The sequence below is a fragment of the Amphiprion ocellaris genome, chromosome 19 (genome assembly GCF_022539595.1).
Source record: "Amphiprion ocellaris isolate individual 3 ecotype Okinawa chromosome 19, ASM2253959v1, whole genome shotgun sequence".
Classification (NCBI taxonomy): domain Eukaryota; kingdom Metazoa; phylum Chordata; class Actinopteri; family Pomacentridae; genus Amphiprion; species Amphiprion ocellaris.
The window spans coordinates 28,535,319-28,652,354 of record NC_072784.1 but is presented as its reverse complement, the minus strand read 5'-3'; the positions used below and the strand labels follow the sequence as shown (position 1 = coordinate 28,652,354).

General features: G+C 38.7%; 9 protein-coding genes across 11 annotated transcripts; 6 read left to right on the top strand and 3 right to left on the bottom strand.

The window, feature by feature from the left end:
• Window positions 1-1,336: 1,336 nt before the first annotated feature.
• LOC111576181 (small integral membrane protein 10-like protein 2A) lies at window positions 1,337-4,925 on the bottom strand. The gene is made up of 2 exons (XM_023281745.3): window positions 4,590-4,925; window positions 1,337-2,045 (listed from the first exon to the last, which is right to left on the bottom strand). The coding sequence occupies exons 1-2, from the start codon at window positions 4,767-4,769 to the stop codon at window positions 2,025-2,027; spliced, it is 201 nt and encodes a 66-aa protein (XP_023137513.1). The 5' UTR covers window positions 4,770-4,925; the 3' UTR covers window positions 1,337-2,024.
• A 3,182-nt stretch (window positions 4,926-8,107) lies between these two features.
• On the top strand, window positions 8,108-15,079 carry LOC111576185 (ras-related C3 botulinum toxin substrate 1-like). Its single transcript, XM_023281748.3, has 6 exons — window positions 8,108-8,456; window positions 9,520-9,591; window positions 10,076-10,193; window positions 10,413-10,475; window positions 13,181-13,340; window positions 13,432-15,079. Exons 1-6 carry the CDS (start codon window positions 8,422-8,424, stop codon window positions 13,560-13,562), a joined length of 579 nt encoding a protein of 192 aa, XP_023137516.1. The 5' UTR covers window positions 8,108-8,421; the 3' UTR covers window positions 13,563-15,079.
• Window positions 15,080-15,684: 605 nt separating this feature from the next.
• On the bottom strand, window positions 15,685-20,168 carry stk19 (serine/threonine kinase 19). Its single transcript, XM_023281724.3, has 7 exons — window positions 20,033-20,168; window positions 18,677-18,772; window positions 18,439-18,581; window positions 18,110-18,345; window positions 17,625-17,722; window positions 17,392-17,539; window positions 15,685-15,967 (listed from the first exon to the last, which is right to left on the bottom strand). Exons 2-7 carry the CDS (start codon window positions 18,768-18,770, stop codon window positions 15,922-15,924), a joined length of 765 nt encoding a protein of 254 aa, XP_023137492.2. The 5' UTR covers window positions 18,771-18,772; window positions 20,033-20,168; the 3' UTR covers window positions 15,685-15,921.
• An 82-nt stretch (window positions 20,169-20,250) lies between these two features.
• On the top strand, window positions 20,251-29,603 carry dxo (decapping exoribonuclease). Its single transcript, XM_023281722.3, has 7 exons — window positions 20,251-20,456; window positions 21,751-22,219; window positions 23,780-24,006; window positions 25,312-25,531; window positions 25,609-25,744; window positions 27,507-27,601; window positions 27,682-29,603. Exons 2-7 carry the CDS (start codon window positions 21,753-21,755, stop codon window positions 27,815-27,817), a joined length of 1,281 nt encoding a protein of 426 aa, XP_023137490.2. The 5' UTR covers window positions 20,251-20,456; window positions 21,751-21,752; the 3' UTR covers window positions 27,818-29,603.
• Window positions 27,957-38,090, bottom strand: slc25a17l (solute carrier family 25 member 17-like). Of its 2 annotated transcripts, XR_008599708.1 has the most exons (10): window positions 37,785-38,090; window positions 37,616-37,676; window positions 35,795-35,861; window positions 34,642-34,796; window positions 32,321-32,437; window positions 32,083-32,228; window positions 31,307-31,402; window positions 30,066-30,148; window positions 29,605-29,985; window positions 27,957-29,540 (listed from the first exon to the last, which is right to left on the bottom strand). XR_008599708.1 is itself a non-coding variant. In XM_023281723.3 (9 exons), exons 1-9 carry the CDS (start codon window positions 37,857-37,859, stop codon window positions 29,838-29,840), a joined length of 948 nt encoding a protein of 315 aa, XP_023137491.1. In that variant the 5' UTR covers window positions 37,860-38,090; the 3' UTR covers window positions 27,957-29,837. The 2 variants fall into 2 exon arrangements, 1 of the variants encoding a protein (XP_023137491.1); XM_023281723.3 differs by having other exon boundaries at window positions 27,957-29,985.
• Window positions 38,091-40,831: 2,741 nt separating this feature from the next.
• On the top strand, window positions 40,832-44,600 carry anks4b (ankyrin repeat and sterile alpha motif domain containing 4B). Its single transcript, XM_055004907.1, has 2 exons — window positions 40,832-41,366; window positions 43,101-44,600. The coding sequence occupies exons 1-2, from the start codon at window positions 41,206-41,208 to the stop codon at window positions 44,230-44,232; spliced, it is 1,293 nt and encodes a 430-aa protein (XP_054860882.1). The 5' UTR covers window positions 40,832-41,205; the 3' UTR covers window positions 44,233-44,600.
• Window positions 44,601-45,775: 1,175 nt separating this feature from the next.
• Window positions 45,776-57,208, top strand: si:ch211-256e16.3 (kelch-like protein 20). The gene is made up of 11 exons (XM_023281736.3): window positions 45,776-46,393; window positions 47,212-47,346; window positions 47,426-47,617; window positions 49,605-49,748; window positions 51,050-51,236; window positions 52,550-52,696; window positions 52,778-52,906; window positions 54,712-54,888; window positions 54,968-55,114; window positions 55,192-55,357; window positions 56,402-57,208. The coding sequence occupies exons 1-11, from the start codon at window positions 46,118-46,120 to the stop codon at window positions 56,556-56,558; spliced, it is 1,857 nt and encodes a 618-aa protein (XP_023137504.2). The 5' UTR covers window positions 45,776-46,117; the 3' UTR covers window positions 56,559-57,208.
• Window positions 57,209-57,928: 720 nt separating this feature from the next.
• On the top strand, window positions 57,929-67,580 carry LOC111576172 (cytochrome b-c1 complex subunit 2, mitochondrial). Of its 2 annotated transcripts, none has more exons than XM_023281732.3 (14): window positions 57,929-58,075; window positions 60,206-60,307; window positions 60,385-60,534; window positions 60,672-60,736; window positions 60,849-60,905; window positions 60,994-61,118; window positions 62,255-62,352; window positions 62,475-62,532; window positions 62,654-62,749; window positions 62,831-63,030; window positions 63,384-63,464; window positions 63,546-63,622; window positions 63,701-63,854; window positions 67,230-67,580. In XM_023281732.3, the coding sequence occupies exons 1-14, from the start codon at window positions 58,043-58,045 to the stop codon at window positions 67,311-67,313; spliced, it is 1,380 nt and encodes a 459-aa protein (XP_023137500.1). In that variant the 5' UTR covers window positions 57,929-58,042; the 3' UTR covers window positions 67,314-67,580. The 2 variants fall into 2 exon arrangements, with proteins under 2 accessions (XP_023137500.1, XP_054861369.1); XM_055005394.1 differs by lacking the exon at window positions 57,929-58,075 and adding an exon at window positions 58,203-58,239.
• A 3,096-nt stretch (window positions 67,581-70,676) lies between these two features.
• mosmoa (modulator of smoothened a) lies at window positions 70,677-102,925 on the top strand. The gene is made up of 3 exons (XM_023281738.3): window positions 70,677-70,809; window positions 88,815-89,027; window positions 98,603-102,925. Exons 1-3 carry the CDS (start codon window positions 70,704-70,706, stop codon window positions 98,785-98,787), a joined length of 504 nt encoding a protein of 167 aa, XP_023137506.1. The 5' UTR covers window positions 70,677-70,703; the 3' UTR covers window positions 98,788-102,925.
• The last annotated feature ends 14,111 nt before the right edge of the window (window positions 102,926-117,036 follow it).

The window sequence follows — 117,036 nt, the reverse complement described above, 5'->3', positions numbered from 1 at the left end:
CGTTTAACTGTGAAACATTTTATTCTACACTGTAGTGTTTAGGAATTTTTGCAGGTTTTTAGATTAAATTATGATGAATTTTTTGCAGGTTTGTAGGTTAAATTATGGTGAATTTTTGCAGGTTTGTAGGTTAAATTATGGTGAATTTTTGCAGGTTTTTAGGTTAAATTATGGTGAATTTTTGCAGATTTGTAGGTTAAATTATGGTGAATTTTTGCAGGTTTTTAGGTTAAATTATGGTGAATTTTTCCAGGTTTGTAGGTTAAATTATGGTGCATTTTTGCAGATTTGTAGGTTAAATTATGGTGAATTTTTGCAGATTTGTAGGTTAAATTATGGTGAATTTTTGCAGGTTTTTAGATTAAATTATAGTGAATTTTTGCAGGTTTGTAGGTGAAATTATGGTGAATTTTTGCAGATTTGTAGGTTAAATTATGGTGAATTTTTGCAGGCTTTTAGGTTAAATTATGGTGAATTTTTGCAGGTTTGTAGGTGAAATTATGGTGAATTTTTGAAGGTTTGTAGGTTAAATTATAGTGAATTTTTGCAGGTTTATAGGTTAGCTTATGGTGAATTTTTGCAGGTTTGTAGGTTAAATTATGGTGAATTTTTGCAGGTTTATGGATTAAATTATAGTGAATTTTTGCAGATTTGTAGGTTAAATTATGATGACTATTTTGCATGTATATTTTGCATCTTTTGACCTACAATTCTTCAGAAATGATGGTGAGCTTTTGCAGGTTTGCATTTAGCTGCACGTTAATCCTGCTTCTACACACTAGCTGGTATATTACAGTTTCGTTTCAGCTGTGATTCTCTGCAGCAGCTGCTTCTTTACGTCTGATGCATGGTTCAGTTTGAAGCTGCTGCTTCCCCCGTGTGGATCACAGATGATATTACAGCTCAGTCATGTAGCGCAGAGGTGTCCAACTCGTTTTAGTTCCACATTCAGACCAGTTGGTTTTGTTTCTCCTTATGTTTATATTTTTAAGTCACATTTTTCTACTTCTGTTTATATTTATATTTTGTATCGTTTATTCTGATTATTTCTGGTCACTATAAACTCTACTTTCATCTTCTGATAAAATTGTGATGTTGTTCTGGTTAAAAAATATATATTTTTTGACATATTGCACGTAATTTCTCTTATTTTTTTGTAGATTTTAGTGAAGGTTTTTTTTGCTTCTTTCTTCCTCTTCTTATATTTTTCACCTCATACATCGACACAAGACCTGTGATTAAAGAGGACTTGTGTGTATAAATGGAGGTAGAAATGTAAAAGTACTAGAACTGTAGTAAACCTCTTTGTTGCCACACTTACAGAAGAGGCTGAGAATTGTGATTTCATTGATTTATTTCCTCCAGAGTTCGATCATTCTCACTTTTGTGACTTCAAAGCTCCACAAACACATTATTTCACAGAAATCAAAACTTGAGACAAATGCGTCTAAAAAGAAAAAAAAAACTGTTTTCCAGGTAACATTTCTCACTAGCGTCACCTTCTTCCAGTGCCGCTGATATGCAGAAACACAACAGTGAGAGTGACGACGTCAACAGAGACATGCAGTGATTCCAGTTGCAGCTGTTCTACAACAAACCTCTGCTAAAAGACGGCGTACCTTCGACAGCTAAACCCGCTTCCAACAGAAAGTGTCCGAGCCACCAAAGAGACAGAAACATGCTTGTTTGTGATGTGCAGCGACAAGATTTCCTTTTTAAATTAAAGTGAAATGGATCCAGTTTTTGAGACAAACATGTCGGAGCAGTAACAATCTTCTATCGTCCAGAGAGAAGAGAAATCCTCCCAGATCAGTAACCTCCACCGTCAGAATCCCCCCGTCGCATTTCTGCAGACGTCGCCGTCCTTCACCTGCGAAGGCGCCGGGCTTCTGCGACGACAGAAACAATCAGCCGTGTCACTTTTCTCGCAGAATCAAGCGTCCTCTTGGTCCACATCGCTGCGACGTTCAGAGGTGGGAACAAGGCAGTGCTCGCTGTTCAGGGTTCAGTGTCTGGATGAAGACTCAGTGGATTTCAATGTGGACCTGGAAAGAGAAGAAGAGTCTGGATGAACAGATTATCCAGAAAAACCCCCAAACCACCCCATAGATAAGAAACTCAACAAAGCATCATCAGGACTGTGCAACATCCACTCTTTCCTCAGTGTTTGTCATTAATCTACAGCTTACTATTTGAAATACGCTGCCAAGAAAAAGTCTCACATGCTAATATTTCATTGGACGCCTTTAGCTCTGAGAACAACACACATTCACTGTGGCATCGTTTCAATAAGCTTCTGCAATGTCACAGCATTTATTTCTGTCCAGAGTTGCATTAATTTTCTACCAAGATCTTATATTGATGATGGGAGAGTCGGACAAAATCTTCTCCAGAACATCCCAAAGATTCTCAGTGGGGCTGAGGTCTGGACTCTGTGGAGGACAATCCATCTCATGCTCCCTGATCCATTCACAATGTGAGCCCCATGAAGAATTATCCAATGGAAGGATCTTACTTATTTACTTAGTTAAATCCAGGCGGTGACTTCTTTTTTTGGACAGGCAGTGTAGATCATGTTTCCTTGTTTGTTTGCCACAAACTTCAGTAAAAAAAACATCTTTTTTTTTAGGTGTTTTTTCACAGAAGAAACCAAATTAGCCACTAAAAAGAATCACAATTCATTATGCAGTTGCAATATCTGTTCAAATAACCACAATATTCTTCCATCTGCTCATTTTGACACATCTATTTACTCATTTTAATTATCAACAAAGACTCTGTCCAAATCAACCTTTTCTGACAATGTAAACTTTAGAAGTATTTGATTTAACAGGGCTCCAACTAATGATTCCTCCAACTGTTGATTATATTCTTGATTAATCAATTAGTAGCTTGATCTATAAAACATCACAAAATGGTGAAAAAAGCATTGATCAATTCCCAAGATGACAAATGTCCAGTTTTCTGTGTCATAAAGAAGGAAAGAAACCAGAAAATAATTACATCTAAGGAGCGGAATCAGGAGATTGAACTGAATAATCGATTATCAATAATTCTGATGATTAGTTAAATACCCGACAACAAATTGATTTACTGCTGCAGCTCGACTGATAGTTAAAAACTGTCAGTTAAATTGCAAATAATATGAGTAAACCCGAGTTTAAGTTGGAGCATCGGAGACAGATTAAGTGTCAATCAGCTTCTAAAAATATTTTAAAATGAAAACCTACGTTTAGATTTTGTCTTTGATTGTTTAAATCCTATTTAGCATCAGCTGATTATCGAATATTCAAAGTTCTTTAAGCTGAAATGGAGAAAAACAGCTGGTTTCTACTTTTTATTGTAACAGAAAAGTGGGATTGAATATTGTTGTTGTTTTTGTTTACTGTTGTCTGATATTTCACAAACCACCAATCAGAAAAGTTTTGGCAGATAAATCAATAAATAATATGTATTAATTTTCTATATAGATAACTAAATGAATATTTAGCCACTCCTAAAAATATTAGAAGCACCTCTCAGGTTAATGCATCACAAACTGAAGTTATCAGATGATGATATTCATGAATCAACACCTTAATTTCATCCATCCATCCATTATCTATACACTGCTTAATCCTCACTAGGGTCATGGGGGGGGGCTGGAGTCTATCCCAGCTGACTCAGGTGAAGGCAGGGGACACCCTAGACAGGTCACCAGTCTGTCACAGGGCTACATACAGAGACAAACAATCACTCACACATTCACACCTACGGGCACTTTAGAATGATCAATTAACCTCAGCATATTTTTGGACTGTGGGAGGAAGCCGGAGTACCCGGAGAAAACCCACGCATGCACAGGGAGAACATGCAAACTCAATGCAGAAAGATCCCGGGAAAGCCGGGACGCGAACCAGGGACCTTCTTGCTGCAAGGCGAAAGTGCAAACCACTACACCACTGTGCAGCCCACCTTAATTTCAATAAAAAGTAAAGTTTATAGTAGCATTAAATTGGTTTAAATGAGTATTTTCTGTGTATTTGGAGAGAATAAATCTCTTAAAACAACTCACAGTGAAGAAAACAAAACATCAGGTGTTGTTAAAGGACTAAAGGTTAGCGTTAGTTCTGATACAGATAAAAAACAATTCAATCATCCACCGTCCTGATTCCTCAAAGTGGAAATCTTCAGGTTTACATCTGCTAAGAAGGAGGACTTTCACTTAAAGATGTTGCATGATGAATAAATGTTTGTATTTATAACTAAAATTAATATTTAACCAGTTCTGAAAACATTAGAAGCACCTCTCAAGTTAATGTATCACAAACTGAAGTTATCAGACGATGATATTCGTGAATCAGCACATTTATTTTCATTTAATTTAAAATTTATCGTTGCATTAGTCTGCTCTAGTTTTAACCTTTGTGTTCAAAGGTTATTTTCCATGACGAGAAATGTTTAAAACAGGCGACATAAAACGACAACAACACTGAGGCCTTTAAATCAGCTGATGGCTTGTTGACATCAGCAGGTCGGTTCAGCTGAACCGGGATCAGCAGCTTTCCGTCTCCGGTTGAGCTGAACAGCAGGTGAGTTCCGGTAATTACCTGTAATCTGACGTTAAACATCATGGAGGCCACCAGGTAGATGTACGGGAATCTGATTCGCAGCCGCCATGCGAGATCAAAAAATATCAACAAAGTCCTCGTCAAGCCTTTGGAGAACACCCCGTACGTCCGGCCAGCGGAGCCCGAAAACCGGAGCACCAAGTAGGACAGGCTCGCCATAAAGGCCCGGCGGTTCTTCGGTTCACCGAGTCAGCTGGAGGAAACGGTGACACCTCATTTTTCTACCGTTGGCTCTGTTTTTTCCACATCGACTGTGTTGGCAGAGCTGCTCCACCCCGAAAGCTTCTCCGCCGACTCCTGTTATGGTCAACGGGCGGACAGATAACGCTGTGACACACGGAAGTAGACGGTCGTATGGAGCAATCGGCCCCGAGTTCCGACTCTCAGGAGGAATGCTCGTTTTAATAAAATAAAATAAAATAAAATAAAATAAATTAAATTAAATTAAATTAAATTAAATTAAATTAAATTAAATTAAATTAAATTAAATTAAGTTTAGTTTAGTTTAGTTTAGTTTAGTTTAGTTTAGTTTTGTTTTGTTTTATTTATTTTAATTTAATTTAATTTAATTTAATTTAATTTAATTCAATTTAATTTAATTTAATTCAATTCAATTCAATTCAATTTAATTTTATTTTATTTTATTTTATTTTATTTTATTTTATTTTAATTTTGTCTAAATTACACCATATATACACACAAAACTGAACTACACGTATCATCTACATAACCACAGAAAAACAAATAACAGTCAGCAAATAAACAAAAAGTGTATCAAAGGAGGACGATGTAGTTTTTATACAGCACAAATAAATATTTTAGATTTATATGTTTTACAAGTTTTAACAGTGTGTGTCTGTATGCTTGGACTTTTTTGTGAAAATTTCCAGCTAACAAACAAATAAAGTAAGACTTTATGCTATTTTTAATATATATTTATGAAATGTTAATGCTTCTTTGCAGTTTGATTTTGTGGCTGCTTGCTGAGAACGGGTTAAAAAACACACATTTTCTGGATACAGAGCTGGCATTTGGATAAATGAATTCTGGAGTCAAAAGTTTGGACACATCTTCTCATTAAATGGTTTTTACTTACTTATTTTATACATTGTAGATTAGTACTGAAGACATCAAAACTATAAAAGAATACATATGGAGTTATGTTGGAAACAAAAAACTGTTAATCTTCAGTGTTGATCAACAATGTAGAAAATAATGTAGAAAATAATACAAATAAATAAAAGACATTGAATGAGAAGGGGGCTGCACAGTGGCGTAGTGGTTAGCACTTTCGCCTTGCAGCGAGAAGGTCCCTGGTTCGCGTCCCGGCTTTCCCGGGATCTTTCTGCATGGAGTTTGCATGTTCTCCCTGTGCATGCGTGGGTTCTCTCCGGGTACTCCGGCTTCCTCCCACAGTCCAAAAATATGCTGAGGTTAATTGATTACTCTAAATTGCCCGTAGGTGTGAATGTGAGAGTGATTGTTTGTCTATATATGTAGCCCTGGGACAGACTGGCGACCTGTCTAGGGTGTCCCCTGCCTTCACCTGAGTCAGCTGGGATAGACTCCAGCCCCCCCATGACCCTAGTGAGGATTAAGCGGTGTATAGATAATGGATGGATGAATGAGAAGGTGCATGCAAACTTTTGACTGCATAAATGTTATGTGGATGCAAAATTTCACACTACTTTTTCACTAGTTGTGTCACTACTCATGTATATATTTTTATTACATTCAACACATCTTTATATATTTTATGTGCAATATTTCATTTTTATGTACATCTTAATGTAGACTTGTCCAGGCGTCTCCTGCCTTCGCCCTCAGTCAGCTGGGATAGACTCCAGCCCCTCTGAAACCCTGTTGAGGATGAAGCTGTGCAGATAATGGATGGATGGATGGACATCTTAATGTAATGTTAGATATTTCATTTTTTCACGTGCAATATTTCTTTATCATGTGAAACACTTCAGTTTTATTTGTAGGATTTCTTCATATTTTTGATTTCATGTGCAGTATTACTCAGAATCATTGCCAGTATTACCTTTCTGTTCTTGTCTTATTTTAGTTTACCTGTTGTTATTTTCAAAGATGTCTCGTACTTCTAGTTTGTTGCTTTTTTGCTAAGCACTACATTTCCTCATGTCAAGATTTATTTAATCTTATTATATCGTATTGTTCTCCACTGCAAAAAGTATCTGAGGCATGCGGATTTTCAATATAACAGTCCACTGATTAACAGGTTTATGTCTGCTACTCATACTGATTTTCACTTTTCAACAACACAAGGATTTTATATGTTGAATAAATAAGTAATAGTCCTTAACAAGAGTCTTCTGATTACATATGTTATGATGTAAGTAAAACTAGACTGAATTATTGATCATCTATAATATGTATATATATTTGTCAGATTGCCCATTGCTGAGGTTATCGTTAAATGTTTTTCTTTGTCGAATCAATAGTTCAAAACCCCAAATATACAGAAAATAAAATAGAGAAAAGCAGCATATCATCACATCTGAGGACCAGTGAATATTAGGCATTTTTTAAGTCACAAATGAAAAAATCACAGATTGAATATCAGTTTATAAGTTAACCAGCTGGTTAGTCTAATGTTACAGCATTTTTTTTAAAGAGCCTTTACTGTGTTGTTGAATCATCTTTTTTTCTGGAAACACAAAGAGAGATCAAATGGCACAGTCTTATTCTTTCCAACTCGTGTACTTGGATATAGTGCAGTATTCCAAAAAAAAAAAAGATATTTTTATCATCTTATGTAGAGCTCTTAACTATCTTAACTACCCTAACTATCCATGAAGCAATTCTCCAACACTTCTGCCCAAAGCAAGAGTTATAGTTTTCCTTAATACCATCTATTTATCCTAATTATACACCAAGGTAACATTTTTCTACAGATAAAGTACCAGTTGGTTGAATCCGCCGTCAAACTTCACACTTGTGTTCTAATGCTACATTGTGTTAGCTAATGGTGTTGAAAGGCTCACTGATGATTTTAGAAAACCCTTGTGCAGTTATGTTAGCACATGAATAAAAGTGTGAGTTTTCATGGAAAACATGGAATTGCCTGAGTGACCCCAAACTTTTGAACGGTCGTGTTTATGGAAAAATGTTACTGCCACCAGTTTAATGTGAGGTAACCAGCCAGATCTACCTGATTTCCTAAATCCTGGAAGGCAGATTCAGGGAATAAATCCCTCTTTTCCAACTTCCTTGTAATCAATAGGGATTGCCGAGCTGACGTCAGTTCCTCTCTCCGTGTCCCACCCTAAATAGGCCGACTTTTAAATATTTCATTATATGTTTTAACAGACCAAATTTAAAATTCCCTTTTTAAAAGAAATTAATTAATACTATATTTAACTGTGTCGTGTATTTAGATCAACCGGTGGCCGTCCAGCTGCTTGTTTTTCGGACGTTCCTGGAGTTTTTGTGGGCGGATCAGACTGGCGCACCGGATGCAGCATCTGCTGGTGGAAGCTAACTTCATTTTTTTCTTAGGGGTGGTGGCCGCTGTTTTGCTTCATAGTTCCCACAGATCAGCCCACGAAAGCATGGGAATGTCGCGAGGGAGTTTCTGAGAAAACTTGTGTTAAAGTGCGAGATAAGTTGCTGTAAGTCTCCCCACGGGCTTCTTCCACATCCCCGGAGCTCCGCCGCGACACCGAAGGCCGTTAGCGAGCCGCTGTCGGAACGTTTCTCCAGCGAGCAGCGCCGGACAAAGAAAAAAGACACTTGAGCTAACGTTAGCTGGCTCCCGGGCTAACAGCATTCCTCCAGCCGCGGCGCAATGCAGGCCATAAAGTGTGTTGTTGTCGGAGACGGGTAAGTTAACTTCATCCAGCTAGCTGCTAGTTTGAGTCCCAGCTTGTGTTTAACTTTAACGACGGAGTGAAGCTGGAAGGCTGTCAGCAGACGAGCTAACGGGGAAACATTTTGACACATTTTTCCCAGACGGGTGAAGTTAGCACCGGAGCTGTAACTACCTGTTCATTTTAGCGACGTGAATGTTATCATTTAGTCAACTAGTTGCTCTATAGGAAGAATTATTCGGCATTTGTTGTGTGAATTATCACTCATATAAGGCAGTATTACGTTAGAGCAAAGCTAGTGTGGAGGTGGCTGGCTAATCTTTCACTTATCTCGTTTTTTTTTTTTTTTTTTACTGTTTTCTTCACACTTGGCTGAGTCAGACATCACAGGACAGAGCCTCCTAACCGCACTTTTAATTAGAGTTGGGCAACAAACCCTTAACAACTGAGATATTTAAAGAGCCAGAGCTTCTGGGTTGGCTGCTGTGTGGATCCAGATCATTTAAAGTTAACTGTGAATTTGCGGGTTTAACTGCAGCTGTGAGGATTAACACTTGAGCCGAGGCTGACACTCAGATGTGTAACAATACGTGGGAGGTAAACACTCATAACATCTTATCCTGGGTGTGGTGGATACCACAGCAGCACAGTCATTCATAGGCCTGAGAATGGGTCAAACCTTTTATTTTCAGTTTACACTAAAGGGAACCTTGAAGCAGACAGAGTTCATGTAAAAGGGAACCTCTGAAGTTTCAGATATGGCAGATAACCCTTTTCTAGCGTTCTTGCATGTATGTCTTGCAAAAACAAAACCCAGTCTGCACCGCACAAACCTGTTCTATGAGATCAGATAATTTGACAGGGTTTGATTTCACCTGACTGGAACTGGAATGACCGTGATTGAACTTTTACCAATGTCTTTCTATGCCAGTAAGCTGAATGTTTACATATACAGGGCATTTTTTAACATTAATAACTGATGCTAACTTGCCCCTGATGTACTGGTTAGGACTTCAGCCTGAATGTACGACAGAAAAAGCCGCATAAACACTGAACAAATCTCTTCTTCCTTCCAGAGCTGTGGGTAAGACCTGTCTGCTCATCAGCTACACCACCAATGCCTTCCCTGGAGAGTACATCCCCACAGTGTGAGTATCTGAGACTGCAGTGCAGAGTGTATTTATTTATTTATGTAAGTCAAGCAGTCCATCACTGGTCTCCACCCTTGTTTTCTACACAGTCACTGCATGATTGTTACAGTGACAGTTCGTTCTCCGGCTGCTTTTTCACAGGAATATTTTTGATGGTTTGCAAGAAAACATACAGTGGCTGCTCTGAACTGTAAATAAGAATCAGGGAAATGGAAACATTGGAGGAAGTTATGTGAAAAAACTTGCACCTTATCTGATTCTGGACCAGCTGTATTGATTTTGTCACTGCCACTGTGGCATGGACCGGCTCAGCAGGCAGTTGCTGAACAAGATTTTGGTCCAGCTGCATCTGACAGGGGATGATTCATTTTCAACAGAGAACCAAAGAGGCAAAAAGGCACAGGAGATCATTTAAGAAATTGATTTCCTCTTCAGATATCAGTACATCTTTGGCTCATTTACATGTCATCGATTCTTTCAGGTTCGACAACTACTCCGCCAATGTTATGGTGGACGGGAAGCCGGTGAACCTGGGCCTTTGGGATACAGCAGGACAAGAAGACTATGACAGACTCCGCCCACTTTCCTACCCACAGACGGTACCAGAAAAAAGCAGACACACAATACTGTATTATGTTTTGCTTATTATTCCCCTTATGTAATCATTTTGGAAAGTTTGGGTTACGAGAATGAACAAGGAAGTTAAAAGGAAAGAAAACACCACACCTTTGTGAATGCGGAACTTTTTTCCTTCTAATGTTTCTAACAGGAGATGACTGCGATGGGCTCTGATTGCTTTGTTTTCTTTCTCTCACCAGGATGTGTTTCTCATCTGCTTTTCGCTTGTGAGTCCTGCCTCGTTCGAAAACGTCCGTGCCAAGGTGAGTCTTAAAGGGAAAGAGTGGAGGCTGGAAAGGCATCTGTGTTGATCAGTCCCAGCCAAGCTTCAATTAGCCTTTCTACATAACTCTAAAACCAGTTAGTTGAGATGGAAACCAAATCTAAAAAACCACGTAACCCATAGACTCACAGGAAAAATCATGCAGTTTTGTTTTCCGAAGGATGTGATTGAAAGTCGAGATGCAACTAACAATTATTGTCGATTAATCTTCAGATTATCTTCTTAATTGACTTATGATAAAGGGAAAGAAAAGCAACACATCCTTACAGTGGAGAATGTTTGGTATTTCTGCTTGATAAATGTTCAAATTTACTATAAAATGAGTTGTTATAAACACAGTGTGAAGTATTGTTTCCTACAATATTTACACAGGAGAAAACTAGTTGCACAGTTTGACCACATATAAACCAGATCTGGTCCCAGTTGCACAGTAATACACAATATTATATAGTATATCATGTTGAGTCTTCCCTTTAATATTTATAAGAGCTAGCTGCACTTTTATAATAAAGAATATTCTAGAGCCTTGACCTTAATGTTTAAACAAGTCAATACCTATCTTATTTCTTCGTTAAAAAGCTCTTTGGGTCGACGTCTGATGTTTTAGTTGCGATAAATAAATAAAAGTGACTTGACTTATTGAACCAAATTATTTTAATCCACTCTTCAGAGCCCTCAGGGTAACATGAGATGACTTTGTGAACAAGTTTTTAGTGACTCACTGAGAAAACTGTAACTGAAAAGTGTTAGTGTAATTATTTGCACTCTTAATAGCTTTAAAGATTAGTGTTAATTAACAAATGAGCACAATGGCAGTTATCTATTATTTTCTAATACTGAACACCCTATTAGGATATGTTTAAGTGTTGCGTCAAACTCAGCTTTGATTTAATAATTACTTCCTTATATTTTGCAATTACCAAATGACTTTATGGGAGTTACAACTTCTGCTGCTTGTAGTGAACAGCGGTGGTTGGTAACTAGTTCAGTTTTACAGCATCAACAGCAAAGTCGTGACTCAAACAAGAGTCTCTAAGTGACAGGAGCCTCGTAGCTCTTCACAGTAACAAGCTGAAGCCGTTTCTTGAGCCTCATTCTCCTTTAAATGTGAAGAAAATTCTGCTTTGCGGCTCTACAGCAGCAATAATCAATATTTTTTTCATATTAACTGTGAGTCATGTGATCACTTGCATGGTGAGGGAGTTTCTCTTGGCGATAAAACCCACAAGAAATTATTATCTGGCCCTGCACTTCCCCTCAGCTCGATGAAACAACGGTTTGTTTTGACTTTCAAGACCACAACTTTACTGGAATGGTTCACTCTGGCTGCTCCTAGTGTCATCTTCAGACTAAACCAACTGAACATTACCGGGTCAGAACCAGAACAGCAGGTCCACTCAGGAGGTTATGAAAACCAAAAGCCTAAGCTAAAAAGAGAATATTAAACTTTAAGTGGAAACAACCATGATTCACATTACTCTGTTGTTGTTGTATAAATGGATCACTTTGCTGACAAATCAGGGCTCCAGACTGCAATGTTTTGAGTGTGTCGGAGCTGAAATTTGAACTGTTTGCATTCGTACAAGTGAATGATGATCATTAAGCTGTATTGGTGTCACTCTATTACTTTTATAACTTCTGTGACTCTGTCAGTCTGTCCCTGCCTGGTCTGTTAAACAAACTGTTCAGTTGGTGTTTGTTAGAAAGATAAAATGATCTGTAGCTGATTATTTAAAAAGAAAATGAGGGATGAGGAGGCGGACAGAGAGAGGTCCCACAGATACCTGGCATTAAAATACTAAACCATGAAGGAAAAAAAGCAATTAATTCACTAAGATAGAAGTAGGGCCGCAAAATTGCATGAACATTAAGCACAATAATGATTTTAGCTTCACATAATTACATGCAATAAACATCAAGCAATAATCCAGATGCTAGAATAAAATTAATAATAAAAAAATGATTAACAAATGATAAAAAATATCTATTGGCAGCAACGTGCAGCAGTGAGATTAAACAACAGAATTGTTGAAGAACAACCAATAAAACGAGGCTCAGACAGGAATGTGTCAACTGACCTGTTCTCCTTTTACAGTGAAAACATCATGAGGAAATACAAGGCTTCCCAGGAGTATCCATTGGAGGTTATAACATAAATATCAAACATTATGCAGATGGCACAGTGCTAATAGCGAACAGTGAAGAAAACTTGCAAACCAGAGTTTCCACAATTAACACAGAGAGCCAAAAACTTGGTCTGTCTTTAAACAAAAAGAAAACAGAAGTAATGGTAACTTCAAAGAAAAATATCATCCCAACCTGTAACATAGAATTAGGTTTCATCATTTCAAATATCATGGTTCATGGATGACATCAGACGGGAGGTGTGAAACTGATATCAGATGTAGAGCAGCAATGGCAAGAACCGTGTTTTTGAAAATGAAAAATATACTGACAGTATTGAAAATTTTATCCAAATTTGTTGAGTAATGTTGCTAACAGACAGACAAACCAACAGCAATCGTCACAGAACTCCTCTGAGGCTCTATCTCCTTGGCAGAGTAATAATGGAAACAGTTACTAGTTTATGCCCTATGATTGCCAGCACTTAATTAACAGCACATCCAAGATACCACAGACATATTTACTAATTTCTATCCCGTCTTGTCTGTTGTTTCTGTGCAGTGGTACCCTGAGGTGAGACACCACTGTCCCAACACTCCCATTATCCTTGTGGGCACCAAGCTGGATCTGAGAGATGACAAGGACACCATGGAGAAACTGAAGGAGAAGAAGCTCTCTCCCATCACCTATCCCCAAGGACTGGCCATGGCCAAAGAGATTGGTAACAACTTCAGGCTTTTCTCAGGCTAAAATCGAGACTTTAAGAGAGAAAAATTTCTAGAAATAACCCCGTCTCTGCATGCTTCCCTCAGGTTCCGTCAAGTACCTGGAGTGCTCAGCCCTGACTCAGCGTGGCCTTAAAACTGTGTTCGACGAGGCCATCCGGGCCGTCCTGTGCCCTCCACCCGTCAAGAAGAACCGGAGGAAGTGCAGCCTCCTCTAAGATTGCCTCCACTGGAACAGCTACAGGTGGTGAGGGTGGCTAGAGATACAGGAGAAACACACCAGTATACACACAAAAACCATGTACTTCAGATTCTGTCCTTCCATAAGTGTAGCTACAACAGTTCTACCAACCGTTTCCATGAAAAATTCAGCCTAGAGTCAGATTTAGGAGAAGGGGTTGGACTATTAGAGACCCTAGTTCTTTCCTAACCATGTATACTGTATAGACAGGACTATGAATTTCTTGAGGCCTTCTAAAATGGATTGGATGTTTTGTAAAACGGACCGTGGAATGTCTTCAATTTATTCTTCCACTGGTTGTCCACCTTTTTTTGTTTACAGTCCTAGTTGTTTGTTTTGAGTGGAAGAAAAATTTTGCCAAATACATCCTGCACAAACGCTGTATTTTAGCCGAAAAGAAAAACCTTTTGTTCATTTGTCTCGAACCTTCAAAACACAGCCGACAGTTTGCTGTTGAGACCTGCTGTTCGTTCAGCTCCCAGATCGACGGCATTCTCACGTCCCAAGTTCACGTTCTCTTTGCGACGGCAGTTGTGTCATCGCGCTGTCCGCAAGGAGCTCGAAGTAACCATCTGTGAAGTTCTTATTGCCTCGAATGACTGTTCATGTACCATAACCTCTTTGCCAGTAGTCAGTTTTCAGTCCCAGTACGATTCATGTTCATTGATTCTCACGGATCGAATGACGCCTGAAAGATACTGAAAATCCAGACTGGAAGAAGGTCTGCAGACACCAACAGTGCTATTAACCCCCTGAAAAATCTAAAAGTGTTTTATGCATTTGGCTCCAATTGGACCCGTCACGTTTTATGGTATTTTTCTTTCCCCCAGAAGTGTGTCGACTGTAAAAGCTGCCCAGGAGTGCAAATCTGAAAACTTGATGACAAATGGGATCAGAAATGTTGAGGTGTTTTGGTGATGGGGAACAAGAGCACCTTTAATGCTCTGTGGGCATTTATCAGAAACCTTTTTGTGCAGCACATTTTACTTTCTTTAGCATCACTACTGGCTGAGCAGTGTCACTAAGAAGAGCATCTATGCCTGCTAATAACAGTAACAAAGCTACTGTCGGTTATGGTGTAGTAAACCGTGTACTCATCTTTTTGTTATAATCGTGATTTGACTATTTTGTATCTTTCTTCACAGAAGTTACACTCACTCACTGTATTGTTAAACTAACACTATGAATATCCTTTTGTTTATTACCTCTACAGTTAACGCTACCTTAATCTCCCTACAAGCCTAGCTTTTTGTAATTAATGCTGACAGCATGTATGTGCATCATATACTGAAAACTTAAGATTAGAATTGCTACAGTTATATTTTTTGCCTATTTACAAAATGTATTTGAACTACTAGATCAGGGGTTAAGTTCATCGGTATTGTACTCAGACATCAAGCTGTGCTTTAATTCAAGCCAATGTTGTGACTCTTTAGTTTTATGGATAAAAGCTATTGTCACTTTTTGAAAGCCAATAAATTCCTGTAAAACAGATGTGATTTCTGCGTGTTTGTCACACAATACAACCGTTTTTCCTTTAAAGCAACACAAAGAATACCAAAATGTTATTGAATCGCCAGAATGCAGAAAGCCCAAGTTTTGCTCTGGAAAACAGATGCCAAGGTAATTTAAATAAAATTTATTTACAGACTCTTGTCACATTCTGAGCAGGTGAAATGTTTTTTTTTTAAAACCAGTTTTCCAGTTAGTGCCTTGTCAGTCTCGATTACAGTCAGAAGAAGAGACAAAACATGCAGTGAGCACAAGAACAGACATTAAAAAAAAAATGAAATTCGTGAAGACATTTCAGTAACTATTCTGTCAAGCTTCTGTCCATCTTTGCAGAATTAAATGTGACAAGACCACTTTTCCATTACCATAGAAATGATTAATTCTATTGATTCAACAGATTAGAGCTGTGTATTAGATTTATTAGGCCATGGAACCTGAGGAAATATTTACACATCTGATTCAGATGGAAAATTTCAATACCAGAAATATAAAACTGCAGCTTTTTTGACACTTGTGAGGCTGTGTCTGTTATTTGGCATCCATAAATTCTGTCTACATCAGTAATATGTGTCATTTAAAGGGGGAAAAACATTTCAAATCATCTTTATTACAAGATAAATCAAAACCTCACGAGGTCATGTCAACAAAATCGACGATTCATCAACCCACAAGGGTTGGTAATACATTTGGCAAACAATGTCTGAAACCTTAAATTAATCCAGTCGGACCTCATTCAAACACTGGTGTACAGTCTTTTTTTCTTGTCGTTTGTATTTCTTGTCCTCATCCATTCACTGGCTGATGACTAGCAGCCTTGTAGCAGCTCATGAATCCACAAATCGCAGTAATGTGCCCGAAGTTGTCGGTATGCTGGAAGGAAAAAACAAATGAGACGCATTCAGTGAAATCAAAGCACAGAATTCCTCAGTATTCACAAAACTGGTCAGCGTCATTGATGGATATTAGAGGAGATTGATTGTGTTCATTTTGTTGTCTTTTCATTAGATCAGTGTTTTCTTTTTATCAAACAACTCAGTAAGGATTGTTAAGGATGTTTCTACCTTTACATGTTTCGACAGCATCTCAGTCTTACTCAGAAACATCTCCCGACTTGTTGATGACGTGTCATTTATCAAGTGACCGACCTGATGGATCTGTCAGAATCAATATATATACTTACTATTCAAAAGTTTGAGATCACCCAGACAATTATCATATCATTCTACCAGCTTCATCACTTCATGTTTTGCAGCTCAAGAATGGCTTTATGGTTTATTTAGGTGTGCTTGTTTCTTACCGAGGCCACAGAAACTCACTCACTTTATTAAATCAGTTCCAAACAAACTCGAAGTTGTGTGTCGGCTCAGCAGCACCTTTTTATTCATTCCAGTCACAGATTTCCTTCTAAAAGATTGAAAATAACTGACCATCCGGGGAGTTTTGTTGTTTAAAAGTGAAGAAAAGCAACATTTTTAGGTGATACCCTTTGATGGTCTCGCTTCTTCAAACAAGAAGCATCATAAGAAGTGTTGTTGCATGAATTCACTGTATACATTACTGTTCAAAAGTTTGGGGTCATCCAGACAATTCCATGTTTTCCATGAAAACTCACACTTTTATTAATGTGCTAACATAACTGCACAAGGGTTTTCTAATCATCAATGAGCCTTTCAACACCATTAGCTAACACAATGTAGCATTAGAACACAGGAGTGATGGTTGCTGGAAATGTTCCTCTGTGCCTCTATGGAGATATTCCATTAAAAATCAGCTGTTTCCAGCTACAATAGTCATTTACCACATTAACAATGTCTACACTGGATTTATCATTCATTTAATGTTATCTTCATTGAGAAAAAATGCTTTTCTTTCAAAAATAAGGACATTTCTAAGTGACCCCAAACTTTTCAACGGTAATGTACATTGATATTTATATCAAGAAGGTGGATAAAAGAGGTCACTGAGATCAGGAAGTGGGCCAACGATTCCATGAACTAGGGGGCCTACACCCTCTAACACCTGGGATTCCATCCTCCAGATACCATCGGACGGCGGGGGGCGTGGACCGACCTGACAGATTCTGACAGATCTATCAGACCGGTCACCTGATAAAAGACACGTCATCAACGCAGTCAAAACACATAAAGGTAAAAACATCCGTAACAATCCTTACTAAGTTGTCAGATAAAAAAAAAAAAAAAAAGCGCTAACCTGATATTAGATTTTAACCAATCGTATTTGCATTTTATCCATTTCTGAGTAGGAGCTACAGCAGGATTACAGACTATTATTACCTCTGTACCAGCTCTGCACCAACTATGTCATGGATGTGGTACTTCATGTGGAATTTAACTTGTGAAGTTGTCGGCCGCTCCTCGATATCCGCCTTCATGACTTCACTGTATTTGGACTTCTTCACCATGCCGAGCACGGCTTTACGGCCTGACCAGAGACACGGTTAGAAACCAACAGTCCAGCAGTTACTAAAAACATGAGAAATGAACGTGACATGCTTGAAAACACTAACCTTGTATAAAGTACTTTGTGAATTTGCCAGAGTTGGGAATAGAAAGCCACCAGCTGCCTGCATCCCTCACCGTCAGGACGCCCGACTTCACCAGCTGCCTGGGCGGAGGGAAAACAAAGCACATGCTGACCTTTCAAAACCACCGAGGCAAGGTTAAGGTTTCAGAATTTAGCTGTAAAGTTTAAAAAAGGCATTTATTAACTTCTGTTAAACCTTTAAACTAAAGTTATCTGTGTTTTCCCGCTGAACATTAACCCTAAGTTAGAAATTGTGGAGATCTTGTGAATAATTTTATACACATTTCCCCAAAATTCACTTAAACAGCAGCAGCCGTTGGAATGTTTGATTAGTCTGAGTCGTGTTTTAGTTTCAAGTTAACAATCTTTCCTTAATGATTCATTTTGAAAGGAATCTGATTTTTTTCTGCACTATTACACAAGAATTAAACATAAAAGTGTGCGACAGGTGGTAGTTCTCTTTCATACGTTATCTCAGAGTCTGTGAAGAGAAACTCCTTCAGCATCTTGTCTTTGCTGAAGCTCAGATCGGTGCAGGAGGAAACGGCTTTCTCCAAGAACTTCTCCACTGCTGCTCGCGTCACTTTGCCCTCCTCTCCGGCCAGAACTTTGGCCTTGTAGTCCGAAGCGAAAACCAGCCCGAAAGCATCCGAATCAAAGCCGAGCTGGAACATCAGCAGTTCTCCTTGTTCTCGCAATTTACTCTGCGTAGCACAAAGATGGCACTGGGTTGTATTTCGCACTTAGATCCACAGGAATGTTCAGTTAAACATACAACATTACAACAGCCACCTTACCACCTCCTTGTCCACCAGAGTCTTGTCGTGGTGAATGCTGTACAGTTGGTGCTTCAGCACAATTTGAGGTAGGGTGTCGTTGAAGAGCTTTCTGGGAAACAGAGTCCTGAGGTACTCCAGGGTGGATTTAATGTCAGTTGGGCCTTTGAGGTGAAGAAATTGATGCAAATGTGAATTTTACATCATTTAAGGAGTTCTACATAAAAGTGTAATGAGCTTCTTTAGGAGCTGAACCTACCGTCTCCGTCATCGTCAGCTCCAAACTTTTCTGTGCCATTTCTTCTTTTCTTCACCTTGAAAGTGTCTGAAATCAGAGCCCGTTTCCTGTTCATACCTGGAGGAGAATTATGGAGGGGAAATCATGACTTGCAAAGTGAACCTGTTCATCCAGACAGCTGACTGTCTGCCAAAACTGATTGTGTGCTTCTCACTAAAGCTGCAAGGACCAGTTTAGATACGCTTCCAGCTGCTTTTATCTGGAACAAATGTGAAAATACACCTAAGTTTATGTCTGCAGAAAGAGCAAATGTATGTCTTTATAAAAATGTATTGTTTCTTGTGATCCAAAAAAAGTTTGCAGTTTAATGCATAATTAGGATATTTATGATAATTTTAGTCAATGCTATGGTGTCGTTTCCAATTTTAGGTTATGCGTGTTTGGTATTTCTAGCATCCTTGTTTATTTTTATTTACTTGATTCATTTATTTCAGACATACCACAGTGTCATGAAGGCAAAAGAGAAAATCAATACACAATACCAAAAAACAAAATAATCAATCCAGAACCAAAAATAATGTCTGAAATGAGTAGGATGAAGTTTTAGTTCCTACCTGCTACATATGTCTCATATCTGACTGTTTCCTGTTATATCTCTTTAGAAACTCCAGAAAATATTTACTTATCCACGTTATTATATTTTCCAAGCAGTCGTTTTTGGTATTCTCCTTTAAATTGTTTTGTAGTTGTACTCATTTTGATCATTTAGATTGTATTGAACATGATTTACACATGGGTTCTCTTTTTTGCAATTGCCAAATGAGCTATAATCTTTGAAATATAATCCTCATGAATGAATTAACAACATTTCAGTCACGATGTAGGGGCTGCAATTACTATTTCTAAGTGGAAAACCACATTTTATGAGTTGAATTGGTCCTTTACTGCTATTTCAACCTGTGAAAATGACAGAATTGTTGAACATCAAGGGCATAAATCAGGTAAAATACTGCAGAGACATGATGATAATTACAACAGACATCACTTGTGGATATTTATAATATATATGAACTGGGCAGACAATCACTTGTACTTTATTGTTGACACAATGAACACAGCAGATTTTTATCTAGCTGATAATTATAAATAAGCACCAAACTACATCCCTTCTGCTGCTATATTCTGTTGGACGGATTTATTAACTTGCAGTTGCTTATGATTTGCACCGTTTTTATTCACTTTTAATTCAAACAGTCTCGATCTTTGTGGACACACGGTTCGTCTCACCGGTCTGTCAGCTGAGGTTCTGAGGTGGCTAAGCTAACGCAGCTAGCCGGCAGTGTTCAGCCGTTTGCCCGAGCTGTTTGCTGCTCTTACCTGCTAATTAAAGGCAGAAAAATGAATTTCCACATTACATTGGTCCCACCCAGCTCCTCTCCGTCTTCACGGCTCCAAAGATGAGCGTTTAACGTCTCCTTTAGTCGGTTAGCCACAGATTATTCAGAGGAAATGACGCGAGTTCCACCGAGCGGATTGGATGAGAACTATACCCGGAAGTAGCGTCAAGTTTGTTGTTAGCATGTGATGCTAGTTAGCTAGCTGCCCCGGCAGTGAACGAAACGTATTTGTGTGTTATTTCCACACATTCCGTGGTTATTTTTGCACTAGTTTTCAATTTACGCTTTGTGTTAGACGGATAAGACTTTGCAATTTATGTTTGCTACGTTTGTTATTGCGGCTGACTTAGCAGCAGGAAGTTAGCGTTAGCTTAGCAACTTTAGCTGTGTATGCTGGCTAAGAGGTAGGTTTGAATTTATTTACCAGTGAATTAATGAAAAAAATATTCTTTTTAGGATAAGAAAATGCACGAAGACTGCATTTGGGAACCTACAGTAACATGCAAAATCTACCATGCATGCATATTTTCACAGATCTCTGCATTTAAATTTCATTGAATCCATGCAGCAAAATGTTACATGCAAAATACATCAACATAAACGAAGTAAAAGAACCGATTCATAATGGAGTAGATAAATACCCTAAAAATCTGCAGTAATATGTGCAGTATGAGGCTGAAAAAGCATTAAAGCTAAATGGATATGCAACTATAACTAACTCCAAAGCATACATACTTTAAAAAGGTAAATGAGATAAGAAATTTATAATATATAGAAATAAAATTTCACTTGAAGCATTAAATTTAGGTGGTGGGTTCATTGTCTTCCGTGTGCAGAGAGGTAGAAATACTCCAGAACAGTACAGTTTTCCCACTGAAAGAAATTTAGGCTGCAAAAAATAGCAGAAAATCTCTTTTTTTTAAAAAGTCCTAAAAATATAAACACAAGTGGAAAAGTAAAAGCATAAAATGTACATTGCAATAGGAAAATAAAATATATATATTCAGTGTTGTAATTAATAGAATTTTAAATTGTGTTACTGCACCGAGAAGTAGTTTTACATATTATTATGAATTTATTTATTATTATTTTATAAATGTATGAAAATGACCGCAACACAGCTGTATGCAGAGACCTGTTGGACTGCAGGAGAACAAGATTATTTAGAGTAGCAGGGGTGTCAAAAATGCGGCCCAGGGGCCGAAACTGGTCCGGCAGAGGGTCCAGTCCGGCCCGCAGGACGACTTTGCAAAATGTAAAAATTACAGAGAAGATGTTAACTGTAAATTGTAAATTTGCAAAACTATAAATTTCAAATAATTTCTAGATCTTGACAAGTTGTTTTGATCATAAAGAAAAATACTCTATTGTTGAGTTCTAGATACACTGATTTGTCAGGTGTGTGAATGATAAAATGAGGTAAATTTTCTTAAGAAATTTCAGGTTGCTCATAATGTTTTGTAAAAAGATATTTCATTAAATGTGAACATTTTCAGATTGTACTTTTTTGCACTAAAACAAAGGGGGAAATTTGGAGTTATTTATAGATTTTTATGCTATTATTTTACTGGTCCGGCCCACTTGAGATCAGATTGGCCTGTATGTTGCCCCTGAACTAAAACGAGTTTGACGCCGCTCATTTAGAGCATACGAATAAGCAGTTTTGTCAGTTTTACTTTTTTTTTTTCTCTTTACCAGAAATGGACCACTACAGATCCCGCAGTCCCAACTCCAGCTACCACAGCCGGCCGTCAGCGTATGAAAGAGAAAGAGGCGACAGAGGAAGGAGTCACTGTGAGAATCAACGCTTCAGACCGAACAGCCAGCGCCAGCATCAGTCTGGTTCGGCTGCAGAGCAAAACCCGCTGAACTCTCGGGCTTTGAGCACCAGGAGGGAGCTTTACGAAAGAGACTTTCCTGTGTACAAACAGCCGGTGGAAGTGGGGAGTTTCTCCCTCGACTCTGAGCGCAGATTCTTCAATGACGGCAGACAGATGAGATACTATGTGGAACCCGAGAGAAATCCTAACTTTGACCTGAGGGACGGATACAAGGACCGTTTTATAAAGAGAGACGACAGCGTGAAGGAAAAGCTGGACCACATTCTCCAGTGGGTCATAGCCAACAGATCAAAGCTGAACTCAAGGACGACTTCAGCTTCATCCTGGTAAGCACTTAGCAGCTGTTAATCATATATTACTGAGACGGTCTCTTTATTTTGGCCTCACTGAGCAGAAAGCATCCAGGATTAATCGTCTCACAGACAGACAGACAGCGAGGACGTTCAGTGTCCTTGTTTCAGCAGAGATCTTTAGGGAAAGTTCGTCTCCTGAAGGAGCAGCTGTTTATAAATCCATGAAGATAAAACTCTTCTTCACTTCTAATCTGTGAACCGCAAAAAGAAGGTGGAGATAATCTGAAGATATTTTATTGTTGGAAACAACACTGACTGGATCATTTAAATAAAATCTGCCGCATCTAATAATAAGTTTCCTTCTAACCTCCTCAGAATCAGATGATTCTTTATCTACAACAATTTTATTTAATGTTCAAACCTTCATACTGTGAATATTTCCAGAGTTCCAGGCCCTTGAAGTGCATAGAGGTTGGTCCAGATTTATCACTTTTTAATGGACTTTTTCCATCATTTGAGCCTTTATTAGATATAGTCCGATTATCAGCCTGGCGGATTATCATGGCTGATGTTTGGCATTTTTCTGACTGTCTGTGTCAGTGTTTTTATTGACCGATGCAGCCTCCTCTCTCTGTCTGTCGTCACGCTGTGGTCTCAGAAATGTCTCTGAAACAGAAAAATTGAACAAGAAACCAGGAAATTAGCTTCTCTCACAGTCGCTGAGGCTATGCCTGTGCTATGACTAAATTAGATTAACCTGAAGCAGAGTCTGGGAAACAATAATTAACAAAGCTTTAAGATCTGGAACTTAGTGAGAAATAAAAGTGACAGAACAGGGAAATATTGAGAAAACAGAGAAGAACAGCAGGAGACAAACTGATCAATCTCAGCCACATAAACAGACGAGATGATGTATTCTCTCCTATTTCTATTTTACATATTCAGTTACAGTCACCGTTGTTAATGAAGAAACCTCGTTATGAATGACAGATTCTCTGTTATTATGCGCTGTTGAAACATTGCATCTAATCTATATCAGTTTCAAATATTGGTGATCTGTCTTCTTAACCACCAACATACCGTTCCATTTGCACACTTCATTACTTCATAATTAAACTGTAAACAAATATCCTGTAAAATCTTAAAATCTGGCAGCTAGCATGTGACAAGAAATGGTAAATAGAATAAATACATCTAGCAGATTTAAGATAAAATAAGAACTTTATTAACCCTGAAGGAAATTCTTGTGCCAGATATTGCTCAGAAAAACACAGAAATGCAGTGTCTAAAGTGGAAAAAGCAATAAGATATAAGTACGATACAATACTGAAATCTAGAGTGGATCAGATGAAAAGTAATTTTACAGGCAAATGTTGAAAATTAGTTATTTACTAATTGTAAAAATACAAACATGTTGGAGTTTGAGGCAGTTAACAAACATATTATACATTTTTTCGTAAAAAACATGGTTTGGTCTACAGTTTTTTACCAGCACAGATAAATGGATGTGATTCTATTCTCACATCCGTCCACCTTTAACCACAGCTCTGCCTGCTGGACACGTATTCTTTGATCCACCTTTTCTCCTCTCAGCGCTCTAGACGTGGACTTTGTGACGTGGCGAGGACATCTGACCAAGCTGCTGACCACCCCCTACGAGACCAGAGAGGGCTGGATGCTGGCGGCCACCAAGTTCAGAGGCACAATCTACATCAGCGAGGTGGAAACGGAAGCCGCTCGGAGGGAACGGGAGAACCGAACCGAGAGGCACGAAGAGATGATGTACTGGGGATACAAGTTCGAGCAGTACACCTGTGCAGGTAGGTGTTCGGTGGAATAACAGTCTTTACACTGTGGCTGCTGATCAGTTTTGATCATTTGCTGCCCATGATTTTTCATAATTATTCCTCTCAATAAACACATTTGTTCCATAGAGGTGGGTCCAGATTTATCATGTTTTAATGGACTTTTCCCCGTCATTTCTGAGCCTTAGAACTTCACAAATACACCAGAAAAATCCTCCTCTGTGATTCTAAAGGGGGATTAGGGTAGAAGGCAAAAAACTTTACAAAAGTAGTCGAATGTTTTCTTAAATCTTTGCTTAAGACGACAAACTTTTGACATACTTTCTCATATCTTCGACTTCCAACGAGTATTTGTATCATTCCAAACTGGTCATCTGTTGCTCTGTCGGTGGCAAAAATAAGCTTCCATCCCAATTAAACTTAGACTAAGGTGATTTTATTAATCCCAGGAGGGAAATTAAGTTGTTACAGCACCATGGGTATTAAATAAAGGGGTAAACGATAAGACAACACAAAATATTAGGGTATGAAGTGAAGGTAAAATAAAATAAAATAAAACTAAATAAAATAAGATAAAATTAAATTAAAAATAAGATAAAATCCAACAAAAATAAGACAAAATAAAATAAGTTAAACTAAAACAAAAATACAATAAGATAAAACTAAATAAATAAAATAAAAATAAAATAAAGTAAAATTAAAATAAGGTTAAATTAAATAAAATGAAGTGAAATAAGATAAAAATATAGAAAATACAATACGGAAAAAAATCTTAGAAAATATAATACGGAAAAAATCTAACTAAAATAAAAATAAAATAGGATAAAATAAAAGAAAATACAATAAAATAAGATAAAATAAAAAGATAAAATAAAATAAAAATAAATAAAAATAAGATAAAAGTAAATTAAAATGAAGTGAAATAAGATGAAAATATAGAAAATATAATATCGAAAAAAATCTAACTAAAATAAAAATTAGATAAAATACAATAAAATAAGATAAAAATAAAACTAAATAAAAATAAGATAAAAGTAAATTAAAATGAAGTGAACTAAGATGAAAATATAGAAAATATAATATAGAAAAAAGCAACAGAATATCCAAGAGTGACAGAATGTGCAAGTGACATAAGAATTTACAGCTTAATGAATGACGTTTAGAATGTAAAGTGGTTTAATCAGCAGGCAGAGTGAGATAATCTTTAAATAATCATCGTAATAAAACGACAGAGATATGAGTTCTGTCCCACTGTGTTGCTGTGACACAAACTCAGGTCACATAAGACTGATAAAGCTTCACCTTTGTCCGTCCCTGTAGATAACGTCCACGGTGCTCCGGACCCCGGCGGGGTGGTGAACACCAACGAGGCCTTCTGCACCGTGGTTCAGACTCGACTCGCCGATCACAGACTTCTGTTCTCCGGCGAGGTGGACTGCCGGGATAAAGATCCCAGCGCTCCGGCTCCTCCTGCCTGCTACGTGGAGCTGAAGACCTCCGCAGAGATCTGCACGCCCAAACAGCGCAGCAACTTCCACAGGTCCAGCGTCCTGGAAACTGTAAATAATCATTCTGCTTTCTGCAGCATGCTGAAGGTTTTATCCTCCTCCTCCTCAGGTTCAAGCTGCTGAAGTGGTGGGCTCAGTCCTTCCTCCCCGGAGTCCCTCGTGTTGTGGCAGGTTTCCGGAATCATGAAGGAGTCGTCGTTTCCGTGGAGACGTTTCACATCTCTAAGATCTCACAGCTCATCAAGGTACTGTGATAAAAAAAACACAAACAGCATCTAAGTGCTGAAAACTGGGAAATACAGCGCTGCGCAAAAGTCACAAATCATCTATTTTTGCATTTTTCTCACACTTAAATGTTCCAGATCATCAAACTAATATTTACACCGATCAGGCATAACATTAGGACCACCTGACTAATACTGTGTTGGTCCCTTTATGCTGCTAAAACTCCTCTGACCCAGTGGTTCATCAGAACCTCTGGGGATGTCCTGTCACAGATGCTCCGTAAGATCTGGATCTGGGGAGTGTGGAACCTGAGTGAACACCTGAGCTCTGTCATGTTCCCCAGGTCACTCCTGAGTGGTTTTTGTGGTGTGTCGGGGTCAGTTGACCTGCTGAGGATGGAAACTGGCATCAAGGACTGCTGTTGACATGAAGGGGCGGGGGGTTGCTTGACCTGCAGTGTTTAGGTGGGTGGAACATGTCAAACATCCACAGGAATGTCAGGGCTCAAGGTTTCGCAGCAGAACGTTGCATTAGAACCAGATGATCGATTCCCTTCACCTGTCAGTGATCATACAGTTGTGGCTGATCAGTGCACATTTATTAGATATTAGACAGAGAAAACCCACAAAACACAAAATGCTGTTTTTAAATCATAATTTATTGAAAATATATTGAAAACCATTAGCACCCCAGGGAAAAACAAAAGGTTTTCCCTGGGGGTACTAAAGGTTCTCCACTGTTCCATGTTCCTCCATTAGTGGATAAAGTCTCTCACTGGGGTTCTCTGGAGTCTCAGAGCCTCAGCAACGGCTTTGGAACCCTCCAGATTGATAAATGTCAACGACTTTGTTCTCATTTGTTCTTCAGTCTCTTTAGAACATGGCATCATATGCTGCTTTTTGAGAACCTTTAGCTATTTAGTGATGTTTGGGTTCAACAAGCCAGGCAGGAATCAAATGTGAGTGTGGATGGTGAAATGTGGAGAATTGGTAGATTGGTAGCTAAAGGGGCAATTACTTTTTCTCATAGATCAACATGGGCTGGGCAGCATTTTACCTTCAGTAACTGAAATTATCATTTAAAAGCTGCATTTTGTGTTTTCTTGGGTTATCTTTGTCTCACATTAAAATTAGTTTGATGATCTGAGACATTTAAGTGACAAATATGCAAAAATAGAAGACTTCTGTAGGGGGGCATATACTTTGTCTTTACTTTTTCCAACATATTCATACTGAAAACAACAACTCTTTCCCTCCAACAAACACTTAACAACACTTTACACGAACTACACGGCTCGTTTCAAATTTAATGAAGGCTCCCCAAACCTCCTCATACTTTATTTTTTCAAATGGAAGGACCAGATCAACTTTTTATCATTTAAAAAGCAGAGGTTCATTGATATTTGTTCATTTTTCTGATAGTTAAGTTCTATGGATTCAGTTAGGATCCAATGAGATTCTTTTATAAATAAGCTTCTCACCTGTTGGCTTCTTACTATGTTTTCGTCTCTCTGCACTGTGTTCCTTTAACCTCATTTATTGCAATTATCTGGTGTGTTTTTAGTGAACCGGTTTAGCTTTGCAGGATTTGCATATGTTCATGTTTCCAGATCTTCCCTTCAGGCATGTAGCTTATAGGACCTAAACATGTTATAGAATTCAGATGTGATATTAAACTGTCCTTTTTTAATCAATGTTTCAACAAGTGGGGCTTTAGTCCGTATATTATTTTACTTCTAAGTTGTAGAAATTTAAAAAAAAAACCTTTGTCTCGTTCTACCAGAATGAATACAATTGCTGGAGGCCGACGGTTTGCATGAACTTCTGCTGCGATTTCCTGACTTTTGTGAAACGCACGGTGACTGAAGACAGCCCCAGGTGAGCTGCAATAAAAAGCAGGCCGTTAACTCTATGCAGTTGAATGTATTCTGAGCCGTGTGTTGATGTTTCCTCTGCAGCGTGGTCTACCTGTTCTCCTGGGAGCCACACAGGGATGTGACCTTCTCCATCCACAGGGATTCCCAGTTTTCATTCCTGCCTCGCTGGTACGTTGAGGAGATGACCAGGAGACCAGACTCACAACACCAGTCCTGATTTACGACAACAGCTTCATCATTTTTACCTAAACACTGACATTTAGCGCGTCGATAACCAGTCACCGAGGAGACGTTTGTAGTTGATCGGCTGCACTGAAGCGCGTTTTATCAGACTTTAAATAAAACAATCACTGCAATGTTGTTCCTCAGACTTTATTGTTCCCTAGTTATAACAATAATTTAAATCCCAAAACAGTGTTACTGCAACTTAAACAAAATTAGAAAAGAAAACGTTAAAAAAAGTGAAGATGACAGTATTTTAATGTAAACATGTGGAGTGAATAAGTGATTAATACCCACAGTTTGACTTTTTTTTGTCACGTGTCGCTACTTTTGCTGCTGTTTAACATACAGTGACATATTTACCAGCTGAAATCTGTCATTTCTACCTCGATCAGTGCTACAGAGACACAATTACAGGTGAGCTGAGTTTCAATAGCAGCAAAAGGAGCGAATCCAACGTCAGCGAGGTCGAAGGCAGCGTCGACGTCCATTTAACGAAACAGAGACAATTCACGGTGATATAAATAATGGAAGACTCCTATGTGACAGAACGTGTGTGTATACTGGCAGAACTCTGTGTAAATCAACAGTCATCACATAATTTCATGGTATAAATTTAGAGGCACTTAGTACCTACAGCAGTAAGTCCAACAAACTCTTAATGCAAGTTAATTCTCAAAGGGATTCTATTCATTTTAGACATAATACAACTGTTAAAATCTTTCTGAAAAGGAGACTTTGTCATTCCCCTGCTCGCTTCTTCACTGCTAGTTTGTGTGTAATAATGACACCTTAAGTAAGAACATAAAAACAGTAATTTTAGAAATTTAAAGTAAAACAAAAGTGCACATGAAGGATGGTCTGGTGTCTGAGATTAAGGCGACGCTCAAATATTGGTCTCAAAAACTGCATAATCCTGTTAATAAAGTAAAAGTTTGACATTTTGTGAAAGACGACACTTCGGAGTTTTTTTCAGTAACTACACACTTCAGTGAGTGTGTTTCAAAGAAATTCGTCCTCGATGCAGAAAAAACTCTGCACTTTCAATTCTACTGTAAAATACTGACGTGAAGATCAAAAACAATCTCACCTGTAGCAGTTAAATACAGAACCACTGCTAAATTAGCATAGCACAGAGGCTAAAGCTAAACTTAACGCAGCTAAATCTGCCCAGCAGCATCTTTAAAGCTTAATAACAACATGTTTAATCCTGAGCTAGCTAAACTAAAGAAGCTGCGTGTTATTTACTGAGCTCTGGATGGCAGATTTAGTTTAATCAAGACGGTTGAGCTCCCGTTTCTAGTCTTCTTTATGCTAACCTGGCTACTTTGTGAACATGACAACTGTAAAAATCTTTTACCCTTTGATGCATAACATGGGTCAAAAGTGACCCATATTTAATGGAAAATGGGTATCTTTTGACCCATGTTGTGCATCAAAGAGTTAAGAGAGCAAATGACCGTTTTTATCAAAATGTCAAACTTTTGCTTTAACACTTTGATCCTTTTGCCCAAATAATTTTAAAACCTGTTTGCTAAATTTAACACCAAGACATCAGCTGCAGGCAGGTTTTTCCAGCAAGTGGAACTGAAAAAGAACATTCGTTTTGCCTCTCAGATGAGCATTTCAGGATTGGTGCCACTTTACTGCTGCATCCGACAAACTTCTGACAGGAAAATAAAACTTACTGAAAGCAGGAGATTCCCAGTGGAGGAAACCTGCACACACACACACACACACACACACACACACACACACACACACACACACACACACACACACACACACACACACACACACACACACACACACACACACACACACACACACACACACACAGAGAATCACTTAAATGTTAAGAACGAGGGGGTATCTGGAGAATTAAACCCACCTCTGGTGAATTTTTGGCCCTAAAGGCACCAATCTCAACTCCTACTACAACATGGACGCGGTTGAAACAAATCCTAGCTTTTTCCTCATGATATGTGCACCGATGGTGTTTCAAGTAGGAGTTTTCAGCGCTTCAGCTTCCTGCTGAGGCCCATGACCTTGAAGGTAGCAGCAGTGATCTTCTCGTACACGACGAACATGAGGGCGGCCGTCAGCACCGTCTGCAGCAGCTTGGCCTCCAGGCCTTTGTACAGACCAAGAACTCCGTGTCTCCTGTAACAAACAGATGAATCAAATATTAAAGATGCTCAGGATGTCAGCGTACATGCAGACATGTTAGCAGCTGCACTCACTTGATTCTGTCCATCAGCAGGAACAGAACGTTGGAGAGACTTCCAATGACGCCTCCCTTGCCGTCACCTTTGTACTGACCGAACTGATAAAAAAAACAAAAAAAAAACAGGAGGTTTTATCCTTGAGATTCAATGTCGTCTACACTCAGTCTGAATTAAATGAAAGAGCTGATGTTCTGCTTCTTCTACCCAGACGATCACTTTTAAAGACACTGCCTGTCCAAAAAAAAAAAAAAAGTCACACACTATTTCATTGGACCACCTTTAGCTCTGAGAACGACACACATTCACTGTGGCATCATTTCAATAAGCTTCTACAATGTCACAGCATTTATTTCTGTCCAGAGTTGGTTTAATTTTCTACCAAGATCTTATATTGATGATGGGAGAGTCGGACAAAGTCTTCTCCAGAACATCCCAAAGATTCTCAGTGGGGCTGAGGTCTGGACTCTGTGGAGGACAATCCATCTCATGCTCCCTGATCCACTCATTCTCTATGTGACCCCATGAATCCTGGCATGATGCCATGATGAGGGCATCACTTCATCTGCCTCTCTTCTTACCCTGATGCCCCCATCACTCTGGAACAGGGTAAATCTGGACTCATCAGACCACATGACCTTCTTCCATTGCTCCAGAGTCCAATCTTTAGGCTTCCTAGCAAACTGAAGCCTTTTTTTCTGATTATCCTCACTGATCAGTGGTTTTCTTAGAGCTACAGCTGTTTAGTCCCAATCCTTTAATTTGATTCTTCTGAGACAGATTAACATCCTTTCCATGACCACAGGACATGTCTTCCAACATTTAAGTAATGAGAAGCTCCTCACTGCATCAGCTAGAGTTAAATAAGTTGTTGCAGCTGAAACATATTCATCACTGCAGTAATTATCCAATGGAAGGCTCTTACCTATGTGATTAGTTAAATCCAGGTGGTGACTTTTTTTTTAGCAGGCTGTGTAGCTCAGCTTTCTAAGTTTGTGCACAGAAAAGCCAAAACCTGTGAATCAACATAAAGCTGACATAAAATATTTCATAGCTGCTCTTTCCCTCATCAGAAATAGTTTTTTTCCAGGAACATAATTTCAATTTCATAGATTGGAGTTTTTCTAAAAGTCGATGTCATTTCATTATTTTTGGTCCTATATAAACATACTGAACTTCACCAGACTACTCTTTTAATAGAAGGTAATACTAGAGATGTCTTGTTGAGGAGAAGAAGAGGATTAAATGTTAGCGTTTACCCTGAGGATGGCCTGAACTGTCTGAAGAGGATACGTTGCAGTGGTAGCGATGGCTTTGGCTATGGCTCCGATGAGGAAGATCTCTGCTGAGGATATCTGAGGTAGGAGATTAAAACATGACTTTTAACCTGAACAAATGACAGCAACTGATCAGGTGAGCGATCACAAGCTATCACTGATTTTTCTTTCGATGGAATCCTTCCTGTTAACCCTCCTGTTGTCTTCATTTGTGGGCACCAAAAAATATAGTTTCCTTGTCTGAAAAAAATCAGCAAAAAAAATCCCCAAATTTCTGAAAATTTGCAAAACCTTCAAGAAGAAAATTCCAATAATTCCTTAAAAATTTCCCTTGAACGTTTTATTTTTTTAAAAATTCCCCAAATTTGGCAAGACAATTGTTAATATTTTCAAAAAAATCAGTTAAAATCTTCCAAAAAAATCCTAAAAATATCTTAAGTGATTACATATATATCAGTAAAACTTTTTCTTAAGAACATTCACATAAAAATCAACCAAAATCCAGTGAAATTTGCTGGATTTTGGTTGATTTTTTTGTGAATGTTCTTAAGAAACATTTCTAACATTTCTTTTTTTCCACCAAAAAATTTGTAAAAATTTCCCAATAAATGTTGAAAATGTGGACATCAGAAGTTTCACTGTGACATTTTTTTTTCTCCGTATTTTCAAACTTTAAAACGGGTCATTTTTGACCCGCAGGACGACACGAGGGTTAAACTTCCTGCAGGTACTAAACTGTTCTTTTCGTGTCCTCTCACCTTCCTCCCTCCTCTGCCCGCCTTCCTCTTCATGGCCTCATAAAACATGAACTGAACCGCCGGGTTGAGGACGAGGATGAGGGAAGGCAGAGTGCCGTTCCACAGAGTTCCCACTCCTTCGTTGGCGATGATCTGAGAGAAAGCGTCTGCGAGGGGAAACACAGCAGCGTTAGACAGCCGCACGGTTACAGGAAAGAGTAAAATATCGAACCGTACTACAGGTAGACACACCACTCACCAAATATGCCTCTGTACTGGGTCTGATGGAGGTCCTCGTTTCTGAACTTCACCCCCTGCAGCTTCAGGCGGGTGTTGACCACCCACATGGGAGTGGTGGTGAGAACGTTCACGACTCCTGCAGGAACAAACCAGAGCTTTAGCTTTCCTGAATTCATTCCTAAAAGTAGGGGAGGGCTATAATTCTAAAAGAAATGATGGTAATGAGTTCAAATTAACCACATATCCACAAGAACTCAATTTTTTTAAGGATATGTAAACTCAAAGCGATGTACATCTGAGAGCAGATACAATCTAATCAGGAGTTTTCACATAACTGCACTAATTTACATGGTGCTAATGTAATATTGTAAACTTATCTGCACCTTCTTGTCATTTGCACATTTCTGTATACTCTTTAAAAATAAAAATACTGTCATTCTTGCATACTCTGTATTATATATTTTTCTCTCATTTCACTTTATTTTACCTTCACTCCATACCCTAATATTCTGTGTTGTCTTATTGTTTACCCCTTTATTGAACATCCATGCTGCTGTAGCAACTTAATTTACCCTCCATGGATTAATAAAGTCATCTAAGTCTAATGTACAATAGAGATGAAAGTGGCTGTTGGCAAAAAACCCTGAAAATTTTTTTTCTAAGCAACTTTGCCAAGTGAGCGCTGAAGGTGCTCCAAGAGGCTGCCGAAGCCAGCCTTATGCGAGTGCCGAATAATAAATTATAATAGTGTCATTGTTACAATTAAATTAACATAGCATTATAGTCTTTATTAACAATAAGAATATATATAAAAAATTAAAATGACCACGCAATATTCAATGAAGATAAAAATTTAAAAATGACCAAACAATATAGATCTTCAATGGAGTCTATCTTATCAAAAGCATGCACAAATGATATCTATTCACTCAAAAAAAATGAAAAAAATTGAGGTCTATCTATTTTTGTAAAATAAAAAAAAAAGTTCCTAGTTTGTCTAATTTCCTGATATATTCAGACAAGAAATCGTCGTTCGTATCTTTCTTTTCTAAAACATGCCCAAATGATATTCATTCAAAAAAAAAAAGAAAAAAATATTCTAAGTCCTGACCTGAAAAAAATTTCGGCAGAACTTCCCCTAAGGGCCAAGCCCAGAATTTCATAACCCCCTTCCCTCATTAAAATAATAGCACAAAACTGTGAAAATGTTAATAAAAATGTGGAAACATTCCTGTTAACATGTTCAGTAATGTAAACTATTCAGTAGTTTAGTACCCCATATTTCATATATTAATCATTTCATACTCTAGTCTAGATGTGTCACTAATCTATTATAAGGATTATATTATAATATCATTAAGACAGGAACCTTAAGACACAGTAAACTATCAACATATTGATATCTATTTTTGTAAAATTTAAAAAAAACGTACCTGGTTTGTCTAATTTCCTGATATATTCAGACAAGAAATCGCCGTTCGTATCTTTCTCTTCTAACCACGACCACCGGAACGCGTTCTTGACTGTCGCGTCTATAACACGCACGTCAGCGTGCCTGTCTAGCTGTTTAAACATTGTCCTGACAGGTACGGGTCATTACATTTACACAAAAGCAAAGGTCGTCTATTCAATGAGCGCTATTCAATGATTAATCTCTCCTTTGTACTCAAAACTGCCGCTATTCAGTGCATCCGCTCTCGCAAATTCTCGCAGCAATGTATTCAGCATTAGATTGGAATCGCGTCAATGAACGAGATTCAAAATGGCTGCCTCCGTACAGGAATATAAACAACAAACAACGCATTAGCGATAAGAATAAGATTTTCAAAAAGAATACTATCAATCAAATTCTGATTTTCACTGAAAACTTCGATCAATTTTCCCAGATTCCCGGAAATGAACTCACAAAATTTGAAATCCCGGATTTCCGGGAAAACCCGGAAAACTTTCATCTCTGTGTACAAACAAAGACTGCTGGTAAGTAAACATGGATGTAAACTATTTTGTGCTGTTAACTGACATTTTTCAATCAAAAACTGCAGCCATTTTCTGCAAGACCTGTCAAGAGACTAAACTGGACCCCAAGATAAACACTTTTCACTTATCTTCAGTTTTATTGACCAAGCAATACACTGATCACTTAAAAAAACAAACCATGTAAAGAAAGCAGCTCTAAAAGTGCTTTCAAAATCTACTTTACATCTGTGTTCAGGCATATGTGTGTTTCTTAGCTCTCAGAGATAAATATAATGTGTAGCCCCGATGGTAATCATCTTTTTGTTGACAACAAAACCCCCTTCAGTCAACAGGTGATTGAAAATGATCAGTTTTTGTTTGTACCTGATACGATTCCTATGAGCAGGTCTCTGCCAGGTCTGGACATGCCTGGTCTGGATGGTGCCAGCCTCTTCAGCGTGTTGAAGGTGTAGAAGTAGACGAAGTTGGAGCAGCAGAGGCTGGAGATGACTGGGAACCAGCCTCTGTACAGAGACAGACTGGGAGAGGAGAGGTGGTGGAGAGTCATTAGACGGGTCAGTTTTCATTTATGTGGCCGCATCGTCAGAGTTAACCACAAACCCTAGAGAGCCAATGATAGTTTAGACCAAGGGAGTCAAACATGTGGTCTGCAGGCCAAACCCGGCCCACCAGAGGGTCCAATCCAGCCCACTTTGTAAATTTGTAAAACTATAAATTTAAAATAATTTCTAGACTTTGACAACTTGTTTTGATCAGAAAGTAAAATACTAGATTGTTCATTGTTCTTTTGTCATTTTGTCTCATTTTTGTAATATTCTGTCCTGTTTTTGTTGTTTTTGGTCTTTTTTTGTCGTTTTGTGTTTCCTTTTTTTCTCGCTTGTGGTTTTTTTTGTCTATTTTTTGTCGTTATCTTTTTTTGTCATTGTCTCGTTTGTGCCCACTTTTTTTTTTGCTTTGTAACTTTGTCTAATTTTTTGTTTCGTATTTTGTTTTATTTTGTGACGTCTGTCTCATTTTTGTAATATTTTATCCTGTTTTTTTGTCTTTTTTAAAGTAAAATACTATATCATTCAGTTCCAGACACCTGTGACTAAATGTTTTGTTCCTTTGTAGACACTCTGTGATCTGTAAGTTTTAATGTGTAAATGATAAACTGAGGCTGAATGTTGTTGAAATTGAATTTATTTTTCTGAAGAAATTTCAGGTTGTTCATGATGTTTTGTAAAAAATGTGAACATTTTCAAAATGTACTTTTTTGCACTAAACCAAAGGGAGAAATATGGAGTTGTGGTTATTTAAAGGTTGTAATACTGTGATTTAACTGGTCCGGATTGCTTAAGATCAAACTGGAATGTATGTGGACCCTGAACTAGAATGAGTTTGACACCCCTGGTTTAGATTATAATTAAAATCTTAATTAATCTATTAATCTGGAACATTTCTGTTCAAATGGAAAATGTTGTTGTGAGAACAAAACAAGCCATAAATCTGTGGGATTAAAAAAAACTGTACTTACAGGCCTTCTTCTTTTGCTATCTCAGCCAGGATGATGGGGGTCGAGTTAGATTTCCGTTTCTCATCCACTGAAAAAAACAAAACAAAAAACACATGAAGGTCAGTTTACTGGACACGAGGAGCTCTCACTTATCTCAGCTTCTGCTTGACACTTACAATTTATAACAGAAGATCATAAAAACTACAAATGGGGAGTTTGAAGACACAGTTTACAATGCAATAAATGTATTTATAGTCACTGCACAATTAAGCAGCAACTCTCTCCGTGTAACATTTTAAAAGTAAGGAGAGAAATGTGTAAACACAGTATTCTTTCTGACTCTTTACACGCCCCGTTTCCAGAGTATGAACCACTGAATTCAGGCAGAAGGTACAGAGTCCTGCTGTTGTTGGGATTTATATTTTTTTCAAGGCATTGCTAGTTGAGCACTGATACCACATATGAGTGTTACAATGTTGACATCAATACTATTTATTGTGCAATTAATGTGGGAGTTATGTTGACCTGAACAGAGGGAGAGCATCAGTCCCAGGCTCTGAAGGACTGAATACATGAGAGACACAACCAGGGACAGGACAAGCTGGAAAGATTTCACACATAAACACACCAAAAAGATAAAGAGATTTGGCTTTTCTTCATGTATATTCCTATTGCCTTATAAGGTAACAACTAATTGCACTGAAACTGCTAAACTCAAGGCTGTTTAAGGTGGAAAGCATAATAATCCTCCCTATGAGACAGCACCAGTAGCTGCATCACATCACAGCTAACAAGGAGTAAGACTGACAGGTAGAGAGCAGGAAAACGGTTCTAGGAGGTTCTTTTTACTGGGTGCAGCTCCTGGAGATCAGATGAATCCTGTGAAGAGATATGGACATATCTGTGCACCAACTGATGGGAGAACTGAGTCTAAACCACGGTGTATCCAAACCATTAGCCAATCACATTTCAATATTTTAATCACACTTCACCAGACTGTATAAAATGTTCTGTTCATATCAGACTTCATCCTCTTCTGGGAGGCTGTTCCAAACAGAAAAGGTGCTTGATCAAGATGTTTTTGAGACTCTGATATTAGAAATAAACAGCTTAATTGGAGAGAAGTAGTTTGTTACCAAAAGGAGGTAGTCAAATGCCGTGTACATAGGAATGGATTTGTGTATTTTAGGTTCTTCTTTATATTAACTTATTTATTATATGTCACATGTTTTATGTGTTTTTTATTAGCATGCGTTGTGTTTTATGTGTGCAGTGCAGCTTGTTTTTATCTGTCTAAGACAAATTTCTCCCATGGGAGACAATAAAGCAAACCTTGACTTGGAAAATATAAAATATAAACATCTAGAAGAAAAAAATGTTTGTGCAAGTGTATCTATGAAAACAGTCTTTTAGAGATAGCTCATCTGGTGTTTTAAGAACTATGAAACCAAGAGTGTAACTTATTTTTCTGCACAATTACGAAGAAGTAACAGGATAAAGTCGTGCAGAAATTGCATGCAAGGTGCAGCTACTAATGCAAAGTGCATGAGGTAGTAGGTGCAAATTTGTAGATAGTGTGTAAATTAAATTGAGTTACTAGCAGGCACTCGGGGCCAATTAAAGCTCAGTTCTCTTCAGGTTCTGGGATAGAAGTTGTTTTTTTGTTTGTTTTTTGCAGCAACTTTTACCACCAAAGCAGAACCTGAGGATTTACAGTCCTCTTTAACCCAGTGCACCTCTATGGGATGAGCTCTACAACGAAGTAAACCTTCACGATGAACCCTGTCCACACTTGCTGCTATCAGGTAACCTCTGTCCTGGATGATAAGACCTCCAGCTCACCCTGCAGCCGGCTCTTAGCGGTGTCCAGGGGGAAGAAGACGGTCATGGCTGTCACACTGCCCTGCAAGACGAAGAGAAAAGACGGGTAAAAACACAGTGAAGTATCTAAAAAGAGCCCCTATTTCAACACTAAAAAACATAAAGTTACATTAAGTTTATTTCTGCTCACCATCGCTCCCGCCACAGCGTGAACCAGCGTCTCGTAGGACAGCAGGCCGACAGCCGAGCCGCCGTTGTCGGACATCTCTGCGGGCTGCACCGGTCAGGCAACGGAAGAAACGCCGGGAAGGAACCGCCGAGCGACCCGAGGGAAGAGAGCAGGAGGCCGGTCCGGTTTTTCTGGCGGTTTGGAGGAGGAACACAAGATTTCACAACAGCGACTGCATTCCGCTGAGGAGCCTGGAGCGTCTAGAGACAAAAAGAAAAGAGAAAAAGTGTTTCCTCCCCGCTGACAGCTTCTTCTTCTACGGCTCCTTTAAGATACTTCCGCTTCTTCTTCTTCTTTCGTTGTAGTTTTTTTGTTTGCGCGTTTGTTTTATGTTACATCCACCTATTGGACTGGGGGGTGAAGCAGCTTTAAGAAAAGAATAAAAATATTAAAATATCAAATAATATGAACCACAAAAATTAACGTTAAGATTTTTAAAAATTATTATTATTGTGCCTGCTAAAAAAACTTTATTGACAAAACACAGCATGTAAATGGACAAAAGTCACACCAATGAATACAGAAAATATAGTCTTTATTACTTTACTCACAAGCTTTTATTTTTATTTTTTTGTTATTTAAAAATATAATTCAGTGTGCTAGTGTGAAATAGTCTCAATACCACAAATCTGCTTCAGCGATTTAAAATTTTTTTTTACACTTTTTATCTTGTCTGCTGACTTAAAAAAAAACTATTAACAAAACAATATGTATATGCACACAGACTATATATGTACAAAAGTGCCACTATTCATTATGAATGCATAAAATATAGCCTATATTTAATATTTTATTCATAATACAGATTTTCAAACTTTTTAACTTTTAGTTTTTGTTATTTAAAAGTATAATTTAATGTCATAATATAAAATAGGCTTGATAACACTGATTGCAGAAGTCTCCTTTTCTGGACTGAAGGTTGTTGCAGTGTTTTAAAAAGCATTAAAATACTGAAAATGCCAATATATATATTTTTGTTTTATCTAAAAAAAAAACAACAGCAAAAACTTTATGAACAAAACAACATGTATATACACGAGCTATATATGTGCAAAAGTGACACCAATTATTACATAAAATACAACTTTTATTTCATATTTTAAACATAATGTAGATTTTCCATCTTTTTAACTTTTACTTTGGTGACTTAAAAACATGATTATTTGTTCTAATGTAAATTAGCCTCAAAAATACTGGATATAGAGGACTCCTTTTTGTTTGTTTTACATCCAGATCCAGTGGGTTTTTTAAAAACAAAACAAAACAAAAGATAAAAATACCAAAAACTTAGCCTCAGCAATTTTATTATTTTTTTTTTATTATCATGCCTAGCTTTATTTAAAAAAAACTTATTAACAAAACAATGTGTATATAAGGCTACATATTTGACCCCAATAAATACATAAAATATACCCTTTATAATACAATGCTCATATTATGGAAATTTGAAATAGCGTCTGAAATACTGTATTTGTGCTTTATACTGCCACTACTTTAAATTCACAGCCCGGGAAATTGTATTTTTTACTCCACTAAGCTGTTTTACAAGTGAAGTTTCACAGAGAAAACTGCTTTTATGATGAAATATAATGTCTTGTAAAGATAAACTACCCAACTGTAGATGAAAATTGAGCTTAAACGAGCAGCTGATTCATGAATTGCCATCAATTAAAAAAAAAGATCAGCTGTGAGGGAAATCGTAAAGTTACTGAACATGATGGAATTCTGTCTGTTTAGAGGAAACACCTGGAAATCAGTGGGTGTGACTGAAACACTGAAGGGACTTTGCTTTCTTTTATCAGATTCATCCACTTAAACACTCCAATCTGGTGTTTAATGAAATGAAACGATGAAAAGGGGAAATGTGAGGAAAAACGTGATTGTGCAGGGTTTCAGTATGAGTAAAAAATCAACAGCTTTATCAGGCTTGACAACAGATGAAACATTTAAGTCCATTTTCATACAAAAGTGGTTGTATTTGAAGTTTCCAGCTTCTCACATGTGACAGAACACACTTTTAAAGGTGTCAGTTTGAGCTCTGGATAAATGGGATTTTGGCATTTATTAGGGCTAGGGTTAGGAGTTACTGGGAAATATGTTTATAAACTATTTTTTAAATAGCTTTTCGCATGTTTTATTTTTACTGTTTAATTTTACAGATTTTATTTTAACTTAGTTTGATTTTACAGATTTTAACTGTTTTGTCAAATCCATTTTTATTAATTGATTTTACAGATTTTATATCAGTTTATTTAAATTTTACAGATTTGCCCTGCTTTGCTCAAAAACAATTTTTACTAGTTTATTTTACAGATGTTATATACATTTATTTTGACTTTGCAGTTTCCCTGTTTTGTAGAATTAATTTAAATTAATTTATTATACAGATTCTATTTTAATTTATTTAAATTTTACAGATTTGCCATGCTTTGTTAACTTTACTTTATTGATTTATTTTACAGATTTTATTTAAATTTATTTAGATTTTACAAGTTTTCCCTATTTTGTAGAATTTATTTAAATTAAGCAATTTTACAGATTTTATTTAAATTTGCAAAAATTTTACAGATTTGCCCTGTTTTTTTAAATGTAGTTTTATTCATTTCTTTTCCAGATTTTATTTGAGTTTATTTAAATTTGACAAATTTGCCCTGTTTTGTTAAATTTATTTTTCATTAACTTAGTTTACAGATTTTATTCTAATTTATTTTCTTTTTACAGATTTTTTCTAGTTTTGTTAAATTTATTAATTTATTTTACAGATTTTATTGTAATTTATTTTAATTTTACAGATTTTGCCAGTTTTGTTTTATTTATTTTTAGCAATTAATTTTTGACTTTATTCGATTTTGTTTTAATTTGACCGATTTTCTCACATGTTCAAGCACAAATAATAGGTAGTAAAATCATATTATTTCACATGCTGCTGTAGATAATGTATGACAGAATAAATACTCAAGTTATACAAGTTATACAGTAAAACTCCAGAAGGAGAAATCAGTGTATTTTAATATGTTTAGGTATTAAATGTATAAATATTCATTAGTTCTGTTATTGTTTTCTGTAATGGATTCTTGTTAAGCAGTACTTTCCCTTTATATTGTGTTGTAATAATATTTGTAGGTGTGTATTTCTCTAAAAGGAGAAGCGTAAGTCCTATAAATGAGCAGAAAAGGCCTCAGTGTTGTGTTTTTCTCTCTCTAAGCTCTGAGCGCCTGGAGATGATGAGCTGTTTGAGGAAGTGAGCTGGACTTTGCTTTTGTTTTATGGCTCAGTGACGCCCCGTGATCACTTTGTTTGCTCGGCTCTGCTCATCCGACGGGGCGACGCACAAAAAGAAAGCGGCACATTTTAGTTTGCAGCTTTTCTGCTCTGCTCAGAGATGTCGAGGTACCACAAAGCGGCCATCGACGGCTACCTGGACCTCCTGAAGGAGGCCACGAGGAAGGACCTGAACACCGCCGACGAGGACGGCATGACTCCCACCTTACTGGCCGCTTTCCACGGACACATCGATGCTCTTCAGCTCATCTGCAGCAGAGAGTAAGCAAGAAAAACTCCTCTTTATCACCTGGGATTCATCTCACAGACATACACAGATTTACCTCTACAGGAGATATTTTCTTCCATAAAAACATCCTAATTTCCACTAAAATCTGTTCATTTAAATACAGTTTCTGTTGTTGTATTTAATGTGTGATTCCCTAAAACTACACTAAGATACACAGAGAAAAAGTTGGAGTTTTATGCTTGTTTTATGCGTTTTTTTCTCGCCACACCTGCTGCTCTCCCTCTTTGCACTCTTTAACCTGAACTCTCCCATAAGCTGAGCCAAATGTTTAATCGACCAAATCCTTGTTCCTCTAAAACAAAAGAGGCCTTCATGCAGCAGCTCCACCTCCAGCCCTCATTCAGAGCAACAAAGGACAGAATCTGGCACCACTTTGTAACTGAAAAATGGGATTCAGAGGAGAAGATTGTGAGGTCTTTAGTTTCCCAGCTACGTGGCCAGAACTCACCAAACTTTTCCGCTTTTGTCACCGCTGGTATTTATGAGCAGCTCAGCAATCACAAGTTTTATTGCTGCCACACCGAGGACTTTAAATCTTAATAGTTTACCAATTATCTTAGAAATATGTTGCTCTATGTGAGACTTTATGCGTCTTTTATCATATTTAGAGGCATAGTTTTGGTAAATTACTCCAGTTTATTTGCTTTATTGACAAGTTTAATCAAGTTGACAGAAAATATGAGGCTTTCCACAAACTTTCCACATAAAGTACATCAGGTCAGAGAAGATTTATTACATAATGTGACAAATTTTACTTTTAGTTATTATTTTAATTTAAAAAAATTTTGCTTAACTTTGTGTTTTTTTCACTGTATTTGTATTTATATGTAGTGATGTGAATATTTTTTTCTTTTCTTTTATATTATGCATTTTTCAAGAATAAATCAAGTAAAAAAAATCATGTAGATATGTTAACTCTAAACAAACACATGGCAACAGTGAAATATTCTTTAGTATTATTAAGATATTTCTATATTTTTTATAATTATTAGATAGAGAGCAGCAAAATAACAATAAAAATACTGAAAACCAGATAATAAAGGTAAAGTCAGCGATTCTAACTTAATACAGTATGTATTGATATAATATAATATAATATAATATAATATAATATAATATAATATAATATAATATAATATAATATAATATAATATAATATAATATAATATAATATAATATGTTAGTAACATAAGAAAATACAATATATCAATAGAACAAAATATAATATATTAATTTATAATAATGCATTAAATACATACAAGAAATTATAATATAATGTACTAATTACACTATAGCATAATATAATCTGAAATAATACTACATAGTATAATATAATATATTATAATATAATAATACTATATTAATTATGTATTTATTATATCATAATGTAATATTATACTATAGTAATTAATATAATATGCTTTAGTATAATATAATGTAATGCAATATAATATAATATAATATAATATAATATAATATAATATAATATAATATAATATAATATAATATAATATAATATAATATAATATAATATAATATAATACAATGAAATTCCTGACACAAATTATGTTTAGAATTATTAGAGAGTAGCAGGATATTAACAATAATCTCGAAAACAAAGTATTAAAGGTAAAGTCATCGATTCTAATCTAACAGTTTTTGAAATGCAGAGAAAATCTCCTCACATTGTTTTTCTTGTTATTTAGAGGAGATCCCAACCGGAGTGACATCTGGGGAAACACACCGCTGCACCACGCAGCAGCCAATGGCCACATGCACATCATCAGCTTCCTGGTCAACTTCGGGGCCAACCTGTTCTCTCTGGACAATGACTTCCACACGGCCATGGACGTGGCGGCTTCTCGGGACCACATGGACTGTGTGCGCTTTCTGGACGATGCCACCTCCAGGCAGACCAACCAAAACCCAAAAAAGGTCGCCAGCCAAAAGAAGGAGGCCGAAGTAGAGGCGAAAAAACGAGTGAAACTCTGTGAGAAGGTGAAGAAGAGACACCAGACCAAGATGGACAAACTGCAGCGTGGATCGGGCAGCATCAGGTCAACTTCGGAGGCCAGTGTGGCGTCGTCTTTCTCAAACGGCGGCACCATGAGTAGCGTCAACGAGCAGTTCTCCAAGCTGATCGCTGCAGAAAAGTCCGGTTCTCTGACGGCCAGGATGAAAGGAACGCTGCAGAAAAGGCTCGGGAAGAAGGACAAGAACACGCTGCAGAGGTCGGCAGGAGACGCGAACGTTATCTTCCTCAAACAGGACAACGGGAAGTCCGACAACCCCGAGTTTCTAGGAGTCTTCAACGAGCAAGACGAGGGAATGTCAGACGAAGACAGGATGGAAGAGTTTGATGAAGTCAACGGCAACGAAGAGGGCGGCCAAATCAAGCAGTCCATCTTCAACCGGCCCGGCCTCGGAGGTCTGATGTTCATGAAGAAGATGGGGCTGGAGTCGGACGACATCCCCAGCGGCAACAACGAGAGCCTCGGTTACCTCGTTCAGAACGAGCTGTTTGACCCGGACGAAGACGCTGCCGGCTTCGTTGGGGCAGAAGAGCTGCCCTGGGAGCAGGAAGACCTGGGCCTGGACGACGACGAAGACGAGGAAACGTCTCCTCTGGATGTGTTCCTGTCCAGCATCTCCCTGCCAGAGTTCGCCCTGGCCTTCAGCAGGGAGCACCTGGACCTGGAGGCCCTCATGCTCTGCTCCGACGATGACTTGAAGGGGATCCGCATCCAGCTGGGACCCAGGAAGAAGATCCTGGAGGCTGTAGCTCGCAGAAAAAATGCCCTGGAGACTCCTGGAACCATCAAGGACAGCATCTTGTGATCACACTGAGAACAGTTATTTATAATCCAATCTGAAACCTGAAAGTAGTCTGTTTCTCCTGTAAAGAGCAAACCGTTTCCCAACAACAAATCCTGCTTTTTAAAGTGATCCTACTTTGACTCTTTGGATATGAAATAAGATTGTGGAATACTCGACTACACCCTGGTGTTTTAAAAAGAGAATAACTAATGAACACAACCGTGATCTTAAATCATAACAGGACTTTAATATTGACAGAAACAAGAGATGTTCTGGTGATTGTTTCTCTCCATAAATGAGATAACGGTGGCTGATTCGGTTGTGCTATTCTATGTTTTTGACTGTTCACAACATGCTTGTCAAACAAATAAAACGCATGTACAAGATAATGTCTCCCGGTTAATATTCTGTCTGTATTTCCTTTGGGACAGAGAGATAATGGTGATGAAATTAAATCTCCAGCTTGGCTTTTAAACTCTAAAAATATGCCGAGAAGCTGCATTTCCAGTTGTATTTAGCACAGACTGGATCATAGATCTGTAGTATTTAGTTGTTTTTTTTTGTCACATGCTCATGCAGTCTGTGCAGTAAAATGCAAGGCTGTGCAATAACAATCAGACATTATGAAAAAGGAGAAATCTTTAAAAAAAAAAAAAAAAAACTCTTAAAAATTTTTTTAAAATGCCATAAATAATGAGGCAGAGATCTTAAGCTGTAGTGCAGTTGTGCAAGAGTGCAGTTAGAATAGAATAGAATAGAATAGAATAGAATAGAATAGAATAGAATAGAATAGAATAGAATAGAATAGAATAGAATAGAAGTGCAAAGTAAGATAAAATACACTAAATTCAACTTTGTATCCTATAATGTAATATAGTATAATATGATGTAGTGTGATATAATATAAAAATATATAATCAAATATGATAGAATAGAATCTAAAATAATAAAATATAACTTAAAGTAGTATAGTATAGTATGGTATGGTATGGTATGGTATGGTATGGTATGGTATGGTATGGTATGGTATGGTATGGTATGGTATGGTATGGTATGGTATGGTATGGTATGGTATAGTATAGTATAGTATAGTATAGTATAGTATAGTATAGTATAGTATAGTATAGTATAGTATAATAGAATATAATATGATATAATATAACATGATATAATGTGATATAATATAATAATATGTAATAAATATAATAGAATAGAATATAAAATAAAAAATATAACTTACATGGTATAGTATAGTACAGTATAGTATAGTATAGCATAAAATAATATAATGTAATAGAGTGTAATATTAAACAAAATAAAAAAATATATAACATGATATAATATAATATAATATAATATAATATAATATAATATAATATAATATAATATAATATAATATAATATAATATAATATAATATAATACAATACAATACAATACAATACAATACAATACAATACAATACAATACAATACAATATAATATAATAAAGATAGTATACGGAAGGTGACGAGATAAACGAAGCCGGAAGTACCGGGACGGTAATGCTCTTTCTGGTGGGCGGGTCTTCCGGTTCCGGTGTGAATCTCGGCTGTTTGGTGTCACGATGATGTCTCTCAGGTAGAATGTAGCAGATGATGTCTAGCAGGTAAAATGTTCCAGATGATGTCTAGCAGGTAAAATGCTCCAGAGTTCCGGCCTTCCTCTCACCTGGATGTTCGCTGTCGGTGTGTCTCCAGCGGGACCGGAGGAGTCGCTTCAGGGCGGCTGGTGTTCGCCGCTGAGCCTCGTTAATCTCGGCGTGTCTCCGCCTCGCTGCTGCTCGGAGACTCTTTAATCCTCTCCGGAGTCTCTGGTTCCTCTTCAGCGGCTCCGTTCCCCTCCGGAGCCCCGTAACTGAGCCTCTCATGGCGGACCTCGGCGGCGCCGCTCCGCCCGCTCCGTCCACCATGAACGTGACGTTCCCGGTGCAGGAGGAGGACGGCGCCGTGGCCGCCGCTCCTCCGGCCGCCCTGAGCAGCGAGGACTACCTGTTCGTGGAGAGCCGCCACCCGAGCACCGTCCTGCAGGGCCTCAACAGCCTGCGGCTCAACAACGCCTTCTGCGACGTGACGCTGTGCTGCGGCGGCCAGGAGTTCCCCTGTCACCGCATCGTGCTGGCCTCCTTCAGCTCCTACTTCCAGGTAAATCTGGCCTGGTGGTGGATCCAGAGACCTGGGAAAGTTCTGGCAGACACTCACCATTTAGTCTAAATCATCTGCTCAGAGTAGGGCATCTAAAAAAGTTCAGTGTTCTCTGACTGGTACTCAAAAAAGTGAGCATTTTCAAAATTATTAAGGCTTATAGAGCATTAGAAAATCATGGAAAAGTTCTATATTTTCCATCAGATACTCAAATATATATAATTATACATAAATTGTCTGCTCATAGTAGTGCATCTAAAAAAATAATGAAAAAGTTGAGTGTTCTCCATCATATACTCAAAAAAAGTCAATATTTAATCATATTTTAAGCTTTTTTTGTTTTTATTTTGATAAATATGTCTTATATATAATTAGAAAATCAGTAAAGTTCATTATTTTTCATCATTATTCAAATAAGTGAACATTTTGAAATATTTCAAACTTTTTTCTTGTAACTTTGATTAACATGGCTTATAGAAAATTAGAAAATCATGAAAAAATTCAATATTATCATATATATTCTTGTGCGAGATGCTCCAGAAAAATGATAATATAAGATGTCTTCCCAAAAAAGGCAGTAAATTATCTGCTCATAGTGGTGCATCTAGAAAAAATGATGACAAAATTCAGTATTCTCCATTACAAACTCAAAAAAAAAAAAAGTATTTGTATTTCAGGCTTTTTTTTTTTGTTAGAATTTGGATGAATATGGCTTACAGAAAATGAGAAAATCATGTAAAAGTTCAGTATTTTCCATCCCAAGGTTCTTTTCTCAGGCTTTAATTTTTCCATAAAATGAGAACGTTGTGTTCCTGCAGGCGATGTTCTCCACAGACCTGATCGAGTCCAAACAGGAGCGAGTCGCCATCAACGGCGTGGAGCCTCAGATGATCGGCATGCTGGTCAGCTACGCCTACACCTCCGAGGTCTACATCTCCAAAGCCAACGTTCAGGTAAACCATCCTCTCATCTTCTCCCCCTCCTCTCCGCTGTCGTCCGTCTCCAGAGATGATTTTCTGTTTTTTTTTCCAGGCGCTGCTGGCAGCCGCCAACCTGCTGGACGTGATGGCGGTCCGAGAGGCCTGCTGCCGCTTCATGGAGCGTCAGATGGACGAGATGAACTGTGTGGGAATCCACTGCTTTGCCGAGGCTCATTCCTGCAAGGTCCTGGAGAAACGCAGCATGGACTACATCCTGGAGCACTTCAGCAGTGTTTACCAGCAGGTCTGAGGGTTTAAACATCTCATTACTGCTGCAAAATACAAATACAATGAAACAGACTTCATCCTGGACCTACGCTACCAGTCAAAAGTTTGGACACACCTTCTCATTTAACGTTTTTTCTTTATTTTCATGACTGTTTACATTGTGGATTCTCACTGAAGGCATCAAAACTATGAATGAACACATATGGAATTATGTAGTAAACAAAAATGTGTGAAATAAGTCAAAACATGTTTTATATTTTAGATTCTTCAAAGTAGCCACCCTTTGCTTTGATCACTGCTTTGTACACTCTTGGCATTCTCTGGATGAGCTTCATGAGGTAGAACCTGAAATGGTTTTCACTTCACAGATGTGTCTTGTCAAGGTTCATTTGTGGAGTTTCTTGCCTTCTTAATGGAGTTGGAACCATCAGTTGTGTTGTGCAGAAGTCAGGTTGGTCCACAGTTGACAGCCCTATTTGACAACTGTTAGAATCCATATTATGGCAAGAACCAATCAGCTAAAGAGAAACAACAGTCCATCATTACTTTAAGAACTGAAGATCAGTCAGTCTGGAAAATTGCTAAAACTTTAAATGTATCCCCAAGTGCAGTCGCAAAAACCAACCCTAACCCTCTACGACCAAACTGGTTCACATGAGGACCTCCCCAGGAAAGGAAGACCAAGAGTCTCCTCTGCTGCTGAGGAGAAGTTCATCCAAGTCTCCAGCCTCAGAAATGGCAAGTTAACATCAGCTCAGATTAGAGCCCAGATAAATGCCTCAGAGTTCTAGTAGCAGACACATCTCTACATCAACTGTTCAGAGGAGACTGAACCAATCAGGCCTTTATGGTCAAACAGCTGCTAAGAAACCACTACTAAGGAAAAGCAACAAGCAGAAGAGATTAGTTTGGGCCAAGAAACACAAGGAATGGACATTAGACCAGTGGAAATCTGTGCTTTGGTCTGATGAGTCCAAATCTGATGTCTTTGGTTCCACCCACTGTGTCTTTGTGAGACCAGAAAAGGTGAATGGATGGTCTCTACATGCATGGTTCCTACCATGAAGCATGGAGGAGGAGGTGTGATGGTGTGGGGGTGCTTTGCTGGTGACACTGTTGGGGATTTATTCCAAACTGAAGGCACACTGAACCAGCATGGCTACCACAGCATCCTGCAGCAACATGACATCCCATCTGGTTTATGTTTAGTTGGACCATCATTTATTTTTCAACAGGACAATGAGCCCAAACACACCTCCAGGCTGTGGAAGGACTATCTGACCAAGAAGGAGATGATGGAGATGACCTGGCCTCCACAGTCACCTGACCTAAACCCAATCCAGATGGTTTTGGATGAGATGGACCACAGAGTGAAGGCAGAAGGACCAACAAGTGCTCAGCATCTCTGGGAACTCCTTCAAGACTGTTGGAAACCATTTCAGGTTCTACCTCATGAAGCTCATCCAGAGAATAACAAGAGTGTGCAAAACAGTGATCAAAGCAAAGGGTGACTATTTTGAAGAATCTAAAATATAAAACATGTTTTGACTTATTTCACACTTTTTACTACATAATTCTACATGTGTTCATTCATAGTTTTGACGCCTTCAGTGAGAATCTACAATGTAAATAGTCATAAAAATAAAGAAAAAAACATTAAATGAGAAGGTATGTCCAAACTTTTGACTGGTAGTGTATATTCAAACGTGATTTTATATTGAAGTGCATGTAGTTCTGACACTGTCTCATAATGAAGAAAATCTCTTTAAATTGTGGCCAAATCAAAGTGAAACTAAAGGTATTTATTGTTGAATAAAGTTGAATATTCTCTGTAATAAATACTAATAAACTGATCAGTTTTCTTATTTGTGGCGGGCTAGCTCCTTTCGTCCAGGTGAGCTGCACGTGAAAGGTGCTTAACGCTGATAATCTGCTTACTGTGTGTTGACTTTGAACTTTCAGAGAGCATGAGGAGCTCTAACAGTTGTGGTTTTATCCCCCAGGAGGAGTTTCTGTCTCTCTGCATGGACAAACTGACAGAAATCATCGCCAGTGACCTTCTCAACGTCCCCAAAGAAGAGGTGGTGTTCGAGGCCGCCATGCTGTGGTTGAAAAAATGTCCATCCCGCAAGCAGAGCTTTGAAAAGGTCGGATACACTTTAAACTCTTTTAGTTTGTTCCGAGTCTCTGCCTAGTTTTCGTCTCAACAGCTGCTGGTCCTGAAGTTGTCCATAAATCAGAGAATTTATGAGAGTTTCTCTGGAAGACGAAACCTGAGTTCAGGATGTTTCAGTTATTTGTGGCACTTTGTAGTTAAGTTGTTTCTTCAAACCAGCCTGCTGCTGCAGAACCACATTACTACTAATAATACTACTACTAGTACTACTAGTACTACTAGTACTAAAACTACTTCTGTTTCTTTCTTTTTCTATTTCTTTTGTCTTCTTTCTTGTTCTTTCTTCTTTCATCTTCTTTCTTCCTCTTTTGTCTTCTTTTCTTTTTCTGTCTTCTAATTCTTCTTTCTTTGTTCTTCCTCCTTCTTCTTTCCTCTTCTTCTTCTTTCTTGTCTTCTTTCTTCATCTTTCTTCCTTTTATTTTCTTTATTTTTCTTCTACTTTCTTCTTCTTCTTTTGTCTTCTTTCTTTTTCCTTTCTTCTTCCTCCTTTCTTCTTTCTTGTTCTAATTCTTCATTCTTCTTCTTTCCTTCTTCTTCTTTCTTTGTTTTTTTCTTCTGTCTTCTTTTTTCTTCTTCATCTTTTTCTTCCTTCCTTCTGCTACTTCTTTCTACTTGCTTTCTTTCCTCTTCTTTCTTCTCCTACTTCTATTTTCTTCTTATTCTTTCTTTCTTTCTTTCTTCTTTTTCTTTCTTCCTTCTTTCTTCTTCTTAGACTGTCTCACACTTATTCTTCTCTCAGTCATGTTCACCTCCCTGGTTTTAATACAGTCTTTTGTTGTGCAGCAGCTCTATCAGGGAGGTCGTGATGGAGATGAATTTTAGATTAGCATCAGTAGATGCTCTGTTTTAAACACCCACAATCCTAAAATGTCATCCGCAGGTCTGTAACAGGTGGCCTCAAATCCTCCTGTTGGAGATCAGAATCAGAAGGTTTGATTGCTAAGTAGGTTTTCACAGACATGTACGATGACTTGGTGTTTATAGATTAAAAAGTGCTGCCAGTCATAGACATTAACTGTAAAAAAGTGTTATATGTCATATTAGCAGTATGTGTAACCAAGGGTTTGTAAATCACAAAATGTCATAGAATATTTTCAGTGTGGAGGAAATGAGTCACCTGGTTCCACAGTACGTCATGTAAACAAGAACTTAAAATGTGCAAGAGGATGATATTAATCGAATTAAAAGCTGAACGTTAATGTAAAGTATCTAACCAACATTATTCCAATAGAGGTCCAAGTGAATCAGATTTCTGTGTTTGTTCCTCTACAGGTCCTGGAGCACATCCGCCTGCCCCTCATCAGCCCCTACTACCTCCACGACGTCATCGAGTCTGTGGACGTGGTGATGGAGAACCAGGGCTGCCAGAGGCTCATCTCCGAGGCCAAAGACTACCTGCTGCTGAAGGACCGCCGTGGGGAGCTGTACTGCCCCAGAGCCCGGCCTCGCCGCTCCACAGGTGAGCACACCTGCAGCTGTCGGCCAATCACACAAGAGAGGCTGAATCTAGTGCTTTGTTTTCAGCTCTCCGAGGCGTTTTGGTCCACGCGATGTTTGTGTTTTGGTCTTTCAGAAATGTGTCGAGGGATGAGACTTTAATGCGTTCATTTTGAATAATTAATTACTGAAAAAACAACATGTTACAAAAAACAAGGCATTTAAAGTTTTCTTTTAAATATCATCCTGATGGCAGCTTGGATAAAAGCGTGGTTTAGAGTTTTCTTTCACCTCAATGCAAAACGTGTTGCTGTTAGCACCAGAGCTAACGTTAGCTACGACAGTCCTGGTACCGGCTAATGGTGTAGCCATCCCATAATAGACCACTTTTCAAGACACTAAAAGTGCTTGAGTTTACAAAAAGTCTTAAATGTTGAAAATAATCACTATAATTTCATTTTGAGTTTGCAGTAATCTGTGAATGTAGTAGACAGATGAAAAATGCAGATAAATAGAAATAAAACAAACATTTTTGTTGCTTAAGTTCACATATATGTCTGTTTATCGATTCAGTCATCAACCTAAATTTATTTAAATTGGAAAATTTTGACAAAAATCTAATTAATTGCAATTAATTAATTGCAAAGCCTCTGATTAATTAGATGATTTTTTTTTTTGATTGCGTCCCACCAATAATTTTCTGTAATATTTAGTTGATTTAAATGTGTCAAATTCAGGAGTTCTGTCCCTAAATTGTCGAAATGTTCAGTAGACTCATGGGTCAGACTGTCAGCCTTCTTGTATCTTCACTATTTATATCCATGAAATATACTGTTATTTTCATTTTGAACAATCAGATCTGGTACTTTTGTTTATTTTGCTTTGTTTTATTTTTTATTCTCCTACTAATATTCCTTAACTATTTTCGATTTGATCTTGTAAAAATGCAAATTTCCCCACTGTGAGATTAATAAATGCTCATCTTATCTTATTTCTAACCCTAGCCAAAAATTGATTAATTTGATTAGGATTCATGTTTGAGCAAAACTGAAAACACAGATTTTCTTGGTCTATTATGACATTAAACCACATCTGCAAGACATTTTAATATATCATGTGGCGTGTTTTATCACTTTTTCTAACATATTCTGGACAAACTCATTAATTGACTAATTGTTAAACTAATCAGACTAATTATTGATAAAATAATCATCAGTCGCAGTCCTGCAAACCCCTGCTGCACCCTACAGTCGCTTTTATTTGAGGTTTTATCAGATTAGTGTCCATCCAGCTCGCTCACCTCTGCTCCTTTTACTCCTGTTGCCACGGCGACAGGCACAGCCGAAGTGATCGTGACGGTCGGCGGCGAGGACGACAAGGTGGTGCTGCGCAGCGTGGAGAGCTTCGATCCGGTGACCAACCAGTGGAAGAACCTGGCCTGCCTGCCCTTCGCCGTCAGCAAACACGGGCTGGTCGTGTCCGGTGAGCTTCAGTTAGATCAAAACTCTCTGTAATTTACTGGACATGAAGCTGATTGCTGCTGAAACACGGATCTCTCTGCAGATTCCACTCTGTATTTAGCCGGAGGGGAGTTTCCTGACGGCTCGGCCAGCAGGGAGATGTGGCGCTACGACCCCTGCTTCGACTCCTGGATGGAGATGGCTCCTATGAACGTTGCTCGCTCTGAGTTAGGTGAGACGGCCTCGATGTGACGGACCAATCACCTGCCTGGCCGATTATCGTGGCAGATACTTGGATTATCTTCTATTTCAGGTGTGATGCAGCCTCCTCTCTCTGTCTGCAGTCCCCGAAATGCCTCTCGAGCTGCAAAAACTGAACAAGAAACCAGGAAATTAGCTTCTCTCACAGTGGCTAATGCTATGCTTATGGCTAAATTAGCAGGCAGCTACAGATTAACCTGAAAGAGTCTAGAAAACTGCTTTGAGATCTGGAACTTGAAGTGATAGAACAGTGAAAGATCAATAAAATAAATAATTTTACATATTCAGTAATAAGTCTAGTTGTTAATGACAGGTTCTCTGCTATCACATGTTGTTAAAACATTACGTTATCTGTATAGGCTCCAATTATCTGTTATCTTGTCCAATAATCGGCATCAGTATCGACCCTTTAACACCTTCATCAGTCGATTCCTTTCTTTTGTCATGAACTGAAAGCTTCCATCATCATACATTACCTCATTTTGCTTCTCTAGACCATTATTTCCTGTTTCTGTCTTTCATTTTAACCTCGTTTATCAAAACAAATCAACCCTGGCTCCCTCTGATGGACCAAACCTCTAATGAAGGACATCTTTGTTCTCTCTCCAATAGAGATCAACCGATATGTATGTTTTTGTAGGGTCGATACCAATGCAGATTATTGGGGAATCAAGACCGGTAACCAATATTTGGAACCAATGTACATTTAATGTTAGAAGGAAACTACTATTCTTCAGTTATAAGGATTACTCTACCTGAAGGCTACGCTAGTAGTAGGAGTCTATGCCTAAATTAGCCTCTAGCCCTGGTGAAAATGTGCTGGTTTGTGGTGACGGTTTGTGTTTCCTGTTGGTTCTGTCTCTGCTATGGAGACATTTCTGAGACCACAGACAGAATGAGGCAGTTTCAGACTCAAAGCGGTTCATTTAATTGAAGAAATAGTTGGAAAAAACACCAAATATCAGCCCTGATAGTCACCCAGGTTGGTAATTGGTCCATCCCTACTCTCCCTTATTATTGTTTTTTAATCTGCAGGTTGTCTGTAGCCAACTATCCTTGAACTTTAGCATCACTTCCTGTGTAGTTCAACTGTGAACCAACGGAGGAAGTAAAAGCGTGTTGTTCCACGTTTTTTTTTTTTTTTTTTATTCTTTATTTTACCAGGTACGATCAGTTGAGAACAATTTCTCATTTACAATGATGACCTAGCAAGAGGCCCCAGCAGGAAGGAAGATAACAAACAAACAATACATTTACAAAAAAGGACACACAAGTGTTTAAACAGCCTAGATTAATGCTAGCAGTTCAGTGAAAACACTCAGCATGTGCAGCGGTCACCTAGAGTCTGCTGCAGCTTCTGCTTAAACATGTAAAGTGATGGAAGAGATGACAGTTTGAGAGATTTTTGGAGGGAATTCCAATCGATTGCTGCAGCAAAGTGAAAGGAATTCCAGCCAAAGACAGTTGGGAACCTTGGAGATAGAGAGTGGTATGAGATCACTGGACCTCAGGTGGTCGTTGTTTTGGGAGGGGTGGTAGAGGTTGGAGAAGTATTGAGGTGTCTTCCCTGGTAGGGTGTGGTAGATGAGTAAAAGCCAAAGCTGGAGTCGTCTGGTGTGAAGGGAGGAACAACCCACCAGTTTGCAAAGGTCACAATGGAGGGTGGAGAAAGGTGCACTGGTAGCAGGACGGATGCCTGAGTGATGATGGAGGGCATCAAGCCTGTTGAGGGCACACTGTTCGGGCTAAATGACCATCATAATGTTCTGCTTTCAGGCCTGGTGATGCTGGATGGCTTCGTTTATGCCGTTGGGGGGTGGGAGGGACGCTCTCGTCTGGACTCGGTGGAGTGCTACAACCCCTACACCAACGCCTGGCAGTTCACCGAGTCCGTCAAGATGGCCGTCACGAGTCCTGCAGTGGTGGCGCTGGACGGTCTGCTCTACGTTACCGGTAAGAAGCTCTCCTTGTTTCCTGTTAAAATCTCACTCCATTACTTGTCGGGAACAATTTGCCTCCTGGGTGTTCGTAGGCGGTGCTGTTCTAGAGGACGGCGACGGCACAGACCTCGCTCAGGTGTACAACCCTAAAACCACGGCATGGACGGAGGTCGCCCCCATGCAGATCGCTCGCTCCGGCTCGGCTGCTTGTACGCTCAAAGGAAAGATCTACGTCATTGGTAAGAAACTCGACAGCACTCCTCCTCCGTGGTCACTCATGAAGTGACGTTCTGCTAAACCCGGTGATGTTTCTCAGGTGGCTGGCACGCTTCCACCGAGAACACGGATAAGGTGGAGTGTTACAATCCCAAGACCAACCAGTGGACCATGTGTGCCCCGATGAAGGAGCGGCGCTACCGGCCCGGCGCTGCTGTGGTGGACGGGAAGATCTACGTCCTGGGAGGAGAGGAGGGCTGGGACAGGTGAGGGCTTTAGTTTATTATATCCAGAAATGACCAGTGCAGTTTGAGGACATTAACTCTGCATCTGTCAAAACTTGTGATGGCTGGGTGACAGATTATTCATGGAATTTTGTCAATTTAACTGGAATAGAGCAGGAAAAAGGAACAAGTGTGAATAAGATAATCCAAATACAGAAGAAGAATGCAAAAAGTGATTAAACCTGAAAAATAAATCTGTATTTGCTACTTCACTAAGTGCAGTTTTGCAGCTTAGAGTCATTAATGTGATCAGAGGGCTGCAATACGAAACCAGTTCAACACATCCAGACTTTCGTTGTATCAGTCGGCTTGACAGAAACTAAAACCTCCATCAGAGATGACGGATATCTTGAAGGTTTTTAATTTTCTTTGTTAACTCAGACTTTCTGCTTGAGGTTCTGAGTGCATTCACACAAAAGGAGGCTCATTATGTGACATCTCTCTCAGCTCCGCAGCATCAGTTACCATGGAGATCACACTCCGCAGCATCAGTTACCATGGTGATGTAGATGTGCAGCATCAGTTACCATGGTGAACTAGCTTCGCAGCATCCGTTGCCATGGTGATCTACCTATACAGCATCGGCTACCATGGAGCTCTTGCTCTACAGCATCAGTTGCCATGGTGATCTAGCTGTGCAGCATCAGTTACTGTGGCGATCTAAATCTGCATCATCAGTTACCATGGAGATCTTACTCCGCAGCATCAGTGACCATGGTGATCTAACTCCACAGCATCAGTTACCTTGGAGATCTAGCTCTGAAGCATCAGTTACCATGGAGATCTAGCAGGTTTAAAGAGAGAAAGCTTCATGACGCTAAAAACTCAACATTCCTGCTGACTCACTTCAGTTCGGCCATCAGTTGACTGAATGTTTACATTCATTCAAAACACAAAGAGGAAAATATAAAAGGATCTTTCGGTTCCTGATTTAGCTTCTCTGATTTGATAACAGGAGCATGACCCTGTTTCCTGTCAGATACAGTTGAATTAATGGTTATTTAACGCTGGTCACTCTCTGTGCAGATACCATGACACTATTGAGAGATACTGCGATGACACTGACACCTGGGAGATCGTCGGGGAGATGCCGACCAGTCGCAGCTGGCTCAGCTGCGTGTCTCTGCAGCTGAGGAAGGACATCCGCATGTGCAGCTGTCCAGGGGCGGCCAATGAGAACTGAGGCGGGACACCGAGCAGGAAGTCCTCGGTAGTCATTATTAGCACCCTCCAGGTGACGGTGCGCTACGAAGCTCCGAGCCGTGGAGAGCAGTGGACTAAGAAGTGACGCCTAGAATTGGCTCGGAGATGTTCAAGCTGTCGCTAAAGTTGTCACCGGCGACGGATTGTGGAGTCGCACTCGTGTGGTCTCCTGTTATTCATGTGGCGGCAAAGTTACTGTGATCCACGAATCACTCAGCAGCAGAGACTCTGTGTGACGTGAACATGTTTAGGTTGTTTCTGTGTCCAGCAGCTCCAATCAGAAGGTTTCCAGCCAACATAGTGTATTTTTGTATTGTTATGTGATGTATTTATTGGAGGTTGGTAAACATTTTGTTTTATTATTAAAAAAAAAAAAAAAAAAAAAAAAAAAAAACGCTCTGTGGGCCAAAGAAGCGAATTGTAAACTGATGCTAATTGAAGGTAACCTGTGAAAGACGTGTTTATGTGAGCAGTGTTTTGTAATTACACTTTGTAAGTTCTCAATGATTGTCTTTGCTACCTGTAACATGTTGAGTATACAGTATTTTTGTAACGTAACTTGCGTCATGCATTTTAGTGGCTTTAAGTGGAGCTGGATTGTAATAAACATGTTTAATTCTTTACTGTGAATGCTGGCAGTTTCATTTTACAAATAAAAAAAACCCCAAAATTTAATTGCCTACAAGAGTCATGCAGTTTTGAAGATCATTACTAGGATTTTGTGTTTGGCTTCTTACAATATGTATCTATCTGGTATCTATGAAGTCAAAACAGTAGGGCTAGTACTCCAGATTACTGCTGAAACTGTGATCCACTAGTTTTCAGCTGGCTACCCATCTTCTTGTATCCTTTTCCAGATTCGTTATGTCACACAATCAGATTGTTTTAGGGATTATTTTCCATGTGGCGCCACGATACAGACATGCAGATAGACATAGACACCAAAATTAAGAAAAGTTCTGGTCTTTACAGGTCATTTTGTCACCCTGAAATCACACATTTACTGTTTTTATTTATTTATTAACTTTGGTAGTATTTAGTTTCTATTTTGGAGCCAATATTTTTAATATTAAGTATTTGTTTTTATGTCTAATTTGAGAAATAGCTCTACTTGTCAACTTGGAAATAGAAGGTGATGCAATTTGAAGTCATGACTTTTGCATATCGGTGAACTCACTTGTGTTTTTAGCATTTTTGCTATTTATGATAGGGTATTATTGGGTGTTTTCATTTTGTTTTGTTTTCCAGAACCGTTTCAATCCCGGATAATCTTGTATACATGCATTTGTTCTTCATTTTGTTGTTTATTAACCACAAACCACAGAAGTTCTGATGAAGCGGCCGAAGTCTATCTTGAGCTGCTGCGTCATCTTCGGCCGGCGGCTCGGCGCAGTGGATTGTGGGTGAGACGTCAGTCCGCCATATCTGTCTTTCTGTGCCGGCTGAAGGAGAGAGTCAGGAGTCATGAGAGGAATCCGCTCTCTGCACAACTTACCGGTGAGTCCCGTGTTTTCTCGGCTTCCCGTGGACGCTGTGACAGACTGAACCTTCGCTCTGCTCGTTTTGCTTCGGAACCCGCCCGAAAACCGAAGCCGCAGTTAGCGGTTAGCTCGCCGGCTAGTTAGCCTGCTAGGTGGCAGCTAATGCAGCTTCACAGCCCAGTTAAGTAACACCTTCTCCTCTGGTCATTTTACACGCACTGAAAGACATAAAATACAGGTTCCATTCACTGTTGCTGTCACACCACCACACACCTTGTCGAGGCGGCTTAGCTTAGCTTTAGCCTTCATGCGGACCCTCTTTCAGCTGGATGTAACCTGAAGGTCATCTCCCAACTCACGGATCCGAAATTTGTTGATCGAGGTTTGAAAGTCTCCCCTCACAAAGTCAGTTTGGTCACATCCAGATCAGTCTCTGATATATTTTCCAGTCACTCTAATGTCAAGCTTTGCTGACAGGACACATAGAGTGACTGAGGGCTAAATTTACACGGGTCACCTCAGGTCACCCTCCTCTCAGTCACCCCAGATTATATTAAGACAGTCACGTTATGGTGATTATTATTGTTACTTATTTTCAAGTAAAACTGTCAAATAATGTCTTGAACTCTCTTAAAGTTGGTTGAGTAAATAAGTTTGAGTTGTAGACTGTTTTAAGTCATCATTGTAGGTATATGACATTTTCAACGTTTTACTCACCCAGTTATTATCAATTAATAATAAAAACATGATCAGTACATAAACTGATAATCTAGGTAATTGACAATTGCAGATATAGCTCATAGACCCTCTCAGTCACCTCAAATTATACAGTCTCATTATAAGGATTATTATGAATTATGTTCAATTAAAACTGTCAAATATTATTTTAAATTCTTATAAAGTTGGTTTAGTGAATAAGTTTAGGCTGTTTTAATCAAGGTAATAGATGATTGCAGTTATAGTTCATAAACCATCTCAGTCACCCCAAATTACATTAACACAGTCATATTGTGAGGATTATTATTAGTTATGTTCAAGTAAAACCGTCAGATTATTTTAAAACTCTCATAACGTTGGTTGAGTGAATAAGTTTGGGTTGTAGCATAAGTTTTAAGTCATCATTGTGGACATGTGCTCATTTTTTAAACATTTTGCTGTTCAGTTACTAATAAAAACATGACCAATAACTGAACCAATAATCCAGGTAACGGATGATTGCAGTTATAGTTCACAGACCCTCGTTTTCTGTTTCAAAACTTGCTTTATTAACAGTTTAGGATTTATATCAACAGTTTTATTTACTGTAAGCGACTCAGATCCTCAGCTGAGGAAATACGTAGTTTTTTTTTCTTTCTGCAAACCTGTAGTCGTACGTTAGTAAAACCACCGAATGAAGTCATGTAGTGATAGTTGCGTTGCCATGGAAACCTGCATGTATTCAGCTTGTTATGCAGAAAATGCGTTATTATGTTTTTATACATGATCCTGGTCTGCTGCCTAGTCTGTTTTACACTGCAGCTGATGGAACATAGATTAGAAAACCTATAACATTAATTTGACTTGGATTTTGCTAAAACCTAGAGATTTCTGTGCATCCTGCACTATAGAAGTTAGAGGATCATGTTTAAATGTATGAAGTTTCAATTTTTTCTGTAGTTGTCCAATATACCAACCTGTTCCTCCTGACTGAAGTAGGCGGCACAAAATCCCTCTGTTATGTCCATCAGAAAAGTCAAATGGTAATTTTTTTTTAAAATAATCTCCAGATGAAAATAAAACTCGTTAACAAAGAAAGTTGAGCACCACTGACACAATCATCGTCTCTATTTGGAGTTTTAGGTTTTGTCGATGCAAATAACACAAAGAAAGTCTACTTGCTTTGTTTGTAGTCTTCTAGTCAATCAGGAAGTGTTTTTTTTTGTTGTCTTTATCTCTAAAAAGCCAGCAGAAATAAACCAGTTCTGTATTTTTTAAGTACAGGACTGCTGTTCAGCTATAATGTTTACACTCCTTGAAGCTGTATCTCTGTCATTAGGACATCCTGTTAGGTTCAGTCAAGGACTGCCCAAGTAGCTCAACACCTCTCATTTCAAAGACAAAGGAAGCAGCTGCTACAGAAATCATTGTGTTGAATTTGGTCCCACAGAAACGTTGCTATGCTGCCACCAGGAGGAGTGAATCTCTGACCGAACCCCTCGCCCTCCAGAAACCCTCCACAGCTGCACCTCCAGCTCCCCAAAATGTCCAGGTAGGCGCTGTTCATTCTGCACACGTCATGTTTGTTTGATTTCATGCTTCTGCTAACGTTTGTCTTTGCTGCCGCAGGTGTCTAAACTCCCAAACGGTCTGGTGGTAGCGTCGCTGGAGAACTACTCCCCCCTGTCGAGTGTCGGTGTGTTTGTGAAGTCTGGGAGTCGCTATGAGACGGTGGAGAACCAGGGAGTCTCTCACGTCTTACGACTGGCAGCAAACCTGGTGAGTCATGAATGAGTTTGTGAACGTTTGAGGCCTTCAGGAAACCGACATCTGTACTCTACTATATATATACACAATACCCCTGTACTATACTATATATGTGCAAGCTTTCATTTCTCTTTTTTCCTGTTTTCTAGACTACAAAGGGAGCGTCTGCCTTCAAGATCTGTCGTGGTGTGGAGGCGATCGGGGGCAGCCTGAGGTCAGTGAATGAAGCAAACACTGACAGCTGCTGCTTGTTCTGTTATAAATAGATCCCAGTTTAAACTCAGACCAGTACATAACCAGCTGTGTCATCGTTTGTTTACGTCCAGCGTGACGTCGTCCAGAGAGAGCATGGTCTACACGGCAGACTGTCTGAGAAGCGACCTGTAAGTTACTTTAATCTGTTTGGTTAAAACTGGTCTAAAGCTTGTTTTGATGCCTCACCGCTCACCTCGCTGTTCTATCTGCATTTAGAGATTCGTTATTGGAGTTTCTGGTCAACGTGACCACGACTCAGGAGTTCCGGCCATGGGAGGTGCACGACCTGACGCCCAGGGTGAAGATTGACAAGGCTCTGGCTCAGCAGTGTCCTCAGATAGGTCGGTACCAGGAAGCAGCTCCGAGCTTGCTGCTTTTGATTGTGTGAAATCGAACCTTGAAGCTTTTGTGTGAGGAACATTACAAGCATCCGTGTCCTTCAGATCCCCAACTGAACAGATAATTAAATTTAACCCTCTATGATTGTTGTTTGCGTATCTTCATTGTTTGTCTGATCTGCTGTAAACTCAGTGGGTGGATTTCCAGGGTTAAAAGAAAGTGCAGTGTTGAATTTGAAGCAGATCAGAAAGATGGGGAACATTTTTAGGTTCCTGTGTGTGGAACTGTGGTGATATGACATTCTGACAGTGAAGACATCCTCCCAAAATGTTTCTGGAGCTGTTCAAAGCCAGAACACATGAGCCATAGTGAATGTCTGCATCTGGATAGATCCTTAAAACATGAAATTGCGTGGGTGACCCCAAACTTTTGAATGGTAGTGTACGTCCCAGTTTCCTAGCTGTAAGCTGCAGGTTGCAGATTCTGCACGTTACAGAGTCATTACATCAGAAAAGAAAAAAAAACATTGTCGTGCTTAAATATTCTCTTGCTTGCTGTAAGTTAGCTGTGTGTTGCTGCAGTAGCTTGGACACTCATTATTTCTACATAGTATTAGAAAAAAACATACACGTGTACATATTGTGACTTAAAAAAACAGCAATTTTCATCACGACTTGAAAAACTGTTTGTGCAGCTGGGGGTTAGGGCTAGCAGGTAGCTCAGGGAGTTGTAGCTGGATGCATTTGAGTTAATTTTCACTTCATTTCACTTCCTATAATGTGACTTTCGTGTGTATTTTAATTTCACATTTATGCTCTTTATCCATTTCCTGCTGCTTTTCTGGGCCATATCTATTCAAATTATCATTAGAAGTTACTGTAAGCTGACAAAATGGGATCATAAATAACTAAAGGCCTTATTGAATGTAATGGTTCTCCACCGTACTTTAAGACCATTTGATCATAAACAAGTATTAAATTACATTAAGTGTGCTATTAAAAGGTCTGCAGAAGACTTTCACTTAGCTTGCTGCAGGAGATAAACAGTGTTATAAACAGAGCCAGGTGTTTGCATCTTCTGTGTTGGAGGTGTTGAATGTATTGTCTGTGAAACTCTTTCTTTCTATTTTCTTCCGCAGGTATAATTGAGAAGTTGCATGAAGCAGCTTACAAAAACGCCCTTTCCAACTCCCTGTACTGTCCTGACTTCATGGTCGGCCGGGTCTCCTCTGAGCAGGTACGTGTGTTTCCCGTCATTTCCTGGCAACTTGGGGAAAATAAACCAGCTGAAGTTAGAAGAAAAATATGTAAATGTGGTTCTTACACCCTCCTCCTCGTCCTCCTAATTGTCCTCTGTAGCTGCAGTCGTTTGTTGAGGACACTTACACCACCGGCAGAATGGCTCTTGTAGGTTTAGGTGAGTGTCGTCTTGTCACAGCTGCTCTCCTTTCTCAGCTAGCTCTGTTAGCCTTAGTGGTCTGGCTGAAGCACTGATTCAAAGCCTCTTGTGTGTTAATCTTTCTTGTTTATGCGTCCAGGTGTCAAACACTCCGTCTTGAGGCAGGTGGGCGAGACGCTGCTGAGTGTCCGTAGCGGCGCCGGAGCTCCTGTGGATAAATCTGTGTACCGTGGAGGTAAATCCTGGTGTTCAGAAGCAACATTACGCTCTCAGCATCCACATCCGCTTTATTTTCATGGTGGCATTTTGTGTGCAGGTGAGCTGCGAGTCCAGAACAATGACGACCTGGTCCACGCCCTGGTGGCCAGCGAGGGCGGCGTGGCAGGTAGTGCCGAGGCTAACGCCTTCACTGTGCTGCAAAGGATCCTGGGAGCTGGTCCACATGTAAAGAGGGGCTCTAGCATCGGCAGCAAACTGAGCCAGGGTATTGCCAAAGCTACCCCACAGCCCTTTGATGTAAGTCAAAGACAAAATGATGCGTAATAACAACAATGACACAAAAAGACAAAGCTATGCTTAAATAATCAAAAATGACATGGAAAGACTACTAACTTTTAAATTCTAGCGGACACAAAGACTTGGTCAGTTCGACCTATAGGAGTGTTTTGCAGAAATAAATTGAGAAAAACAAACAAGTTTGCTGCATCTCTGCTGCAGAAAGAAACAAGAGAGAAATTGTGCCACACAGCCATGAATTATGTCACTCAAATGTTTTATTTGAAGGTAAATAAATCCTTAAATGGTCTGAAGCTCTGCTGGTGGTCAGATGCTGCGTTTAATTTGTCTCTTCACCTCTGCTCGTCTTCCAGGCCACTGCCTTCAACGCCTCGTACTCCGACTCCGGCCTGTTCGGCGTCTACACCATCGCACAAGCCAGCTCTGCAGGAGAGGTGACTGCTGAGTTTTCCGTGTTCGTCTAAAAACTGCCAAAACGTCCGTTGTGCTAAAACTCATCGTCTTTGTCTGTGCAGGTGATCAAAGCTGCCATTGCTCAGGTGAACGGCGTGGCGGAGGGAGGCGTGGCGGCGGCCGACGTCACCAGAGCAAAGTGAGTTTCCTGGAGGAGGCTGGTTGTGTAGCAGACTCACATTATCTGGTCTAAACTCTGCTCTGTGGTTCTGCACAGGAACCAGGTGAAAGCCGAGTACCTGATGTCAATGGAGAGCTCTGAGGGTCTGTTGGAGGAGATTGGTGCTCAAGCTCTGGCCACCGGAACGTACCAGGTCCCCAATGCCGTCCTCCAGGCCGTAGACGCCGTCACCCAGGACGACGTGGTCAAGGTGAGTGATGAAATCATCTACAAGCCCTGGAGAACATGATGAAGTCACCACTCCTGGAGGATGTTCATTCAGTTGTTACCCCACCAAGGGGTGCAGCAGAGTTATGTGATGATCAGTATTGGTTTGTTTCTGTCTAACGGATTTGGATGAAATTTCCAGGGAAGGTCAGAAATGACACAAGGACCAAGTGATTAGATTTTGGCAGTGATGCAGCTTATAGTCTGGATCCACAGATTTGTTAAAGATTTCTGTATCATTGCCAGATAGCGGCACGCCATCACTGTAACTATGACAACAAGTGAACATTACGTCAGCTGCCTGCTGATGATCACATGATTGTGATCCTACTACAAATCCACCACTGTGGACTTATCGGGGCTTATCCGTCAGAAATGATACACGGAACAATTGATTAAATTGTGGGGGTGTTTCCAAGACCCATTAATTCCCGCCGCCTGCTACATGTTTAGGTCATGTGATTCGGTATCCGTACATATGTATACATGCATAACACACAGCTGTGCTCAGTGCAAGGTCATTTTGTTTGTGGGTACATCTATATTAAATGGCCACATTCTATGTTGCCGTGATTTTTGATCATCAGCAACTAATTAACAAATGCTGCATTTCTGACAATGACTTATGGGGGAATGAACAGCCTTAACGGGGTACTGCGCTCTCTGAGTGCTTTTCTTGTTTTGTACAATTTTGTAGAAAAAAAAGCAAATCAGACATGTACCAAAACTATTTTTATTCAGAATACCAACCTTCTGGCTTTAAGAAACATTAAAAAAAGGATCAGAATCAGCTTCAATGTCCAAGTACATACACAACATACAAGGAATTTGATTTTGGCTGTTGGTGTCACCCTAGGAATATAGAAAAGAGAATAATAAAATAACTATAGAAAACAGATATAACACAGCGGTGTGACAAAAATTCTTGTCGTCAGTCACAGTTGCTTTTTTTATTTTTTACATCAAGCACAGGAAAAAAATGGAATCACTCAATTCTGCGGAAAATATTCTGCAATCAGCCTGTAATTTGCAATTCTAACACATTTTTTTCTTTTTTTTTTTAATGTTTCTTCAAGCCAGAAGGTTGGCATTTTGAATAAAAATCATTTCTTGGCATGCCTGTGATTTGCTTTTTTTCTCCAAAATTAAGCAATCAAATGAACGTCCTCCAAGAGTGGTGATTCCAGGTTGTACGTGTAATTTCCATCCAATTAATACCATCCAACGTGTTGATTTAACCTTTGATTCTATCTGTGAAATGTGCAGCAAACTCCTGCTGGGTGTGGAAATGAAATAAAACTGTCAGAGTGACTGTTTTAGATTTCAACCAATAAGAACTGATATGCAATTTGTTCAAAATCCGGGTGAAAAACTTTTAACGTCTGCAGGGGAAAGAGTTTGGTAACGAGGAAATTTGTACAAGAATACAAACAGCGCAGGAAAGCAGAGTAACAGAAAGGATGATAGATGTGAAAGCTACTTGTAATTTGGAGGTTCAGTTCAATATCTTGGCTACAGAAACATCCCCTCATAGTAAAGGAAGTTCCCTCCATTGCCCCTGATGATCTCTCCTCTTATCTGGCACCATAATTTCCTTCCAGATTAATAAAGGTTTATCTCATCTGTCAGTCCCTGTGGTCTGGATTCATCTCTTTTCCCTCCTCACTTTGTTTCTCCTCTGATTTCTGTTGCGATGTCCGTCATTATGTTCTTCTAATTCAAACAAACCAACGTTACAGACGCCCCGTTTATTCTCCTCATCTGACTTCACAGTTGTTGCCATGGTAACATCACTGTAATGCAGTTTGCAGCCTTACTTTCACCTCTGATTTCTCCACCTTTTTTTCCATCTTTCATAGAAAAATGATGTACACTGCCCGTCTAAAAATAAAATCTCACTCTAATATTTCATTGGACCTCCTTTAGCTCTGAGAACGACACACATTCGCTGTGGTATTGTTTCAGTAATCTTCCACCATGTCAGAGCATTTATTCCTGTTCAGGGTTGCATTAATTTTCTACCAAGATTTTGTATTGATGATGGGAGAGTCGGACAAAGTCTTCTCCAGAACATCCCAAAGATTCTCAGTGGGGCTGAGGTCTGGACTCTGTGGAAGTCAATCCATCTCATGCTCCCTGATCCACTCATTCTCTATGTGACCCCATGAATCCTGGCATCATCATCTTGGAACATGTCCATGAACATCAGGGAAGAAAAACTCCACTGATGGAAAGATCTGGTCATTCAGTATATAAATGACCAGGGGTTGGTCAGCTGAACCTGACCAACCCCAGATCATAACTAACCCCCACAGGCTGGTAGGAACTAGTCATGATGAGTGAATCACTTCATCTGCCTCTCTTCTTACCCTGATGCCCCCATCACTCTGGAACAGGGTAAATCTGGACTCATCAGACCACATGACCTTCTTCCATTGCTCCAGAGTCCAATCTTTATGCTACTTAGCAAACTGAAGCTTTTTTTCCTGATTATCCTCACTGATCAGTGGTTTTCTTAGAGCTACAGCTGCTTAGTGCCAATCCTTTGAGTTCCTTCACATTGTGATGTGGAAATGTTCTTACTTTCACTATTAAACATAGCTGTGAGTTCTACTGTTGATTTCCTACCATCATCTAAGAGTTTGTTCTGACCACAGATGATGGTTCTCCACTATCCTTCAGGTTTTAATAATGTGTTGGACGGTTCTTAACCTGATTTTAGTAGTTTCATCTCCTTAACTGTTTTCTTTGCTTGATGCAGGTCAATAATTTGACCCTTCTGAGACAGATTAACATCCTTTCCATGACCACAGGATATGTCTTCCAACATGTTGTTTAAGAAATGAGAAGCTCCTCACTGCATCAGCTAGAGTTCAATAAGTTGTTGCAGCTGAAACATATTCATCACTGCAGTAATTATGCAATGGAAGGATCTTATCTGTTTGCTTAGTTAAATCCAAGTGGAGACTTCTTTTCTTTTTTGACATGCAGCATATAAAGTCAAAATCATCATTCAAGTCATGATAGTTTATTCAATTTTTCATGAAAAAGGATTTTAAGAAAGAGATATCCTACCTGAATTTATTAAGAAACACCGTTGTGTTTTACTACCTGCAGGAATGCTCATTAAATTTAGAATTTTGTCAGATAATTACAGGTCAAATATATGTTTCACATTTGAATTGTAAGTTGTACATGTTGAGTATCTGTTTGAAAATAAATGCACACATAATACAGAAAGACGTTGTTACATTTTGTTTATGCTATAATATTGTGGTTAAACTTTATTTAATAACCACAAATGCATTTAGTTCACCATTCAAGTTATAATTTTATTTCTCCATCTTTTCTGTTTCAGGCTGCGAAAAAATTTGTGTCCGGCAAGAAAACGATGGCAGCAAGCGGACACCTCGTTAATACGCCATTTGTGGATGAAGTATGAAAGCAAAATATAAGAACAGTTGATTTTAACTTGTCTCTGCTGTGCCTGGATGTTTTTAAAAAAAAAAAAAAAAAAAAAAAAAAAAAAAGGCAAGAGGACCTCGGAGCCACAGCAGCATTTCATCGGACGTCACCAATCATTTGTAGTCTGTCCTGCAGTATGTCTCCACAAAACAGGAAGCTGCAGGTTCACACTGCAGCTTCCCTTTTTGGCTTTCTGTCAATTTAACTGTATATCTATGTAAATTAAAGAAATGACAGTAAAACAGTTGGTTGTTGCTTGAATTCAGAGTTGGATTCTAGAGGAGTGTGAGGGTCTGAAGACATGAAGCTTTTATTTCTGACAGATTGTTCCATTCATCGACCAGCGGGGGGACCCAGAGGCACAAACGTTCATTCATGTTGGAGAATTCTCCTCTAAACTTTCCTTTAATCCAAAAACTTCACCTTTATGCAACCTCTGACTTTATCCAGCTGGCAGATTTATTAGTTGTAAAATAAAAACCTATAAGAAAACAGCTAAATGTACATAAGGGATCAAAATAAAAGTACTTGTGTTCTGCTCCATGCCAGTAGGACATTATTGTGTTAAAGTACTGGATTAGTGTTTTATTATTGAGGCACAGTTGAAATGTTGGGGCTGTTTCATTAAAACTATTATTTTAAAAGGCATAATTTTAAGATTAAACATGCAGATTAAATATGGATTTTATATTTAGTGAAGAATACTATATATGTAAGATTAACAAATATAGTTAATATTCACCACTGAGACATAAAGTATTTCTCTTAAGTAATTATCTTTATGAGGTACTTGTACTTCATTAATGCAGTATGCTACAGTACATTTATCTGACAATTACAAGCTACTTTCACATTCGTATTTGACATTTATCTATCTGTATATGCTTTATCAATAAAATGATAAATTGTCATTAATCTACAGTAAAAATAAATTTTAAATAATGTAAAAAATTCCAAAACTTCCATTAAAACAACTCAGAAGGTTAAATAACAGGACACAAGTCTATTTGCTTTAAAATTTAGTTTAATTTTTGTATTGTTTATTTCTATACCACCAGTATTAAAAGTCAAGTACCTCATAAGTGCTTTGTAAATATGATTAATTTCCACCCCTAAAATTTAAATCATGATAAACGTTTGTGTTTCTACAGTCTCCAGGTGGTTTGTTGTCATTTATATATTTAATATCTGGAGAGGGTTTTTTTTTGTTTGTTTAATTTTTGTATTATTTATTTTTAGTTCTCAAGTATTAAGAGTCAAGTACCTCATAAGTGTTTTGAAATTATAGTTAATTTATATTACTGAGATGTAAATTAAGATGTAAAGTATTTCTCTTAAGTAATTAACTCAGCTTTGAGTCATTTTCTTTTTCGAATAAGTTTTACTAATTATTCAAAATGTTCAAAATGTGTCTTTTGTCTGGGAAGAATTACAAAATATGTTGGAAAATCAAGAAAAAATGTTTTTTAGCAATTAGGAAGGGAGGTCTAATATCAAAATAGTTTTAAATGTAGAAATTATTATGTTTTTCACTTTTATTTAAATTTTTTTCTATTAAGAGGCAGTTGTGACCTTATCTTGTGCAAAATCAGGTCTAATATCAAAATATGAGTTTTAAACAAATTATAGAAATTATTAGATTTTTAAAATTTGTTATTTTGTTTACTTGTTGCACCCTTAAAGTAAATATGATGCTGTCGAAAATACTCTGCAGATATTCAATATATAAATAACAGTAAACCACCTGTGGAAACACAAAAGCTTATCTTGATTTAAATTTTAGAGGTGAAAATTAATTATATTTACACTTACAATCACACTTTTGAGATACTTGACTCGTAACACGAGATATAAATATAAACAATACAAAAATTAAACTAAATTTTAAAATAAATTGATTTCTGTCTCTTGTTATTTAACCTTCTTTAATGGAAGTGTTGGAATTTTTACATTATTTTAAAACTATTTTACTGTAGATTAATGACATTTTATCATTTTATAGATGGAGTATATACAGTTGGATAATGGTCAGATCATAGACTGCATCAGATATGAATCTGAAAGATGCCTGTAATTGTCAGATAAATGTACTGTAGCATGCTGCATGAATGAAGTACCTCATAAAGGTAATTACTTAAGAGAAATACTTTACTTTTTAATTTACGTCTCAGTGGTGAATATTAACTATATATATAAAGTAATTAAAATTATGGGGTTCTTGACACTTATTACTTGAGACATAAAAATAGAATTTAAATAATAAAAATAAATAGTCTTATGTCTCTTGTTATTTATTTACTTTCTGCGTTTTAATGGAAGTTTTGGGTTTAAAGCTGCTCAGTTAATTCAGGACGACTCAGGAAAACAAGATCCCCGATTTTGACACGAAGTATCGCGAGAAGAGGGCAAACGTCTCCCCACCGTGCGCGCGTGCGTGTGCGCCTGTGTGTGTGTGTGTGTGTGTGTGCGTGTGTGCGTGTGTGCGTGTGTGCGTGTGTGTGTGCGTGTGTGCGTGTGTGTGTGTGTGTGCGTGTGTGTGTGTGTGTGTGTGTGTGTGTGTGTGTGTGTGTGTGACGCTGCGTGGGGGTGTCCGTCCGCCTGATGTCATTTGGCAGGAGGGGAGGCTGAGCTAGCGGTGGGCGCACGACGGGCTCCGGAGCACAACAATACCGTCTCCGGTCTACCGTTTTACCGTCTCCACCGACCACACCGGGACTTTTTCCGTCGCTTCGGGGTCGAAACGCGCCGCGGTTGGAGCTTCGGTTCACCCGGAGGAGGAGAGCTGGAGGGGCGCCTGGCTGGCTAACGGACCCGCGGTACCAGATGCTATTCCAGCGGAGGACGAGCTCGCCGAGGCGGCAGACGGTGATGGCTTCTCGCTTCCCTGACGGCTAAACCTTCGCTGAAACGCGGATCTTACGACGCGACGGGACCCGCTCCGCTTCCTCCGCGCCTCCGTTCGTGTGTGTGAGATGTTAGCTCGGTCTCGGCCGTCGAGCAGCCTCTGGGCCGCAGCTCGGCACCCCGAGCCCGAATCTGGAAAGTAGCTAGCTAGCCGCCTGCTAGCCGCAGCTGTAGCCGATGCTGCCGCTGCGGCTGCTGCTGATCCCGGAGACGAGCCGCTCGCTGCAGGGCCTCGGTGAGCTCCATTGTTTCCCGGTGCTGGTTTGAGATGTGATGCTTTTGTGCGCTGCTGGAGGAGCTAACGTTGCTGCGAAATGCACCGCAGAACCCCGGCAGCGGACTCCTGCTGACGGGGGCGAGGTTAGACTGATCAGCCCGCCCTGAGGCTCTCGACACCCGGGGACACATTTGGACTCCGACCGCCGCATTTCCCCCCCATACGTCCTTCAGCTCTCCTGTCGATATGGATAAACTGACTATCATTTCTGGGTGTCTGTTCCTGGCAGCAGATATCTTTGCAATAGCCAGCATTGCAAACCCGGACTGGATCAACACCGGTGAATCAGCAGGTAAACAGATAATACCTTTATGTGTGTGTTTTTTTTTGTTGTTGTTGTTTTTCTGCAGGATCGGTTCCACATCGCAGCTTTGTTTGGCATCTGATAATCTTCTCAACAAAGAAACGTCCCCTTGTGTTGCAGGGTTTCATCTGCAGCAGGGTCTTTTGTCCTCCTCAGCAGCGTTGTTTGTCTATTATTATTATTATTATTATTATTAATATTATTGCAATTATTATTATTATTGTGTCTCTTGTTGTTCATCCCCAAACAGAGAACACCAGTCAGACAGTTGCATTATTGATTGATCAGCACCAAGGCTCTGCTCCAGGCCGATAGATAGATAGATGGATGGATGGATGGATGGATGGATGGATGGATGATTTATCCTCCTGGGCAAATTCTGTAGGTCACACATGTTACATTTAGGAAAAATAAGGAAAGTAAAGTGCAAAATCATGCTGGTATCTTATAATATAGAGTATAAAAAAGTTTAAATACAGTATAGTAATAATAATAATCATGATTTTTATCATTTTGAATCGATCAATCACTTGGTCTGTGCTGATTTCCTTGATTAAAGGGCTGCAACAGCTAATTAATGTATAACTAGTGTCAGTTAAAGTAATTTATTAAGCACAAAATGGCAAATATTTGGAGATCCACCAATTTAAAACAGTGAATTTGCTGTTAGTCTGTGTTTGTTGTGATTGTAAACTGAATATTTTTTGGTTTTTGGAATGTTTTTTGGACAGAATCAAGAAATTTGAGGACATTATCATTGGATGTGGGAAAGGCTGATTGACATTTTCCACTATTTTTACATGTTTTGTGCAGGAAAATGGGCAAATTCATGGCATCCAGTAGCTCTCACATGTTGCATTTAAGTAAAATAAGAAAATTAACATGTATAATAATGTGCAAAATCATGCTAGTAATCTATAGCAAAGAGTATTAAAAAGTCTAAATGCAGTATAACAATAATAATAATCATAATTTTCATCATTTTGAATCCATCAATTATTTGGTCTGTACTGATTCACTTGATTAAAAAAGCTAAAACAGTTAATGTTTAAGTTATGTCAATTAAAGTAATTTATCAAGCACAAAATGGCAAATATTTGGAGATCCAACAACTCAAAATCGTGAATTTGCTGCTGGTCTTTCTTTGTTGTGATTGTAAAGCGAATATTTTTAGGTTTTTGTGAGATTATTCATCCCCTCTTGGGCAAATTCGGTTGCTCACACATGTTGAATTTAAGAAAAATAATGAAATTAACATGCAAAATAAGGAGCCAGTCATGCTGGTAGACGACATGATGTGCAAAATCATGCTGGTATTTTGTAGTAAAGAGTATTAAAAAGTCTAAATACATTATAGCAATAACAATAGTAAGCATATGGAAGAAGAGCTGAGTCACTGGATCACTATTTTAATCATTTTCAATCAAGCTATTAATAATTTGGTCTGTACAATGTCAGTAAACATGAGCATGTCTCAACCAATAAACAATAAAAAAAAAAACTGAAAATCAGATCTTCAAACTAGAGAAGCTGCTTTCCTTGATTAAAAGGCCAAAACAGTTAATTAATGTCTAAGTTATGTCAATTGAAGTAGTTTATTAAGCACGAATTGTCAAAAAAATGCAGATCCACCAACTCAAAATAGAGAATTTGCTGCCAGTCTTTGTTTGTTGTGATTGTAAACTGAAATTTTTAGGTTTTTGGAATGTTTTTTGGACAAAACTAAGTATTTTGAGAAGTGAGGGAAAGATTCTCACTGTTTTTACACATTTTGTACAATCAGTAATATAGATAGATAGATTACCCTCTTGGGCAAATTCAGTAGCTCACACATGTTGCATTTAAGGAAAAAAATGTGGAAAATCTTGCAGGTATTTTGCAGTAAAGAGTATTAAAAAGTCCAAATAAAGTATTGCAATAATAGTAATAATAAGCATATAGAAGGACAGTTAAGTCACAGGAGTGTTACGAATCATTATTTCAATCAATCATTTGATCTGTACTGATTTCCTTGATTAAAGTACTGAAACAGTTAGTTAATGTAAAAGTTATGTCAGTTAAAGTCATTTATCAAGCACGAAATGTCAAATATTTGGAGATTCACCAACTCCAACAGTGAATTTGCTGCTGGTCTTTGTTGTGATTGTAAAGTGAATATTTTTAGGTTTTTGGAATCTTATTTGGACAAAATCAAATAAATTTTAGTACTGAGGGAAAGATTCTCACTGTTTTTACACATTTAGTACAGTCAGTAATGGTGAAAAAAGTGAAAATAATCACTTCTATCAGGCTTTTATCTGTCAAGCGACTCACTGATTAAGGTTCTGGTTTGGTTCTGTGTTAAAGCTTGACATTTAAATCGAGGGTCTAATCGTACGGAACCAGAGCAGGTGTTTATTTGTGGCGTCCCTCCTGATTTTGGACGGAAGCACGTGGCGCCGGTTTTATTTGTGTCAGCCCTGAGAACACGTCCAGGCTGTTGACAGACAGCTGCTGCTCTTTGTTCCCTCAGTAACTGGGTCAGCGACGGTTCATCATCCACAGCGTATTAGCCGCAAAATGTGCAAAACCTTGAGCACGTGAATGTGATTGTGTTCTTCCTCGTCTCGGTTCTTCTAAACTTAGCGCACGAGTTACCTCCATGGCGACGGCACGTCCTCAGATGTGTACCTGCCGTACCAAACCTTTGCTATATTTAACCTGCAGTGTTGTGGTTATTAGAGAGGACCAAATGCCTCGCTGTCACTTTGTTCTTCCCCCTCACAGATTGTACGTTTTGCTTTGATGATGGTCATGGATTGAGAGGATCGCTCTGACCAATTATTGTTTTTTTTTTAATTTGTCCAAATTTCTGACTCATTTTGGACATTTTCTGTCACTTTGGACACGTTTCAAGTTATTTTGGGAGAAATTTTTAATCATGTTGATATTTTCTAATACATTTTGAGGCATTTATGACCAGTTCTGAGTCATTTTTCACCAATTTTGAGTCATTTTGGGACACACTTGTAATCATTTTGGTCCTTTTTAATACATCTGGAGCCATTTCTGACCAGTTTTGAGTCATTTTCTACCAATTTCTGATTCATTTTGGACATTTTCTGTCACTTTGGACAAGTTTCAAGTAGTTTTGGGACAATTTTTTAAAATCATTTTGGTCATTTTTAATAGATTTAAGCCATTCCTGACCAATTTTAAATAATTTTGGACATTTTTTGTCACTTTGGACATGGTTCAAGTTATTTTGGGACAAATTTTTAATACATTTTGAGCCATTTCTGAGTCATTTTCCACTAATTTTGAGTCATTTTGGGCATTTTTCTTTAATTTAAGACATCATTCCTGCAGGTTTCGTGTCAAATTCTCAATCATTTTGGATAATGACTTCTTACTGAACAGATGCTCACATTTTTTTTTCCTTGTGGAAAAAGAGAAAGAAGAAAGGTCAACTGCTGACACCTTTTGAGAATGCACCAGCCGCTGTTGTGGAATTTATAATAGGAAACTAACGCAGGTCTGTAATCCTGGTCTTATGTCGTGTCTTTGGTTTGGAAGGGCAGTTTGTTCTCTGGCAAAGTAAACTTTCTATGTGGATTTTCACCTTCGACAGTATTGTGCAGTTTTTATTCCTCTTTGTGAGACATGCATAGCCTTCTTAGATTATTTAATATATTGGATGATAAATACATGATTTTGGACTGACCTTTGATGGAAATGTGTCATCTATGTTCCAAAAAGATCCTTAATTATATTGTGACAGAAACATTTGTGATTAGATTTTGTAGTAAATTTTGAGCCATTTCTGACCAATTTTGAGTCATTTTCCACCGATCTGTGGCTCATTTTGGACATTTTCTGTAACTCTTGATAAGTTTCAAGTTATTTTGGGACAGGGTTTTTATCATTTGGGGCATTATTTTAGTAATTTTTAATACACTTTGAGCCGCTTCTGACCAGAGTCACTATCAACCAATTTCTGGCTCATTTTGGTCATTTTTTGTCATTTTGGACAAGTTTTAAGTCATTTTGGGACAAATTTCTAACCATTTTGGGCATTTTTAATATATTTGGGGCCATTTTGGACATGTTTTGAATCATTTTCTGCCAATTTTGTGTCATTTTGGACATTTTCTGTTGCTTTGGGCAAGTTTAAAATCATTTTTGGACAAATTTTTAATTATTTTGGTATTTTTTAAAACATTTCGAGCTGTTTTTGACCAGTTTTGAGTCATTTTCCTAAAAGATCCTTAATTATATTGTGACAAAAACATTTGTGGTTAGATTTTGCAGTTATTTTACTGGTTTTTATTTGCAGACTGAAGTGTTTATTCAAGCATTTGTTAACAACTTTGCTGTGGGCAATTGAGAATGAATTACTGTATAATGAAATAGTTGTAGTAATATGAATTATTTATTCATAATGTGCAGCTACTATACATAAAGACAATAAATAATCATGTTCTTATGTCTGCTCTATATATTACTATACAAGCTTTGACCAAAAAAAGCTAATTTCTTAGTTTCATCTGGTGGCCGTGATGCCTCTTTCTCCTTTTGTTGGTCTTTTATTGCCCTCTATATTGTGATGGGGATATTTAGTAACGCTGATTTGTCTTTGGAGCTCTGTTTCCTCGATGTTTTGGTCATTTTATGTGAAACTGCTGATTTTTAGGTGCTCTGAGCAGAGTTTGTAAGTTCTTTCTGCGTTAATTGATGAGCTGTTTCCATTGTTCTGTCCAGTCCCTTCCACAGACCGCTGCATTGTGTGAAGTTTTTATGACCCCGATGACTCTCCACATTTTTATTATCTGCCATCAGCTGAAGTCTGCCTCCCAGCTTTGTTGTCGTCTTATCAGGACTCAGAGGTCGACACTGTGCCCTTGTAGGACCACAGCGTGACGTCTTTGTGCCGAAGCGATGAAACAGACGTGTTCCCGCGGGCAGTTAGCATTGATGAATGCCGGCTGTCCTGCAGGCGTGTCGCTTTTACCTCCTGTTTCGCTTTGATCTCGGCTTTTATGTGAACCCGTGAAGAATAGGTTAACCAACGGTAAGGCTCAGGCTGAAAGTCATTCAGCGCTGATTGGCTTTTCTTGTAAAACACCAGGTAGGAAGCAGCATTTTTGGGACAAATGTTTAATCATTTAGGGCATTGTTTTGGTCATTTCTGATACATTTTGAGCCATTTTTGACCAATTTTGCGTCATTTTACACCAATTTTGAGTCAGTTTGAACATTTTTTGTCACTTTGGACAAGTTTCAGTTTATCTTGGGACAAATTTTTAATCATTTTGTTCATTGCTATGGTCATTTCTAATACGTTTTGAGCCATTTCCGACATGTTGTGGGGCATTTTCCACCAATTTTGAGTCATTTTGGACATTTTCTGTCACTTTGGAGAAATTTCAAGTCATTTTGAGACAAATTCTTAATCATTTAGGGCATTATTTTGGTCATTTCCATAAAACTTTTAGCCATTTCTGACAAGTCGAGTATTTTTTTCATTAATTTTGAGTAGTTTTAGGCATTTTCTGTCACTGTGGACAAGTTTCAAGTCATTTTGGGCTAAATGTTTAATCATGTTGATCATTTTAAATATATTTTGAGCCGTTTCCTACAAATTTTGAGTCGTTTTCTGCTGTTCAGCTTGTCTGCCACTCGAGACTGGATCCATGTTGTTGTCGTCACTTCGGTGTGAGATTGTGAGGTTATAACAGCTGAAGCAGATCTCCTGTGCTGAGCTTCAGGACAAAGCTGTCGTCGTAGCGATGTCAGACAAACTGTGATTCCCGGCAGCTCTGCTAGCGACTCCCCTCCTACAGATACTTGTCACCACAGTGGATGTGATTCTCCAGAACCTCAATAACCTCACAAACTCAGCATGCACACACTCTTAAAAAATGAGACATCCCATCCAGGTTCAGGCTCTATCCAAGGAGAGTAATGGCAGATTTTTTTATTACATTTCATTTGTAATTTAAGCTTTAAAAACTCGCAGGTTTGCATTTCACAAAATCGATTTTGCACAAGTGCTCTTGTCAGCCGATCAAACCAGCACTCACCAGTCCAACATGGCACCATCCTGGAAGTGTTTTATTGCACGCAGTGAGCTGCTGAATGGAGCTGAAATAAAAGGCGGCTGTTGAAGGTGATAGTCGTTCATTTTGCATTTTCGTTGCGATTTCTCTTTTCATCCGATTGTAAATAATCCAAACACTACAGATGTTCTCTCTCACAGCAGAAGATGTTTATTATGAAGTGGCTGCCGTTCAGCTCGTGCAATAATAAACACACCAATTTATTTTCCATTTACTTTGAGCGCTGAGGAGCTCCGTCAGCTCCAGTATGCTGCTGTGAGTTTCGATTGCACTCAGAAACCTCAGTAGACGTTCTGCATAGTAGCTGCTGATCATGGCTTCACTGTGCTCTCCTCAGTAAGCAACACAAACAGCCTGACTTATTGAAAAGGGAACACATTTCAGTGTACATAGAACCAGAAACAATTACATAACACCAGAAAAAGACAGAAATAACATTTGGCAGAGTGGCAGTGCACAATGACTGGTGCTCAGGAGCTGCTGCTGTAGTTGGAGTCTGAATCTGACTTCACCCAAAATAGATGAAATGGGAGACTATTAAAACTGTGTTATTTTAGATATCTCTTTTCTAAGCGCAAGGGCACAGCGTCACCGATACAGAGCAACTGAAACCTGAAAACTGAAGTCTGAAGTCATTCTGGGACAAAATTTTAATCATTTTGGTCATTCTTAATGCATTTTTGGCCATTGTGGACATGTTTTTAGTCATTTTCCACCAATTTTGAGTCATTTTGGTGATTTCTAACATGTTTTGAGTCGTTTTTGAGTAGTTTTGAGTCATTTTCCTCCAATTTTGAGTGACTCTGGACAAGTTTCAAGTCATTTTAGGACAATTTTTAATCATGTTGGTCATTTTTTTAAACATTTAGAGCCATATTGGACATGTTTTGAGTCATTATCCACCAATTTTGAGTCATTTTAGACATTTTCTGTCACTTTAGATAAGTTTCAAGTCATTTTGGGGCAAATTTCTAATTATTTTGGTCATTTTTAATACATTTTCCACCAATTGTGAGACATTTTGGTCATTCCTAATACATTTGGAGCCATTTCGGACTAGTTGTGAGTCATTTTCCACCAATTTTGATTTCCTTTGGACAAGTTGAGGTCATTTTGGGACACATTTGTCACCACTTTGGTCATTTTTAATACGTTTTAGCCAGTTCTGGGCTTTTTTTCACCAACTTTGAGTCATTTTGGACATTTCTGTCACTTCAGACAAGTTTCAAGTCATTTTGGGACACATTTTTAATCATTTAGGGCATTATTTTGGTCATCTGTAATACATTTTAAGGCACATCAGATCTGACCTGAGATCAGCCAAATCTGTGACAAAGACAGACACCAGATGAGACAATGAAGTTTAGAAATGTTCTCTAGCTCTCTAATACTCCTTGTAACTGTGACACTCACTGCCTCCAGGCAGCCCAAGTAGTGGGGAATCTAGACGCTGCTTTATTTTAATTATTTCACTTTTCTATAGGCGCTGCAGGTTGTCATGTGTTGAATAAATTTTCTGGCATCAACTGAAAAAAGCTCCATCTGGTGCTTGATCTTCAGTCTGCTGGAAATGAACAAGTGAAAGTTGGCCGATTTGCTTCAGACTCAATTAAAAATATATCTGTTGAGGCTGCCTGTGGGTTTCTAGTGTAAACACACAATAATTAATATTTATAGTATTGAAACATTAGATTTTGTTGCAGTAATGGATTCCCTGCAGCCACCAAAACCTTGTTATCTAATGGTATGTACTAGTAATGAATGTGCTGTACTCAAAAATAATGTTTTACCAATGCATTTTTCGGTCAGGATGGTGAAATTTGCGCTATAAGTTTGCATAATCTAAAAATCTGACATTTTGAGCCATTTCTGACCAGTGTTGAGACCTTTTCCACCGATTGTGAGTCATTTTGGACATTTTTTTTGTCATTTTGGGGCAAGTTTCAAGTTATGTTGGGATACATTTTTAATTATTTTGGTCATTTCTAATACATTTTGAGCCATTTCTGACCAGCCTTGAGTCATTTTTCACCTACTTTGAGTCATTTTGGTCATTTTTATTACGTTTTGAGCCATTTCTGACATGTTTTTGGGTCATTTTCCACCTATTTTGAGTCATTTTTGCCTTTTTCTGTCATGGTGGACAAATTTGAAGTCATTTTGGGACAATGCTTTAATCATTTTTGTCATTTTTACTACATTTTGAACCAATTCTGACCAGTTCTGGGTCATTTTCAGCCGGTCAGCATTTCTGCCACTTGAGACAGGATCCATGTTGTTGTCGTCACTTCGGCGTGAGATTTCTGATTGTTGGTTGACGTCTTATGAGATTTAGACTCAAGGAAATTAAATTGTCCTAAAAATAAGGCATCGGCATTTGTTCTGTATAAAAGAGAAGCTGCATTAAACTACAGTGAGGTTTCCTGTTGCTTCATTGTGTTTTGTCATGCTGGCGTTAATGCAATCTGTTTCTGTAGTAGCCATGAGCTTTGCTGTCCGTTTGTAGAAATGTTGATGCTGTTCATTCTGGCTTTGGGTCGCAGGCAAGTGAAGTTTGTTTTCATCCGTGTTATAGCTGATTGTTCAGAGGTTTGCTTGTTTTCTGTGTGAGTTTGGGCTGTACACAGCTGCGCTCTGGTGACCCTACAATGGAAGTGGGCTCTGCAGAAGCCTCCAGCAGCAGAAGCAGCTGTTGGCAGCTTTAGCTTGCCTACTTGCCGCCCACCACAGTTCAGAGGCCGGTTTGAATCATCCCTGCAGAGCTTACAAATATCAGCACCCCCTGTGCTCCGCTAATGACAGCATCATCATGCTGAAGATGAGCAGACACGGCGCTCATTTCCTCTCATTTGCACCGAGACATGGTGAGAGGAGTGTTTTGATCATAGTCGGTGCAGCGCTGCCTGCAGGGTGACGGGGAACGATGGGGGCGTGAAAGTGAGCGAGGCCTCCAAATGGAGAGTTGGCCCATTATTTTCTATAAACGAGGGTTGTTTGTTAAACTAAACACAGTAGTTTCTCCTCTTTCTAGCATGACTTACCTCATCTTCCATTGAAACATGTCTGATTTCTAGATTCAAGATTTAAGAACATGACATTGTACATTGTCATGTACCAAGCAGAAACACAGTGGTTACCCTGAGCAGTGAGATTCTTATTTTGCGAGTTCCCTTCACACAACTGAAATAAGAAATAAAATAAGATAAAATAAAACTCATTTTTTAAAAAAATACAATAAAATAAGATAAAAGTAGTTAAAAATAAATTCAATGTGCGAATGCTGGCATCTTGTGCAATACTGTCATATGTAAACAGGCGTTGATATGTGCAAAAAATTGCTATTTATAGCTATTGCTGGTGAGTCAGTGATTTAATAGCCTGATCCTGTGGATAGAAACAGTTTTTTTAGTCTGGTGGTCCTTGCTTTCACACTCATGTAGCATCTGCCAGAAGTGTGAACGTTGTGCGCTGTGTGTGGGTGTGGTCCTTAGTGATGCTGTGTGCTCTTGGGTGGTGTAAATGTCCTGTAGCGAGGGGAAAGCTGCTCCACAGATGAACTATTCTGTCTTCACAACACGCTGGTGAGATTTCCTGTCCTTACTGCTGCAGTTCCCATAGCTTACTATGATGGAAGTGGTCAGGACACTCTCCACTGTGCTTCTGTAGATGTTGGTAAGGAGTTTGGGGGGAGTTTCTAGCTGACACGTCTCAGGTCAGCTTTGTTTCGTCTGGTTCTAGTGAACGCTCACGTCCGAGGTCACCTTCTTTAGCCGCAGATGTTCTCGGTCAAGGGCTGCACAGTGGCTTGGTGGTTAGCACTGTCGCCTCACGGCTCGCAGATCCTCGGATTGCGCCTGGCATCTTTCTGCATGGAGTTTCCTTGTTTTCTCTGTGCATGCATAGGTTTTCTCCAGGTTCTCCGGCTTCCTCCCACAGTCCAAAAACACGCTGAGGTTAATTGGTGATTCTAAATAAGTGTGAATGTGAGTGTGATTGTTTCTCTCTATCTAGCCCTGTGATAGACTGATTGAAATTTTTTTTATCATTTTGGTTATTTTAAGTATATTTTGAGCTGTTTCTGACCAGTTCTGAGTCATTTTCAACCAATTTTGAGTCATTTCGGGACAAATTTTTAATCATTTAGGCATTACTTTGGTAATTTCTAATACATTTTGAGCCATTTCTGACAAGTTTTGAGTAATTTTTCACCAATTTTGAGTAATTTTGGACATTTTCTGTCTCTTTGGACAAGTTTCAAGTCATTTTGGGACAAATTTTTAATCATGTTGGTCATTTTTAATACATTTTGAGCCGTTTGTGACATGAATTAATATTTATAATATTGAAACATTAGATTTTGTTGCAGTAATGGATTCCCTGCAGCCCACAAAACCTTGTTATCTCATGGCATGTGCTAGTATTAAATGTGCTGTGATAGACTGTTACCTGTCCAGGTGAACCTTCACCCTAAATCAGCTGGGATAGACTCCACGACCCTAATGAGGATTCAGTGGTGTATAGATAATGGGTGGATGGATGTTCTCGGTCAGCCAACAGAAACACAGATGGACCTGCGATGTGGCATCAACCACACTATTGTAATCACTCACTGAGCTCTCTCTGCTCCCAGTTATTTATCACCCACAAACTGAGCCATGACGTCTCATCTCTGTTCAGTTCTGAGTAAAAGGACGACCAGTGGGACTTTACCTTTAAAGCTGCTCCAGGTGTTCCCCTCCAACCCGTCCTCATCGGTCTGAAGCTCAGCTCTGACAGTCAAACCTGCAAGTGTCATGGAAATAGTTTGACATTTTAGGAAACAGGCCTTTTTACTTTCTGACTGGGAGTTAGTCAGTCTGTTAATCCTGTGAGAAGATTCTTTGCATGTTCTGCTGGTGTCACTGCAGCATGAAGTCCTCAATGGAAACAGAAGGAGAACTCCAGACTGTGTTTTCTGCAGCATGACACAGTTAGAATGCCACGAATCATTAAAAAAGATTGTGTGATTGCTTATTTTACAAAAACAAAAGCTGGAATCAGCACATTATTCAAACTGGTGTTACTAGAGCTGAAAAATGAAAAAAGACAAAATAAAATAGTGTAGGTATGTCGCTACCTGCGTTTTTGATTTGCTTTATTGCTTTTCTCCTATCTGCTCTGTGTAAACAAATCCTGGTCACAGCTGTGTCACTAATGGCTTTACTGATAGACTTTTTCATTTTTTACAGAATGAGGTTCGAGTAAGTGGTTTATTTGACAAATTAAAAAAAAGACATGCAGAATAACAGGACTTCAATGTAATGTTGTGATTTTAAGTCACAACGGACTTACACATCACAGACGAGAAGCTCCAGGACCATTGAAAGGTTAGAAATGTGATGATTCTCTCTGTTTTTACAGTTTCTGGCTCTGATAAATGCTGTGATATTGAGGGTTATGTATGTAATGGACATAGCAATTTTGAGTCATTTTGGACAAGTTTCAAGTCATTTTGGGACAAATTTTTAATCATTTTGGTCATTTATAATACACTGTGAGCCATTTCTGACCAGTTCTGAGTCATTTTCTGCCAATTTTGAGTCATATTGGACATTTTCTGTCAGTTTGGACAAGTTTTAAATCATTTTGGGACAAATTTTCAATCATTTAAGGCATTATTTTGGTCATTTCTGACATGTTTTTGGTCATTTTCCACCAATTTTGAGTCAGTTTGGACATTTTCTGTCTCTTTGGACAAGTTTGAAGTCATTTTCGGACACATAGAAACCTGTATCTGGCAATTGAAACCTGCATCCAGCAGCTGGTTTGCTTAGCTTAACACAAAGTTTGGAAATTAGCCTGGCTCTGATTGACATCTCTTATCTCGACTGTTTAATCCTCAGAATTGGTAGCGTGAAAATCAACTGCAGATTTTGCTTTGGTTGTTTGTTTGCAAGATAACTTGAAGTGGTATATTTCATGTTAGAGACTGAAACATGCATTGCTGCTGTTGTTTGGTTCCCACTAAGGTTTTAGGTAAGCGGTTTGTGGAGCTGTTTACCTGTGTCCGTAGGCCATAGTGTGCCTGCCTGCTGTAGTTCAGGAATTCCACAGAGAACTCATGAAACAGCAGGAGGCCAGAGGGTCCGAGGGAAATGGTCATAAACCGACGCCATTAAGTGTAGCTCTCAAACTTCTACCTAAAGTTCTCCTGTTTCCTGCTCTCTCTGCCTCCCATTCTTTCATTCGTCCAGGGTTACTCTGGCTTTAGCAGCAGGCTGTTGAATAAGCTGTGACCTTCACTTTTTTCTTTTCACTGTTATTGTGTACGTGTTCAATAAGGCAGAGCGTGAAGTAAAACTGAAGGATGAAATCATCCTTTTTAGCTGCATCGACAGTGTTGTGTGAACGGTTTAAAAGGTTTGCAGATGTAAAGCCCTCTTTTCTACGGTTCTGTGGAGCTGCTAGCATTGTTTGTGTGGGTTGGGAAAGGCTGATGTTGTGTTTGATGGCTACAATAAAAGGCAGTCTTTTTAATACATTTTGAGCCATTTCTCACCAGTTCTGAGTCATTTTCCACGAATTTGGCTTTTCTTGTAAAACACCAGGTAGGAAGCAGCATTTTTGGGACAAATGTTTAATCATTTAGGGCATTGTTTTGGTCATTTCTGATACATTTTGAGCCATTTTACACCAATTTTGAGTCATTTTGGACATTTTTTTGTCACTTTGGACAAGTTTGAAGTTATTTTTGGACAAATTCTTTATCATTTAGGGCATTATTTTGGTAATTTCTAATACGTTTTGAGCCTTGTCTGACCAATTTTGAGTCATTTTCCACCAATTATGAATCATTTTGGACATCTTCTGTCACTTTGGACAAGTTTCAAGTCATTTTGAGACAAATTCTTCATCATTTAGGACATTATTTTGGTCATTTCTAATAGATTTTGAGCCATTTCTGACATGTTTTTGGTCATTTTCCACCAATTTTGAGTCATTTTGGACATTTTTTGTTGCTTTGGACAAGTTTGAAGTCATTTTGGGATACATTTTTAATCATTTAGGGCATTATTTTGGTCATTTCATTGCATTTTGGGCCATTTCTGACCTGTTCTGAGTCATTTTCCACCAATTTTGAGTTATTGCCTGAGTGTTCAATACAGCAGAGCGTGAAGTAAACCTGAGGGCAGAAAACATCATTTTTAGCTGCATCGACAGCATTGTGTGGATGGTTTAAAGGTTTGCAGACATAAAGCACTCGTTTCTACGGGTCTGTAGAGCCACTAGCATTGTTTGTGTGGGTGGGAAGGGCTGAGGTTGTGTTTGGTGGTTACTGTAAAAGGCAGCGCTCTTGCTGGGTGTTATAAAGGGGACAGGATTTCCTCTGGACAGTCTGCACAAACCCACCGTGCCCCCAGGACCAACGAGAGCGCTCGCCTCTGCTGCTCTGTTCGAGTTCAAGTGTCATATCTTCACTGAGGTTACAGCCGACGGGTTATGAAATGTTTAGATTCGGGTGCCAGGCGGACCAAGTAGCACACTTGACCTTCTGAAATTCCAGCTTGCATACTTGTCTCGCGCTCACATCCGCCCACCTGCTGTGCCACTGTTGAACTTTATGATGCTGGCCACACAGATCTGCCTTTCCAGTGAATGGGCTATTATGTGGTCAGAGTTTACTAGTCATTCAATTTTATTTTTTCAGATTCTAGCTAAAGAGTGCATAGACAGTTGTGTCTAAGAATTACTCTGAGATGAGATGTTTAGCTATTAAAGCTTCTAGTATGAGTTAGCCAGATACTGTAGTGTTTGACCAAAAGTCGAGCTACAGTTGCAAGATTACTGTGCCGCCCCTTTTAACCCTTTGATGCGCAGCGTGGGTCAGGAGATAGCCATTTTCCATTGGATTTTGGTCACTTTTGACCCATGTTGTGCATCAGAGGGTTAAGAGATTTAGATTGAATGTTGACTGTGCTGCGTCTTTTTGTCCATGTAGACTTGCCGTAGTTAGTTTAGTTATTCCACTGAAGAAAGTCTAGAATCAAACTGTTGTTTTTCATTCCTCATTCATTTTTCTTCTGCAAAACCCTAAAGAGCATATGTCTGTAAGTAGCGCTTACAGTTTATGTTCAACTTACTTGATTCTAATGCGCTAGCCTGTTTATGGCGTTTTTAATGTTAAGTTAGCATTAAGCTAATCGCAAGTTTTCTGTACTTTGCTAATTGATGGTATTTTCAGCACATATTTGTGTACATTTGTGTTGTTCATAATAATAGCAGCCAAACACTCTGTAACATTTTATTGTTTGTATTTCTGTAGTGCAGTTTCACAGTGTTTCTGACAGTAAACATCTTAAACTTACGTGCTGATGTTTATTGAAGGACCTGTTTAGCTATCTGCCAAGCTAGAAATCAGCTCTACATCCTAGTAAGGGCAGAATTATAATGGTGAAATGGTAATATGATCAACATAGGCGAAAAAATGTCTTGATTGCACATTTTAAGACCTAAATAGAACACTGTTTTCATGTTTTGTTGCATTCATGCTAAAGTACAAATCTTTGCCTCACAGTTAGACTCGTCCTCTTTCATCATGCATCTCTGAAAAGCAAAATAGAAATAAAATTGTACCAGAACTTTGTACTCAAAATTAAATCCACATAGCTGCTTTTACTTTCACGTCGTAGGTTATGGTGAGTTACTGTATAGCGCCGCTGCTCTAGATATAGAGACGTCATTCTTCTTGGCCTTCATGAATTCATTGTGCTGCAGTTTGTGTTGTTTATTCAGCTGCTTTAAAAATTTAACTGTGTTGCTTTGCAGATCAGTCTCACACACTCCATTGAGTAGCTCTTCTCCTTCTTTTGCAGACATGTTAATTTCATTACTTTTATACTCTGGACTGCAGCCGCAACATCCAGAAAATGTTTGCACACGCTGTCGCTGCAGGGTTGCTCCCAAAAAGTGAACCAGGATTATCTTAGCTGTTAGTTTAGGAAGTGCTTGATTTGATCTGAGTTTTCTATGAGCGGAGTGCGTGTCTTAAAGGTTCATTTGACTGCAGGAAGCCGAGATCATGATCAAGACGAATACTTGATTAACTGTGCAGCCCAGGCATCCCTGTGGAGCTGATTGTCTTTGCAGGGGTCCCTGATTTGTTCACCTTGTAGGTGAAGCTGCAGCTTTGAAATGATTTCACTGATCAGCAGGTGACGGTAACGTACTAAAACGTGTTGCAATGCGTTGGCAAAAGGCAGGGAAGAAGAAAATGTCTCACAAATCAACACATGTAAACAATCTGGGACTTAAAATATGTTAAAAAATCAGTTTTGCTTTGTTTGGTGAGGAAGGAAACACATTCCTCAAGGATACACACATCCTTGAGCTTGAATTGTCTACTTTTACTGGTAAAATGTTGTCTACTGTTTAGTTTGTTGTACAAGGATGGGATTATTCTATTGGGTGTATGAGATGTGGTTGGTTTTTCATCACTTATCACAAAACTTCACAGTCAAAGAAATGCTCTCAGAAAATAGACTGCATTGGGTCTCAATGTGATGATTAGGATGAGTGTTTAACAATGAGATGTGACTCAGGACGGCCGTTAATTTGAAGGTTTATGAATCTGGTAATTTGTCTATTCAATTTTCAGATAATTAGAGAGAACAGTTATTTTAATGAAAACAGAATTACTGCATTTTTGTTGCAGAAAGCACCAGAGTACAATGTTTGCTAACCTTAAACTGTTGGCATCTTTTCCTGAACCCATCTCCATTAAAAAAACACTTTTGGAGCCCAAAGTGAAAGAAACCTCAGCAGTGTTGTCAGTGATTTGTAAAGGTTCCGACAGCCAGTGGAATGACGCTGATAAATCTGAAAAGGTTCGTGTTGTTTTACAGTCCACAAAGGCATTCCATTCTTATTTTTTTTGTCATTTGGAGGATTTGTCGGGTTTTTCCTGCAGTGCAGCCCTCTGCTTTTATTTCCACATGGAAAGTGTTGAAGTCGTGTGACGGCTCGACTGCCTGACAAAACAGCCGGCTGCACATCATCCCAGCAGCTTCGCCCCTCATCCTCCCTCACACGAGCTCTTCCTGCCTCTGCGGTCTGTCGCTGAAAGTCCACCTTTCTTCGCCCGAGACCCATGATCAGCAGAGACCTGAGCAGTGTGACGGCGTTCTGCTTACTCAGGTAGAAAATCCCCTTGAGGACTCGCTCTAATTGAATGGTGAGTCTCCAGAGTCTCCGCTCTGAGTGCCAGCCTGCACTCATGACTCAGACCGAGGCAGGAATCCATTTGTGTCCCTGTCTGATCAGCGATGAAACATTAAGTCATGACATGTTTTAGGTGGCAGATGTGCACTCTCTGGGATGTTAGAGATTTAAAAGGAGCCGGTGGACATATTTACTGAGATCTCAAACCTTTTAAGGCGGCTGCAAATTCTCCTGGTATCGTTGCGGTTTCTTAGGAGAGTGTTTCTGCAATAAGTGTCACACCTGCGTGGGATTCACTCGGTAATTGTTGGCAGGATTGATTTAGTCCTCACCTTCTCTCCTTGAGTGTGGAAGGAAAAATGTTGGCTTCGGCATAATTGAGCAAAACCAAATCGCTGAAATGGAGACATTCTAAAACAGCTTCTCTTCGTCTTCTTCAATCTTAAATGTCGCCTTCAGGTTGTGTCACATTAGTCCTGGTCATTGATCGGGGAACTAATTTGTCAACACCAGTGTCACACCCATTTTCTATTTTCTAATTTTTCCTCCCTTGGTTCATCTCCTTGCACTTCAACGCTGTTAAAGCTGCGGATTGAGCTGTTGAACGTAGGAGGGCTTTTGTTGCATGTTCTGTGTAGATAAACTATTAAGGGGCAAATAATCAGACCAATTCCTGGGAAGGTTTTCTATAGTCCAGACAAGGGAGAATCTGGGCTGCCAGTGAAATCACAATGTGAGGGATAACCTCCTTAAACGGTGTTCATTGTTGATATTTGTGCAATACGTCTGTCACTGACACGGGGAACGCTCTTTTAATTTGATTGCAATCCTTTTTTTTAAATGTCAATTTTGAGCCCCAATCTGGATGATTCCCAATGGTTGACAATTATACCAAACAGTGAAGCATTCTAGCTTTATTTTTAGCGCGTGGTGTTTACCTAGTACATATGTGTGCTTCTTATTAACTGTGCTGCAGTACTTTCTCATAGATCAGTGAGTTTTAAAATTCTGTCCAAAGTATAGATATCAGTTAATGAACCAAACACTGTAGTACTGTGAAGATGTTTCAGCCTCCTCAAAAAAGTTGAATGAAAACTGCTTAACCTCAGAGCCAGTTTATAATTCTGCAATTTCATTTAGCAGATGCTTTTGTCCAAAGAGACACATCTGACAACAGACAAATCCAGTCTAGACATTGTTAATGTGGTAAATGACTATTCTAGCTGGAAAAGGCTGATTTTTAATGGAATATCTCCATAGGGGTACAGAGGAACATTTCCAGCAACCATCACTCCTGTGTTCTAATGCTACATTGTGTTAGCTAATGGTGTTGAAAGGCTCATTGATGATTAGAAAACCCTTGTGCAGTTATGTTAGCACATGGATAAAAGTGGGAGTTTTCATGGAAAACATGAAATTGTCTGGGTGACCCCAAACTTTTGAACAATAGTGTACAGTGAAGTGAAAGTTCAGCGGGATGAAAGGTTTATAACTTGTGCTAAACATCCAAACATTTGACCTGTTCAGAGCTTTATTTATTTCCTGTCATGTCATGGTTCACTACCTGTGCAATGTCAGTTGATTTGTGGTTTAAAAGTCGTCCTCATCGCCCTACTACTGATCAGCTGGTGACCCCAAATATTATTAAAAGATGAATTAAAGAAACCTGATTTTAATGGCTTCGTCCTCTCCCTGCAGGTTCCCTCACAGTCGGCCTGGTCCGGCAGTGCCAGACAATCCACGGACGAGACCGGACTTGTATCCCGCCTCGGCTGCCTCCAGAGTGGGTCACCACACTGTTCTTCATCATCATGGGCATCATCTCCCTCACGGTCACCTGCGGACTGCTGGTGGCGTCACACTGGCGCCGAGAAGCCACCAAATATGCTCGCTGGATCGCCTTTACCGGCAGTAAGTGAACGAGAGGGAGACACTGAATGAAATCGTTTTACACACTAGAGTCGCCGTCAGCACATTTTTCCCCCGAGCTTTCTCGCTTTCTTCTCCGTCTCGCTGTATCTGTTGTGACACAACCGCTTGAAAATCCACCTTTGACGCATTATATATTCATGCACAGACGGGAAATAATGAAAGGAGAGCAGGTGAAGTTAAATCTTGTGTGACGTCAGAATCGTCCAGAATGTCGGTGTGTTTGTGTTTCTGAGGTGACGACCTGTGTGTGGGCGTCTGTGTGTGTTTGGTTGCATTTCCACATTCATGAGTGTTTTTTTATTTGCATGCTTGACGACGACTCTTGCTCCCTTAAGCTGATTTATTGCAGCTTGTCTTGTACCCGAGTGGGTGGCTTCTGTGCCACAGTGTTTCTCTAGTGTTTTATCTCTCGCTTTGCCTTGAACATTGCAGCTCTTTTTTTTCCAGGCATGATTTTCTGTGTAGATGCACTTCCAGCACTCGATAATAACTCCACTGGCTTCACTGTGACTGGACTGGTTTCATAAGGCTGTGTGGGAGGGAGGAGTCTGATTGGTTGGTTAGCTGGGGTGGATGGACGGCCCTCGGAGCGGTGGTGATGTGGAGTCACAGAGCTCTGTGTTAGTTTGAGAGCTGTGTGGATTTTGCTCGTAGGTTTGCATCCGAGTTTCTTTTGCAGATTAGTTCTTCTCCGTCGCTCCTCCTCGTCACCTTTTCCCAACGAGTCCCAGACCCCTCCACAAACTGTCCGTCCGGGCGAGCACAAATCTGTGTCACCAGCCAAACTGGAAGCTGTTGAGTCATTGTTTAACGATCGCACTCGGAGGAAAAGAAAGGAGGTTGCCATGGCAACTGTGAGCCGTTGTCACCCCCTGTCCCCTCGTTAAGCCTCCGCTGGCCGTATTAGACAAGAGGTATATTATTAGTTGTGATATTTCTATTTTTTTTCTCCTTTCGAGCGTTTTAAGCATGATGGTTATCTCAGAGGAAATAAATGAGGAAATGAGGCTGAAGGTGGAAAGCAGATGTGATATATTCAAGGAGAAAAGGGAGACGAGACAGTAGCAAAACAAAAAGTCAAAAAGAAACGTCTGACACCTTTTTTCCGTTGGGTGAGATGGCGAGAGATTAGGTGAGAAAACCAGTGGAGGCTTAAAAAATAGGAAAGAAGATAAGATCAACTTTATTCATCCTGGAGGAAACTGTTTTGCCAGAGTATAATAAACAAAGGTTACTGAAATATACACAATTACAGAGAGGTTAGTAATTAAATAGAAATGAAAAAGAATACAAAAGGCAAAGTGTCTAAGTCTGGGGTGTCAAACTCATTTTAGTTCAGGGGACCAGTAAAATCACAGCATAACAACCTATAAATAACCACAACTCCAGATTTTTCCTTTGTTTTAGTGCAAAAAAGTACATTCTGAAAATGCTCACATTTAAGGAATGATATTTTACGAACCATTCTGGACAAACTGAAATTTGTTCAGAAAAATAAATTCCATTTGAACAACATTATGCCTCAGTTTATCATTTACACATTACAACTTCCAGATCACAGAGTGTCTACAAAGACACAAAACATTTAGTCACAGGTATCTGGAACTGAACAATATAGTATTTTACTTTAAAAAGACAAAAAACTACAAAATGAGACAAAATATTTTAAAAAATGAGACAGAATGACAAAAGTGTGAAAGAAAATGACACAAAACAATCAGTAAAGGAAAACACAGAATTACCAAAATAATGCAAAAAATACAAGCAAGACAAAAAGGAAACACAAAACAACAAATACATGAGATGAATGACAAAAGTCAGACAAAAAGACAAAGACAAAAAAATAACAAAAACAAGACAAAATATTACAAAAACGAGACACAAAATGACAAAAGCGAGGAACAAAATGACAAAAATTGAGACAAGCAACATGAAACAAAAAAAACACAAAAATTTTCCAAAAAAGTTACAAAGTGACAAAAAAATGGACAAATGAGACAAAAAAATGACACAAAAATGACAAAAGCGTGAAACAAAACGACAATAACGATACACAAAACAATGAATAAAACAAAATACAAAATGGCAAAAGTAATGCAAAAAACACAAGCAAGACAAAAAAACAAAACGACAAAAATGAGAATCAAAACAACAAAAATGTGAGACAAATGACAAAAGTCAGACAAAAAAATGACAAAAAAACGACAAATGTTACAAAAATGAGACAAAATGACAAAAGAACAGTGAGCAATCTAGTATTTTACTTTATGATCAAAACAACTTGTCATGGTCTAGAAATTATTTTAAATTTATAGTTTTACAAATTTACAAATTGCAGTTAATGTCTTCTCTGTCCGGATTGGACCCTGTGGCGGGCCGATTTTGGCCCGCGGGGCACATATTTGACACCCTTGGTCTAAGTGGATGCCAAGGAATAGTGTCTAAAATAAATAAATAAAATAAAAATTCATAAAATAACACAAGGACAAAATGTACACTGTAAACTAACACCTGATAAAAATTGCAGCAGATAAAGAAAAGTCAGATAATATTGCACATGAAGAGAAGTCTGTTGATTACGTATCCAAAAGAAAAGTGAGTGAATAATCCTGTTCATAGCAGTCAAAGCTGAAGGTGTTAGAACAAGTAAAGAATGAGGACTGAAGGTAGTTGGTAGCGAGGAGACGGGGCTGGTTGGTTCTAACAGGTGATGAGGGTGAGCGGAGGTGGGCGGCCGGTAGCGTAACTGGCTCCGGGCCACCAGCACCTGAATGGACGGCTTTGTACGACCGGCACAAACCCGCCTCTGTGTGTCCACATGCACACACCAGCAGTGTTTCCCAAAGGTACCGGGGTCATCTGTAGGGGTGGAGTCTTAAGAAATACGACTCTGACAATGCAGCAACAGTGAGTGCTAATTAACGACGCTGCAAAATAAAAAAGTGTTCTCCTTCTGGCTTCTGTTCTTAATAAAGAACAGACAGCTTATACTGAATTAGTTAGATTCCCATGTACAGTCACCCTAGTAGACCCCTTTTATAGTGTTTGCTGCAGGAAAGTTAGATTTTCTGGGGAAAATGTTGTAGTTTTGTCATCTGGATCCCAAAAAAATGTGTGAAAAACAAAAATGAGACATTCGAGATGAAGCGGCGTCACAATTAAATGATGTTTTGAAATTGTGAAAGCGTTTCTGGTGGATTTCATTGTTCAGTTTTGTCAGTTCTGAACACTTTCGATGTTATGTCAGTGCAGATAGGTTTTAGTGAACCCTTGGCTACTATTATAGGGTATTGTACATATATAGTATAGGTCAGGGGTATTGTACATACATAGTATAGTACAGGGGTATTGTACATATATAGTATAGTACAGGGGTATTGTACATACATAGTATAGTACAGGGGTATTGTACATACATAGTATAGTGCAGGGGTATTGTACATATATAGTATAGTACAGGGGTATTGTACATATATAGTATAGTACAGGGGTATTGTACATATATAGTATAGTACAGATGTATTGTACATATATAGTATAGTACAGATGTATTGTACATATATAGTATAGTACAGATGTATTGTAAATATATAGTATAGTACAGGGGTATTGTACATACATAGTAGAGTACAGATGTATTGTACATATATAGTATAGTACAGGGGTATTGTACATATATAGTATAGTACAGGGGTATTGTACATATATAGTAGAGTACAGATGTATTGTACATATATAGTATAGTACAGGGGTATTGTACATATATAGTATAGTACAGGGGTATTGTACATATATAGTACAGGGGTATTGTACATACATAGTATAGTACAGGGGTATTGTACATATATTGTGCAGTTCAGGGATATTGTACATATATGGTGTAGTACATATAGATAGATGCATCAAAATAGAAGCGTCAGATTTAAAATCCCCTTAAAATTTATTGATTATAGGTCCATATAGGATGAAGTCTGGGTCTGGACTAGTTACTGACCTGGGGTCTAGCCTGTAGTGGATTAAACGAAGCCTCCATTCAGAGGATTTTGCCTCGAGGTATTTTAGTAATCGAATTACTCCCTACATTTGACACACACAAACAAGCAAAAAAGCAGAACCATCCACAAGAACGTGAATCAGAACCCAACGATCACACTAATCCAGGTTTACAGTCAACTCCAACACTTTAGTAAACCATAACTGCAGTCTTTTTTTTTTTTTTTTTTTTTTTAAAGCAATTTAACACATTTTCACATTAATTTATTGGATGAAAAATGTATTTTTTTTTCAGAAAAGAGAGCCACTTATGTCAGATATCATCCTTATGAGAACCCTTAAATTTAAAGAAAATAGGATACTTTATAATTATCTGCTCTCTCTAAATGACCTCAGACGTATCTTTGGCATTTCCATTCTGTCACGTGTCGTTATTTATCATCCGACATGTTTATGATGCACAGCAGCGTCTGAGACAATGAGTGCGGCTAACGAGGAGCATCGGTCTCGTTAACCACGCATTAGCGAGGAGTGCGGCTGTCTCAGTTCTTGTTGATGGTGCAGATTAAACGTGTTTATTAGATCATCTTGGCAGCAATTACAGAAGACGGCTTCATTGGAGATGCCTTCTGTAACTTCATCTATCTACTTGTTCATCACTTCGCTGCTTCAGTTTTTGAGCTCTCATGGATTGTTTTAACATTTTTGTAATGAATTTTTGTTATTTTGAGGGCCTCTATGGCACATTATATTCGAATTACATAATAATAAGGCTTATCAAGCAGATACAAAAGCAAAAAAAGAGAATAAAATAGAAATGATTAGAACACAAATCACAGGCTAGAATTTATTGCATGTCTGTCTCTGTGCTGAAGAAATAATTTCAAAAATATGGAGTACACCAGAGTAGTTTTTGTCTCGAAAGTAGTGAAAAAATCTATTTCCTGCAGTTTTATACAGCCTAAAGTGGCATCTGTTAGTTCCACCAGCTGTCCAAAATACAAAATTAAAAAACAAAATTCACATATGACAAAGAAAAGCAGCAAATTCTCACATTTAAAAAGCTGGAACAGGAGATTATTTAGCTTTTTTTGGTGTTTAATCAGTCGTCAAAGTAGTCGCAGATTAGTTTTCTGTGCAAAGTTGACAGCTGCTACTATTTATTAGTTTACTGCTGCAATTCCAGCGACAGCAGGTGAGCAAAGATCCGTCTGCTTAAACACACAGCGGACCATGAAGTGCACTTCAATTAACTCCATTTTGGTGAAGCTTGCAGATTTAATGCTGAACCGCATGTTTTTGGCTGCTTTTTAGCTTAACTTTCACCATATCGTTTAGCACCCACAGCGTGGTTGAACAGACAGGAGTCAGAAAGACATAAATATTCACTTGGATTTATTGTATTCACTGGTTTATTTGTCAGTCGAGGCAGAGATTTTATTTGTGAGCAGCCTCTACAAACAGCAGTTTACTAATTAATCACACTCAGTTAATCTTGCTCAGGTGAAATGTAAGAGCAGTTAAGCAATGATCTCATAAATTACAGGTAATGTTGCAAACAAACTGATTGATTTTATGTGCTTTTTCCTTAATTCTAATGTCAAATTATTGTTATCAGAACAGTTATTTCTCTTGCTGAACTGCTACAGATTCTTTTAGCTTTTTAACGGCATTCTGGTTTAAAAAACCAAGAAAAATCATCCGTGAGCTGCTGAGATCCTCTGCAAGGTGGTGAGGTGAAGTGAAAAGGTAAAAGCTAAAAATAGCTCCTTGGGCTGCCTCCTAATGGATTACACGCCGTTAACATAACCAGAATAATTTAAACCAGGCATTTAATAGCCTGCAAGTGCTGATTTTGCTTAAAAACAAATTCAAAATGCAGTTTCGGCGAGCACTGATGCTGCTGCAGGAAGAACTTCTGGTCTAAAGCAAAAGAAACAGTGAAAAAGCTCTTTGATCCGTCTGCAGGAGATATTTTTAATTAGAAGAGCAGCGATTGATCTGCCATTCAGGAGTCACACGGTTAGTTCTGCTGTTCGCTGTCACTGCTTGTTATGTAACTGGACTCTGTAGGACTCTTTTCTTACATCTATGAAGAAGAAACAGAAGAAGAAAGGAGTCTTTCTTATTAGTGACAGCTCCGAGGCACCGACTTCCTGTTTAGCTGCTAGCACATGCTAACCAGCAGCATCGCAGCATGCGGTCGACACTCGGAGCTAATTGATCCCACCGGGGTTGAGTTCAGAGCTCACCAATCAGCGTGTTTACATTCCAGGGAATGGGAAACGGAGAGCAAACGTTCTCACAAAACGTGAGACAAATGACAAAAGTCAGACAAAAAAAGACAAAACAACAAAAACAAGACAAAATAATAAAAAAATGAGACACAAAATGACAAAAGTGAGAAACAAAATGACAAAAATGAGACAAACGACACGAAACAAAGCAAAAGAGACAAAAAATTAGATTAGTGTTTTATTATCTTCCCTGAAGCGACTAACACCAGGAGAGCATGTCTTGGTGAAGCTTTTTCGGTTCTCAGTCTTCTCAATCATGGACCTTAATAACATCCAAAGATAAGAAGCGACAACAAGATGGCTTCCTCCACGTTATTCTGCAGAATTAAACTTGCAGCAGATAAACCGAGCAGCGACGTGCCCGTTTGCAAAGCTGGAAATCTGATTTAATCATCTAGAGAAATGCTGCATAAAGAGCTTGTTTGTTTGCTGAGAAACATTTACTGACACTAAAGCGGCGCTAGAGGAGTGTATGTTTATTTTCAGCTCAAGGTTAGGAGCTAATAATGATCCCATTTTACTCAGAAATAATCCACAAACTTTATATAGACCTGATTCTGCTCGCTGAGGGAACGATGCCTTCGAGTGCTGTCGGAAATATGGATAATTCAAAAAACAAACAACAGAAGGAAAAGATAATCTGACTTTTCTCAGATATTTAAGCACATTGTGTGAGCTTCTAAACGAGGAAATGTTTCAGCACATTTACAGCGTAATGATCATCACCAAAGCTGCTCCAGCGTCACATTAATCAATATTTTAGCAGGTTTTTGCTGCTGAGCTGCACACCGATGATCAACACACCTCTGCAGTGACGTGTGTTTCTGTATTTGTTTGGTTGTAGATGCCTGTTTTTTTAAAGTTTATTGTGAAATGCCCCACACTTTAACCTCTTATTATTCTCATCTATCAGTGAATCTGCATTTTCACACTTTTCATGTTTCAGCTGTTAAGATGAGAAAAGATTATTAATCCCTAAAGAAATTCTTGTGCCAGATTTTGCTCAGAAACAAGCAAAAAAAATGACATAAACTAAGAAAAGCGGCACCTAAAAAAAATAGAAAAAGCAATAAAAAATAATACAATAAGGCTTGGATAGAACAGTAAATAAGTAATGCTGGCAGTTATGCTGATGTATTTAATATCACACATAATGATGAAGAAACAAAATGAAATACTGCACCACAATGTTGGACATCAAAGTGAAAATATGACGTGAAATTAAATAATACGCATGCAGAAATTGTTACTGCACAAACTATTGAGGAATATTACAGTAATTTTTATTGATGTTCATGCTCAGATCTGAATGTCTGATGTTTTGGATGTCGTTCTTGCAGAAAGGGGAAGCAGTTTCTAGAGGAGATCTAATGTGGTTTCTGTCCTTCACACTTTGGTTATTTCATTTAAGACTGACCTCCTGCTAGTAGAACGTTCTTCAGTCTTCAGCTGCTGATCATGAAGTCTAGAAAAAAAGATGCGCTGCTACAGTTTGGTTTGGTTAACTTTAGATTTGTAGTCCATGTAAAATGGACTACAAATCTAGAAGCAATGAATCTATGCATTTTAAAAACAAAAATGTCTTAAGCTTGAGTGAATAAAACTCCAATTAACAAAAGTGGGTAAAAGCTGACCTTTCCAATGAATAAACAGCCTGTATATAATTTATGACAAATACTAAAATATTAAAGTTACATAAATGCCATTTATTATCACTCATCTTTGTAAAACACGAGACAATCACGCTGAATGCTGTGAGTCTTTGTGTGATTGTTCCTTCAGAGCCCTTTATAAAGGAACTATTGTTTCTCTAATGAGCTGAAATTGAATTCACTTTGAGCTTCCTGCTCAAGTTGATGAGGTTATGATTCATTTTCTGCACCAGTGTCGAGAACAAAGACTGAAACACGGAGTTCAAACTCTTTTTGTGTCATTTATTGATTTTTTTTTCCTTAAATCTTGACACTAGTCTTGCCCTAAAATCCATTTTACATGCAGATCTATTCTCAGCTAAGATACTGCTGACTTTTTATTAACTTTCTGTGTACAGTACCGGATTCCTGCACTATGAACAATATTCTTTGCTTTTTGCACTACTCTGTATATATATTCTTTTTCAGATGTGGAAATATCTGCATTTTTTTTCTACAGTTATTACAGTACAGGTGTATTATGCATATACAGTATCGTTCAGGGGTATTGTACATATATAGTGTATTACAGGGGTATTATTTTTATATATATATATATATATATATATATATATATATATATATATATATATATATATATATATATATATATATATAGTGTAGTACAGGGATATTGTACTAAAACTAAAGCCATGACAACCCCACATGTATTTAGTTGTTGATGAAGAAATCACGTCTGTTTTTATGTTTGGTCCGTTTAAACTGCTGCTACTGCAGCTGATAGAACACAAATAAGAAAACTGATCAGTTTATTAGTATTTATTACAGAGAATATTCAATCAGTAACTTTAGTTTCACTTTGATTTGTTCACAAATTAAAATGATTTCCTTCATTCTGAGTCAGTGTCAGACCTACATGCATTTCAATACAACATGTTTGAATATATGAAGTTTGGTAGTTTTGTTGTCTGTTATCAATAATCAGCTGTATTGATCGGTAAAATAAATATATTAATGCATGTTTAACAGTTTTCTACCAGCATTCCTGTCTTACATCATTTCCAGTTGCAGCTTTTTACCGTCATACATTTTTGTGTTCCTCATTGTTCTGCATTTAAACAACCTGTTGGCGATCAGTTCATTTAGTGCAGAAAATGAGTCAAATGATGGTTAAACGCTCCTGTTTGTGTGACGAGTTTGAAGCAGAAAGTCTGAGTTAACAAAGAAAGTTGAAAACCACCTTCATACTTGTTAACTCTGACTGAGGGTTTAGTTTTTGTTGACTCACATAAAGAAAGTCTGAAAGTCTAGAAAAGCTGCGTCGGTTAAAATAGAAGCGTCAAATTTAAAATCCTCACATAATTTATTGATTATAGGTCCATATAGGATGAAGTCTGGGTCTGGACTAGTTAGTGACCTGGGGTCTAGTATGTAGTGGATTAAATGAAGCCTCCATTCAGAGAATTTTGCCTCGAGGAATTTTAGTATTTCTCCAGTAACTGGAGGAATCATTTCAGCCCTACTTGTGTACATATTTGGCCATTAAAGCTGATTCAGATTCAGAAACTCCGAACTCCAGATGTATAACTGCTGTTTTCTTTCTCCCCTGCAGTGATCCTGTTCTGCATGGCGGCGCTCATCTTCCCAATAGGCTTCTATATCAACGAGGTGGGAGGTCAGCCGTACAAGCTGCCCAACAACACGGTGGTGGGCTCGTCCTACGTGCTCTTCGTCCTCTCCATCTTCTTCACCATAGTCGGACTGCTGTTTGCAGGGAAGGTTTGCCTCCCGGGCTGAGGACTCCACCGCGCTCGCCTCTGGACTGACTCGGGAGGCTCTGAAAATTTTATGGGATTTACAAAAACACAATGACTGAAAATCAAAAACAACAAACTCTGGCCGGAAGCCTGAAACGTGGGGAAGTCTGTGCTTCAAGGGACCGCAGGACCGTGGAACTTCTAAAAGATGAATAAGACGCTAAAACGGAACGTGGAGGAGCGGGAGAGGGCACCCTGCCGCCGTTGATTTAAAACATGGCCGCCTCTCTGTTGTCGTTCTACTGGAAAAGGGTGCTTCGTGTGCCGCTGCCATGGCAACCGTGGCAACAATGCTGGCGCACATTTGTGGAGGACCGCTGCAGCCGCTCCTCGACTCGATTCCCGGCCGCCCGCCTCGCCGCCTTCAGCACACATCGCAGCCGCTCCTGTCGCTATTCTCGGCTTCTCTTCGCTATTTTCAGTTTTGTGTTCTTCTGTTGTTGTACAATTTGTGTTCTTTTCTTTTCCTCCCACCACCACAACCACCACCGCCACCTTTCACTGAAGTATGTTGTCCCGACCGGAGGGGAGGGTTTGGGGGAGGAGAGCAGCTGTGATCCGGCTCACCGGGGAGGAAGATGTAGGTGTTCTTCCTCCTTGTCTCCAGGAGCAGGTAGCGGCGAGGGGGAGCCTCCCTGAACCAGAGAGGAGAATGCCACTCAGTGTCAGACCGTGCATAATGTTATTTATATGGACCAGAAGCATTAGTGAGCGCAGACGGCTCTCCTGCTCAGCTGAACCCATTGCGCTGAATCACATCCAACAACTAGAAGACTGTGAATTTAGAAGAAGAATCATCTGAACACACATCCTGTATTTGTAGTAGTTCTGTTAAGTGCAGCCACGTGCACAGTGGCCCTTTCAAAGTATTTTCTGAGAATGTGGTGTTACGTTTCCGGGGGGGTTGAGGTGGACCAGCAGACAGTATTGAGATTTACAAATAGAATATGAAGTTACACACACTATTTTTCAAAAGTTTGGGGTCACTTAGAAATGTTTTGACAGAAAAAACTGTTTTTTTTTTTCAATGAAGATAACATGAATTGATCCATAAATCCAGTCTAGACGTTGTTCATGTGGTAAATGACTATTGTAGCTGGAAACAGCTGATTTTTAATGGAATATCTCCATAGAGGTACAGAGGAACATTTCCAGCAACCATCACTCCTGTGTTCTAATGCTACATTGTGTTAGCTAATGGTGTTGAAAGGCTATTTGATGATTAGAAAACCCTTGTGCAGTTATGTTAGCACATGAATGAAAGTGTGAGTTTTCATGGAAAACATGAAATTGTCTGGGTGACCCCAAACTTTTGAACAGTAGAGTAGGTCAACTTTAAGTCATTTAGAGCAACTTTAACTCATTCAAAAGTTTGGGGTCACTTAGAAATGTCCTTAAGCAATTTTTTTTCAATGAAGATAACATTTAAATGAATGATAAATCTAGTCTAGACATTGTTAATGTGCTAAATGACTATTCTAGCTGGAAACGGCTGATTTTTAATGGAATATCTACTTGGAGGCCGATTTCCAGCAACCATCGCTCCTGTATTCTAATGCTACATTGTGTTAGCTAAAGGCTAATTGATTATTGGAAAACACTTGTACAGTTATGTTAGCACATGAATAAAAGTGTCTGGGTGACCCCAAACTTTTGAACAGTAGTAAAAATAACGCGTGAATGCTGAAAGTCGGTGGTATTCTCCTTTAACGTCGGACAGTAAATCAGCGAGCCAGGAGTGTTTTGTTTGGGTTTTTTTGTCTTGTTTTGTGCACTGGGACTGCAGGTCAGGTCCATGCGTGGGGCTGGACCTCAGTGTGCTGCTGGAGAGCTCTGTGATCGACACACACACACACACAACAAAACATACAAACACTGCATAAATTGTCATATTAAAGCTGACGATTATTTTCATTCCCAGTTACACTCTTCATTATTTTAGAATTTCATCACAGTCTTAGGTTGTTTTTGGTCTCTTCATACTAAGATAAATCACCACAGCAAATATAACCAACTGGTAAAGCTGCATAGTCACATGTTGACGGACGATTTACCAGTTTTCCCTGAACGCCTTACATGCAGGCTGCAGTTCACCGGCCAATCAGCCGCGCACAGAGAAGCTTCTAGTCTCCCAAATCAGTGAAAAAAGTAAAAATAATGCATTCTAATGTAATCACAATCACAAATTCTGACTTCTTACAGTGGATTTGCCACAATATTAACCTTTTAAATGCGCGCCGCTCTTAGAAAACCACCTTGTAAGCTTGTTTTAGCTTGTCTAAATCTGACTTATTTGACTCTTTGGCTGCTGGATTAGAAGCTTCTCTGTGGACCACTAACTAGCCAGTGTACTGCATGGGAGGCATTTAGAGAAAACTGGTTAATTCTGGTGTTTTTCTAACAAGCTGATGTTCTTTAAATAAGAGATTTTGAGTATAATTTTAATTGTATTTTGCTCTTTTAGGAGATGCACTGAATTCAGATGAAGGAAAACCAACTTAAAGTCTTATTTTGATGCTAATCTTTGTACATTAGCATAAAATTCAGTACAACACGGACTTAAAGCAGTTTATGAAATGTAAAAGTGACATAAAAATCTGACTAAATTAGAAAAAAAAAGAAAAAATTGTGATCTGATATTAATCAAAATAATCATGAATAACATTTTGAAGAAGCTGTTGGAGATGTAAACAGGAAATATGTTGAAATGGAGCACGCTAGCAGTGAGCTTGGTGGAATTCACATCACTGGAAGAAAGAAAGAACGAAAGAACGATCCTTTACTAGATTTATGTCAAAGAAAACTTGAAAAAATGTGTTTCACATCCTCTTTTATTTAGATAAAAAGTAGAATTAAGATTCGACCCAGTAAAATTTCTTCCATCTCTGATATAAAATTTTTCCATAAATATAAAAAGCCTATTTACAGGTGACCTTAAAGGAGCTATTTCTCAACTAAATAGATTTTTTTTTTTTAAATTTAACCCTTTACGTTAACTGTCACATTCATAATTCAGATGTTATTCATTTAGAATCAGTAGAAATTTCACCATTTCTGCCTTTTAATCATCTAAACCCCACCAACAGCTTAAAAGAGAAACTGTCTGTAAAAAATAATTTAAAAACCACCAAATTTACACCATTTATCAAAACCAGAATCTGTAAAAATAATAAGAATCATCAAATCTTAAACTTTCCAACAGTCTGGGAAATAATTATCTGTGGGAACTAAACCAAGTCTAAGCATAAAATTATGATATTTAATTAAAATCACTTTATTCTACATGCATCACTTAAAAAATCCCCCAAAATATACTGCCTCCTCTGACTAGATTCTGTAAAAAAAATTAAAAATTGAAAGCCAAAAAAAAAATACAAACCTCAGCCAAAAATTCACGGACTACTCGACTGAACTGCAGGCCATGTAGATAAAAGACAAATATGGAAATAAAATAAAAATATAAGCAGTAAAATATCTCTAGTAGTACATCAAAATGTTGACTCCATTTTTTCCCCCCATTTTTGTAAAATAAGTAATAAAGAAATTCAACTTTTGTCCTCCTGCTTTTCAGATTTATGAAATTTTAGCTTTACAAAATACATTTTTGAGTTTTGTATATTTTTAGCCACAATTTTTTTCCATTTTTGCAGCTTTTTTACATTTCCATGGGAACATAAAAGCTACTGACACTCTGAATGTGTGTGTGTGTCGAGCCGATCACAGCTGCTCCGTCGCCAAGTCTTAGAGTTTTTCGTATTTCCCGCTCAGCTCCTCTGACGATGCTAACCGGCTAAACTCGGCGGCGCCCCGTCTCCGATGGTTTCGTCTCGTGCCATGACCTGTTTTTGTTTAATAATGTACAGACACAAGAGGCAGGATTTCTGTATTAGGAAGCACTGTGCATTCAACAGTATAGATAACAGACATAGAAGCACCACAAATGTATAAAAAAGAAAAAAGAGAACTTCTTACCTCATTGTTTTTTTGTTTCTGCTATTATTTTCTAATGGTGGCAACGTGTGTGCCCTCTAATTTGTCTCTTGCCTTGATCAGATGTCTACACATAAAGCCTATGATCATAGGAAATTATTTATCACTGAATAAAAAGAGGAAATCTGGGTGTGTGACTCTGACACCGTCTGTGTTGCGCGTATTTAACCCTTGTGTCGTCCTGCGGGACAAAATTGACCCGTTTTAAAGTTTGGAAATGTGGAAAAAAAAAATACTCTCACAGTGAAACTTCTGATGTCCACGTTTTCAACATTTTTGGGAAATCTTTGAAAATTTTTTGGTGGAAAAAAATGTTAAAAATGTTTCTTAAGAACATTCACATAAAAATCAACCAAAATCCAGCAAAATTCGCTGGATTTTGGTTGATTTTTATGTGAATGTTCTTAAAGAAAATATTAGAAGTTTTACTGATATAAATGGAATCACTTTAGATATTTTTAGGATTTGTTTGGAAGATTTTTACTCATTTTTTGAAAATAGTTACAAGAATTTTCTTGCTAAATCTGGGGGATTTTTTTAAAATAAAACTTTTAAGGGAAAATTTTAAGGAATTATTGGAATTTTCTTCCTGAAGGTTTTACAAATTTTCAGAAATTTGGGGGATTTTTTTGCTGATTTTTTGGATTATTTTCAGACAAGGAAACAATATTTTTTGGTGCTTGTAAATGAAGAGAACAGGAGGGTTAAAGAACTGGAGTGCGGATGTGGCCCAGTTGTTCGTTAAATCTGAAAAAAAAAAAGATTTTCAGACCCAAACCTGCTGCGAAGAAGAACCAAACTCGTCACGATTAAACGACTGAGACAGAATTCCCTTCAGACGTTTGAAGGCTCCACTTTGTCAGCTCACCCATCGCTGACCTTGGAGTCTATTTTGGGAAAGCATTATCTGGGTTGTGCTAATTAAGTCCCATTGTTTTCAGTCTTTCTGAGCTCAAGAAAACTAATAATATTCACCAAACCGCCTACGATTCACAGAGCGGCTGCAGAGAAGTGTTAACTGTGTTTTTACATTAGATCCCGAAGGATTTGTTTTGTTATTGTTGAGGAAAAAAACCATCAGTCCATCATCACATTCCTGGTGGCAGCTTCAGGCTCTGCTTTTGATCGCAACCTTTAAAAGGTCACATTTTCAGGATAAAAAAAGAAGCAGCAGCTTTTAAAGAAACAGTCCGACATTCTGCATCTTGTGCAGATGAGAAGATCTGCTGAGATGTTATCAGTAGTAGCATCTGAAAAGGTTCCTTTCTCTCACATAATTGTGAAATGTGTGTTGCTCTTAATTGGCTTTAAATGTCAGAGTGAAAAAAAATGTAATTTTAAGGAATGTGTTCTCTTTAACTGGCCTCAGGCCTGGGCTGGAGTCTATCCCAGCTGACTCAGGTGAAGGCAGGGGACACCCTAGACAGGTCACCAGTCTGTCGCAGGGCTACATACAGAGACAAACAATCACTCTCACATTCACACCTACGGGCAATTTAGAATAATCAATTAACCTCAGCATATTTTTGGACTGTGGGAGGAAGCCGGAGTACCCGGAGAGAACCCACGCATGCACAGGGAGAACATGCAAACTCCATGCAGAAAGATCCCGGGAAAGCCGGGACGCGAACCAGGGATCTTCTCGCTGCAAGGCGAAAGTGCTAACCACTACACCACTGTGCAGCCCTAAGATTTAAAGTTTTTATTATAAATTTTTAATACATTTTGAGCCATTTTTGAAACATACTGAGTCATTTTCCACCAATTTTGGAATCATTTTGGACAATTTTTGTCACTTTGGACAAGTTTCAAGTCATTTTGGGACAAATTTTTTATCATTTAGGGAATCATGTTGGTTATTTTTAATACACTTTGAGCCATTTCTGACCAATTTTGAGTCATTTCCCACCAACATTGAGTCATTTTGGACATTTTCTGTCACTTTAGACAAATTTCAAGTCATATTGGGACAAATTTCTAATCATTTTGGTCATTTTTACCAATTATGTGATGATGGGCATTGGTTGTCAGTCCGTCTGTCTGTCTGTCTGTCTGTCTGTCTGTTAGCAACATTACTCAAATGAACCAACGGATGTGGATGAAATTTTCAGGAAAGGTCAGAAATGACACAAGAATCAAGTGATTAGATTTTGGCAGTGATGCAGCTTATAGTCTGGATCCACGGATTTGTTAAAGATTTCTGTGTCATTGCCAGATAGCGGCACGGCGTCACTGTAACTATGACAACAAGTGAACACTACATCAGCGGCCTGCTGATGATCACATGCTTGTGATCCTCCTACAAATCCATCGCTGCAGACTATGAATTTTTAAAGAACCTTTTTTTGTACATTTTTAAAAACTATAAACTCAAACAGGGTAACTCCAACAGAACTGAAATTTGGCCAGGATGTACACCAGGCATGGCTGATCAGAAGTTATGAAAATGATCCGCAAAGTCTGAAGACGTGGAAATGGTGGTTGGCGGGATTTCGACAGTTCATCATGACACAGGAAATGCTGTGTAACTGGCCTGTACATGTCCCACAACAACCCTGTTAGCATAAACTTTTCAGCTGGTAGAAGAAGAAAACAGTGAATGACATGATACACTGGAATTAACATCATCAAACTGTTTTCCTAAAGAATGGGTAGAGCAAAGCTATGTCCTCTCTTCTATTTTCCATCTTTTCATCCCATCGTCAGCCTTGATTGAATGTCTCCCTCTACCTCATATTATCAGGATCAGACTAATTCTTTGGACTGTTTTCCATCAGTCAGTTTGTCCTCTTGGTCAGCAGTAACAGCAGCTAAATATCTAGCTTCTACTGCTGAGAAAAAGATCACATTAGCATGGATTAGCAACCCTGTTACTGTGATTAGAGTAGGGTTAGCAAACAACACAGAAAACATGGAATAAAAATGCTACCATTGATGTGTAAGTTCAGACAATCAAGCCTTTGATAATTTATTACCTATTATTGATGAATATGGAGCAGAAAACTGTAAAAGAGAAGGTTTATTTTTCAAACATTTTGAAGCCTAAATGTCCTCCAGTTCTGTATGTAAAGAGCGATCTAACTTTACAAATAACTGCAGAGATTCTTCTCTACCGAACAGAAAACAGTCCAGCTCTACTTAATGCTCTTTCAGTGTTTTTGCTCCGATTTCCTCCGTATTTCTCGCAGCGTTTGTGCACGGATCCTGCAGGACTCATGGATTTTTGGTTTGACTTCGAAGCTCCATAGTGAGTTATTGGAGGACAGATCGACGCTGACGTGAGTCCAGATGGAGGTGAGATCTGCTAAAAACAACGTCAGGAGGGCATCATTAACCACATGCACTAATGCGTTTATTCAGGACGAAAGAAAACAGACAGAGAAGTGATTTCCAGAATTATTATCCAGACCTCGATTAGGTTTAATTAGAAACTTCATGAGGATCGTCCAACTGTTGGGAAGCAGCCGTTGGCGCCGTGGTGACGGATTATTGCAATACGACTGATGTGATTAGCTGATTTCTTTCTTTTTCCTGCTGGGAGCTCAGTGTGTTTAGTGTTGCATAATAAAGCAATGATCCTTCTCTAATTCTGCGTCATTTAACGAGCTGCTCCACGTTTAGTTGTAGTTTTATTGCTGAATGTTTGTGCTTCAGGTTTAGACTGAACTGAGCTTTTGGTTTACTACATTCAAAACAATACAAACGAGATCTCTGAGCAGCACCGTGAAGCAGGTTTCAACCAAACAAACCTTCTTTCTTTCACTGCAGGCGCGAACAGGTGCCTCAAGGTGACATAAGCTGTGTGGGTGGAGGAGACGGAGGGAGAAATTCTCAGCAGATATTCAGCAGCGGCACAGACTTCTACATCTTATTTGCTAATGCGAGCATCGAGCTGCTCCCGTGGATGTTTCTGGGCTGCAGCGAGGCGTCCCTCCGCTCGCCGAGATGGATTATTGTGTCCAAACGCTGCCAAGTGCACTTAGAGGGAAATATGGCCGCCATCTGTTCACAAGAGGCCTCCAGCTCTCTGTGCTACTTGCTGATGATAGTCATTTATCTGTCAACATAAAAGGTGCATTTTCATTTAACCCTTTGATGCGTAACCTGGGTCAAAAGTGACCCAAATCCAGTGGAAAATGGGTATCTCCTCATGTGGTCTACACATCAAAGGGTTAAAAACACTAATAATGTGTCTGATATCTTGCGTTTCCGATGAACTGGATTTAAAGTCCATGTACATGCAGATATTTTTAGGATGTATGTGTTTAAAAAAGGCCCATACAAGCAGGAAAAGTACAGTTTGAACCACTACAACGTGCCTCTGAGGCCTCGGGGCTTCTTCTGCTGATGCTAACTATAGCTCGGTATTGATTGATCTGGAAGTGGGCGGTGGAGGCAGCAGCGATGTTGCCTCCCAGATGGACGTCTGTCTGCTGCCCGTCAGCATCCATCATACAGTCGACCTGCTGCCAAGGCAAGAAAAACTGAAGCGGAGGCCAAGACCGATCGCAGGGCTGCAAGAAAAGCATTTCTTCTATTGAAACCTGAGCAGCAGCAGCAGTAGTTTATGTCCTCTCCTGAACTCTTGTTTTTGCATCTGAGTCCTATTTTGGTTCGTTTCTGGATTTAAGTTTAGTCCAATTCAGTGTGTAGCTTTATTTAGTAAACTATTTTATCACATTTTTGTTTTTATTTGGGTCATTCTAGAACTGGAGGACATTTTACGTCCCACCCATCAAATTTCAAATAATCCATGTACAAAATGCTAAAACATGCAGTTGTTGTGTAAATATTCTTGTCCTGAGACCAAGTCTTTAAAAAAAGGACAAAAGAATGTTTGAAAATATTTTTAAAATACCAAATTAGTCTGAAGTTCTCCCTAAAATGCTATTTTTCTCTTGTCCCACCCCCCTGATGACCAAACTGAATCTCAAATAAAACAGTTGAAAAGAAATTTAAATCTCCTTTTTTTGGTATTATTTTTTCATTGATGTCTCTTGTAATTGTGGGAACATTTTTGTAAACAGCATAATATTTTAAATAATTATTATGCATGGAACGTGTGTCCCACAATATGCTAGCATAACCTTTTTAACTGGTAGAAGAAGAAGCAAATAGTGGAATTATCAAACAGGTTTCCAAAAGAATGGGTAGAGCAAAGCTATGTCCTCTCTTCTATTTTTCATATTTCCATCCCATTGTCAGCCTTGATTGAATGTCTCCCTCTACCTCATATTATCAGGATCAGACTAATTCTTTGGACTGTTTTCCATCAGTCAGTTTGTCCTCTTGGTCAGCAGTAACAGCAGCTAAATATCTAGCTTCTACTGCTGAGAAAAAGATCACATTAGCATGGATTAGCAACCCTGTTACTGTGATTAGAGTAGGGTTAGCAAACAACACAGAAAACATGGAATAAAAATGCTACCATTGATGTGGAAGCTGAGCCAATCAGTACCTATTATTGATGAATATGGAGCAGAAAACTGTAAAAGAGAAGGTTGATTTTTCAAACATTTTGAAGCCCAAATGTCCTCCAGTTCTGGAATGACTCTTAATTAAAGGTCCCAGAAACGCAACTTCAAATAAATGTCTTTTAAATGGATAAATATGGAATTATTTATTGTTTTCTGTTGTCTGACACCACATCTTGACCATTTTCAGAATAATTTTACTGCAACGAGACGAGTCAAGAATGTTTTATTTATTGTTAAAGCAAATAAATGGCATTTTAGAAGGAAATGTTATAAATCAGTATGGAAGCTACATATTGGATTAAAACTAATTTATCAATTATTTTATTTCAACTATGCATGGTTTAATGTCAAAGCAGAGATGATTTTATTTCATATTTCTAGTGAGAGAACCAGAGAAAAAGCACATATGACACCAAACATAAGTCAGACTTTACATTTCAGATCAGTTTATTGTTGCTGGAATGAACAGAGAAGCATAACGAGATTATTTACTCATGTAGCAGCTGCCAGGTTCATTGGTGGATGTTTCCTTCCAAGAACTGATCGATATCTGGAGATTATGAGCTTTTATTAAGATCAATGTTTTTCAGAGTCAGTCTCATCTGCAGTCCTGTTTTTTTTTCATTAGTGATAAACCAAAACTGGAGCTTTTACTGAAAAAAAAAACAATCATAAACAATGCAGAAACGCTCTCATTACAAAAAAAATTCCCTTAAAAATTCTACCAGAGAGCAAATTTGAAAATGTTTTAGCATCAAAATGTACCAAAAAAAAATCAAAATTAAAATGATTTACTGTGCAGAATGATTAATATTTTATTATTTAATGCAAAAATGTTTATATCTTGCAGTTCTAAGGATGCAAATAGTTTTTATTACTTTATTTACTGATCAGTAGCTTGTGGATCAGTTGTCTTAAACTATAATAATCCATCATAATTTCTCTGTTGATAACATTTTGCATTTTCATCTGAATGTGTTAGAATTAAATAAAGTTTAACACACTACACATGTACTTCATTCCACTGAGGAATAGCTTGAAATGATTGAAAGTTCTGAAGAAAAACAAATTGTCCGACTAAGATTTTCACCTTTTATTTCTAACGTGACTCTTGAACTTTCATGATTAATGTTTTCTGCTCCAAAAACAAAACAAACTGACAGTAGAGCTGCAGCAGAGAAAGTCGTGACGGATTCGTTTGAATCATTCTGATTTTAATTATTATTATCTGTCTGTGGACGATAACCTCGTCAGAATAAACACTCTCCTCCTGCTTCTTCTGTTTTTTAATCTTCACCCCAAATGAGTCCAGTCCTCGGCTGCTGAGGATGTTGTTGCTGCAGCCTCAGACATGTTGGGCTCCACCATTTATTTTCACGAGGGTATTAATGTCTGTTTCGATGAGGCTCTCGTGTTGTTTTAGACTAGTCATCGGGGATGTGTGGCTGCAGAGACGACTACACTGGTTTGTTGTGATAATGCAGAAAGAAGAGGAGCTTGTTTCTTTATCTGAAGGCTCCCAAGAGAATAGAATAGCCTGTAGGAGGCGAGAGGAATTCAAATATGTGAGCTTTTTCAAAACATTACATAATGATAAAGCTGAATAATATTTCTAAATAGGTTTTGTCTAGTCAGACAGGAATAACATGAGCAGTAGGTTGATCTGCAGTCAGCTGTTCTCAGATTAAAAACTGAGACGTTCGACGAATCCAACCTTTGTCATCCTCCCAATAAACCTTAAAGATGCAAAAAAAATCCTCATGATTCACAATTTTCATAAACACTCCTAACCTAAATGGGACCATAATTTACTAAATTAGCATCATGCTACACTGAAGCTTGTAATTCAGACCATAAACTCATGAAGAGGATGTTTACTGAGGCAGCCATTCAGGGTCATTTTCTCACACACTTCTATATAATCTACTTAGCAGAGGAGTCGCCCCCTGCTGGTTGGTGGAAAACATGCAGGTCTAAGGCATTTCTGCTATTCGGCTGTTACTCTATAGTACTTTATAGTTTTGAGGACAGGAATTACACTGGCAGTAGGTTTATCTGCAGTCCCACTATCCTCAGCGTCAAACCGGGATTAAAAGCTTAGACATTCCACAAATCCAGCCTTTGTCATCCTCCCGATAAACCTTAAAGACCCCAAAAAATGCTCATGATTCACAGTTTTCATAAACGCTCCTAACCTGAATAGAACAATAACTTACTAAATTTGCATCATGCTGCATTGAAGGACATGAAGCTAGTAATTCAGAGCATAAACTCATAAGGAGGATGTTTACTGAGGCAGTAAATCAGGGATACTTTCTCATAGACTTCTATATGATCTACTTAACAGAGCAGTCGACCCCTGCTTGTCAGTGGAAAATATGCAAGTTGAAGGCATTTCTGCTTTTCAAACACCGAGGCTACAATATAAGGAGGATGTCTTTAATGTTGCTGTCATTTCTCACACAAAAAAGTATTTTATTACTTTTGCATTTTTCCCAAAAATATCAGTTTGGTAATGAAGACAAAGCGAATAGAACCTCCTGGTACTTCCTCACTGATGCATGCTGGGATTGCAGCTACCTTTATCGGAACAATATACAAAGAAAATCTTGTTTTTCTACCAGTGGATGCGAATGATTAATGTGGTGAAAAGGCTTCTCAGTCCAGACAAATTCAAACACATGAGATGCGTTTGAATTGTGGTCAGTTTCTCATAGACTTCTATACAATCTACATAGCAGAGCAGTCGCCCCCTGCTGTTTGGTGGAAAACATGCAGGCTTAAGGCTTTTCTGCTTTTCAAACAGGCCGTGTTGACCTTTCATGTGAACAGAATTAAGGAGGATGTCGTTAATTTTGATGTTATTTTTCACAAACAAAAAGTACTGTATTATTTCACACTTTTCCCCAAAATGCTGGGACTGTACCTACCTTTAAGAGAAAAATACACAAAGAAAATATTGTTTTTCTACGATTAATGAGGCGAAAAGGCATCTCAGTTCAGACAAACTGAAACGCTGAGATGTTGGAGCTGCTGTTGAGTCTCGGAGGACGACTGGAGGACGCTGCAGTAATCCTGTTTGTCCTCTCCTTGTCTTGAGCTTTCTGTCATTCTCTGTTTATTTCCATATCCTGTTGATGAATGCAGAGCTTTTACAGAAAGCCGTTCACCTCCATCCGCCACCCAGCTGATTGGTTCTGGTGCAATGGATTGAAGGGTTTTCTGCCAAATATTGATCGAGAATCTGACCTCGATGAGAAGAGGCTCAGAGGAAAATCTGTTTGTCAGATTCTGCTACGATACGGTCTCTGCTGCTGGTCGGGGTTTAGGAAATACTGCCTGAAACCAGAAGGAGGCTCGGCTAATAAACTGCAGATAGAACTTATTAGGAAATAAACCTAATAAATGTCATGTTCTCTGGTTGTTTTAATGCGAGTGGACTGGAGCTGATGAAGCTCTGGTTCTGTGCAGGAGAAACCGGCCTCCTATTTTATCTGTCCTTGAAGCCTCTGAGGAATTATGTGCTCATCTGTCATTTACTCAGTTTCTCTCCTTTATCTCTGGGCTCCATAGACCGGCCACATCAGCTGATAGCCTCCAAAATCCATCAGCGGTGGAGTCACACTGACATTACTTTTGACATTTCTGTCTAAAATACAAAGTTTTCCATTTTGGTTTGCCATTAGTGTCAGACGTGCACCAAGGATTTGAGGGAAATGTGAGATAAAGGAACTGTTTCTGTTTAAAATGAAAAAAAACATATAAAATCATGTATCAAGACTGGCAGGAGCAATGAAACAACACCAATGGATTACTGAAGACTAGAAGAAGGTATTATGGACTGAATCTTTGATTCATCACACAGGATTTTTGTTCACCGTCAAGTAGAAGACAGGATGGTTCCTCAGTGTGTGACATCAGCTGTCAAACATGGAGGAGGAGGTATGATGGTCTGGGGCTGTTTTGCTGGATCCAGGGTTGGTGAGTTGTACTGAGTGAGAGGAACCCTGAACCTAAACGACTACCAAAGGATTCTGCAGCGCCATACAGTACGCTCTGGTATGTTCTAGTTGGTCAGGGGTTCATCCTACAGCAGATAATGACCCAGAACATCAGTCCAAGCTCTGCCAGAACTACCTTAGAAAAAAGAACAAGCTGGTAAACTTGAAAACATGGAGTGTCAGCACAGTCTCCAGACTTAAACCCCATGGAGCTGGTTTTGGATGAACTGGACAGAAGAGTGAAAACAAAGCAACCTACAAGTGCCACACATTTATGGGAACTTCAGCAACAGAGTTGGGAAGAACTTTCTGAAGAAGATGAGTTCCATTGTGGAAAGAATGCCACTAGTGTGTTCAGCTGTTATATCTGCCAAAGGTAGCACTTTGATGAGTCAAAAGTTTAGAATACATTTTGGGGTTTTTTCAACTTCATTTGTTTATTTGCTCTATAATTTCCTTTCAGAGTACAATGAAACATTAACATGCATAATTTCCAGTGTTAAACTGGAAAATTGGGGTTTGCTGAAACTTTTGACAGGGAGTGTATATATACACTCCCTGTCAAAAGTTCAGGGTCACTTAGAAATGTCCTTATTTTTGAAAGAAACAGTTTTTTTCAATGAAGATAACATTAAATGAATGATAAATCCAGTGTAGACATTGTTAATGTGGTAAATGACTATTGTAGCTGGAAACAGCTGATTTTTAATGGAATATCTCCATAGGGGTACAGAGGAACATTTCCAACAACCATCACTCCTGTGTTCTAATGCTACATTGTGTTAGCTAATGGTGTTGAAAGGCTCATTGATGATTAGAAAACCCTTGTGCAGTTATGTTAGCACATGAATAAAAGTGTGAGTTTTCCTGGAAAACATGAAATTGTCTGGGTGACCCCAAACTTTTGAACTGTAGTTCACGTGCTTCTTCCAGGAAGCTGATTTCTGGCCTCGCCAGCAGGAATCTGGCCAGAGGCTGATTGTAATTTCCTCCTGTGTGTTTGAGGTTGAGTGAAGGTCGCTGAGGAACACTTCCATCTTCGTCTCTGCAGTGCAGCAGCTTTTCATCTTCGTGTATTAAATATGTAGGTCAGGAGAGGGACCACCAAGGATCACTTTTATGTATTTATCGTGTACATTTGATAAATAAAATGGATCCACCGTCTCCTCTCCCAGTTTATCACAGCAGTGATTTGGGGAACTAATTGAATTAGTCGAGCTGCTTTGACCTCACAGCTGCTGAAATGAGCGTGAAATGAAACGACTAATCCACTCAACAGAAAAACACCTGCCAGCATCTTTTTTATTTTAACTTCCTCTGAAGGATGTTGCTCTATTTTGATGAGTTCAAACACTGAGCTAACAGTCGCTGGTGACATATTTCCACGTTTTGGTCACGTTTTCTGCATTTTACTGAAGAGTTTGTCATCTCCTCAGCTGTCAGCGTTCTCCACACTGCTCTCTTTTCTCTCTGACAGGTTTGATTTCAGTCTGAGTGAAAAAATGATGCCATCCCCGGTGGGTGGAAGGTTTTCTGAAAGGCAGATTTCTGAGAGGGAGAAAGCATGAGAGTTTGAGTGTTTTCAGGAGTTTTATGTTCTTTTGACGGCTCTTCGTTGCAGGTTCTCAGACACCTGCTGCAGCTGTTTTCATCTCATCTGCTCAGAAGCTCACTGGAGTTTCTTCTTCTGAACAAAGACATCCATCTCCATCCTTTTCCCTCCAGGTCTGCAGGTTGAAAACACTCACCTCTGTGTGTTTACCTGTTTCAGAAACATCCCCAACTTGCAGGATGTCTTCCCACTGTGAGATGGATTCACAGGAACAGAAAACATCTTTTACCTTTAAGGTAATCTGCAGTGTCTGAAGGCTCACAGTGCTTTTAAAAGCTGTCATGTGGCGCCCCCTGCTGTTCCAAACCAATGCATTTGCGTTGAACTATATGAACACATTTGCAATAAGAGACGTAAGAGCCTATGTTGGTGACTGAACTCAACAAATGAAAAGCAGCTTCACAGGTTCACAGAGTCCACGGTTCTGCATTTTTACTCAACGGATGAGCAAAATATTCATTTTTCTAAGGATTAATTTTGGATGAATTCTGTTGATTCTGCCGTAACAATAATAATAAGTGAGAACTTTTGCTATCGTGTCTAAAATAAGCTTCAATCTAAAATATCTGATATGGTTTCAGTTGACGTGTTAAAAGTCTTTATATCATATCCACTCGCTCTGATTTGAAGCATCCACTGTGTCATTTTTCAAATGTTTGGTGTTGTTTGTTTTGTTTTTGTTTTATATTTACTGGAGGTTTGAAGTTTCTGCAGCAGGCTTGTGGAAATGTTACATTAAGAAAATAAGATAACATGAGATGAAATAAAAATAAGATAATGAAGAGATTAAATAAGATAAGATAATAATGAGATGAGATAAGAGGAGATGAGATAAAAACAGGATAAGATGACGTAAGATAAGATGCGATGAGATAAGATAAGATGAGATTCATGGCCACACTGGGCAACATTTAAAGAGCGAGTAACTCAAGCCTTTTATCACACAGAACAGGCAGCAGATCTAGTTGGTGTTTTATGGCCCACTTTACAGCTGAGGTTACATTTGTTTGTGTTTGTTGTCTTTGCACCTGAGCAAAGTGCTGCTGCTACACCTGTGGAGCTACAACACACCTGGACCTGGACCTCTGCACTGTGGGAGAAAGAAGCTGAAGGAATGCATGAAATGAAACTGCAGCATCCGACACAGTCGCATGCTGAGAGGAATCACTGATTCTTAAAACCAGTTTTGTAATAAAGACAGTCAGAAGATACGATATCAGTCAACCTGCCAGAACATGGAGTGAATTTTCCCTCAAGGAAACACATTTGTGCGACAACATGACCTCTGCTGGCTGCAATCAACACATCATTCCTTCCATTAAAACGGGGAAGTGCATTAGGAAGTGCACTTTAATCCCATCGTTTGCTGCAGTTCATCTCCAAATTGCTCCTCCAGCAGCGAGCTCCGGTCGTCTGGCAGCTGCTTAAGACTTTCTTTTCCCCTCGTTAATTACGCGCAGTGCATTCAGCTGTCAGCTCGGGTTTGGCAGTCTGTCTGCCGCCTGCTAAATAAAACATGAAGCCTCTATTTCTGTCCTCTGCTGAAACACTGGGCTCAGGAAGCCACTGCTGTTTACCTGTTGTCATGTCAGAGATGCATCTTCATCTGACGCCTGAACTCTGATCACCTGAAGACGTTTCCACCACAACAAATAAACACAATAGAGCTGAATGAGCAGGAAAACTGAAAGAAAACATCCCAAAATACAACAATTTAAGGTTTTAATAGTGTTAAAATGACCAAATGTGCTCCCCCTGCAGCTGAATTGTTGTATTATTTTTATGCATATCACAATTAATTCTTTCCACATACAAAAAATAAATCGCCATTTATAAAGCTGCCATATATTTTTTCTGGTATTTTATATGTTTAAGCAGAACATTTATTTTACACAGACGTTGCATATTTGTCTGTTTGTGGCTGAAAAACTGACTAAATATAGATTTTTATTCATGCATAGCTGATTAGAACAAAATTAATTAATAAATTGATTTAATAACCCTCCTTGTTTTTGTATTTTTACACCTTCAGCCACCAAATGAACAAAACCAGTTTGTGACAGAAGCAACAGATACGCAGAATGTTTTATTTAGATTGTCACAGTTTAATATATAAATTTTTTAAAAAAAAGCTTTGCCTGCTGAACATTTGACCTCTGACCTTTAGGGAAGCAACCAAAATCCATTTATTAATAGAATAAAACTCATACATTCATTGTTATTATTGTAATTTGTGACTTGACTATTTGTGACTTGACTATCTGGTAGAAACTGTGGATTTATTAATTATCATTTTAAACTTCATTATTACCAGAGATTTCTTATGTTAATGAAGGTATTTGGCATCTTTTAAATGTATGGGAAAAAAGGCAATAAGATAAAGTAGTTGTGACAAATTGATAGAAAATGCTTTAACTGGTTTAACTGGAGTTTCAGTATCAATAACAATAAACATGAGAAAAATAATTAACATGAGCTGTCCTGCAAAGTATTCCGGTAGCATTCTGACAAAATTTGCAAAAAGTTGAAGTGACTTTATGCAAAAGAGGAGGGTCGAGAAAAAGTCTGAAAACATTTAAAGCATGGATATAAATGAAGACCAAAGGCTTCTCAGCTTGAACGCTTTCAGGAACACATTTCGGTGAACCGTTTTCTCAATTAAGGTTTCCAAATGAGCCGCCATGTTGGATCAGGGAGAGGAAGTGAAGCATCGTCCAATCAGGTGCAGCCTCAGAGTGACATCTGTATAAACGCACATAACAGGATTCAGTAACGGTAGTTTGGCCTCCTGGACCCTCCTCGGCTCCGCTCCTGTTAATTAGAGCTAATAACTCCCCCAAGGAACGCGGTGGAGTTATGTGACAATCAACGTTGGTTTGTCTGTCTGTCTGTCTGTTTGCAACATTACTCAAAAACAAACTAACAGATTCAGATGAAATTTTCAGGGAAGGTCAGAAATGACACAAGGACCAAGTGATTAGATTTTGGCAGTGATGCAGCTTATAGTCTGGATCCACAGATTTGTTAAAGATTTCTGTATCATTGTGAGATAGCGACACAGTATCACTGTAACTATGACAACAAGTGAACAGTACGTCAGCTGGCTGCTGTCAATCACACGAATGTGATTCTACTACAAATCCACCGCT

Excerpts from the sequence above, each read along its gene's own strand:
- LOC111576181 (XM_023281745.3), bottom strand. The coding sequence starts at position 4,769 with ATGGCGAGCCTGTCCTACTTGGTGCTCCGGTTTTCGGGCTCCGCTGGC. Across the intron at positions 2,046-4,589 it reads TGTTTAACGTCAGATTACAG|GTCCACATTGAAATCCACTG; the intron begins GTAATTACCGGA and ends TTCTCTTTCCAG.
- LOC111576185 (XM_023281748.3), top strand. The coding sequence starts at position 8,422 with ATGCAGGCCATAAAGTGTGTTGTTGTCGGAGACGG. Across the intron at positions 8,457-9,519 it reads TGTGTTGTTGTCGGAGACGG|AGCTGTGGGTAAGACCTGTC; the intron begins GTAAGTTAACTT and ends TCTTCCTTCCAG. Across the intron at positions 9,592-10,075 it reads GGAGAGTACATCCCCACAGT|GTTCGACAACTACTCCGCCA; the intron begins GTGAGTATCTGA and ends CGATTCTTTCAG.
- stk19 (XM_023281724.3), bottom strand. The coding sequence starts at position 18,770 with ATGAACAGGAAACGGGCTCTGATTTCAGACACTTTCAAGGTGAAGAAA. Across the intron at positions 18,582-18,676 it reads AGCTGACGATGACGGAGACG|GCCCAACTGACATTAAATCC; the intron begins GTAGGTTCAGCT and ends TTCACCTCAAAG. Across the intron at positions 17,540-17,624 it reads CACAAAGTACTTTATACAAG|GCCGTAAAGCCGTGCTCGGC; the intron begins GTTAGTGTTTTC and ends GTCTCTGGTCAG.
- dxo (XM_023281722.3), top strand. The coding sequence starts at position 21,753 with ATGGACCACTACAGATCCCGCAGTCCCAACTCCAGCTACCACAGCCGG. Across the intron at positions 25,745-27,506 it reads AGATCTCACAGCTCATCAAG|AATGAATACAATTGCTGGAG; the intron begins GTACTGTGATAA and ends TCGTTCTACCAG. Across the intron at positions 27,602-27,681 it reads GTGACTGAAGACAGCCCCAG|CGTGGTCTACCTGTTCTCCT; the intron begins GTGAGCTGCAAT and ends TTTCCTCTGCAG.
- slc25a17l (XM_023281723.3), bottom strand. The coding sequence starts at position 37,859 with ATGTCCGACAACGGCGGCTCGGCTGTCGGCCTGCTGTCCTACGAGACG. Across the intron at positions 32,438-34,641 it reads GCTCATAGGAATCGTATCAG|GAGTCGTGAACGTTCTCACC; the intron begins GTACAAACAAAA and ends TTGTTCCTGCAG. Across the intron at positions 31,403-32,082 it reads CGGGCAGAGGAGGGAGGAAG|ATATCCTCAGCAGAGATCTT; the intron begins GTGAGAGGACAC and ends CTCCTACCTCAG.
- anks4b (XM_055004907.1), top strand. The coding sequence starts at position 41,206 with ATGTCGAGGTACCACAAAGCGGCCATCGACGGCTACCTGGACCTCCTG. Across the intron at positions 41,367-43,100 it reads CAGCTCATCTGCAGCAGAGA|AGGAGATCCCAACCGGAGTG; the intron begins GTAAGCAAGAAA and ends CTTGTTATTTAG.
- si:ch211-256e16.3 (XM_023281736.3), top strand. The coding sequence starts at position 46,118 with ATGGCGGACCTCGGCGGCGCCGCTCCGCCCGCTCCGTCCACCATGAAC. Across the intron at positions 47,347-47,425 it reads TCTCCAAAGCCAACGTTCAG|GCGCTGCTGGCAGCCGCCAA; the intron begins GTAAACCATCCT and ends TTTTTTTTCCAG. Across the intron at positions 52,697-52,777 it reads ACACGGGCTGGTCGTGTCCG|ATTCCACTCTGTATTTAGCC; the intron begins GTGAGCTTCAGT and ends ATCTCTCTGCAG.
- LOC111576172 (XM_023281732.3), top strand. The coding sequence starts at position 58,043 with ATGAGAGGAATCCGCTCTCTGCACAACTTACCG. Across the intron at positions 62,750-62,830 it reads TAAATCTGTGTACCGTGGAG|GTGAGCTGCGAGTCCAGAAC; the intron begins GTAAATCCTGGT and ends TTTTGTGTGCAG. Across the intron at positions 63,465-63,545 it reads AAGCCAGCTCTGCAGGAGAG|GTGATCAAAGCTGCCATTGC; the intron begins GTGACTGCTGAG and ends TTGTCTGTGCAG.
- mosmoa (XM_023281738.3), top strand. The coding sequence starts at position 70,704 with ATGGATAAACTGACTATCATTTCTGGGTGTCTGTTCCTGGCAGCAGAT. Across the intron at positions 70,810-88,814 it reads CAACACCGGTGAATCAGCAG|GTTCCCTCACAGTCGGCCTG; the intron begins GTAAACAGATAA and ends CTCTCCCTGCAG. Across the intron at positions 89,028-98,602 it reads CTGGATCGCCTTTACCGGCA|TGATCCTGTTCTGCATGGCG; the intron begins GTAAGTGAACGA and ends TCTCCCCTGCAG.